The 144179-nt window shown below is 25.2% G+C and overlaps 2 protein-coding genes across 2 annotated transcripts; both read right to left on the bottom strand.

Moving 5' to 3' along the window:
* Positions 1-78703: 78703 nt before the first annotated feature.
* Positions 78704-104968, bottom strand: LOC145840155 (uncharacterized). The gene is made up of 6 exons (XM_082947308.1): positions 104939-104968; positions 80321-80548; positions 79697-79826; positions 79369-79468; positions 79096-79180; positions 78704-78841 (listed from the first exon to the last, which is right to left on the bottom strand). The coding sequence occupies exons 1-6, from the start codon at positions 104966-104968 to the stop codon at positions 78704-78706; spliced, it is 711 nt and encodes a 236-aa protein (XP_082803434.1).
* Positions 104969-106908: 1940 nt separating this feature from the next.
* Positions 106909-121793, bottom strand: LOC145844060 (chaperone protein DnaJ 1-like). Its single transcript, XM_082951401.1, has 9 exons — positions 121745-121793; positions 112123-112300; positions 111395-111584; positions 110832-110992; positions 109500-109728; positions 108721-108850; positions 108327-108495; positions 108124-108208; positions 106909-107941 (listed from the first exon to the last, which is right to left on the bottom strand). Exons 2-9 carry the CDS (start codon positions 112287-112289, stop codon positions 107819-107821), a joined length of 1254 nt encoding a protein of 417 aa, XP_082807527.1. The 5' UTR covers positions 112290-112300; positions 121745-121793; the 3' UTR covers positions 106909-107818.
* Between the last annotated feature and the right edge of the window lie 22386 nt (positions 121794-144179).

The raw sequence follows: 144179 nt of genomic DNA, 5'->3' as shown, positions 1-144179 counted from the left end.
TAATAACTTGCGTCAAAATCATTGAAAAATTATTTGTTGTATCTAGGATTACTTATACAAGCCAGAAGGTCAAAAGCTGTTAAAAAATGGTTTATAAAAGTATTTATTTATAAACTTTATTTTGATCTCCTACAATAAAACTTCTTAGATGTATATTTTTAACAAACTTAGTATAATGCTTTTGATTCTTAAAAGAAATGGCTACTGATCAAGTACTAAAAAAGTTACAAATAAAAAAGATTTTTGACTACTTTATTGTTTGAATTAAAATGTAGTTACTTGTAAATTTCGATTTGTATAGTTATATACTATGTTTAAATGCTTTATACTATTACTCGTCAAAAGTTAAGTTATAATTATTATAAAAAGTACAACCGTTGTAGAGTGTTTAGTTTGAAAACTAAATTGTTCTCCTATATTTAATAGTCGCCTATTATCTTAAAAAGCACAAAATTGTTAAAAACTATAAAACTTTATAAAATTTAAAAAATCTAAAGTATTAATTTAAATTGTTTATTGATCAGACTCCTTATCATTTTCAACCTCAAATTTCTCAAAATTTTCATCGGAGTCATTTTCAGTGTCCGAACCAGAGTTTTCCACATTTGATATTTCATCATTGAAGTCTTCCTGATCCTCACGACCCGACCCTTCACGCTTGAGCGCATCAAACTTCAGCTTGGCATCCCTCATTTCTTTCAAGTCTCGTTGCGTTGATGCGCGCGCCTCGTAATAAATACTTTCACCGTACACGACTGCGCAGTCACCCGTGACGTTGAAAACCACATTCTTGTTCTCTTCAGCACTCTCAAGAATGTCTTCGCACATCAACATGAAATCCGCCCACGTTACCCACATTTTTATTTTTAGAAATTTTAAACAACTGAAGTTTATTACTACTTAAAATTGTTAATTTTTATATTAGTTTCACGTAGTGCATGTAAATCTTAATAGTGAAAATAGTGAAAAATTGATTAGGAAAGATATTAGAATAATATTTTGAAATTCATGATATTAAAAGATATCATTTAGCACTATGGTATTTATATTTTTTGATTTTTGTTAATACTAGACAAATCATCTATAACCGTAGCAGACTCACATACATTAAAACTTAAAAAAACAAAATAATATTTCATTTAGCTTACTTAAAAGGGTTTTTATACAAAGTAGTTTGTTTAAAAATTTTTAATTTAAAAAATTTACTACGTTTTATGCAAAGAAAATTTCTGGCATTTTACAAAAAATCTGTATAATTTAAATAAGTCTACTTGATAAAAGTTAATACTAAAATCTAGATATAAAACCTTTCATAAACAAGTTTTTATTCAAAAAACAATAATTTAAATAGTATCCTAAATTTAATTAGTATTACAAAAAACTATTTAAGCTTTCATAAAAAATAAGTACAAACTATTTAAAAGATTTATAGCAGATTAACTTAAAACAAAAAATTTAATTTAAGAAGTTAAAAAAAGCAGTTAAGTATTGTTTTTTGCTGAAAGCTTTGTTCTTATCTCGACGACTGTTTGTTCAAAACTCAAACTACATTGACAACTTTAAATAATTTTTAATAAATAACAAAAAGGTTTGTGTTGTTTAAAAGTAAAAGCTATATATATTTTGATTTAAACTTTGAACTAAAGAGTTAAGCTTAATCAGTTTTAGTAAATTTTATATTGTGTACAATTTATGTATTTAAGTGCATTTGTAAACTATATGATTACAGTATTGAAAAAAAAAATTAAGAACTTCATAAAAATTATTTAAACAATTTATCGATTTACTTAAACAAAAGCTTTATACTAAAAATCTAAAAACAATTATATAAGTTTTACAAAGTTTTTGTTTAATAATAAAACACTTAATGAAGGTTTATATTAACAAATTAAAACTAAAACTTTTAGACAACAAAGCAAAATACTAAAGAACAATTTCTTAAGTCAATACTGTATTAAGGTTTATACAAACATAGTATACTGTAATACAAAATAAAAATGTCAAAACTTCTTTACTTGAACAATAAAACTGTTAGATAATTTGTTGTTTTATTGTACTAAACCTTTTTTTATAATTTTCTTTATTGTAATTTTTTTTTACTATTTTACTTAACTTTTCTAACATTAAATTATTCTGAAAATAAGTTTTGAAATACTTTTTTTTTTATACAGGGTTACCACTTAGTGATATAAAAAGTAAGCCTGAGTTATTAAGCTAGTCAGGTCAACCTGTACAAGAAAACATTAAACAGAAACTTAGTTTACTCCAAAAGCTGAACGAAACTAAATATATTCATGCTTGCGTACCTAAAATCACCAAAAAAAAGAAATAACAAAATTAACAAAAATGCATTCTTAGATAAAAAAAATCAAAAAAGACTAAAGTATAAAAAAACATTCAAACTGCCTGAGTTAAAAAAATTCATAAGCTTTTTGCAAGACTTTTTATAACTAACTTTTCAAATTTTCTATTTTTAAACGCTATTTATCTCTAAATGTAAGAAAATAAAAACAAATAATCTAACTAGTCTTCAAACAACAAATAACCATTTGATAAACAGTTGTACATGTTTTAATGCTAAACTAATTGTTATAAGTAGTAACAATATTGCATTAACTATTTTATGTATAATTAGAATGACTTAAAAGCTTTTTTATTGTTAGTTTTAGTTTAAAACTTAACAATAAAAACTCTAGTCTCTAACTATAGGTTTAAACTACTAAAACTGAAAAAAAAAAAATTTTTTAGTAAAAGGTTATTAATGCTGTAAGAAAATACCAAGAAAATTGTTCGATTAAGTTTAGAAATGTTTTAATTAAGTATAACTATTTGTGCACCTTTTAAATTTTTTTGTTTTTACAAAACTCCAGTATAAAATATGCACGTAAACAAAAAGATTTTGCAAAGAAGAAACCATACTAAAATCAAGCTAAACTGTACACTTTTGGTTTATTGTGTTAATTAATTGTTTTGAAACTGTAGTTTCTTGATTTATTACAATAACACTTTTTGTTTTTTAAATGAAATATGGAAAACAAATACTTGTGCCTAATTTTTAAAGTATTACTACCAGTATAAATAAGGCGGTTAAATAAAAACTGAAGAAGCAAACTAATTTTTTTTATAACAAATGCATTAAGTTAATCAAACTTGTTAACAGAAATACATTTTTTTGTTAGAAAATACATCATTGTACGATACTGCATTGTTAACTATTGAAAGCACAATTTAACTGTTTAAAACATTCCAACTAATAAACTAGCCCAAATTAAAGTTAAACCAGTTACACTTTTATAAATGTAACAAACTTAAACTTTAATTTGTCACGTTTAGCTCATTTATACTGTACTTATTTACACTTTCCAGAATTTTCTTAACAACTAACATAACTTGTATCACGTCTCATTTGATGATTTTTTGTTGCATTACCTGTGTAAAATTGTTAAAACTCTTGAAAGTTAACTTACTTTTTAACCCCTGATTCAAATTAAACGTTTTTATTACAAAACTCTTCGTAAAATTAAGTAGCACAGCAACTTCGGCTATAAAAGTTTTTTGTCAATTATGTTTAAAAAATTTCAATTATAGACTTTTGCAGTTCACTTTTACGACTTAAGGTAACATCAATAAACACTTTTGATAAATCATAACTAACCAAATCATTTTGTTTGTTTTTAAATGATAACTTTTCAAACATTATATGTTTGTTATTTTGGAAAATTTAGTAAAACTTTTTTAGTAACTGTAATAGGATGCTTTAAAAAAAATAATTTGTTCACCGACTATAAATGTAATATTCAGTAACATTTTTATTTTTGTTAAAATATTCTGTCAAAGCTTTAAATAAAATACATGTATTTACAACGTTAGTATTTAGACTTAAGAGTTTAAAAATATTTAATGGACAGTTGTAGAAATTTATTTTCAAGATGTGTAATTAGAAAATTTTATGTTTTTACCGTTTGAAAAAATATATATGTATTTGAAATCTGATTGTTATTTAAGTTATTTGTAATAAATAATAAATGATATTTTATTTCAAATTAATTTTTTACATTTTTATGCATTAGTGTTATAGTTTTATTTTATTTCTAATAGTCCGTAAAAGATTACTTTATATTTTTTTATATATAAGAAAATTTAAATAGATTTTATTTTTTAACGAACATTAAGGTTTTAAGGTTAGTTAACCGTAATATAATGTGTTATTTTTACCAAAACTTAAAAAAGAAAGCAAATAAACTGCATTATATAAATACAAAACAATTTATACTTCTAGAAGTGGATGGGTTTAGACCTTAGAACTTAAATATGTTTTACAACTAAGAAAATTAAATTTACTTAGACTAAACTACTACGAAAAAAAAATTCTAGCTTTATTTTGTTATAGAAGTTTAATAGAAATTATATTCTAATTTAATTTTTGTTATTTATTTTAAGGTTTTATTTTTGTTGTACTTTTACTACTATTAATTTACAATAATTTGGTGTTAAAGATATGTATTTTTGTTTTTTACTTCATAGGTCAAAAATGTTAAGGGACAAAAGTTATATGTAGCCTTATCACTTAAAGGTATTTTTTAGTGCTATGTCTTTTACATTATTGAACTTTGTTTTCTTTATCGTTAATGAACACACTAATACTAATAGGTTAAAACAGGGGTCGGCAAACTGCGGCCCGCGGGCCAAAAGCGGCCCGCGGGCCAAAAGCGGCCCGCGAAGGGTAAATCTGCGGCCCGCGAGCACGTTATTTTTTTGAATGGAATGCGGCCCGCGAAAGAATACTTTGCGGCCCGCGAGTATGTAAATGTGGCCCGCTGAGCAAAAATATCTTTCAAGTTAAATTTCTTTAATTAATTAAGTTTATAGTCATTGTATAACATTTTAAAAGAATTAAAAGACTTTACTGAACTAGCTTAAAGTTGTAAAAAAGACAGGACAGCATTCCACAAGGTTTCTTTCTTTATTTCATTATAAATTTTTTAATACAACAGCAAATTATTTTCTGATTAAACAGTGTAAAAAATGCTTCGAATTAGTAAAATAGTTATATTTTACCTATTTAGTAAATAAACTAAATGTTTTTTTTTTCATTTTGCACAAAAGTAATGCACAGTAATTTACTAAAATGTCATTTCTAAACAATTTAGTTTTTTACACCTTTTTTATAACTAAGCTTCTATTACAGATGTTTTATCACAAAATCTTATATTTTATTGTGCACAAAAACATTTAAAATAACATAATAAGAAGAAATAAGGTTAAGTTTTTTTTTTGATTTTGACACTTCTAATTTTTTTTAAGGTTTCTTTGCATTATTAACTAATTCCTCTGCACACCAATTAACAAAGATGCTCATATTTTAAATCATTTGTAATTTAGTACTTAACGAGATAAAATTTAATTATTGCAAAATTTTTTAACATTATTTTTTCTGCTTGTAATATCTAAATGTGCACAGACGAACCTAAAACAAAATATATGACATAAATTAAAAAAGTTTTTGTTAGGTATACTTTTTATTTTTCAAACAACTTTTTTTGGCAAAATAAGTTAATTTTATGCGTTGCATACTAATATAAACAGTTGCTGTTTTTTGGAATAGCCTATTTAATATAAACTAGATTGAGAAATAGTAATATATTAAGTTTGTACATTTTTAATCATAATAGTTCAAATTCGACCGAGAAAAATAAAAATTGCCACACACACAGACTATGGTTGTGTAAAGAATTTAAATCGCAGGCAAATTTAGTCATTTTTCAGTTTTTGGCTTGAATTGCATTTTGTATGCTAAAATATTAAACTAGTTTTGGTCACTTAGACTGACTTTTTTGCTTCAAAGAGAGGTAAATTAAATTTATGACGTAAGTTTTGTTCAATGCACAGTGTATGTTTGCATTAAAATATATTTTAAATTTTAAGTTTTGCAGCGGATTTAATTTTAATTGTTACTTAATAATTGTATACATATAAGTGTGAACAATTTGACTAGGTTAAAGATGTTTTAGAAATTTTTGTAAAACTCAGGTGTATCTGAAACTTCTTTTTTAAACACTTTCAATAAATCTTTGAATTCTCAGAATAGTTTTTATGACTGAAGTGTAGTTTATCAATTATAACTTTTTTTTGTCTATTTACATATTGTGTTTTTTTTTATCATAATGATATTTTAGTTATGTATTTAAGCTTGATTAATAGAAAGTTTTAAGATATTTTAAATTATAATAATCTTTAATATAATTCAGTAATTTTTGCTTTTAAATTGGCAACCGTGTAATAGACTAATTAATTACTAATAAGGTATTTTATTAAAGTATTCAAGCATTAATTATGTTAAAAAAATATATTTAGCTTTTCTTCAGTATAAATAGGTATTAAATTTATTTAATTAACTAATTACTGAACTTACAAAAGAGTGCAAACTATTTAAGACGCAAAAACTATTTTTAAAATCTAACATATTTTAAAATATGAAAAGGTTACTCATAATATAAAAAATGTATAAAAAAGACCCATAAATGTTTTTCAAGTTCGGTTTTTATAGAGAGTTAGTTAGCAAGTAAAATAGTAAAAATAACTTGTTAAGTTTAACTCATTAAATTTTTTAGAAAGTACATATTTTATTAAGTTTAAGACTTAAGTGTATTTAACAATAAATTCTATTCCAATAGATTTTTGTATATTAAATAGGCACTCAATGTGTAGCTAAAAGTCATTTAAAGCTTAAAAGTATATAAAAGTAAGATTATCTCTAGTGTGACCGAAACTAAAACCAAAAGATTATTCAAAGATCACTAAAACTAAAACTGTGGCCCGCGAAGATTTTGAAAACTTGCAATTTGGCCCGCGAGCACCAACTGCCTGCCGACCCCTGGGTTAAAATAAATGCAGCACTGTAAATGTCAAGGTATGCTCTTTTTAAAAACTGTTAAGAACAGTTGTGTTTAAGTTATATGAAATAATTTAAAAGTTACTTTAATTTTTTTTGCACATTTTTAGTTTAATTTGTTTAAGTTTTTTTCATTTCACTTTAAATGGTTAACATTTTAACTTTCCAATTAAATTATTTACACAAAAAAAGGATTACAAAGCTCCAATGTGAAAGCTAAAACCTATAACGGAGTTTAGCTTTCAGTTAAAGTTTTAGTTTTGTTCGTTTCGAAAAATAAAGTAATTAAGTAAATTATATATAACATTATTTCGATTTTTTTTTCATTTTTCAATTTATTAAAAAGTTTAAAAATATATCATGAAGTACGTATAATATTTTTGGTAAATTTCTTTTTATTAATATTAGCTTACTAAAAATAAAAATAATAGTTATAAAAATTAGTTTAAGAATAAAAAAACAATTATATACTATAGTTTAAACTATACATATAAAAGAGTTCACTTCTATTTGTTTTAGGTAATGAAAAACCTAACTAAAACCAAAAGTATGAATATTTCAGCTAGTAGATAAAATGTGAGTTAAAACTTAAAAATAGTTTAATCCTAACTTATATATCTTAAATATGATTAATCAAAATGCACATTTATTCTGTATATAGTTGATCTAAATAGTTTAAATTTTAGCAAATAACCGAGTAAATATTTCAATTTACTCAAAATAAGTCAGGCTAGTTTAAAAACTTAAAATCTTACGCAAAATCAGGCATTTTTCCAGTTTTTGACTTAAACTTGTTTTTTTTATTCTAAAAGTTAAGGTTGGTTACTAAGTTATCAGGCTTATTAGCTTTTAAATCTTGCAGCTGGTAATTTAATTTAATACTTTTATTAATTTTTACATACATATAAGTATGAACAATGTAGACTGGCCTTAAGGTAATTGCATTTAAGTTTGAAACTTTTTTAGATATTTTAATGTACTCACTTTGGCTGATAGCTGGCTTATGATTATTTTTACAAAAATAGGTGGTATGTAATAAATTATGTTACTAGAAAAAATTAGATCATATTATTGAGATTTTAGGACATAAGAATTTTAATCAACGTTAATTTTAGAATATAAAATTGAAGTACATTTAAAAAGGCCTTTGAAAAGTAGCTAAAAAGGAATAAAACTAAAGCCTAGTAAAAATTAAAACTTAACAAAACTAAAACTTTAGCCTGCAAAAACTTGTTTAACTTGAAAATTTGCCCGCGACGACCATTTGACTGCCCACCACTGAATTAATGTAACATTGTATTGGTTAAACTTATGTTTTGGACTTAACATGTTTTGAACATTGTTACTATAGAATTAACAAAAAATCTACTAATAATTAAAATATTAATTATTAAGAAATTGTGTTTTGATGGGAACTAATAAATTTTCTAAAATAACAACCTATTACATTGACGTTTTATTAAGATTTAAAAAAATAAGAGTAGAGGTTTAAAGTATAGTTTTGATTTAGTATTCATTTAAGTTAAGAAACATTTTATATTTTTAGTAACTTCTTAAACATTAAGACTAAATCTAAAAAAATAAGCTACTTTTATCAATACAGGTCGCTAAACATAGGCTTAAACTCCACCGCTTAGAAGAAAAACTTACCAAAATTTAAATCTCAATAATTTATAATCAGTATCCTAAAAACCTTAAAGAGTCTAAAATCAACAAATTTCCTAAAATTTATAAAACCGACAACTCAACTGACAAACTAAAAGATTAACACAAAAAATAAAAATAAACAAACGTTGAAAAATGAAATTTGTTTTTATTTCAGAAAAATTTTCGTTGGTAGTTGTTTATTACGATACCAAAAACGAAAAGCATCCATATTTTAAAAATACAATATTGTTGTAAAACCGGCCTATACCAGAAAAAACTTTTTTGCATACTGCAGCAACAAAAGTAAATGCTCGGAAGTATTTGACACAAATGTTGTTTAAAAATACAACTGCTCTGCATATAAAAGAAAGACATCACGACAAGTCTTCCGATGATTTACAGAAAATGATTCGACCATCTTTAAATTGTAAATGCTGTCAAAGCACTGGCATAGTTCAAAACTTTAAAGTTTTGAAACGATGTAATCAAAGCCAACTCTACAGCCTGGAATAAATGTTGACTGAGGAAGAACGGACTAAGTTAAATACTTAGATAGCACTAAATAAATAAGCAACACTATTAACAACTTAGTAATTAACATATATTTACTTAAGTTTTACTTGCTAGACTCTAAAATTTTTATTTATTCGAATTTATTCACACGTCATAACTTAAACTTATTTAACAAACTATTTAACTAACCAAAATTTCTTCAAATTATTTTAACATTTACCACTTGAGAATGCAACTTGTACAGTTTTGAGAACGTTTGTGAATTGAAATATAGAATATTGATTAATCTCTAAGCACTAAGTTGTAATAAGAGTTTTTTATATTTAGTATTTTTTGCTTTAATAGTTAGATTTATGTTCAGTGTGGGTAAATGTGTTTAAATATTTTAATAATTCATAATGATATTGTAATATCATTATAGGTTTGCTATTTAAACAAATTTTAATCTTGCGGAACGTTCTTTAAAAAAATGAATTTAAATAAAACATTGTATAGTTTTCTCAGGACACTTTATTTATAACATTAGAATACATAGTTTAATCAACAAGTTAAGAGAAAACAGTTTTTAAGATTTGATTAAAATGTTATTTCAGTGATCTCTCTCGTTTTGATAATACAGTAGACTATCGCTTAAGTACGCACTTTTTTTGGTACGCATCCCGCCTTAAGTACGCACTTATCCAGAAAGACAAAAAAAAATCATAAATTTACATATATTTTTTATTAATTTTTTTAATATATTTATACCAAATTTAAATAAACAAATAACCTGAATAATTGCTTTAACAGATTTTTTGCGATAATACATTCTCATTTCAGCATTTAAAATCCTAAGCAAATTTTAATAACTTTGTTAACGAAACTAGAAAAATAAAAGTTTTAAAAATACAATTCAATCTACATTTTTAACTGTGCTGTTATATGTACAATTTATTTATCAAAATAAAGGATGTTATATTAGAACTTCCAAGAAATTCCAATTTTATTGCCTAAATTTTCAATCATCAAGTTTTTCCAGATTATTTTATGTTTCCAGATAGAATGGCCAACCTGCTGAGTTAGCCTGAGACTTTCACAACTTTTAAACTAGGGTGAGTAATCCTGAGTAGTCTAAGTGGCCTGAGATTGTGACAGTCATGTTTTTAAATGTTAATAAACTAAATAATTATGTAGAGGTTGCAGAAAAGTGAAAATAATAATGATATTTGAGTTGTAATGCTATAAAATAAATAAATCTAGATGACAAAGTCAAAAAAAAACCTACAAATACAACATAGTTAAGTCATAATTTAATTTAAATGTACACACATTAATGTTTTGAAAATGTTTGGTAAAAACAATGTAGTTTGCTACTTTCCCTCTATCAAAACAAAATATGGAAATATGGCTTAATATTCTTTTTTATATCATTGACTGATATTGACCTTCTGTATTAAATGCATGTATTATGTAATTATGTAGAAACTTTTTATAGAAAAAATAAATCATTTTAAAATTTTGTAAAAAAATTTTGCAGATTAGAATTATGTATTAAATGTTATTTAAACTAAAAAGACTTGTTTATTATTTGTTTAGCTTAATTATTTGGTGGATAGTTGTAAGAAAGAAAACAAACAACTAAATTTCATATGTCGTCAAAAAGTACGCACTACCCGTGCTAAGTACGCACTTTTTGGTCGGGTTCAATTTGCGTATTTAAGCGGTAGTCTACTGTATTTTTTATATTCTGGTTTTTATGTAAGTTTCCACTCAATTTTTGTTGATAAAAACTAAACAATAAAGTTTTTTCTGATAATTCTTGTTTTAATTCAAAACTATTCCCTGATAAAAGTTATTTATTTTTATGTTACAGTTTTTTCCATTGTTACATAATATGATTCTTTTAGATTTGGTTCTAGATATTTTATTAAATTGTTTTGGTATTAAATAAATTAAAAAAAAGTTAGACTAATCACAACAGCTTAAAACAGAAATCTTTTAACTGCGGCCCTAAAAGCCAAAATATGCGGCCTGCGAGGTACTTTTCTGCTCAAAGTAGAATTTTTCAATAAATAACATAAGTTTTTGTAGTAAATTTTTAATTAGGCTTTTAATTTAATAATTATTCATTACTAGTTCCATAATACTGCCATACTTTGTCACATTTGTGGTTCAAAGTAGTATTTCCATATTGATTACTATATATATTTTGATATAACTACGGCTTGTGGAAGACTTTTTTTAACAGTGCGGCCTGCTAGTAAGTTTTCTAATAAAATTGGCCCGTGACTTATAAAAGGCTGCCGACCTCTGGCTTAAAACTTATTTTAATATTTCTTTTTGTTTTATTGCTTTAAAATTCATAGTTTTTTAATAGCTTACTTTTATATTAGCGTTTAAAAAAAGCAAAATTTATAAATTATTGATTATGACGTATTTAATTTTTTTAATTTCTTAAAATTTAAATAGTCTTAAATTTTGCATGCTGGACTTAAAAATCAGTTTTGTAACTTAAAATTAATTAGTTAAAATAAAGTTTTTCTTCTGATTATAACGATCTAATATTTAGAATTTTAATAGTAATGGACAAACAAAGCTCTGATGACTTTAAAACATTAGAACTTGTATGGAAAAAGCTAGGAAGAAGTTGTGAGACAAACAATCAAACAGATAATGAGGTTTTAATTGTAACATTTTTGGTGATAAATTTGTTCCTTACTAAAAGTTAAATTGAATAGTCTGTTTTGAATCTGTATTTTAGATAAATATACTTTGCTAAAGTAATGTTTTAGTGTCCAATTCAAAAATTAATTCCGCTTCGTTGCATAAAATTTTAACGAGTTTTAGCTAACGAATTTAAATAAGGAATAGTAAAAGTATTATTTACATTAAACCTTATAATTAGCTGGAGATACTACAAAGTAAAAGTATCAAAAAAAAAACTCATTACTTTAAAGAACGTATAATTTTATAAGTTATTCAAAGTAAAAAAAAAACTTATAAAAAACTAAGACACTTATGGAACATGTAAAATAAGCAATGTATCTATATTTATAGTATCTATTGCTTATTTTAAGTTATTAGAAAAGTTGTATCAATTTGCACTAAAACTACAGCATAACTGTGACAGACCAACAACTCCTGATAACAATCGAAAAGAACAGCTGAAAGAAATAATGAAGATGCAAAACAACATAAAATATAAGTGGAGTTTGGCGAAAGGTATTGAAAGAAAATATCTGTTCGGGCCAACTCATAGTATTCAGGATATTGAAAAATGTGAAAACTTTACTGAAGGAGAAAAAGATTTAAGTTCAAATCAAAGTTCATCTTCGAAAAAAAATTGTACCTAAATTGATCTGACTATTATTCTTTAATGAAATAAAGATAGCGATTGTTAAGTTTTGATATTAATTTTGAGATTTTTAATTTTACACAAATACTTTCAATTCATATACATTATAGAGTGTATTGTCAAGAAAGCTTTCAAGGTTTCTTGTCTGAGTTTTTAAGATTTATATTTAATCTCAAAAACTAATGTATTAGGGCATCAAATAACTTTATATATATAACAAGTAATTATAACATTAAATAAATTAGTTTATAAAAGTCTTGATTAGCAAGTGCTAGACAAAAAAGGTTCAAGAAGTGTGTTAAAGACATGATATAAAGTTATCAACCTGAAAAAGAAAGTTATAAAATTTTTTTTTGATTTTTAACTGACAATTTATAAAAACTGTTCATCTTATCTTCCACTACATATTAGTATTTATGGTTGTAAACTTTTAAATCGTACAGCAAACATAACTTGTAAAAATTTTTAAAGAATGATACAGGCTATGGGCGTCGCGTGGGAGCAGGACTTGGTAAAATACACTGATAAAAATCCCTTCTCAATAGGATATAATTTATCAGTATATTTATTTTTAATCCTACTGCAGTGAATATTTTTAAGTATTACATATATTTTATTGGTTAAATTTAGAAGAAATAATTGAAGATAAAGTAAAAAATCAATCAAAAACAAGCTTCAACACAATGATTTTATTTATTTTAAAGCTAAAAAACTAATGTACCACTTACATTATACTACAGAATTATGTTTATAACAATGATCTGATTAGAAATTTAACTTAAAAATAAAACAAAAAGATAAAAATTGATGTTTATGTCCTTAGAAATGCATAAAACAATAATATACTTATAAAATATGTTTTAAATGTATTTAAAAATTGAATAAACTTTGATAATCGAATTTCAAAATATATTTAGAGTGAAGTTTTAAGTAGTTGAACAAAATGACTTGTAAAGTATTTAAAAATTCCGATAAGGCAGAGAAGTCCAAGAGAGTACAACCAGATAACCAGGTTATTGAAAAGTAATACTATGATTTGTATGTTTTTAGCATTTTATTTTATACTAATGAAATAATATTGATAATAAATATTTTTAAGATTCCTTAAAAGTTAAAAGTATAAGTTTTTATGTTAATTGATTTTTATAAAACCTTTACGTAGTGTAAGACAGGAAATACTGTTATATGTTACATACTTTGCATTACATGAAGGATTAACTCTATTTTGTAGCAAAAGAAATCGATTTTTTCAGAAAAAACAATTAAGAAAGGCGAACGAGCACGATTTGCATTTAAAATAAAAATAATTTAATAAAAACTATCAACTAGATTACTATCTTTATAACTTCTTTATAGCTTAAACAAAATAGTGTTTTTTAGAACTTTTTTTGGCACAAGCAGTTTTCTTAAGATAGCCTTAATGCAAAAATATACAAACTTGTGTAATTAATGAATTGTCAATACTATACTTAAATAATTTTTTAAACATGTATTATTTGTTTTTATTTTATAATAGGTCTGTTAGGAATTTAAAATTATATTTGTAATGCTTTCATTCTACGTTATATAATAAATTGTTCGTTTAGATGTAAATTTTTTATTGTAGAACGAAAGTTCGTAGTAGTTTGTTTGTATTTTTATACAACTAAAAAAGTATTATAAAAGATTATCTTTGTAATGTATTCGGTAAACATATTATATTCTACTAGCACTAACTCAATTGGTCGTTAAACAAATTTTAACGTACAACAGTAAATTCATGTATCAAAGTTTAAGATTAATTAACCTATTTTTTGCAAAATTTAATGATTAATTGTATTTAATCAGTTAAATATTAGCTTCAACTAATCATACTTTTAATTATTGATATATAAAAAAATTAAAGACTATCCTTATCTAAATTTATTAAACTCATTTAAACTAATAAGGAAATTTTTTCCTAAAACTACAGTCTGAAATTAAAATGTTGGAAAACTTAAAATTCCTAAAAAAAATAGGATGATAACTTTTTAAACATGAATAAAACGAAACATTGGTGTCATTGATAAACAATACAAATGTTTGCAGAGAGTCAATGACGTCATAATTAAAAAGGGAAAAGATGGACTTGATGAGGGAATACAACATAAAGTACAGGTGGAAACTGGCAAAGGGAATAAAAGCTAAGTTCAGAAAAACCAAAAATATTGGGTCTGCGGAGGAGTACGAAAATATTTTCGGACCTCCACCTTCTAGTAGTAATATTATCAGGAGCCGGTCAATTGAAGGGAACTCCTACTCGAAAAGAAGAATTTTCAATTATGGTGAGTCCTCTTCAACCAAAGGCTCTACAAATTTAGCGAATGGAAGCTTTATAAAGCTTTATGCCAAACAAACGTTTTGTGAAAAAACTAAGGAGTCTTCTACCTTCAATGAGGCTGAAAAGAGAAAGAAATCTGTTGGAGATAATATGATTGTCGAACTTTCTAACGAAAGTCAACCTGAAAAGACGCAAGATATTCTGAGCGGTATGAATATTAGTAAAAACGGAAGACTGCCAAGTTTGACTGATAGTTCTAATGATAGTGATTACTAAACCTAATTAAAAAGCTAAATTTCCAGAGGCGTAATAAAACATGTTATGCTTTGATATTGTTTCTATTTTTTCAGTGTAAAAACTTTATATTTTTTAAACAGTTCGTTAAGTTTATAAGTCCTTTTTTGTTTTGTAAGTTTTTCTTATGTTTTCAATAGTTATTAAAAACCTTGTTTAGTTGGAATTAATTATAAATAATGTATAAAACCCTTTTATTTTTAACACAAAAATGCTTGAGGTAAAAAAGCATAAAACATGTTAAATTTTCCTAAATAACTTAACAATAGTTCATTAATTTCAAACTCGTATGCATCATAAATGCTATACATGCTATGTGTGTTTGTTCAATAATAGTTTGATATAAATTATTATCAACTAAGTCGTTTTCAAACGTTGTTATTAAAAACAACTATGTATTTCTGACAATAACTTCATATGGTGCTGCATCGTTCTGTAAATAAACTCAGAAAATTTTATTGTTTCATCATCTAAATACTCTTTTAGCTAGTTTAAATGAACGGTAATCTTAAAAACATTTTAATTGTTTTAAAGTTAAATACAGTATCTTCACATGCTGCTGTTAGAATCTAAAAACTAACTTTATATTTTATGGCGTTTGAGTCATGAACAAAATAGATTTATTTTTCAATTTATAAACATGTTTATCGCTTCTTTACTTCATATATAATTCCAAAACCCGTAATCACATAAGCAATTTGAAATATATGTTACTTTATCATAACCGTCTTAAACACGGGAGTTAAGTAGATAATAGTTGTTTACAATATATGAAGTTGTATCTAAATTGTAATAAAACTTAATCAAGCAGTATTACTTGCTGCATAATAATTCGGGCATATTAAAATGTTTTATATATAGTCAGTTTTAATCATAGAAAACCAACCCGTGCTGACTTATGGAGAAATTGTTAACAACAAAAACTATTATTTATTAAAACCTATTAATATATTAATAAGTTTATCTTATTAACATAAGATATTTAGTATATATTAGTATAGTTGAGTTTTTGTATATTTAAAAGTTTGTAGATTATAAGAATCATTAAAACTTAAAATGTAATGTGTAAAAAACCATAAACTTCTAAAAAAAGTAGTTTATATTAACAGGAATAAAAAAACTAAATATTAAATAGTTCTTTATTTCACAAAGAATCAAACGTTTCTAAACTAGTAACTTGTTTATAACATATTAAAATTTACTACAATCTTATCTTGAAGTTAAAAATATAATTTTTTTAAAACAGCAGTTTTTTGATTGGTCTCCTATTTCTTGTGCGATTACAAGAAAAAAAAAGTTATAGAGTTGGTTTTGCTTTTTCGCAAAATGTCAAATAATGTATATTGAATTTATTAGATAGAAATATTAGAATTACAATGTTTAACTTCTTGAAAAGGTTTATTTTCCCCTGTACAACAGAAAAAATAATAAACTAATTGTAGCTGCACAAATCTACGCTGTCAAACATTTTTCAGATTTTTTTTTTCAACGAAGTCTTGTTAATTATACCTACAGATAAACTTCTACTTTTAAAAAATTAAACAGTTATTTCAAATATTTCAAAGCGTTTTGCAAGTTTATAATATCATGAAATTTTAATTTTTGTTGTTATTCAATTGAATCATAAAGGAAGTTTATTATTTTAATACTTTTAAATTAACTTTTGGGTTATGTCTAGGTCCACTTACAGGTTGCTATAAGAACTTAAATTTAAATATAACCAAAACATTTGATAACTACAATACCAGAAAAAATGTTTTTGTGTATTCATATAACAAGTAAAACAATCTTGTATTAATAAGTTATATTTTATTTGATACTAAACGAAACTTTTATTTGCTTATATATAGAGGTTATTGAAAGCAAGTTTAGGTTAAAACGAGTTTTTAATTTAATAAACAATTCTTAATCTGAACAAAATTTCACTCATTGTATAAGTTGACAAGAACTTAAAAAATTCTATAAATATTTAAGTGCTTTTGTTTGAGTGCTGTTAGTAATATCTTTAGTTCTTAAATGTGTTTAACAGTTTTAGAATTATTTAATTTTACTTATTAAAATCATGTTTGAAACATACATATAGCTTGATCATTATTAATAAAACAGTATTACTTTGAGGCCATCATACAAATTAACCACTAAGGAAACTTAAAACATCCAAACTACTTTAGAAAATTACTAGAAACAACTGTTAATTATCTAGAATAAGTTTCAAAACCACCTTTTTTTATTTTTCTTCAACAGCTCCATATTATCTAGTGTAAGTTTCAAATCATGACCTCATGGCCTCCCCAGTGGCTTCTTTACTTGGTCATGTCCCTGTTTTAAACACTTTCAAATTTTGTAACACCATAGTTATTGATTAACTTAAGAAAAAAAATAAGAAGCAACTTTTTAAGGTTTATATCAATATTCTAATTACTAACAGAGTTTAGAATATATATTTTAATAAGAATAAGAAACCAAAGAATTAATACTTTTAGAATATTTACATGGTAGTTTGTTGATACATCTCACAAAACTGATTCAAAAAAATACAAATAAAATTTAAATAGTTTCAGTTTGAAATAGTTTAGTAATTAATGCTTAACTTATTTATTTACTATTCCTAATTTTCTTTCTATTATAGATTTATAAAAGCCTGTTATTACTAAAAACATTGTATACTTATGTTATTAAGTTTGGTTAACAAAAATGTTCTATACTACGCTTAACTATGTACTAAAACTTGTTCTTAATATTAATCTTTCCTCAGTTAAATGGTTAAACACTAATAATAAGGAAGCTTAAACTATTCACAAAACATATCTTTACTACTTACTCTAAATTCTTTAGAGAAATGTTTTTAAAAGTCAGTAAGTCCAGCCTTGGTATTAAAGTTTAACTTAAACTCATTTATTTTACTAAATTACATATAAAAATAGTTTTAGGTTAAATAGAAAAACATACTAAACAACGAATTCGATTATCTAGCTAAAAAAATTTGTCATAATAACAGGCTACTCAAAATTGAAAAGCCAAAAAATAATTTTTTGAAAGCACCATGCTTGCTTAGGCTAATTTAACAAAAAAAAAGAAAAGCTAACTGACTTAGTTTTTTTAATTTAGTTTTTTTTTAACTCAGCCAAGTTAGATATTTTCTCTTTGTTGCAGCCTTAAAATTTTAGCTTTAAATAATAAAACTTTTTTTTTAAATGTAATTTAATGACTTTATTTTAATTTTATAGATATTTAGACTTTACTGCTACTTTTTATAGTTTTTTGCTTTCGTTTAAATTAGATATTCAGGTTTTTGTTAAGCTAATGCTAACTCAAGCTAGCCTAATGTTAGCCATACTATTTTTTGGTTGCTAAGCCTGGCTTTTTTGCCTATAAAGGTGGCATCCCTGTAATTTTTGTTAATTGATTTCAATCTTGTTTATAATTTATTTAGTTATTTACATGCTTTATAACATTCATTTTGTAGACCAATACAGTATATTAAGGAATATGATTTTACTTTTTTCTTTAATCTTTATAGCTATTAATTATTTGTTTTCTTATTACTACCTTTAAGATCTGTACATTAAATTTCTTTGTCTTCTGATAACTTATATTGAATCTAAATGTAATTTAAAACTAATTTAATCTCTTGACATCATCCAAAATATATTGTAGCAGAATTTTATATCAGGTTTTAAAGAAGTAATTTTTTTTTCAATTGTTCGTTTATCCCCACTATTTTCAGTAGATTGTTCATAAGCGTCTCCAGTTTTTGCTAAATCTTTTACCTTTTTTCAATGTCATTTTACATCTTAAAAATCTCATGTGCCCAAAAATTTAACACTATACTTTATTGTTTCATTAACGAAATGTTTTCTTACTTATATGCAGGTTTGATTGTTTGTTTAATCTCGAGTTTTATTATTTCATTATGACTACTCACTGTTTTAAGCAAGTAATTGATAGTATAAATAAGAAGAAATTTTTGATAAATATTTTGAGAATGTTTATGTTCGGTTCTGCGTACCAAGAAATTTTGAAAATAATAGATTGCCGTTCTTTTGGTCAAAAAAACTCTTCTGAAAGAAAGCTGCTGTAATCCTGAGTTTTTATAAGTCCTTTTAAAAGTTTTCAATAAAATAACAAATGAATAAAGTGGATTTTTAAAAAATATTTGTTATGCAGTATTTGAATATTACAACTTAAAGAACTAGATCTCATTTGAAACTAAAATAATTATAATTATTAAATCTAACTTAAACTACCCAAATTAAAATAAAAAACACACTGGCCAGAGTCATAATATTATTTTTAAATTCTCAAATTTTGAATTATTCCGAGTGTGTTAAGTGACACAGGGTTGCCAAATACTTTTAAGGAATTATTTCTTGGCTTTCTCAATGTACGAGCTATTAAGTATATTTTTAGTTTAAATTCAAGTTTAAGGTAAAAACTATCCTATAACTATTTTAAATATAACAACACTTAAAAGCTTTTTAAAATATGTTTTTAATAAAAAAAGGTTTTTTGATATGTGATCAATACTCTTTTTGAAACTTTTTTAAGAAAATAGATTCAATGTGTCGATATATTTAAATTAAAGATGTCATTAGTAGAAAAGTGGTCGTTTTTAACAAAATGGTCTTAAAAAGAATATCAGGGCTATAATTAGCTTCAATGTTATACTTCATTGTTAAATTTAGTAAACTGAACACAATTTTAGAGCTTTTTTCAGCGCAACCTGAAAAAATCATGCACCCTAAAACTAATTTCTTGTACCCCAAAAATTTCGTAAAACAAAAAAAAAGTGTGGTGTACACTGGTGTCATTTTACAGTTTAATTACTTTGACGGCTACTGGTTTAAAGTAATTAAAAATTGTTAGTAGCGTCTTTTATCCTTTTATTTTGGCTCTGATAAAAAAGAATGCTGAAATTTTAAATGCATCTCAAACGTTCTGTAAATTTCTACAGCTATATGTAAATAAAAGTTCTAGAATATTTTATATAGAAATGAGATAATCAAGTATACATTTTGAATTTTTTATGAAAAAAATGCGAATAAAACAAATTCTTCTAAAAAAAATTTCTTATTTTTTTTACTTAAAAGTATTTCGTTTATTGAGTGATTTTTTTTTGAATATTTTTATATATAGTAGTTAGAATTCCATTAAAAATAACAATTATTCTTACATAAACTTTAGTTATAAAAATAAAAGTTATATGAAATCTTTTTTAAAGTGAATAAAGTTAAAAATGTCTTGAAATGTAACAACATTTATACCATGGTTAGTTTTAAGGGAGCTATAAGAACTTTAAAATGGGATTTAATTTTTATTACCATTTGATTTACAAAAATAAACTAACCCAAATTTTAGTTTTTTTACTTTTATTGACATAAAACTTAGCTTTTGATTTAAAGATTGATTTCCTGCAGTCTTTTTCGGGAGTCTTAAATTTAAAAAAAAAGCTGAAAATAGATTCACTAAATTAATTGTTTAATAAAAAAATTATACCTATGTTAAATTAAAAGCTTGTTGAATTTTAATGATTTTTTGAATAGTGAATAATGAAATAACAACAGGATATAAAAGTTTAATATCACTTCAATACAATCAGCTGTAGCGGGTAGAGAGTGAAGCAACAATGTTGAAATAGGGTTGATTAAAAGTTAGATACTCAGAATAATTTTTTTTTAATCTCAGGGTAACTGAGGCTAGTTTTTTCAATCATATTTAGGATGAATTAGGCTAGTATAGTTTTTTAAATAATAATTAAAAAAAAATTTTAAAGGTCCTTGTTCTTTTTTGTAATCTATGAATGAGATATTGTTGTTCCATATTCAATGATATGATTTTTTATAGCTAAATTTATGGTCAAATGTTTGTTTAAAAAATTAATTTTTACCGGCTCTGTACGTTTTTAAGACTATGTAAAGATATTTAAAATTAATTTTAAGAATTCAAAAAAATCAGGATGATCAGGACACTTTAAGATTAAATAAAAGAAAAAGAATAATTTAAAATAACAATTTCAATACTATGGTCATTATTCAGTGATCTATAGGAACTTTGAAGTCTGTTTTAATATAATCCATTTTTTCAAAAATGAATAAACACATTTTTTAGTGTTTTTTTATGTTTACTTAAAGTTTAGCTTTTTATTTTTAAGACTGAATCCTGTAGTCTTTCCTGGAGTCTTAAATTTAAAAAAATTTGAAAATAGATTCACTAAATAAATTAGTTGAGCAAAAACTACCCCTAAATTAAATTAAATGCTTTAATTTTAATGATAATGAAATAACAACAGGATATAAAAGTTTAATATCACTTTAATACAATTAACTGTAGCTGGTAGAGCTTAAGCAACAGCATTTAAATAAATTAATTAAAAGTTAGATACTCAAGATAAATTGAGTATTTTAAAATCTCAGGGCAATTCAGTCTAGTTTTTTTATTATTCTTAGCCAGTATAGTGTTATTTAAAGAAATCAGGGTAATTTTGAAAGTTTTTAAGCATCAAAATTAAAATAGGGTTGATAAAAAGTTAGATTACTCAGGATGAAATAATTTTATTAAATCTCAGGGTAACTCAGGATAGTTTATTTAGGATGTTTCAGGCTATTATAGTGTAATTAAATATAAAGTCCGGGTAATTTTAAGAACTATTAAAAACTCTTGTCCTTTTCTCTAGTTCTTCAATGAAATATTGTTGTTTCATATTTAATTATATTATTATATTATATAATATAATTAGATAATATATAATAAAATTACATATAATATAATTATATAATCATCATATTATATTATTTTTTATAACCAAATATGTTTAAAAACTTAACTTTTATTGATATTATTGTAGGTTTTTTAGATAAAAAGAAAATTAATAAAGATTTTTGTTAAAGATTTAAAAAAATTCAGGATGACAAAGGACACTTTAAGGTCACTCAGGACATATATAAGCAAAGTTAACACACACTTAAGATAACTCAGGATAAATTTGGTCATAAAAGGTAGTTTTTTGACTTAAAAATTGCAATTCTGTTATTTATAAAACTAATCAAGGATTAAAGACTCTGTTAAATAATTAAGTATAGTTTATATTAAAATAAAATTTGATACTAAGTTTTTTTTTTCAAACAAAGTGACAATGGTTTTAATTTATTTAAATGAAACAGAAAATATGACATATATCTTACTCTGTAAAATGTCAGCTAATTATCAAATAATTTACAGCTAAAACTTTAATAATTGTTTACATCTTAATTGTAAAATATTGAAAATTTAGATTTTATTATAGTACCCTTGAAAATATGTCTACCAAATGAAAATTATAATTATTTTTTTAATTTCGTTTTTTATTGAGTCAACTAATTCTAATTTTTAAAAGTAGAAAACTCATAAAATCTTTTTTAAAAGTAGTAATTCTGGACTGGAGTAACTTTATTATCTAAATGAATGTTAAATACACAGTTTTTTTCGTAAATTTAAGTATAAAATTAATTCTTGAAATATAACAATATTAATACCATGGTCAGTATTTAAACAGCTATAAACCTTCGGAATGTGATTTATTATAACTATATTGATTTTAAAAAACAAACAAACCCTAATAGATTTTTTATTTCAAGTTTACCATATCCTTAGCTTTTAATTTTTAATATAAATTTCATATAGGCTTTCCTGGAGATTAACATATCAAAGAATGAAAAATAAAAATCTCAAAGTAGATTCAAAATACAAAATTTTTAATTAAAAACTACACTTAGAATGTATCAAACGCATGTAGTATTTTCTTGAACAGGGAATATTGAAATAACAGCAGGATATAAAATTTCAATATCACTACTATACATTTAGTTGTACCTGTACTTGAAGCATCAATATTGAATTAGGGTTGATTAAAAGCTAGATGTTCAGGATAAATTGATTTTTTTTAATCTTATTGTATCTCAGGCCAGTTTTTTTAGTCATATTTAGGATGATTTAGGCCAGTATAGAGTTATTTAAATTATTATTTTGTTTAATAAAATTGATTTTCGTTAAAATTTAAAACTTTTTAGATTAAAAATAAATAAATTTAGATTTATGTGAAGAATTAAAAAAAATCATGATGACTAAGGACACTTTAAGGTCATTTAGGATAGACGTAAGCAAGGTTGTAACATACTTAAGATAACTCAGGATAATAAATTTGGTCTGTTAGGATAATTTTTTCGACTTAAGTTGACAATCCTGTTAGTAATTAAACTGATCAAGGGTTAAAGACTCTTTTAAATAACTTAGTATAGTTTAGTTTTCAAAAAAAGTTTGTTCAAAAATTTTTCCAGATGAAGATTTAAAATTACAACAGTTTTAATTTATTCAAATGACACAGAAAATGTGATAATTTACTCTATCGGTAAATTATTTGCTTTAAAGTATTAAAAAACATCAAAACATTATAAGACATTATAAGACATCAAAAATTTAGATACTATTGTACTGTCGTTAAAATTTTTCTATTTAATTAGAATTCTAGTACCATTTTGTTTAAATTTGTTTATGTTTTCGACTAAAATATTATAAAACATTTTATATTTGTATTTTAGTATGTTAGCTGTGTTCAGTAATTAGTATAGTAACGGCATTAGCAATTGAATATCAGTTTTTATAATCATCATACAAACAACGTTGAGCTATCAAAACTAACATCTTTTGGAGTTAAAATTTGAGCAAAAAAGTTTTACACATTAAGTTTATTTCCTCTCAACAATAAAGCATAAAATGTACTCTTACATATTTCATACAACAGGTAGGAGTATAATTTGCACGAATGGTCACTTATGTACGAAGGGACTTTTGCACGAGGACACTTTTGCACGGCGTAAATTTTTCCTTGTAGGGTTCTTTTGACATAAAGTAACTTTTGAATAAATGGTCATTTTTGTACGAAAACACTTTTGCACGTGTTAACATTCTTTTAATTTTTTTATTATGTTTTTTTGACTTTAATATTATTCTAACCCTTATCCTCAGTCGTAATTTCTTTCTTTTTTTTGTTTTATTGTTATTTCTTTTTTATTACTTTTTTATTACTTTTTTCATCTTCTCTTTTTTCTTTTGATTAATAACTTATACCAAGTTTTTTATCTTTATTTATTTTTCTTTCACTGTTACCTCTAAACCTCACCCTTGGTCGGTAAATGTTTTTTTTTGTTTTTATACTAGTTTATTAATTTTAATTTCTATCTAGTTTTTTTACATCTTCAAGCTAGTTTTCATCTATTTTTATAATTTCTACTATCACTGTTACCCCTAACCCGTACCCTCAGTTAGTCTAATTTACTTTAAATAATATTTTTTTGCTTAAAAAAAGTTTTTATTTTATTGCTCTCCTGCAAAAATGACTGTTCGTGCACAAGTGACGCTCCGTGCAAAAATTTATTTGCGCGAAATTAACCACCGTGCAAAATTGTCTCGTGCATATTCGACCCGTTGTTTTATACAACATTAACACGTATTTGATAATAAATAAATATCTTTCTTTGAGATAACAATAATTTAAAACAAAGTATAGAATTGTACAAAATGATTCAAATCTTATTATTTTCTATAAACTCTATTTATACACTTTTGTTCATTAATTTTTTTTTAATAGTTTTGAAAATAGACAATTTGAAGATTAACAAAATATTTTACTGGTAACAGAAGTAATTAATTTTTAGATTGTAATACTAATAAAGATGTGAAATATACTTGGAAAAACTGAAGTATATGATCAGGAAAAAGTAAGTAAACCTTTTTACAGTTTGTTTTTTTTATAATTGTTAAGTGTATTAATAACTGCTTAAACTTAAAATACTATATAATTTTTTTCAGAGTGGTTTTTTTTTTTGAGATAGTTCGATTTGAAACTAATATTTTTTACTTTAGAAGAGGTTTATTTTGTCACAGGGTCACTTTTGCATGATTAGTCATTTTTCACGCTAACTTTTGCACGACTTTAGGATATGAATAAGGTTAACGTTTTTACAAGGTTTGATTTAGGGTTAGAGTCAAATTGACTACTCGCGCAAACAATCACTAACCCCTTCAAACAAAGATTTTAAAAAAAGTAATATTTTTTATAATTTTCGGGTTATTTTGGTGAGTTATTAAAAGACTAGAAAGTTGGCAAAAAAGACTGAGTATATTAGGCAATTTACTTAAAACATGCTATACTACTAATTTCAGTTAAATTTCTTTTAGATATATAAGTAGTATGTATCAAAAAACAAACGCAAAATGTATGTAAAAAGTAGTAAACAATATCTTACATAAGATATAAGAGGTTTGTAAAGACAATTTGTTAAAATTCATACTAATAATTGACAGACAATTTGTAACTAAATTTTCTTACGTCATAAATAATCGGAAAGTGTTTTTTCAAGACTAGGGTATTTATAAAAACTAGTATGGAAATCCTGTTTAAGCCTATATTTTATTTATTTTTATTTGTTTAATGAAAACCACAAACTAAAGTTTTAAATCAACAACTTTGTTTACCTGCCATTTATATGTCTATAACATTTTTATTATTTGACTGAAAAAGTTGAACAAGACTACGTTGCAGTTAAAATGTCAAAATAAAGGTTATACCAACAAAACATATTACTTTATATAAACAACTTACTTATCTAAAAGTATAATTATTTGCCTGTACATCAAAATCTCAACAACAGGGTTTCCAAAACTAGGCCGACTCGCCTTCTAGGGCCATTACTGAAATTTAGGGGGCAGTAAAGGTTCTAAAGGCAATGTATGAGCAGTAAAGGGGCAACAAGTCCCTGAGGTCTTAGTTTTAAACTTACACAAGATGTTCTGGAGTTGATATTGAAAAGCAAAAAAAAAGTCTTTGGCGGATTTAATAGTAGATTTTTGATACATTTTATTCAAGGGACACAGCTATATAGTTTCTTTATAGGGGGCCTTTTAACAAAAGCTTGGAAAACCCTGCCCAAGAAAATAAAAACACAAAAATAATTGTTAGAAACAATAACAGCCTTCATTTTATATATGAATTTATAAATATACAGGTTTTTTTATCAATTAGTTTAGTTCATTTTTTTTAAATGTTAACAAGCTTTGAATTAAAATAATAAACTAACAGGAAGATCTTCCGGAACTTGACGGATACCATGAATCAGTCCACAATATAAAAACACTTATTAAACTTAATAAAAGAGACGTACAGAGCGAACAACAAATGCTATCAAGTTTCATTGTTCAAGTTTATGGGAGAGAAGATTTAACTGATGAATTTGCTCAAATGATTAAAATTAAAAGCGAACACAAAAATATGTATGTAAAGTACCTAAAACTTTCTGAAACTTATAAAAGTTTATATGAACAGTTAGTAGATTACAAATGTAAACAAATTACTAGTAAAGTATACAAGTCTTTTATCTATGATTTATTCTATGGTGACTACCAAGATGAACTATACAAAACCAGACAAGAACTAGAAAAGGTCAAAAATGAAATTATAGATATGCAAGGAACATTCGCGCAATTTAGAAGAGAGGTAAAATTAACTGTCGACGACATTATGATGTCTCTATCACAGCAACCAAGTAGTTTGAGCCCGGAGAGAGTTTCAAAGTTCAAACACTTGAAGGCCAGTGATTTTAGTACGCTATCCACGGACAAGTGTCCTGCATGTCTTGAAGAATTAAAAAATATTGATGGCGATTTAGTTATGCTCGACTGCACACATGTCATGTGTAAAACATGCACTATTGGATGGTCTAAATACCACAACAGCTGTCCAACTTGTAGACAGAAATTTAGTTAAGTTTGTGTTGCTTTTTATCGTGGCAATAAACGTAAGAATATTAAGTATATAATGTTGTTAAGAAAAGTTTTAATAGAGTTACTTTTAAATTGAAATCGTATAATTCTTATAAGAAATCATTCAGTTTTAGTTGTTAATATTTTTTTGTTAGTATAAAATAGTGAGAAATGATACGCATTTAAAGTAATTTGAAAATAATAACAACTGTACTTATTCGAAGATAGGCTAGTACAAATGTTGTATGTAGGTGTCAAGTCTTGAAAAGTTATAAAATCAACAAAAATTCCATAATATATTACGACAAATGAAAAAAAAAACAATAACTTAAGTAAAAACTGTCTGTAATTACTAGCAATGTAGAAACTTAAAATACTTTAAAGAGTGATTTTAGGTTATTTAAACTAAACAAAAAAGCTTAAACAGCTATCCATCTTATCCGGCCGCATCTTGATGTATTTTTTCGATATACAATGGGTTTTTTTAGTAGAAATTAAACAATTAGATTTAAAAACTAGTTAAACTGAAATGAATTAAAAAAAATCTTCTCTAAAACAACTGAAATAAACTTATATACAGTATTAAAAACTCGAGTGTGTTAGATTAGAAACTAAAAGGTAAATTTAATTATCAATATTTTTTTTTCAAATATTTTGGTGTATCTTTTCTTTAGTGGGGCAATTGAAAGCAAGTTAATCTAACAGCTGTAATTCAGTTATTTGTTATTGTGTTAAATCAATTTTTACTTTTGTGATTTATATCTCCGGAAAAGTTCTACTTGAAAATTTATTGCTAAATCGGCTATCTTTGTAATTTTGATATGTATCATATTATTTGTTTACGTAGCCTCTCTACTAAGTAACATTCTAACGTAACTAACTTTTCGAATTTCTACAACATGAAATATTGCGACCATTTTCTATTGTAAAATTATTCTGAAATAAGATTTTGTTTTGTCTCTAACCTTTTTTCGTTTATCAAATATTTCGAAAATAAATCTTAAACATAACAACACTAAATTAATTATGCTTTTAAAAATTTAGCCAGTTTTGTGAAGCAAGTTCTAAATAATTACTTAAGTATTTTTTTTTTACTGCAATGTATTTAGAAAGTATCATTAGAAATGCTCAAATTACACATTGATGTGCTACAAATTATTCACAAATGACGAAACAACTATTTATTGTTTTAGTAAGTATTTTTCTCAAATAATTTTGGCTAATATTTATTTCTTAAAATATATAATATGTCTTTTTTTTTAAGTTTAGTAATAGTATTCTCAAAACTTGATTATTATTTTTACATTATAAACTTATGTAAGTTACTTTTTTTGGATCCAATTAGTTTAGATTATAACTTTGAATAATTTTTATTATTATTATTATTATTTGTTTATTGTGCAATGTTGGACTCAGGCGTCAAAACCTGAGCCACTTAAACAGGACACACAAAAAGAGAAAAAGAAAATAAACTTATATTCAAAACTTTAAGATAAATTATACATATATATATATACAAACATAATTTAAATGGAAACACAAAGTTAAACACAATATGATAAACAAATGAACTAAATTGAAAATTCAGTTCAAAAAATTCAAATTTATATATTACTTAGTACACACAGTAAAGAAGTTTGTCTAAAATCATGGCTTATAAAACAATATTCATAACTACAAAATATATAAGTAAACTAATAGTTTGTAGGGGGGAGGTGTAGGGAAACGAATATTTTTCCTTTTGTTACAGTGGAAAATTAGTTAATTTTACTGGTATTTATCGTATTTAAGTCAAATCTTTTTAGCTTTAAACGAAATTGTTCTACCCTCTCACAAGATACTATATCCTGAGGTAGTCTGTTCCACATAGCTTTTGCTCTGTGAAAAAATGCGCCTTGCCACTGACTGTTTTGAAAATCATGTTTACATTTTATTTTCAAATTATTTCCTCTTAGTTGATATTTATTTTGGGAAAAATTAAAAAACTGGTTAAAAAAACTTTTATATTTGCCATTGATAATTTTGTAAAGAATTAATAAATCAAATTCCCATCTTCTATATTCCAGTGATTTCAATCCAAATTTAATCATTCTATCATTATATGACGTGTAAGATATGTTGCAACGATTACAAATATGACGGGTAAAACTCCTTTGCACAGATTCAATTTTGTTAATATCCTTTTTTAAATGGGGTGACCAAATTTGGGTACTAAACTCAAGTTTAGGGCGAGCGTATGTTTTAAATAGTTTTGTCAGAATTGAAGCAGAATTAGTTTTAAAACTTTTCAATATTTGATAACATGTAGTTTTTGCAATCTTATATAAATAGTTGATATGTTCATTCCATTTCAAATCTTTGGAAATATAAATTCCTAAATCTTTAAAAACTTTAATTTCTGGTAACTTGATGTTATTGATTAAGAGGTCAGTTGGAGAAGATTCTTTTTTGTTAATGGTTAGAATTTTACATTTGCTAGGATTTAAGTTTAGTTTTCTTGTTTTTAACCATATGTAAATATTATCTAAAGATAGTTGTAATGAAGTATTTGACTGACTAAAGATTTTGGCATCATCTGCAAATAAGCTTAACTCACTTTTAATATCAATGTTTGAACAAATATCATTAATATAAATTAAAAAGAGAAGGGGACCAATATTTTAATATAATATGTCTTTTTTTTTAAGTTTAGTAATAGTATTCTCAAAACTTGATTATTATTTTTACATTATAAACTTATGTAAGTTACTTTTTTTGGATCCAATTAGTTTAGATTATAACTTTGAATAATTTTTATATGAAACAATATATGAATAATTACAATTAAAAAAAGTTATTGCTAAAAAACTAGTTTTATTTGTTAAAAAGTTATTGCTAAAAGCTAAAAAATTAAAACCGTATATATTGTTTTTTATAAATACAAGTTTAAACTTAAATTCTTTTAATTAAAACTTTTTACTTTTACCGAATTAAACTTTGTACAAAGTTTAACATTTATTGAAATGGTGTTTCAACATTCATATAATTTTTATTAAACTTTTCATGCGTTTTTAAACGTTTTTTACGGAACAATAACGTACTGAAAGTGAAGTTTTCTGTTAATATAAATAAAGACTAACTAACCAAACTTGTTTTTAGATTTCACTTTTGTTAGATGGTTCAATATTATTATTTTATCAGGCGAAAGATGTGCTTACACAGTATTAGATTTTGAAAGGCGTGTTTGATCTAAGATAGATTGTGTAGTTGTTTTTGTCGAACATGAATGGTTTTATTGTTTTTTATATAAATATTCGTAATAATGGATCGGCTAAATGCAGCAAAGAAAACTAATTTATGCAGAACGCAATACTGTCTTTATCTTTACTTATTTTTGAAATGTTACAAAATATTTTGTTTTAAAAGATATATAAGTAGGATGTTTGTATATATTTACCAATGATATTTTGTTGTTTTTGTTTTAATATACTAGGTTTTAGAAATATTTTATATTGATTACTACAAATTTTTTTATTAACTACGGCCTCGCAAAAAAAATTCTTTAGAGTGCGATTAGCAATCAGTATTTTCAAAGATGATTGGCTGACAACTTATAAAAAGAACTCTAGAAAATTACAAATAAATAACTTTATATAAGAAATCTTTAATATTATATAAATAAAATTAATCACTTGTTTTAGCTGACAAAATATTTTTTTGTATATAAGTATTTAGATACTTACTCACCCCTCTGTATCTTGACTTTTTAGAATAAAGTTTCTTAAACCAATGAAAAAACATTTAATATTTTTTTTTAGTTTTTAACCAAATGCGTTACCAGAAAACAGCAAGTTTAAAGTATGTATAGTGCATCTGTTAAAAAAAAAACTTTTGCTGTGGACTTAATTTGCGTGGATTCGCAAAAAACTATTGTAATATGATAATAATGCGTCAAAATTATTAAAAATTATATGTTTTATCTAGGACTATTTAGACAAGCCAGAAGGTCAAAAGTGTTGAAATATGGTTTTTAAATGTATTTACTTAGAAACTTCATTTTGATATCCGGAAAAAAAAACTTCATCAATGTATATTTTTAACAAACTATAGTACAAGGTTTTAGATTCTCAAAAGAAACGGTAACTGTACGAGGAACTAAAAAATTTGTATTATAAAAAAAGAATTTTGACTACCTTTTCGTTTGTATTAAAATTTAATTACTTGTAAATTGGGATTTATATAGTTGTTTACTTGCTATTATAGAGTTTGAAAGCTTTACACTCGTCAAAAGTGTAGTTGGTATTGTTATAAAAAGTTCAACCGTTGTAGAAAGTTTAGTTAGAAAACTAAATTATTCTCATATATTTAGTAATTATATCTTAAAAAGCACAAAGTTGTTAAAAACTATAAAGCTTTATAAAAGTTTAAAATCTAAATTATTGAATTAAATTGTTTATTGATCAGGATCCTCATCATTTTCAACCTCAGAATCCTCAAAATCTTCATCGGAGTCATTTTCAGTGCCCGAACAAGAGTTTTCCACATTCGATATTTCATCATTGAAGTCTTCCTGATCCTCACGACCCGACCCTTCACGCTTGAGCGCATCAAACTTCAGCTTGGCATCCCTCATTTCTTTCAAGTCTCGTTGCGTTGATGCGCGCGCCTCGTAATAAATACTTTCACCGTACACGACTGCGCAGTCACCCGTGACGTTGAAAACCACATTCTTGTTCTCTTCAGCACTCTCAAGGATGTCTTCGCACATCAACATGAAATCCGCCCACGTTACCCACATTTTTATTTTTAGAAATTTTAAACAACTGATGTTTATTATTACTTAAAACTGTTAATTTTTATATTAGTTTCATGTAGTGCATGTAAATCTTAATAGTGAAAATAGTGAAAAATTGATTTGGAAAGATATAAGAATAGTACTTTGAAATTTATGATATTAAAAGATATCATTTAGCACTATCGTATTTAGATTTTTTGATTTTTGTAAACACTTGACAAATCATCTATAACCGTAGCAGACTCACATACATTAAAACTTAAAAAAACAAAATAATATTTCATTTAGCTTACTTAAAATGGTTTTTATACAAAGTAGTTTGTTTAAAAATTTGTAATTTAAAAAATTTACCACGTTTTATGTAAAGAAAATTTCTATCATTTCACAAAAAATCTGTATAATTTAAATAATAATACTTGATAAAAGTTAATACTGAAATTTAGATATAAAACCTTTCATAAACAAGTTTTTATTCAAAAAACAATAATTTAAATACTATCCTAAATTTAATTAGTATTACGAAAAACTATTTAAGCTTTCATAAAAAATAAGTACAAACTATTTAAAAAACTTATAGCAGATTAACTTAAAACAAAAAAAATTAATTTAAGAAGTTAAAAATAGCAGTTAAGTATTGTTTTTTGCTGAAAGCTTTGTTCTTATCTCGACGACTGTTTGTTCAAAACTCAAACTACATTGACAACTTTAAATAATTTTTAATAAATAACAAAAAGGTTTGTGTTGTTTAAAAGTAAAAGCTATATATATTTTGATTTAAACTTTGAACTAAAGAGTTAAGCTTAATCAGTTTTAGTAAGCTTTATATTGTGTACAATATATCTATTTAAGTGCATTTGTAAACTATAAGATTACAGTATTGAAAAAAAAAATAAGAATTTCAAAAAAAATATTTAAACAGTTTATCGATTTACTTAAACAAAAGCTTTATACTAAAAATCTAAAAACAATTATATAAGTTTTACAAAGTTTTTGTTTAATAATAAAACACTTAATGAAGGTTTATATTAACAAATTAAAACTAAAACTTTAGACAACAAAGCAAAATACTAAAGAACAATTTCTTAAGTCAATACTGTATTAAGGTTTATACAAACATAGTATACTGTAATAGCAAAATAAAAGTGTCATAACTTCTTTACTTGAACAATAAAAGTGTTAGATAATTTGTTGTTTTATTGTACTAAACCTTGTTTTATAACTTTCTTTATTGTAATTTTTTTTTACTATTTTACTTAACTTTTCTAACATTAAATTATTCTGAAAATAAGTTTTGAAATACTTTTTTTTTATACAGGGTTACCACTTGGAGATATAAAAAGTAAACCTGAGTTATTAAGCTAGCCAGGTCAACCTGAATGTACAAGAAAACATTAAACAGTAACTTAGTTTACTCCAAAAGCTGAACGAAACTAAATATAATCATGCTTGCGTACCTAAAATCACCAAAAATAAAATAAAAGAACAAAATTAACAAAAATGCATTCCTAGATAAAAAAAATCAAAAAAGACTTAAATATAAAAAAATATTCAAACTATTTTTAGTTAAAAAAATTCATAAGCTTGTTGCAAGACTTTTTATAACTTACTTTTCAAATTTTTGTTTTTCAAACGCTAGTTATCTTTAAATGATAGAAAATAAACAAATAATCTAACTAGCCTTAAAACAACACATAACCATCTAACAAACAGTAATAAATGTTTTACTGCTACTCTAATTGTTATAAGTAATAACAATATTGCATTAACTAAATTATGTATAATTAAAATGACTTAATAACTTTTGTATTGTTAGTTTTAGTTTAAAACTTAACAATAAAAACTCTAGTCTCTAGCTATTGGTTTAGAATATTAAAACTAGATCAAAAAACTTTTATTTCTATAGTAGAAAGTTATTAATGCTATAAGAAAATATCAAGAAAATTGCAGATTAAGTTCAGAAGTGTTTAATTGAGTAAAGATACAGGCTCACCTTTTATAAAATTTATTCATTTGCACATAACTCCAGTATAAATTAAGCACAAGAACATTTTTTGCTAAGAAGTAACCATACTAATATTAAGCTAAGCTACAAACTTTTGGTTTATTGTATAAATTAGTTATTTTAAAACTTAATTCCTTGAACTTTTGCAATAGCACTTTTTGTTTTTTAAATGAAATACTAGAATAAAAAACTTGTGCCTAGTTTTTAAAATATTTCTACCAGTATAAATAAAGAAGTTATAAAAAAAGTAAAAAGCAAATTAAAATTTATTTTTTTTACAACAAATGCATTATGTTAATCAAACTTGTTAACAGAAATATAACTTTTTTAGAATAAACATCATTATACGATACTGCATTGTTAACTATTGATAACACAATTTAACTGTTCAAAACATTCCAACTAACAAATTAGCCCAAAATAAAATTAAACCAGTTACGCTTTTGTAAAGTTATATAACTTGAACTTTAATTTGTCACATTTAGCTCATTTCTACTGTACTTTTTTTTACATTTTACACAATTTTCTTAACAACTAACAAAACTTGTATCGCGTCTCAGTTGATGATTTTTGATGCATTACCTGTGTAAAACTGTTAAAACTCTTGTCAGTTAACTTACTTTTTAACCCCTGATTCAAATTAAAATTTTTAATTATCAAAACTCTTCGTAAAATTGAATTGTACAGCAACTTAAACTATAAAAGTTTTTTGTCAATTGTGTTTAAAAAATTTCAAATAAACACTTGTGCAGTTCACTTTTACGACTTAAGGTAACGTCAATAAACACTTTTGATAAATCAAAACTATCCAACTTATTTTATTTGTTTTTAAAATGATAACTTTTTAAAGACTATATGTTTATTATTTTAGAAAATTTAGTAAATCTTTTTTTTTTAGTAATTGCAATATAAATGTTTAAAAAAATAAGTAATGTGTTCACACACTATAAATGTAATATTCAGTAACATTTTACTTTTGTTAAAATTTTCAGTGAAAGCTAAAAATATAATTCATGTAATTAAAACGCTAAAGTTTAGACTCTAGAGTTTAAAAATAATAAATTGAAGAAATTAACGGTTATAGAAATTTATTTTCAAGAAATGTAACCAGAAAGTTTTAAGTTTACACCTTAAAAAAAATATATGTTTTTAATTCTAATTATTATTTAAGTTTTATGTATTATTTCAAGTTAAGTTTTTACATATTAGTGTTTACATAAGTTTTTTAATGCATTAGTGTTTTAGTTTTATTTTATTTCTAATAATCCGTGAAGGAGTACTTATATTTTTTTAATTTTTAGAAAGTTTAAGTAGATTTTATTTCTCAATGAACATTAAGGTTTTAAAACAATAGATTTTTAAAGGTTAGTTCACCGTAATATAATATGTTATTTTTACCTAAATATATAAAACAAAAGCAAATAAACTGCATTGAATAAATACAAAACATTTTATATTTCTAGAAGTATGTATGTACATAGGTTTTGACTTTAGAAGTTTAAGATGTTTTACAACCTTAAGCAATTAATTAAACTTAAAGTAAACTACTACGCAAGAAAAAAATAGCTTTATTTTTTAATGAAAGTTCACTAAAAATTAAATGTCAATTTAATTTTCATTTTTAATTGAAGCGTTGCTTTATTTTTGTTGTACTTTTACTACTATAAATGTACAAATATTTGGTTTACAATATACTTTATTGTTTATAAATACATCTGCTCTGCAGATCAAAGAGAAACATCACGACAAGTCTTCCGATGAAATACAGACCACTGCAGAATAAAAAAAATTATTTGAACATCTTTAAGTTGTAAACGCTGTCAAAACTCTGGCATAGTTCAAAACTTTAAAGTTTTGAAAGGATGTATTCAAAGCCAACTCTACATCCTGAAATAAATGTTGATTGAGGAAGAATGGACTAAGTTAAATAATTAAATAACATTAAATAAAAAAGCAAAACTGTTATCAACTTAGTACTTAAAAAATCTTTACTAAAGTTTTACTTGCTAGACTCTAAAATTTGTATTTATTTGAACTTATTCATGTCCAAAATTTTTTCAAATTAATTTAACATTTACCACTTGAGAATGAAACTTGTGAAGTTTTGAGAACGTTTATGAATTCAAAGTATAATAACTAATCTATAAATACTTATTTAATAAAAAGTTTTTAATAACTAGTACTTTTTTTTGTATTGCAGTGTGTGTAAACTTATTTAAACATTTTAATAATTCAAAATGATGTTTCAATATCATTATAGATTTGCTAAAACTTAAATCTTGCGGAGTGTTCTTTATAAAAATAAAATCTATTTAACTTAAAAATTATATACTTTTCTCAGGACACTTTATTTATTTCATTATATTACATAGCTTAATCAAAAAGTTAAGAGAAAATAGTTTCTAATATTTCATTAAGATGTTGTTTCAGTGATCTCTCTCGTTTTGATCTTCTTTTTTTCTACTTTGGTTTTTATATAAGTTTCCACTCAAGTTTTGTTGCTAAAATCTAAGCAAATAAGTTTTTCTGATAATTCTTGTTTTAATTCAAAACTATTCCTGATAATAAGTTAATATATTTTATGTTACCTTTTTTTCCATTGTTACAAAATATGATTCTTTCGAATTAGTTTCTAAATATTTTATTAAATTCTTTTGGTATTTAATAAAATCAAAAAATGTTACATTAATCACAACTGCTTAAAATAGAGGTCTTTGAACTGCAGCACTTTAAGCCAAAATATGCGGCCCGCGAGGTACTTTTCTGCTCAAAATAGAGTTGTTTTATGAATAACTTTTGTAGGAAATTTTCAATTATGCAGTTATTTTAACAATTATTCATTACTAGTTCCATAATACTGCCATACTTTGTCATAGTTGTGGTTCATAGCATTATTTCCATGTTGATTAGTACTTATATTTTACAGGAACTACGGCTTGTGGAAGATTTTTTATAAACGGTGCGGCCCGCTAGAAAGCTTGCTAATAAAATTGGCCCGTGACTTATAAAAGGCTGCCGACCTCTGGCTTAAAACTTTTTTTCATATTATTTTGTTTTCATATTTTATTGCTTTAGAATTCATAAAGTTTAAAAGTTACATGTATCACAGCGTTTAAAAAAAAGCAAAAATTATAACAAACTTGATTATGACGTATTTAAATTTTTATTAAATTTCTTAAAATTTAAATAGTCTTAAATTTTGCATGCTGAACTGAAAATCGGTTTTGTAACTGAAAACTAAATAATTAAAATAATTTTTTTCTTCTGATTACAATAATCTAATCTTAAGAATTTTAATAGTAATGGACAAACAAAGCTCTGATGACTTTAAAAACTTGGAACTTGTATGGAAAAAGTTGGGAAGAAGTTGTGAGACAAACAATCAAACATATAATGAGGTTTTACTTGTAACATTTTTGGTTATATATTTGTTCCTTACTAAAAGTTGAATTGAATAGCCTGTTTTGAATTTGTATTTTAATTAAAATATATTTTGCTAAGAAAATGTTTTAGCTTCCAATTCAAAAATAATTCCGCTATGTTGCTTAAAAGTTTAACTAGTTTAAGCTAACGAACTTAAATAAGGAATAGTAAAAGTATTATTTACATAAAACCTTAAAATAAGCTATAGATATTACAAAGTAAATTTATCAAAATAAAAAAATTAAAAAAAAACTCATTACTTTAAATAACATAAAACTTTATAAATTATTCAAAGTACATTAAAAACTGATAAAATGCTAAGACACTTATCGAACGGGTAGGTGTCAGAAAAGCACAGCATCACTTTAGCACAGATTGACACTTTAGCACGGAGTGAGACTTTAGCACGGCGTCACTTTAGCACGGAGTGACATTTTTGCACGTTATTATTTTTAATCTTTCAGAATGTTCATCTAAATAATGTTTAACTATATAAGCTAATTAAATTAACAAACAAATAGTTATGAAAATTAGTTCTAACACTTTTTAAAATTTCGTCTGAAAAAAAAATACAATTGAAGCTTTTACTATAGGCTAAAAATGAAACATAGAAGTTTTTAACCTTTATATATCTCACTTTTTATTTAAAACTTACGCTTAAAGTTTAGTCTTATTATAATTAGTTAAAGCATTTAAAAAAGTTTTAATAATCCTAGAGCTTGTATTTATTGCTAGCTTTAATAAAATTGTTTTATGTCAAAACTTTAAAATCATAGTATCAAAATATTTTCATATAAGATTAGTTAGTAAAACAAGTTAATGAAGTTTTTTGTTTACTTTTGTTTTAATTTTAACTTGTAACTCATCTAAAGCTTGTTACGTTTTAGTTTACATGTTGTGTAGTTCATTTTTAGATATTTTAACAATACAGTACCTAATATGATTTTAGCAAAAAAAAAAGGAAAACAAATTTTATACTATAATGACACTCCGTGCTAAAATGTCACATCATGCTAAATTGTTACACCGTGCTAAAGTGACACTCTGTGCTAAAGTGTCACTCCATGCTAAAGTGTCACTCTGTGCTAAAGTGTCACTCGTGCTTTTCTGACCCGTTCCCTATCAAACATGTAAAATAAATCAGTTTATCTATATTTATTGCTTATTTTAAACTATTAAAAAAACTATATCAATTAGCATTAAATTGCAGCATAACTGTGACAGACCAATAACTCCTGATAACAATCGAAATGAACAGCTGAAAGAAATAATGAAAATGCAAAACAACATAAAATATAAGTGGAGTTTGGCAAAAGGTATTGAAAGAAAATATCCGTTCGGGCCAACTCATAATATACAGGATGTAGAAAAGTGTGAAAACTTTACTGAAGAAAAAAAAGATTCAAGTTTTAATGAAAGTTCATCTTCGAAAAAAGTTGTACCTGAATGAAACTGAGAATTTTTTTTAAGGAAATAAACATAGCGATTGCTAAAGTTTTGATATTCATTTTTGAGATTTTTCATTTTACACGAATATTTTTACCTCATATACACTATAGACTCTATAGTAAAAGTATTATCACAAAAGCTTTAAATTTTTCTTATCTGAGTCTTTAAGTTTTGAATTTGATCGTAACAACTAAAACATTAAGGCATCAAAAAACCTTATATATATATACAACAAGTCAATATAATATTAAATTAGTTTTTTCATAAAAGGCTTAATTAGCATATGCTGGGTAAAAAAAGGTCTAAGAAGTGTGTTAAAGATATGATATAAAGTTGTCTACATGAATAAGAAAGTTATAAACATTTTTTCTGATTTTTAATGAAGACTTTCTAAAAACTGTTCATCATATCTTCTACAACATAATAATATTTATGGTTGTAAACTTTTAAATCGTGCAGCAAGCATAACTTTTAAAAACCTTTAAAGAATGATTCAGGCCAAGGTAGTCGCGTGGAAGCAGAACTTGGTAAAATGAAGTGATAAAAATCCCTTCGCAATAGGATTTAATTTATTAATATATTTAATTTAAATCCTACTACTGTGAATATTTAAGTCATCTTATCTCAAAAACTAAATTACAGTTTGTAATTATAACTTAAGTTATTTTAAATTGTACATTAAGAAAACAATTTAAGTATTACATATATTTTATTGGTTAAATTTAGAAGAAATAATTGAAGATAAAGTAAAAAATCAATCAAATACAAGCTTCAACATAATGATTTTACTTATTTTTTTAATATCATCTTTGTGTACATAATTTATTTTCGTTGTTTATACTTTTAAAAAACTTATTTCGGTTTTTGCATAACACTTTTTTTTAGATTTTTTAAAAATTTTCCATTTGCATGGGCTAAATAATTTTATCTAATACTAGCAGATATCTAAAATCCCAAAAACGGGAATAGAACCCGGGCTTAGCAAGTAATAGCAACAAATCCTATCCACGTAACCACCTGGGAAGGTATTGAAATGCATTTATTAATGTTAACAAACCTATGCTGCAGAAAACAAAAGCGTGGGATATTAAGTAAGGAGTAAACTTTTAACATTCGTCGGTTGTAATGTGTTTTATAAATCTAGCAAAACTATACACATTACAATGAAATACTTTTTTTTTTTAAACTTCTTTTGATACAGTTTAAGTGTTTTACTTTTATTATTTTACCGTTCATATAACACCTCTTATTCAGATGCACTATGAAAAAAACAAACAAGTTTATGAATTTAAAAAACATTACATGACAAAGCTTTGAGGGTTACAATACTTTATCAGAACATAAATTATAAAGTTTTAATCTAGGCTGGGTTATAAAAACTTCATTTATTATACATTTATTTTCAAACCTTATCTTACATTTTAAACTTCTACAAGCCATCGGCTCAATTTTAAAATAGTTTAGACGTTAAAACAACATACATAAATCTTTTTTATCTTAATGAAACACCGCTTTTGCGAATATTTGAATTGTGCTTAAATTAGACATGACTATTGTTTTATTCTAAAGTGTAAACTTAATCACTGATTTAAACTGTAAACCGAGGGTTATCTTTTACATTAATTTAAAAAATGTTCTAAGATTCGACTTAAATAAAAATTTTCAGGTTCTTTTTTTACAAAATTCAACTGATAAGGTTTATCAAATTTGATTAATTTTTATATGTAATAAATTAGATTATTATAGCTAGTATACGTTTATATATCATAATAAAAAAATAATATTATTAATGTGTTTTTAAAGTAAAAACTGTGAAGGTCAAACTATTCTTATAGTATATGATTTCATAAAAGGTAAATAAGTTTTTATTTAATGTACTATAAGTATAAAATATGTTTTTAAGATTTTTTAAGTAGCCATCTAGTTTCTCTAATTTAAATTGAAATATATTAGTATTTCGTTAAATTTCTAAAGACTAATCTATAACTTACAATACAAGTATTAATTTTGACTAAAAAAAATTTTTTTCTTCTTCGAATTTATAGATTTTTCTCTAAACTACATCTAAAAGTATAAGTGTATTGTTTGTTTTAAAAATTTTATTGAGTAATTTTAATGTTTTGTAGAAGCTTAAGAATATAAATGTCAGTGTAAACCTGCTTTTAAACTAGATTTTGGGAAAGAATAATTTTAAATTAGTTTAAGAGTAATTCATTGATAAACTTCGCATGTTTTTAGCCTTTAAACTTTGATACTAAATTAATAGCCTAAGATTTTAAATTAAATCTAAAATTGCTATTAAACAATTCGGAGCAGTAAAAATCAGAAAATAATTATAAATTAAAACTGTTACTAACAGTAAATAATGATAACTTAATTAAGATAAGCGAAATACAGTTTAAAAACACTTAAGAATATCTATTAAATTTGTTGTCAAAGACAAAGTTGAAGTAAAGTATCTTAATTCTTAGAATTTAGTATTCCATCATAACTAAGTTTTTCATTTAGGTAGAATGATTGTTTATTTTTCTCTACGTAAGATTTTAGAATGACAGCAGTAAGTATTTGTTGCTAATGCTTTACCTAGTCACAACGAAACGTTATCTGATGATTTAAATTAAACTTTTAGCAATGTTTAAACTTAACTTTTTTACGAAATATAGCAACTTGTTACACAACTGCCAAAACACGGTTATAAATAGACCTATAGTAAACAAATAGTTCATCAACTTATGCAGTTACAATTAGCTAAGATTGCTCACAAGTAAAAAAGTAAGTTTAGAACTCAGAAAACAACTTATTATATTAAAAATCTTATTGCAAAGCGTATATTGAAAGTTAATTTACTTGCATAAGCTAAATTATATGAAGTTATCTATATAATAAGTTTAAGTACAAAAAATTAGGATAAGTATTTAGCCCAAATTCTTAAGCACCGTATTTATTTGTTATGCATTAAACTTAATTTAAGTTTCTGAAACTTAAATGTTACCTAACAAGATTGAATATTCTAAGCACAATTGAAATGTTCTTAAGAAAACTAAATATGTCTTATTAATAAATTGTTTAACTTTTTGGCACTATTTAGTAAGTATAGTGTTTCATGAATCATCTATACTAAAAAGTTTAAAATAAACTTTGTGAAGTTTTTCTCTTTAACATTAACTATCAATTAAACACTAACATATTTACAGTTTACAATAAAACTGATAATTGTGCAATTACAAATGGATAAGAATCCTTACCAAGCTGAAAATGTTCTGAAAACCAGAAGCAAAATGCAAAGCGTTATGAAGGAGAGAAAGTTTTCTTGTAAGGAAATACTGCACAACGCGTTTCTTGTGTTGATCCTGCTCTACTCTTGGTTGATGGCCCTCGTTGGCGCTTTGGTCTTCCACGCACTGACGAAACCTCAATTGCCGGAAGAATGGAATTTTTCCAATGGGTTTTCTCATTTCTTGAACATGTTCGCTTGCGCGCTGTTGTTTATGATGGCATCTTTAATGTACCAGTTAATGTTAGAAGCATTAAACAATTTCTTCAATTCAGATTTATTTTTGCCCTTCACTTTACTCACGGCTTTCATATTTTATCTGATTACAGTTAGTATGAGTGCATCAGTTATTGATTATTATGAATCGGCTGTTAATGATCCTTGCTTTAATTGTAAATGCTTGCTTGGAGTTTTTGTATACGTAACGACGGTCATACTAGTTTTTATCACATACGAACCTGAGAAAAAAGCAAAAAGTGATTTGAAATGTGGAAAAGCAAATTTAAGTGAAAATGAAACCGAAAAAAATCCGATAAGTATATATGAAGTTGTTTAGCGTACTGAAAGATTTCTGCTTACTTTTCGTATTAAACAAATTAAGTGATCTAAAGAGTAGGTAGTCGTTTTTACACATAAATCATCTATTGTACAACTTTATATTTTTAAAGTTTCATTTATAAATTGTAATGTAGTAGTTTTCTGTTTAAATGAATGTTTAAATAAGTTTGTAATTTCTTGTTCTTCTCAGATATTCATTAACTATAATGTATTTATTACTTATGTTTTAAAAAGAAATAATTAAGTACGATGAATTTTTTCACTAGTCCACTGTTTTTCTTAGTTCCATATACTGTGATTACTATGTTTATAGTTTCACTTTGCATACAATGAAAGGTTTTTGTTATGCTTAAAAAATAAATTTAAGCTTTTTAGAATTATTAAAATACCTTAAAATTTTTAAAAGATCAATAAAGAAGTTATAAACTTTTTAATAAATGTTAGCTCTAAAATATACAAAATTCAAGTGTAGATGCATAATACTCGTATTATTTAAAAGTTTTAAAACTATTAATATTCTAATCATTCGGATAGAATGTAAGTGGTTTTTCGGTAAACATGTAGTTTCAAAAGATTATTGTAAGTTATATACAACAGCTAAAAAAGCTAAAAGAAAACAGCTGAAAAAAATGTTGAACAACTGATCTTATATATAAAACTTTTTAGTACAACAAATTCTAGAATAGAGACATAAAACTTTATTATTACTGAAAGTTTATTTTCCATGTTGTGGACTTAGGCATCAAAATCTAAGCAATTTAAACCGAAAGACACGTAAGCAAATATATAAAAAAAAATAGAAATAACGCAAAAAAGTTCATTTTGTTAAAAACAAAGATAAAAGCATATTTTAATATTTATAATTTATACTTAATATTTATATATATATATAATGTATATACAAGCATCACAAGCAAAATTTTAAACCACAATCTTATACATATTTATTACTACTTATTAATGTAGATTGTAGAAAGATCAACATAAAATGTTTAAATACATTGACTAACAACAAAACAAATCCTCAAACCCCAAGCACAATAACAATAAATTGGCAAAATAAGTAATCATTAAACATATTCAAAAAGAACTCATCATTAGTAGAGGAAAGGCACTGCTTTAAAAATTGAACTATGGACTGAGCTAAATCTCAAAATTAAATCAACGGTTGATTATGTTACTTAATAGTTTTACAAACAAGATTTTATTTAAATCAAAATTTTTAACTTTAATCGAAATTCTTTAACTTTTTTGCAAGAGTTAATTAATTTGGAAGTTTTTTCCATTCTTGAACTGACCGATAAAAAATAATTAGTCTAAGCTGATCATTGAAATTATTTTTGCATGTAAATTTTTTGCTATTTCCTCTCAGTAGTAAGTAGTTAGTTCTATAAGATTAAAAACTAATTGTATATCAATTGTAGTTTTACCGTTAAATTGTTTAAAAGAGTAATGAGGTCAAATTCAAGTCTCCTGTATTTTAAAGATTTAATGTTAAGTTTTGTTAGTCTGTCAAGGTAAGACGTTTAAAAAATGATGCAGCGTTTGAAGATTAATCTTGTATATTTTCTTTGAACAAATTCTTTATAATTAATATCTTTTTTTAGTATGGATACCAGGTTGGTGTGTTTTAGTCCACCTTAGGACGAATTTATATGAGAAACAACTTTTTAAGGATATTCAAGTCCGTATACTGAAAGCTTTTTAAAACTTAAAAAAATGTAGTTGATGCAATTCGGTAAAGGTGACTAATATCGTGATTTTATTTTGAACTTTCAGTGACAAAAATTCCAAGATATATAAACACTTTAATTGAAGATAAGTTTGTATTGTCTGTTGTAAAGTCAAAAGTAGAGACAGTAGTGTTCTTTTAAATATTTAGAACTTGACATTTACTAAAATCTAAAGTTAATTTTCATTCTTTTAGCCAAATGTAAAATTTATCTAAGGAATTCTGTCAAGTTGTGTTCGATTGGCTAAATGTTTCGTATTATCTGCGAAAAGGTTAATGTTGCTGATTGCATCAACTTCTGAAGCTATTCTATTTGTTTAAACAGTAAATAGTAGTGGGCCAATAACCCCTCTTTGAGGAACTCCACTAAAAATAGGTAAATACTCTGAAAATGTGTTATTAATCACTAGTTTTTAAGTTCTATCGTTTAGAAACTCTTTGATCCAACTAATTAGACTGCTATGAATTTTGTAATGCGATAACGTTTTAGTTAATTTAATATAGGAGACAGAATAAAAAGTTTTTTCATAATCTTTGTAGATTACCTTAATAGACTTATTGCTTAAAATAGACACTAACCAATAAAGTAGGTAATCTTATAATTTAATACAGGATGTTCGGTTAGGAAGAAAGCTAAATTAATTAGGTGAAATAATGTTATTTAAAACAAGATGATCAAGTATTTTTCTAGGAATAATATATTTAAAGATTCTGCAAAAGCTAATTTTTAAAGAAATTAGTCTGTAATTTAAAAGGTCTTGTACGCTATTTTTTGTGTATTTGTGTTACATATGAACTTTTTATGGTTTTGGTACAGAAAATGTAACTAGAGAACAATTAACGATTAGTGATATTGGAAACACTGAACAATAAATAGTAATTTAAATAAAAAACGAAGTAATTTTATCTGATGTTCTGGTAATTTTCTCTTTTAAATCATTGATAGATTTATTATTTCATAATTACTTACAAAAAATGTTTGCGTTTTAAGACAGTCTTTATCAAAAAGTTCAAAATTTTTGTTTTCATTATCTTTAAAAATACTTTTTGAAAAGTCGTTTTAAAAAAAGAGTTTTATTCAAAATCAGATAATATTTAAAAGTTGTTTTCTCTACGCAAAACAGAAAAAACAGGTGCTATTTTAAGCTTAGAGTTTACGTAGCACTAAAAACTTTATAAGTATTTAATATTTAATTTATTCAAGTCCTTTTTTTTAATAGTTATTGTAATGTATATACTGATGCATAGTATTTTTGAAAAACAGTAAAATATTAAAAAAATTGCAGTATTTTTATAAGTTTATTTTATTATAAAATACTACTTTGACATCTCACATTAATGTTGACATTTACACCAGATGCAAATAATATTGGTAAAATTTAAAGTGTTTATTGAATATTTTCATAGTTTAGGCTCATGTCGTTATAAAATAGTTAATATACTACTCGTTATTTCAAAAAATAACATAAAATAAATCAGTTGTAGGTTATTCAAATATTAAAATGATTTGTTTTGCTGAAGATTGTTCATTGAAAAAAAGTAAAAAAAATATTTTTATTTATAATCTTTACCATCATTACTAGTCTATATTCAAAGATTAAAAAAATACTAAAACAATAGTCTGGTTAGTAAAAACTTTTTATCGTTTATAATCAAGGTTCTTAAGTTAGTAATAAAATCAGTGTAATTGATAAAACTCTGTGCTACTTAAGTCATTAATTTCTTCGAAGGCTTTAAAATATAATATTATGTTTTAAGGTTTTTTTTTTCTTAAAGTAGTTTAAGTAGTTATTTATAATTGATAAGTAAGATATATGTTTTAATCTTAAGTATTTTAGTTTTGTAATTGTCGTAAAGTAATTTTATACAAATCTCTAATATTAAGTAACATTAAGTACTAATTACAAAATGTCTTTACTAATTTATTTTTAAAACACCTTATTAACAATTATCTTCTTAGATTTAAAACTTACGGTTAAAGTTTTAAAGTTTCAAATCCTTGCAATGATTTGATAACTGGATTTCCATTCATTAAAATTAATAAAATCTTTAATTTTAATGAATGGAAAATAAAATTAAAGATTTTATGCGAACAATATCTACTAAACTCTGACAAAGAATTATATAACAATGTTCTCATTAATGACATTAAAGGGTAGCTGTCTAAATTTCACGAGCGTACAAAATTGCACGAGTGCACAAAAATACCCGAACATACTTTTGCACGAAGAAAATTTTGCAAGGGTTAAATTTTATTAATTAATTTAATTTATTTTTTTTTTCTATCGTTGTTACCCCTAATTCTTACCCTCGGTTGGTAATTTTTATTTATATTTATATTTTTTTAATAATTTTTATTTAATTTTCTGTTTTTATCACTGTTACCCCTAACGCTCGGTAGCTTTTATTTTAAATCTTTTTTTTTTTCTTTTTTTTCTTTTTTCGTTTATTCTTTATTTTAATTTTCTTTCTGTCATATTTTACTCTCGTGCAAAATTGACCATTGGTGCAAAAGCGTCTTCGTGCAATTTTGTTCTCTCGTGCAGTTTTGTGCCCTCGTGCAAATTTGACTTTGTGGAATTTTGTTCTCTCTTGCAATTTTGTTCTCGTGCAATTTAGTCCCCTCGTACAATTTAGTAACCTCGTGCTATTTTCTCTTCGTTCAATTTAGACCTGTTCTCGACATTAAAAGATACCCAAGTGAATCACAACTTGATAACCGAAAGGTTCCTTTGTACTTCCGATTCTGGGGCCAAATTAATCCTTCAATAAAAATTTATATAATTATTTATAGAAAGTAAAATAAAACTTTCATTATCACTTAAACTTTATAAAAAAAGTTCTCATATTTAGATTTAAAACTGACGGTTTTTGTCAAGCACAGTTTTTTTGTCAGTGTAAAATTACAAAAAAACCGTTTAGTTTGTTTAATTTTTATTTGTAAAAGTAAAGCTGATTCAAAAAATATTTTTAATGAATTTTCTTAGCAAAAGATAAACTTATTTTACAATTAAATCTATACCATCATCCATTAATTTATCAAAGTTCATTTATCACTTATTATACAAAAACTACATTACTATATATAGACAAAACAACAGTTTATACATAAAACTATAAGTATTTGTCTTAACTAAAAAGATTGCTCAATTTACTGGAATGTATAGAGCTCATTTAAATAGAAATGTGCAAATTAATATTTTTATTTAAAACTCGGTTTCAGTGACAAAAAAATGCGACCCCTTTAAGTAACATAAAATAGTAAATTGCTCATCTCTGGGCCGATATCTTTGATAGCTCCTTCCTAATTCGTACGTTGCAGTTGCAAGTATCGCCAGTAAACAATTTACTATTTTATGTTACTTGAAGAGGTCACAATTTTTCTGTCACCGGAACCGGATCGTAAATAGAATATTTAATTTGCACAACTCTATTTATATAAAACTACAAAAATATTAACTTATAAACTAAATGTTAGGTGCGTAATAAAGACTAAAATATATTTTATTAACTAGAAATGTTTAAAGCTCAAATGAAGTAGAATATACTACAATTAACAAGACAATTTCAAATGTGTTGCTTTCTTTTTTGTTAGTTTCTTCTTTGTTGATTCTAATTAAGTTTAGCTTTGTACATTTAAACACTACTTTTGCTTTCTTCTCTGGTTCAGATGTGATAAAGAAAAACATTTTTATAAAAGCTCTTAAGTAAATAAAAACTCGAAGCATAATTTTATAAATGAAATAAGGATCATTAAGAACAAAACCATACCAATTAATGATCGCTGGACTAACTCTTTCTGAAATTTTATAAAAACTGCTGAAAACTATCATAAAAGTGAAACAGCAGAATTCAGTTTCAAAATTACTTCTTCTCACGAAGAAAACTGAATAAACAAATAAAGAAACAAAGCTGCTACCATGAACAACGTCAGACATGTGATCTCATTGAAAATGTAAGTCAACGTGTCAAAAAACGTTTACTTTTCTTCTTGCGGTTCTAGTACCAGCTATTCACGAATTAGCAAGGAGCCAACAAAGATAATGGCCCAAGAGATGAGCAAAACACTTACGAACGCAAAATCGTGTAATTTTGCTTTGCAAGCGACTTTATACTTCTTAGTAACAATTTGTTTTGTATTTTCATTTTCAGCTTTTTGAACAATTTTTTTATCTATTTTATACCTCAAAAATACGTTTATAAACGTAGTAAATATTACATTTTTAAAAGTAGTATTTAATCTAAGAGATAAAAAACTCATATAATATATTTTTTGAATAAAGAAGACTATTAAAACGCGTTACTACTATACTTACTAAAAAGAAGGTTAAAAAATGTATTTTATATTAGTTTGTTAAACAAATTTTTATAGCTGTTCTTAAACTTTTATTTTCAAAACTAGTTAACAATTGAATTTATGAACTTCAATTTAATTTGAGTAAAACGAAAAAAACATTTGTGTGAACTACAAAATGTTTTATTAATAATATATGAAACTTTAGTTTGTTTAATTGAAATTTTTTTGTGTCATACCTTTAAAAAAGATTTTCTCATTTTTTTAACACTCTAATCTGTGTTCTGAATTTACTTTTACAAATCGGGTCGTAATCCTAGTTATTTGTTACTGCAGTAGTTTGTGTATTTTTTTTAAGGCTGTCTACTTATAACTTTATATTGTCAATTTAGTAGCATGATGCTAAATTTCGTAACATAGCAATGTTTAAAGCACGGTCTAAAGTTTGAGTAAGTTTAACATATTACATAGTTATTTACTGTGACCAGGATAAACTTGTAGCCACCAATATATATCGCTATCACTGTAGATTATAAATTACAGATAATATAAATCAAAAGTTTTTTATAAGACAAAACTTAGTTTTTCTAATTTTTTTTTTAGTTTTAAAGCTATACATTTTACTTTTAATTTTTTTTTAGCACAAAAGAAACTTTTTGAAATTATAAGTTTTTTAACTTTTTTTGATAAAGTTTTGATTATTTTAACATAATTATTATACATTCAGTTTCAATAAAGACTTTTATTTTGTATGCTCAGAATTTATTCTAATCTAAAAAATGATATCATTAATTTGTTTATGAAAACAGAGAAACGTAATTATATAAACTACAACAGATCATTTATTTAAATAAAGGCAAATAAACAAATTTTAAAATTATGTTCAACTTTTATCTTTGTCATCATTTTGCTAAAAATTACGTAGAACTGTTTTTAAACTAATTTGTTTATTCTGAATAAGAATATAAAAAAGTTTTTACATTTGGCTTGAAAACTATTTTAAGTAATATCAAAATGTTTCAGCTAATTTAAAGTGTTTAATTGATTAAGATTTTGTAAATTATAGTTTTAAATAGCATTCAGAGAAAAAAAAACTAAAATTTAATACAATAATTAAAACATCAACAAAATACAAAAAAATTTAAACCTTTTAGACATTATTAATTTTTTTCGTATTTAGTTAATAATTACTAAATATGTGCTCACCAATGTATTAAAAAATATATTTTTACTACCCAAGAAATGAGAGTTACTTTGAAACACCTAAAAACGTTTAATATACTTATAGTACATTAAAAAGAAATTATACTAAATTTTAAAAAAGTTATGTATTTCATAAAATTGTTTAAACCTTAAAACTGTAGAAAATGAATTTCTTTATCAAAATTTATAATATGTATGTTTAGGGTTAAAAAATGTATACAAACTATACTTGTTTAGTTGGTTACATAGAAATTATGTTTAAGTTGATAAGTACTGTTAATTAAAAAAATTAACACTTAAGTTTCAAGATTATAAACGTTTCTTAAAAACTTTATTCTATACGAGTTGAACAAAGATAAAACATTAAAATTAGTATTTTAAGTTAAAGCTTTTACTTAAATGGAAAGAATTTTAAGTAAACTATCGGCTGATTTATAGCAATCTTAAATTAACAACATAAAAGTTTATCTAGTTTTTATATTAACCTAAATACATCTTTTTATAATACTAGCTCGATATTTGTAAGAAATATTCAAAAACCTAAATATTTTTATATCTTGATAAATTTTTATTAATGTCATAATAAGAGCTAAAAATAAAACAGTTAACTTCAACCTTATAAATAACTTCTTTTAAAGTTTAACCTAATACTATAACTTCTAGCTTATGTAAGACACAAAAGTCATAATGTTACTTTTATAAGCTACTAAGTAACTCATAAAATTCAGTGTTCGTGTGCGCATGATTTTTTAAGTTTAACTAAGATAGTGAATTTTTCTTTAATCTTATAGGAAATTAGTATTTTAAAAAACTCTATAGTTAAGTACAGTTCAAATTAAAATTATAACTTACCGCTAAAACTAATTTTTGACAATTAGTAAAATGATATTAAAAAAAAATATCTTAACTTAATTTTGTCTATTAGCTGTATGTTGCCCAAATCTTTTTTTTTTTAACAAAAATTTAAACATTACTCGGGTTTTAGGATACAATTAAAACTTTATAATGACTACTCAAGGTTTAACAATTCCTTTTACTTTTTACTTTTCATTGTTTTCTAAACTCGTGACTGGAAAACAAATACTGTTATACAATCAAAAATGTTTAACTCTTTTAAATAAGAAAACCGAATCTTACAACAGCATTTATCTTCAAACTAATATTTTGATTTTTAAAACATAAAAGACTTAAAAGATTAATTCACGAGAGCAGGTAACCTTTTTAGCAATTAATAGTTATAGTTGTGAAGTGTATTAAACGAATTATTTAAGAAAAAATAAAAAAATTATCTAATTCTTATATCTTACTCCTGTTTATGGGTTACATGACAATGTAAAAATGTTGCACTTTAAAGTAATGTTAAAATGTTTAACTAAAACTTATAATAAATTAAATACAAAATTCTATTCGAAACTAGTAACTAATTTGTTTCAAAAAAAAGTAAAAAATTTTCAATCATATGTAAATGAATATCTAGTAAAACAAATTCAGTTAAAATGGTTTAGCTGAAAAAAAAAAACGTATTCCAAAATATTATCTACTTTTGAATCAAACTAGTAGAAATTGTTAGTAATTTTTCTTAAACTTGAACCAAAGTAAGGTTTAAAAGCACAATATGTTTAATTTTTTTTTGACTTTCGAAAATAACTTTGTTTTTACATGCATATTTTCTTTTTGTTTTTGTTCAAAAAAAACCTGAAGTGAAACGTAAACCTTTCAATATGTTATGCTTTTGCACCTTTTTTATAAAAAATCAGAATATTCACTAACCAAATAAATTTTTATAAAACTTGTTAGTTTTTAATTATTTTCATTAGAACGATAGTGCAAGTAACGAAATTTATTCACAAAAATAAAAATAATCTAAAAAATAGTCAACACTTTAAGCCATGCTTATATTTCATTTTAATTATGAAATATAGTATTTCACAACACATTTAATAAGTTATCAATTTATAAAGAAACTTAAAATAAATCTTTATATATGACTAAAGCCATGTTTAAAATTTACGAAATAAATTATCTTGTTACACAACTGCCAAGGATTCGGTTATAAATAGACTTGTCATAAATATCTAATAACAAATTTTTGTGCAGTTGTAAATGAATAAAACTGCTGGCATATTTCGAGATGTGTATATAGAAAAAAGTATAAAGTGTTATAAAACAGAAAAAATCTTTTTACAAAGTATATTACAAAACATAGCCTAATTGGACAATTACATTTAAAACAATTGTAAAAGTATATGTTTCTTCAATTAGCTTATACTTTTGAACTTCTCGTTTTTAAAATATCTTAAACTTAATTTTAGTATCCATAATCAATTGTTAACTAATTAATAAGTTATGTTTTACTTTTTCTTAAAACCTCTTATAAACTCAAAGTTTTCTATAATTAAAAAACTGTTGCTGTTTAGCTAGTTTTAAGTGAGTTTGGTAATACTCTTCAACAATTTACTATTTATAAAACTTTAATGTTTTTTTTTTAACTAATTTTTATTTAAAACAACAAGATTTTTACAGTTCACATAAATCACATAGTTAATCATTTAAAAATGGCTGAAAGAAATCTGAAAAAGCAAAACACAAAACAAAGTGTTGAGAAGAGGACAACAAAGGTATCTTGGAAAACAACATTGCACTTAGCGGCGATTGTGACGAGCATGCTACTGACCAGTGTTATGGCTTTTGCCGTTGGAATAATACTGTGTGTTGAGCGATTGCCAAATCAGTCAGAGGAGTGGACACTGTTTGATGCGCTCCACTATACTAATAGACAGTTTTTATCAATCCTGATGTTTGTTATAGCTGTTTCATTTTCGCAATTGTATGGTGTCGCGTTTATCAACTGGGTCATTGGTTTCTCTTCAAAAGAAAAAATAACGTTCAAGTTTGGATCATGGTTCTGCTTCATCAACGTTCTAATGGTTACTATATTTTATCTGACTTCTCATTATTTTAGTGTAGCGATTAATGTTTTTCTTGGTTTGGCTGTTTCAGACACTTGCTTCATTTATATGGCATCGCTTGGAATTATCTACGCCGGTACAATTATATTAGTTTTTATTACGTACGAACCCGTAATATATACAAAAAAAGTTGTTAAATGTAGAAAAACAAATTTAAACAAAGTTAGTGAAGAACGAAGAATAAAAAAAGAGAACAGAGTTTTAGAAACTGTTTAGTGAACAAAAATATGTTCTGTTTCATTTTAAACCAATAATGTCAATAAAACATCTTGATTTTATTACTCGTGTAACACTTGATTAACTTTTTATTTAATGTAGTTTAAAGATAAAATTAATATTTTAGGGAAAAAGTCGATAGGTTGATAAATTAATGGAACGATACATGGTTAAAATAAGTAAGAAAGTATTTTTTTTAAAGTACTCAGAATTAAACTATTTAAACTTAATGATTTTTATTTTTGAAAAATCATTCTTTATTTATTTGGAAAACAATAAAGTTTGACTGGTATTTAGTGTTTTTAATTCGTTATTTTAAGTCTACTTTAGAATTTTTTTTAATAAGCTTCAACTAAAGCTTGAATTTTCTTCTAAAAGGTAATATAATGTTTAGAAATTTTAGGATTGTAATTATGTGTTTTATATTTAAGTATTTGTTTTGTGAACAAGTAATTATAAACTATTAATATACTGTTTTTTGATAACTTATTAACTGAGTTGTAAAAGTTATAAAAAATAGTTAAAACACTTGAAAACATAAGCATAAAAAGATAAAACTTGTTACTAACTATTACATTTTAAACATGTTTAAATCTTTATAGAGATATAATACTACAAACTCTTTAATAGTTAGTTTGTTAACGTATACTAAAGGTAATCAGTAACAAACCATATTATCAAATGATTAATAAAAAAATACCGTGTAGATCATTGATTAAACAGTATTTTGAACTATAAAAAAAAACCTTAAAATATTTGGTCCTAGGACCCGATGCACGAAAAACCTTACGGTTATCAAGTCGCACACCACAGATACCTTCAATGTCTTGTCCAGGACATTAAAAGTAGTTTTAATATAACTAATGTAACTGCGAAGTTTCATTTTTTTATGTTAATCACGTTATAAAATAGCCTTTCTAATCAACTTATAAAGTTGGAAATTTTTTGCTAGTGTTTTTTGAGGACTTATATTCGGTTAAGTACACAACTTTTGGGCTCTGTTTTATATTGCGTATTTGAAATAATATATTATAAATGTTTTGTCAAACTCTGATTAACTAAATTGACCAGACTAATTAAAATGTTTTTGTATAAACAATAAAGATGAAAAAAACAAAAAGTTATATTTTATGAGCACTTAGTTTTTAGTTATTTAGTTGAATATTTTTTTATAATTCTTTTTAACCTAATACTTTGAAGTTAAGTCGAAGCTTATCGTTGTTTTCTTTAAACATAACAAAAATTAAAAATGATTCTCTTAAAGTTTTTATCGATAAAGAACGTTTTAGTTAATCTAAAACTAATTAATATACTACATCTACTTAACTTAACGTATAAGATAAAATATATTAGTTGATTATAACCAAATTACTAAACATCTTTTAAGCTTTACTTTCTACTTACAATAAGTAAATAATTATTAAATAACTTACTTAACTAGTGAATGAACGATAAAATCTGTAAAAGGTTTCATTTGCGGGCTTTGTTATTAGAAAACTCTGAATTGAGATTTTATATTTTTACTACATAATATTTATTTTTTTGTAAAAATTTTAATCTTAAACTACTTTCAAATAAAACTAAACAGTTAAGTAAATTTAACTTCGTAGTACAGAGTTTATTTTACAAACAACAAAGATTAATAAATACAACTTAAATTTAATCTAGTTTGGCTGGCTACTGGCCGCTTACCGAATATATTTTTCTGTTTTTAATTTGATAACAATTGTTAGTTAAAACTTATTTAAAAATTTAAAATCCCAGTTTTGTATCCAATACAAAAAAGGTTAAAATAAGTCATGAAAGCACCTAAAAAAGATTAAAGACGAATACTTTTGAATTCTTGATAGTTTATTGATATACTATTTTAAACTATCGTGGAAACACATAAAAATGTATCTGAGTTGTGTGAATTGGTAACCAAAAGAAATTTTCGTACACCAGTTTTTAGAACTAAAAGTCACCACTTAGCGCTTTTTTGTTTTTCAAAAGTCAATCTACTTTGTTGGTTACTCGATAAACGAAACTTTTACAATAAAATATCTTTGACCAACTTTTTAAGCAGTTACTTATTAATCAAGTGTGTAATCTTTTAATAAGTGTATACTTTAAAACAAGAGTAAGCAAATTTTTTAGTGGAGTGTTTGTAGCTTTTTAAGATAAATTAGCTGGAATTATAGCTTGACTTTAGCACACTACCGTATATTAATAAGTTCTATCTAAGGAATAGTTTTTGTTATTTGAAGACAAATTATAACAAAGTCTTTGCAAAACCTTCACAACGTCTTATTTAGTTTTCACAAGTTAGCATATTTTTTTATTCTATTTTTAAACTAAAAAAAATTATTAACATTTTTTTACTTGAATAAGCATGAAAAATTTTATAACAAACCACATGTTATCACCCTAAATCTAAGACAATAAATAAATTTATTTAAAACTTTTTCATGCACCTTGTTAAAAATTTAATACTTATTTTACTATATCTTGTTGTAAAAGTTATACTTTACTGCTATTGAAATGTCTTTTAGAGTATTTTTAGTACGTTATATTTATTTGTCAATTGACTTAATTTTATCCTTAAAATCTAAAAAATAAATTACGATCACTTTTTATTGTTTTTTTTTTATTTTTTACAACGAATAACTTAAAACTAATTCTAAAATTCAAATGATCCCCTTACACTCACATATCACACATTCTTTTCCAAATTTCATTTCATCTTTAATGCGTATAGACTCTAAATTGAACCTGTACAAATGTTATAAGTTAGGGAATTAAACGTTTAAGCTTTTAGCTACAACATATAAACAACAATTTTTTTATAATTCAATTTTTTGTGAAGGTTATATAGATAATAATGTTTTATTTTAGATCTAAAGGAAATTATCGCGAAAGCCTACATAGCGTAAGCCTGAAATTTCGTATGCCGTGAGACAAGCTTAAGCTAACAAACGATTAAGATCAGAATAATTTTATCATCAGTCCACAACCCTTCGGTAGACTGAAACTGGTTTTGTCCTTTTAAGGACTCATCAGTCCGCACAAACGGAAAAACTTGCAGTCATCAATTTAACGGGGTTCATCATTGGCAAAAGATAATGCTGCACTGATCAAGACAAGCAAATGGTTACTTATTGTTTTATCATGATAAGCAGTTCGTAAGTTAATGAATGTAAGTTTTCGGTTGTAACTAATTTATTGAGTACTAAAAAGACTAAACCAGTCTTAGTTTACTGAAGGCTAATTGGCTGATGATTGAATCGTTGTGATCAAACCTTATTTCATTTTTATAGTGTCAGTAAGTTTTGAAATATTTCACAATAAGATCTAAATCAAAACAAAGGTTAAAATTCTAGAATAACTAAATATGCAACTTATGTTGATCTAAATGATTTGGTCTATTTTTATCTTTGCAAAACACTAGCGTTAAAGCTGATTTTTTATTACAACAACTCAAATAAATTTCAATGAAATTCATAAAAGATTCATTTACACTGCTTTTGATTTTTCTATTTATTTTTAACTCAACACTTAGCTAAAGTTTGACTAAACCAGCTAATATTCACTTTTTGTTAACTTGAGATATCTGATATTAAAAATATTACATAAAAATTGTATGTGACTATTTGTACTTTTATGTAATTAAACTGAGTTTGACCTTTAGCGATTAATACTAGCTTAATTATTATATATATAAAAGTAAAACTACATTACAATCTTAAAAATATAAGTTATTTTGATACTGAAACAAACGTTGTATTAGTTTATCATGATGATATTAGTGTTGCGTCTACTGCTTTTTGCCTGTATACATGTTTGTAGTTTGCATTTTTTTTGCCAACGAGTGCTTGTACTTATGTTTGTTTTGTTTATTATCCATATCAATTGGTTCTATTCTTCTGGGTGGAGTTCTTGGTGGGCTATAACCAGTTCCGAGTGAGTTCTTACTCGGTGAGTCCTGAAAATGAGTCTAAACAAATCTACTGAAATGAGATATTTTTGAGTTAAGAACACGTAACCTCAAGCATAGCGAAAAAAAAATATAATTGAACTTGTTTTTAGGATCTTTAGCTGCCTATTTTTTTTGGTTACAATGTTGTTCTGGAAAACGTTTGATTGCCTATGATTAAATAGTTAAAACGAAGCAAAGTTTAAAGTATTGAAGCAATGCTTAGAAAACACTGCTTTAAACAGAATCTTAAAAAGTAGTTTAGTTTTAGTGAAAACCTGTTTCTTTATTAGCAACTTCTTTTCTGTACTAGACTGACTGCTTGTATTCACTAGAGATTCTCCAGCTTTACTTAAATCTTCTGTAAGATCTTTAAAACCACCAGATTCTTCTTTTTGGTCCAAATTATTTTTCTGGTTAGGGCTAGGCATTTTAAGATCTAATTAGTATCTGTGTGAGATTTTGTTGTATTAAATGACTGTTGTAGTTTAACACTAAAACAATTACTCATATGCTTTGCTCTCTGTTATATACTATGAAAACTATATAATAACTATATAATATTTTATTGTAAAACAGAAGTTTTTCAAAACATTATACATAATATTAATAGTTGTATTTAAAACGACTACCATACTGTGAGTTTAAATGATCTAAAAACATTTATTTAAAGTTTACTTAAGTGTCAAAAACATATAAGTACACGACACATGTTGAGCTTTTTTTGACTAAGTACGTTTATACGTGCTAAGCATTTTTAGCTAATCGACCATGATATGTATTACTATACTAAATATTTTAGTTGTAACATGAAACTTGTTAGATTTTAATGACTTATACACAGCTTTATACATTCATTGTTTCATAAAACAATGCTTTGTCAAGCATATATACCTAAAAGATTTCTTTTAAAAATTGTCTGTGTATACACATATGTTAACAACTAATTAGCAGAACTATTGGTTCTATTTTTGATATCAAAATAATCCCTAAATAAATAGAAGCTCAATATTTAATGTATATAATTCAGTAAGTACAAAAGTACAACATAACAAAAAAATTGTAAACAGATTCAATTAAAAAACTAGTGATCTACCGGAACCACTACTTAGGTTCCGGTCGGGTTCAGTTTCAAGTCTTTTATCGAATTTAAGATCCGGCTGGATCCGGATCCTAAATGTTTTAAGTTTCATGGAGGACAAACTTACAAATTAAACAATTATAATACCATTTTACATTTAAAAGGGATGAAGGTAGTCTGCCTCTTTTAGTTTTCAAGACCCGACATGATTGAATTTTAGAAAAAAAAATTCTATTTGAATAGGAATCGAAAATGTTTGTTTTTAAATAAACGAAAGATCTCTTAGAAATGTTTGCATAAGACTAAAACTGATTTTTTTGATGGTTGTAACCATGTTTTATTTATAAGTATAATACCATTATTTAGTATAACTTGTTTAATACAAATATTTTTTTTTAAATAACACAATGTTATTGTCTAAACGTTTTAACTGAACACTAGGAAAGATAACGTTGTAAAGTCTATCTATTAGAATTCTTACTTAAAATGTTAAACTCAAGCTAGTTATATGGCTAATTTTAATTTTGTACTTTGTATGACCTAAAAGAAAATTAAACTAAATATCAAAACACTTTATAACGATAATTATCTTTATTTTTATTTAGTCGTTGGTTTTGGATAAAACTTTTACTTACTAATTCGAACTATAAGATTAACATTAATTTTTTTAGCAAGTGTTAATATTTTCAAAAGCATTTAATTTAGTTAATAACATTGACGTAAATCCTTAAATGTATTACAATGTAAATAAAACATATTTTTACTCCAAATAATTCCAAATTTGCATCAAAAGTAAATTGAATAATGGTCGTAATTAACAAAAGTACTTAATAACTTTTTGGTAAACTTAAAGAATACTTTTCATAATAACATGGTTGTTCTTTTAATTTTATATAGTATAAAAAGTTAAAAAGAAATAATTTCCAATGTAATAAAAAAATTAATCAAAATCCCAGGTTTTTATAATTTTTTAGTATACTAGATACTTTTTCATTTGTTAATTCCACTCTTTTTCTGATTTAATTTCAGCATTATATTATTTTATTAACTTTATTAAATTGATCGACTATAAAACTATACATTAATTAGTAAGCTAAGATTTCCAACTATATTAATAAAAGAAGCAGGCCTAAGTAACATAGTTTTACCCTGATTTACATTAAGCTAGCCTGTGTTAATAAGCTATTTTATAAGTCTAATTCAGCGTTTACAAATCGCCCCCTAAGTTGGGGGGGGGCGAAAATTAGTAAAGGGGCGAAAGGGCGGTGGGCGATTTTAAAATTTTGAAATTTACACTAGAGGTATTTTTAAGTTGCAGATGAAGAGCAAAAAAAAAAGTCTTAGGTATTTTGAATGGTGATCTTGTTGAAGGGGCAATAGCCTTTTTTATTTCTTCAGAGGGGGCAATCTGAAAAAATTTTTGGAAACCCTGGTCTAATGAATAGAAATAAATTAAATAATAGTTATAGTTAATAAAGATTAAATACCTAAAAGTGGTAGTTTAATAGCTAAAAGACTTGATAACTAGATAAGAAAGATTAATCTACCTAATTCAATCAAAATTAAAAAAAATTATCTAACCTAAGGTATATTGTATATTTTTTAATGACATATACATAAGTATTAGAATTTTTTTTTTCTCAATGTGAAAAAAAAAACTGTCCTGAGTTAACTTATACTGTCTTAATTCATCCTGACTTTTTCTTATTTTTAATAAAAGTTAAATTCAAGTTTTAAATATTAACAAAAATCAAATTGTTTTACATGACTTGTTATGTTTGAAGTAAAAAAATTGAAACTAAAATAACTAAATCTCATTCTAAATCTAGTTAAAAATTTTCTAAGATTTTTTTAAAGAAATAAACTCTTTTAATCAGCCTGATTTTGAATAACAAATTAAAATGATCTGAGTGTCTCGAAAGTGTGGCAACCCTTAATGTGTACCAAATTTATACTCAAAAACCTCACAATATTCAAAACGATTACAAAACAAGTTTTCTTATAATAAAAATCAATAAAACTATTATAAATATATTTTTTGTGAACCATCATCGAAAAATACTAAAAATTTATGTTACCTATTTTTTAAACGATATTAAAGATACTACTAGAATATTTTTTGCATAAATGCATACTAAGTTTATATTATACAACCTTTTTGATTAGGAATAAATTTACAACATTAATTAACTTTTATTCAGTGAAAAATTATTATTATTATTATTTAATTTCACTGTAAACAAAAAATATTTTAAAATTCCTAAGTTTTTTTTAGCTCCTTAATTTTAGATTATTTTTATAAATGATTAAAACCTTTCTGAAAAATAGTCACACTGATATAAAAATTTTTTAAAACTTTAGGTCAGGGTTGCTAATTTTTTTTTAAGAAATTTTTCCAGGTTTTCTGAAATTCTTGACGATTTTTAAAAGTACATGTTTTTGGATCTATTTTTAGTTTAAAACTACGTTTAATATAATAATTAACACTGCGCTAAATAAAAATACATTATTTATAAGATAGTGTAAAGATACATTACAGTATACTACCGCTTAAGTACGCACTTTTTTTGGTACGCATCACGCCTTAAGTACGCACTTATCCAGAAAGACAAAGTAAAGGATGTTATACTAGAACTTCAAGAAATTCCAGTTTTTTTGCCTAAATTTTCAATCATCAAGTTTTTCCAGATTATTTTATGTTTCCAGGTAGAATGGCCAACCTGCTGAGTTAGCCTGATACTTTCACAACTTTTATACTAGGGTGAGTAATCCTGAGTAGGCCAAGTGGCCTGAGATTGTGACAGTTCTGTCATTAAATGTTAACAAACTAAATACTTATGTAGTGGTTGCAGAAAAGTAAAAAGAATAATGATATTTGAGCTGTAATGCTATTAAATAAATAAATCTAGATGACAAACTTAAAAAAAACCTACATATACAAAATAGTTAAGTCATAATTTAATTTAAATGTACATACATTGATGTTTTGAAAATGTTTGGTAAACACAAAGTAGTTTGGTACTTTGCCTCTAACAAAACAAAATGTAGCTTAATATTTTTTTTTAATCATTGACTGACATTGACTTTCTATATTCAATGTATGTATTAATTATGTAGAAGCTTTTTATAGAAAAAATAAATCATTTTAAAATCTATTAAAAAAATTTGCAAATTAGAATTATGTTTTAAATGTTATTTAAAATAAATGACTTGTTTATTTGGCTTAATTATTTGGTGGCTAGTTGTAAGAAAGAAAACAAACTACTAAATTTCATATTATACTATATCGTCAAAAAGTACGCACTACCCGTGCTAAGTACGCACTTTTTGGTCGGGTTCAATTTGCGTACTTAAGCGGTAGTGTACTGTAGTTGTGTTTTTTTAGTAAAAATTGTTTGTAATGATGACATTTTTTCTATATATATGGTAAACATTTCGTTTTAAATTTAAGTTTTACTAATTAACATATAACATTATTGAAAATTCCAGGATTTTTAATGATTTTTGTTCAAAATTACAGGCTTTTTCAAAGTACAATCTAAATCTTCTTAATAAATTCCAGGTTATGCCATTAGTGTTTTCTTATTTTTAGGCTTTTTTTTTATTAATATTTTCACTTGCATTTTTACTTAATTTTTTAAACTTCAGGTTATTTGCCCCCCCCCCCCCCTGTGGAATTAAAAATATGTTCAGCATAAATTTAAAAGATGGTTGCCTCTCTAAGTTTTAAAACTGTCCTAAAAGACTAAAAAACTATACTTTGTAAAACTAAAACTAGCCTGTCGTATCCTGATTTTTTAATGCCCTAAAAATATTTCTATTTTTACAAACTTATGCGAAAAACATAATATTTAAAAAATTTAAAAAACATGTAAAAGATGTTTATTAAACTTATGTTGTGATAATTTGTTACAGTAAAGATATAGCCATAGGGATAAAAGAAAATAGAATTACCTTTTGTTATCAAATCATTCAATATAGTTGGTTGTATAAAACAAAATAAGTGAAAACAAAGTAATGTTACTAGTTCAAAAATTCTTATTTAATATCTAAAAAACAGTTGTGAAACTTTAAAACATCTTAAAATTGCCCGGTTTTTTTTATAAAAATTGTAATTAGCCTTAATTTTAAAAATAATGCTAATTAGGCAATGGTGTCTTGAGTTACCTTAAATATTAAAAGAAAAAAAAACATCAAGAGTTATCCTGAGTTTATATTTGCAACAACTTTTTTAAAACTTATCTCTGACTCATTTAAGTAAGCAACAAACAAAATCTTTATATTATAAAACTTATCAACACGAAAAGATTTTAAAATGAAAGATATAAAGATAAAATTCTTGCAGAATAAGCTATACTTTAGAGTTGTAAAAAGTTCGATAATTAGGTTTAGGATAAATAACTATTCAAAAGAGTTATTCTTTCCATTAAAAACCCAGTTGAAGTGTATTAATTCGTTAACACACAGAAACATATGTTTGTACAATAAATGAAATTTACTGAATTATTTGTTTTATTTTATTTATGTTTAGAATAAATATAAACTTAATTAGTATATATTAAATAATTGATAATAAATAAATATTTTAGCTTATTTGATTTTTAAGAACGATACTAGTTTATTATTTATTATTAACAAAAAATATACTAAGTAATATTTTTTGTATAACTTTAAAACTAGTTTAATAAAAGTTATTAATTATGTCAATCAAAAAGTGGTAAACTAATATCATCAAGTCATTCAAGTCATTTATAAATTGTAACTCTTTAATAGCCCAACTAAATAAGATTTTGGTTTTCTATTAAAAAATAGTTTTAATACTGGTCTAACCTTTTAATATGCTAGTTTTAGTAAACGCTTGTTTTATTTCACTTTTTTTAGCCTGAAAAACATTATAATATCTAAAAACATTCGTATGGTTTCATTTAAAGATTATTTTTTTATTGTTTATACAGTTTTTAGGTCAAAATATATTTCTAGAACTTTCAAACTACTGTGACAACATCTAACAATATTTTAGACATCAGCTTATTGGACAACTGTCAAATATATTTTGTTAAATATGTTTTACTTGGAATTTACACTTTATTAAATATAACAAGTATATAAATAAACTAACTTACCTTTGAAAATTATATAAAGCTAATGGATCTAAAGTTGAACCTAAATTAGTAAAGTGTATATTACATAAAATATAAATAAGGCTTGGTCTCTGTGTAAAAATTTTTGCCCAACTTGGCATATTGAAATGGTTGTTGAACAAGTTTAGAATAACATGTAAAAATATTCGTTATTCATTTAAATGCTTTATTTTGCTGTTGTAAAGTTTAAACAATTAAGTAAAACATTTAATGTTGAAATCAATATTTAAAGTATAGCATTGGACATGTAATAGTAATTTTCTATGCTAAATATGCTTAAAACGCAAAAAAAAACTTCTTTTAAATATTTGGTACAAACTTTATGTTATTTTTACGTTAACAATGCTTAATTTTTCTACCTTTGTTTCTATGAAGAGATTTAAAACTGCACTAATGGAAACTGCATTCAACAACTAGCATTGTTAACAGGTTACTTTTGTACGGATTTAACTACTATGAATAGATTTATTATTTAACTAAAACACTAATGTAATTTAAAAAAAACCTTTATAAAAGGTTTTTAAATGATTACTAAAAATAAAAGATTTAAGACTTTGTTTTTGAAATAAAGATACAAAAAGTCGAAATAAAATTTATGCAAAAATGATGTCGTGAAGAATTGACTTCGTTCTAATTGCTAAATTTAAATTGTAGTTTCTGTATTTACAGTAGTTAGATCTGCGCATAAACAATAAAAGCCTACCCGTTGGCAAAATACAAACAATACATTAAATAACAGTTAAACTTTATTTTTAAGTTTAGTTCGCCACTTTAAAGTTGTTATGTTTAAAACTTGTACATTTAAAACAAGCACTAACAATAGTGTTAATTATTTCGGTTTGTTGCAAATATCTATTTAATTTTCGATAAGTTGAATATGATTATCACTTATAAACGTTTTAAATATTATATTTGTTTCTATAATTTCAACTGTTTCTCTTTTTTCTATCATTGTCGCCCCAAACCCTCATCCTCGGTCAGTAAAGGTTCATTTTGCCGGTGAGTGCAATTTACGATTGCAGCGGTGAATTAAAAAAGTCAGCTGTGCAAAAATAACTTTTCGTGCATCCATGCTATAATGTCTACTAGTGCAAAATTGACTAGATTGCAATACTGTCACTCGTGAAAGATTTATTCCGTGTAAAGTTCACCCTCCTTGCAAAACTGACGACTCGTGAAAAATATCTTCATGCTAAACTTACCCATCTCAAAATATTATAAAATGAACAAACTTGCCATAATATATTAATAATTAAAAGAAAACGATAACTTAAGTATAAACTGTTTTTGAATACTAACGATGTAAAAATTAAAAAATATGTAAAAAATAGTTTTGGATTTTTAAAACAAAAAATAAAGTTTAAACAGCGATTTATCTTATCCGGCCGAAACTTGATGTATTTTTGTAAAGAACAATTGTCAATTTGTTTTCTAAAAATACTATATGTAGATTTATAAACTATTCACAGTCAACAAAACTAAACAAAACCTTTAAGTATAAACAATCCAAATGTATGAAAAATTACACATTAAATTCTAATAACACTATAATTACACTTTAAAAAATTATATTCTTTAATTTTTGGATATAAGCACTAACCAAAGTTATTTAAGAAAGATACTTTCAAAAAAGAATTAATTTTTTCCTAATTTTTAAATAGTCTTTAGCACATTAGTGTCTTTATTAAGCATATTTAACCAATACCACTATAAATACATTACAGTAGAAAGTATTATGCTTCAATTATTAATGATTACTTACTTTACAAATCTGACAAAATACTTGTAAACTTATTGAAGTCAAAATTTGAAACACTAAATACTAAATATGAAAAGTGTATCCACTCGGACTAAACTAGATCAATTAAATTTTTGATTTAATTTTAAGTTAATTTAAAATTTTATCAAATTAAAAACCAGTTAATGCAAAAAACTTCTTATTTCAGAATAATTTTACAATAGAACATGGTCTTGATATTTTAGGTCGAACAATTTCGACACCTTAATTACAATCTATTTTATTTTTCAAACTAACTAGAGAAGCGGCCTATATATTAATACAAAATAGATCAATTTTAGAAAAGATAAATTGATTAAACAATAAAATTATTATTATAATCTAAAATACCGAAAATAAAAAACACAAAAATAAATATTTACGTATCACAAAAATAAGTAACTAAATAAAAACTTTTTAATTAACTTGCTTATGTTTGTCCCACTGGAGGAAATATAAACAAAATTATTTTCAAAAATAGTTGAAATTAAAAGTTACCTTTTAGTTTTCAATCTAACACACTTAAATTTTAATACAGTTAGATTGATTATACTTAAAGGTTTTGTTGAGTGTTGATAAATTATAAATTTAAATTTTGAAAAAATAACATTTTTAAGTGTTGTTTACAACTAGTTATCAGTTAAGTAGAACTTAAGAAAAAAATATTAAGTTTTTTTGGACAAGTTCAACAAAGTACGTTGTAAATAAAATGTAACCTCAGAACATATTTTAATTTAAAACGGACAACAAGCAGTCAAGTAAAAAGAAAAAGCTTTTTATACTATCTGACAAATAAAAATAATATTAATAAAACAATTTAAACTAATATATAAACGGTATTTTTTGTTGTTTGTACTTTATGTATTTTATCAATATTTCAACTTAATTATAACATCTCTTATAGATATTTTTATAAATGCTTTTTTATAAGTTATTTAAACGATGCTTAGTTTTTTTTATTATTGTTATATCAAACTATATATTTAAATGTCAACTTACTACAATAAAAATAAAACACTAAGTCAGTTGTTAATAAAAATACTTAACATTATATTCTATATCAAACCCGTTGCTGTTTTGAAAAGTGTTAGATATACATATAGTTATTTACATTGCTGGTATGTATCAGTTTGATTAATTTAGTAAGATTTTAAAATGAAAAACTTATCTACAATTAACTTAAATGTTGTTTATTGTTTTTTTACCACTATGCATGTTTTGTCTACCAACTATAACATTTTCTATATAAAACTATAAAAATCATGTTCATAAACATGTCTTAAAACCTTTATTATAATTTTTTTTCTGTATCTATGTTTTAGTTTTTTTTCGTTAATCACTTTTAAATATTATATTTATCTTTATAAATTTTTCAAAGGGTTCTTAAAGTTTAAGTTCTCAAACTGGTAACTGTAAAACTAATCAGCATTAAATGTAAACCATTAAGTTTGTGTCTACACTCGGTTATATGCTTTTAATAACATTTAAACACTTATGTGCTGTTGAATCAACTTGACTTTAATTACTTATATTGTTGTCTTTCAAAGAACAGCAATGAAAAAATTAATTTTAGTAGTTGTAAAAATTGTTTTCGCTTTTACTACAACTAAATTTAATGCTTATTTAACTTAAAACAAAATCATTCCAAAATGCATAAATAAAATAACAGTTAAAAAATGAAAAGAAAATGTTTAATATATGAAGCTATGTTTTAATAATTTTATTGTACAATAACAAGCTCTTATAAAACTTTTACACTTTAAAACAAATTATCAATTAAAGTTATTATAATTTACAGCTTTAAGTATAAAAAAAAGTCTTACGATTAAAAGCTTATACCATATGACTTAAAAATAAATCTAGCCGCCAATTAGCTTACATCTTAAAACAAGCTTGTTACGAAATATATAGTTGTTACACAACAAAAAGTTTATTATAAATCAACTGAATTGACATATCTAAATAAGAAAAAAAGTTTTTTTAAATTTTCAAATAGCTGTATAAGTTTAATAAAAAGACTCTTGTTTCTAGTTTAAGTTGACTAAAATAAAAACTCCTTTAAATTTTCAAGTTAATATTTACAATTAAGTTAATCATATACAAGAAGTGAAAATATTTGTCATAGAGAACATACATTTAACAAAACTCTATAAGTTAATTTTAGATTGTTTATTTCAATTTTTCAAAAAACTAAATTTTAGAAATTAAAGGCTCTAACAAACTAATAATACTTACAGTTGGCACATACTATTACAAATTCAAATGGATCATAAACCTCAGAAGATTTTGAACTTTCAGAAAAATCGGAACACAATTCATACTGTTCATTCAAAAATTTCAAAAAGATCAAAAAGTTTTGTAGTGAAGAACAAGACCGTCCGGAACAAACACATGCAACATACTTGGTTCAGGATTCCACTCATATCTATACTGCTGGTTGCGTTTACGATTTTATTTCAAGTAGGATTCAAGCTCGCTGCTATGGACGTGCGTCCAATGAAACCGAGACAAGAATGGACGTTCGACGAAATTTTGGGTTGCGTTCACAAAGAGCTTACTTGCATGGTGGCGTTCCAATTTTCGGCTGCTGTTTTGTGCTGGACAATGATGCATTGCTGCTGCAAAGCAGTGAAAACGTCAGAAAAGCTTTTCGGATCGGATTTTTGGTTCTTATCAATTTTGATGGGGTTTATCTTTGACTCTTGTGCAAGCTATACGGTCACAAAGCAACAAAAAACTGAAAATTATTATTCTGAAGCTGTCGGTTGGATTTCAAAAAGCGTTTTTGTCTTTTTAACTGCATATTTCTTTGTGTTCATCACACGAGATAAAAAGCAGGTTAGTGTTTCAAATTCAAAGCCGAAAAAATCTAATATGTTAAACAGAATAAAAAAGGAAACAAGTGTCAAATATGAAATCAGAATGCTGGAAACTGTGTAAATTTGTATTTTAATATCTTCTGTTTAAAGTTAAAATAATAAATTAAACAATCAAGAATGTTTCAAATGTTTTTTGTACTTTAGATATTGTATGTTTTAATTCTAAAATCAAAAATTAGAGAAGAACTTTAATAGCTAATGTTGTTAATCAATTTTATAATATAGTTTTAAAACAATCGAAAAAAAAAACTTAAGCTACTAATTCAAGTAATTACAACTTTTTGTTGTTGAAATTCTTTATTTACTAAAGCTTTGGTACTACAGAAAAATCAGTTTTTAGTCAGTGTAGTAGTTTGTTAGTCAGTTTTAGATCTTTTATAGTAAATGATTAAGAAAACTTCTAAATGTAAAACTAGAAGTGTTTTTCTTTTTTATGCTATAAAAGTTTTTGTTCCACAACCACATAACCATGATTATTAGATTCTGGAAAGTAAAAAACCTGCACCAAAATAAACTGCTATGTGTAAAATGATGAATAAATAGAATAAGTTTTTAAAAAATTAAAGTTATTTAAAATAAACCTTGCTAACAATAAAAAGCGTCACTTAAAAGATATTTTGATGTTACAGATAAGTTACATTAAGCATCTACATCTGAATAATTTTTACTACTTGCTACTTTTTTATAGAAAAGTTGTTTTAAATATTGCTTCTTGGACTTAGTTTGCATTTTTATTTCATCAAAAGGTAAATTATTTTTTTGCACTGTGTTTTACTTTTATTTAAACTTAAATAGAAATCCAAAAATTTTTCACTATTTATCGAAGCTTATATAAACAATACAAGTTGTCTAAAACATTAATGAACTTTTACAGCGAAATTTCGATTAAATTTTTTTAAAGTTTATTGATGACTTCAGATTTAATATAAGAGTTTCTTAGGTTTTATTTCTAAACTGTTTGTAAATACGAAATCTCAGTTTAAATGTTAAATTTCAAGCTACATAGACGACTATACTAGAATTTTGTACCTAGTACGAAGTAAATTAAAAACAAATTAAATGTTACAAATGCTTTAAAAAACCACGAACTTTAGTTTTTGTTATAACAAGCTTTACATTATGTTTTTTTTTAAATAGTTCGAACTATAAGATGCTCAAAAACTTCTTTTGCAACTGTATATATAAAAGTAAGTAATTTAGTAAATAAAATTTACTCACATAAACACTATCAAGTTGTTTAACTATGCATTAGTGTCTTGATCTTGAGTTATCCAAAATGTTTTACAAATTAAGAAAACATTAAGAGATATCCTGAGTGTACTTAATATACGGCGTTTGTAGCTGCCATTCTTGTTTAATGTAATGTTATCCTTGAGAAAAGACTTTATTTGTTTAAACAAAAATATAATAAACTTATTTCTTACCTATTTTAGTAAACAAACTTAAGAGCTGTTCTGTTTTAAAAGACAGTGAAACAACTTGTACTTGAACACGTAATAATATATATAATATATGAAAAAATTATTTAAAGTATAAGGTTAATTTAACTTTAAGAAACACAGTTGTTCAACAAAATTTTTAAATTTTCACAGAAACAGTTTATACTGTATACTACTTTTATCTAAACCAGGGCTAAAAACAAGTTTATTTTTTAATGACAGATTTAAAAATTAAAAAGTTTGTTAAATAATTGCTGACTTATAAAGTTATAATAACCAAACATTAATAGAAGTATATTTGTAGAGTGTTTACATAATTTATTAAATTTAAAATGTAGAATAAAATAATTAAAGTAAAATTGTAAAGATTTTTATCAAATTCAAACATGTTAAAATTTAAGTATAACAAACTTATATATTTAAAAATAACGCCATCTAGTCATTTCTAATAAATATTTTAATTAATTACTTAATAGTAAAACAAAATAGATAAACAAAGTTGTTTAACACTTTTTCTTATAATTAAAAGTTAAAATTTATAATATAACAACTTCTTAAATTCTTTTTTACTAATAAATTATATAACCGCATTGTCTTCTTATTTTCGCATACTTATTTAATGCAGATATTCAAACAAACTTAATATAGTTTTCTATCTTTATTTAAGAAAATAAAGCTCTATATAAAAACATGAAACTACAAAAAATAACAGATAGTTTACTATTCTTTAATTTTTTTTATAAATAGTTATTTTAAGCTTTTATGTATTTATGTACAAACTTTTAAAGATAATAAAAGTTTATAGCTAAAGCTTTTGTTTTTAAACTTTTATTTTATTATAATATGTTATTTTAGATATCTCACATTGATATTTAAATTATCATTATAAAGAGTAGTAAATTTTACTTGTTTATTATACTTTTAGTTTAATCTAACATTGTTATAACATTGGGTTTACCTTATATGTGACCTTCAGTAGACATTGAAACTGATACAATAATTAAGTTATAAATTAAGTCGGAAGTAAATTGATTTGTTTTGCTAAAAAAAAAGCTTTTGATAAAATTTGTTTTGCTTTTAAAATGAAAAAAAAATATATATGTAATCTTTTTTATTAACAATGTTTTCCTAAATTACTAGAGTCCTAATTAAAAAGTATTAAAAATATTTTTTAGTATAATCTTCTAAGTAGAAACTGCTTATCGTGTTTAAATAAAATTTGTAATTAACAAGCTAAATCAGTATAGTGTAAGTTTTGTGTTACTTAAATCACTAGTTTTTCAAAAATTCTTTAAATTTATTATTGTATTTAAAAGTTTTTATTATTAATCTCAATCTGATTTCAATAAACAATTATAGTTAAGAACTATTTTTCTATTTTAATATCACATGTTATTAGTCTTAATAACGTCGTCAAAATAATTTCAAAAATCCTTAGTTTTATTCCTTAGTACTTAAAAGGTACTTTCATCAACTAATATGGAAACACCTGTTTATTAACTAAGCTAAACTAATATTAATAAGTTTTTAAACGTATGGTTAAAGTTTATATTTTATCAAAATCTTTGTAATGGTTTGATCATTAGATTTATATTTGTTAAATTATGAATATTGAAAATAATAAAAATATATTAAGATATTATTCTTTATTAGTTTTTGACAAATATAATATATCTTTTGTAGAACTTTTTTTCTTTATTTTAAAAGCATCAAAAAAAGTTGTTCTAATGTTTAATTTCAGTCTAAAAACAAGTTTACCATTTTAAAAAATACAAAAATAAATTTTTAACTTGAATTTTTCTATTGTCAAAAGGTTAACTTTAGTAAGTTTTGAATATATTTTATAAGGAAAAAACTTACTTTTAATTAAAGCTCCACTCTGCTTCATTAATTTATCAACTCATTAACCATTCAAATACAAAAACTACAATGATAACAAAATTTTAAAAGATCTTTTATTGGTCATCAAAGCTTACACGTGTAATAAAGACTACATATTGGTTTATTTACTTTTTTGTTTAAAGCGAAAATAAAGCAGAATAAAATAAAATCTATTAAACAATCTCAAATATGTTGCTTTTTTTCCTGTTAGTTTCTCTTTTGTTAATTCTGCTTAAATTTATTTCTTTATGTTTCCATTCTATTTTTCCTTTCTTCTCTGGTTCAGATGTAATAAAGAAAAGAAACGTAATAAAAGCTGTTAGGTAAATAAAAACAGCGAGCAAAACTTTATAAATGAAACAAGGATCATTAGGAACCGAACTGTAAAACTCAATAATCGCTGTTCTTACTCTTTCCGAAATCTGATAAAAGATATAGACCATAACAAAAGTGAAGCAGAAGAACTCAGTTTCGAAGTAAAATATTGTTTTTTCTCCCAAAGAAAACCGCATAACCAAATAAAGAAACAAAGCTGCGATTGTGAACAACGTCAGACATGTAATTTCATTGAAAATGTAAGCCAACGTGTCAAATATGGTCTGATGTTCTTCTGGCAGTTCTGGCACCAGCAATTCACGAACCAGCAAGGCGCCAACAAAGATGATGGCCCAAGAGATGAGCAAAACACATACGACTGCATAATCGTGTAACCTTGCTTTGCAAACAGCTTTTTTCTTATTCGTAGCACTTTGTTTTGTGTCGTGATTTTCAGCTTTCTGGACAATTTTTTTATCCATTTTAAACTGCACAAATACGTATATAAACTTAAACTGTAAATATTTTATTTTTAAAAGTAGTAGTTGACGTAAGGTTAAATATTCAAATAATATGTAATTTTGCTCAAGAGAACTATTGAAGAACGTTTTATACTCACCTTCAAAGTACCTTAAAAAAGTATTTTTTACACTGAGTCTTATAAAGTAAACTGTTTTATAACTATTCTTAAACTTTTATTTTTATACCAATTAGCAACTGAAAATATAAACTTTAAATTGATTTGAGAAGATTTATAAAAACTGTCTTGTGTACTACATACAAACTGCTTTATTTATAACTTAATAAACTATAGGCTGTTTAATATTTTTTTTTAACAAAACACTTTTTTTTCTGAAATTCACTTGAGTACTTTGGAAATAAGTCTCGTCAAAAACTGTATCTTACTAAATTAAACTGAAATGAAGTTGAAAAAAAATGTTTGATGGTCGTTCGGAGAAATCGACAAAAAACACTTCTCGGTGATTAGGCAACATTTGTTGGATAATCATGAGTGTGCAAAAAACTGTAAAAAAATATTTTTTTAGTCCTAAAGAGAGCGGAGAACTCTTTTCACCTACATATTCTAGAAGCCTTATGCATTCAATTTTTAAGGCCAAGTTTTTGTAAGCAAAAAAAGTTCGTATACCAAACTAGAGTTTTTAAATCCTTATACTAAATAATTTCAAATTAATTAGTTTTACGTAATTTTTTTTTCAAGTTAGTTTTATTTAATTTATATCGCTGGTTTGTTTTATTTTGATTTAAATCTAACAAGTATTGTTAGTACAGCTATGTTCTTTAGTAAAAGCATTTAGTTAATTTTTACACTTGATTATTAGGTAATCTTATATTCTTAAACTTTAAACTACACTACAGTATACTTTTATTTCAACTTCAACTTTAATTCAGTTTGATTTCGTAAGGTAGAATTTTTGACAAGACTTACTTCAAAAGTACTCAAACAAATTTAAGAAAAAAAAAAAAAGTTTTCTTATTTTTTCAAATAAGTTATGCACCGGAAAAAAGTTGTAAAAATGCTTTGAATCAAGCCTTTTAAGAAGCTTTTATCTTTTTTTTTTTTAACACTCTATTCTGTGTTCTGAATTTACTAGGTTAGCAATCCTAGTTGTTTGTAACTGCGAAAGTTTATAATTTTTTTTATAAAAGTATATTTATAACTTAATATTGTCAATTTTATAACAAGATTCGATATTTCGTAATATAGCTAAGTTTTAAGCATAGTTTAAAGTTCTAGTTAGTTTTATCAGAAAAATTTTCAAGTAGTGTTCTTTGTGACCAGGAAATACTTGTAGCCATCAATGCTTACTATTACTGCTATAAGATTTAAAATACAGATGATATGAATCAAACATTTTTTAACTGAAAGAAAAAACCCAATTTTGATAGAGATTATAAATTTTAAAGATATAGGTCTTACTTTTAACTTATCTTTTTTATGACAACAACTATTATTTCAAATTTTAATTTTTAAAGCTTTTCATTTGATATAATTAATATACAGTCTCAATTAATACTCTGATTTTATATTCTCAGAAACTACTTTTCAGTAAAATGTATACATTAAACATTTTATGATACCGAGAATCTTAATTATGCAAATTACAACAGATTATAAATTTAGATAAACAGATTTAAAGACTAAATTAAAACGTTTTAAAATTAAATTAAATTTTTGTCATTGGTCATTTTTTTTTAATCCGTAGAACCGTGTTTAAACTAACTTCTTTATTCTAAATGAGTTTTTTTTAAGTTTTTACATAGAGCCCAAAACTTTTTGTTAGTATCTTAAATTGGTATAAGCTTATATAAAGTTTAAAAGTAATTAAAAATACAGTTAAAATCAATAATATGTCTATAGTTTTCAACAGTACTAAAAATAATTTATAGTTAAACGATGAAAAAAATATCAACAAAATGTAATAAAAATATTTAAGTTTTTATAAACACTATCTATACTTTTCGTTTGTAAGTAGATAATTAACAAAGATGTGTTTGACACTGTATTATAAAATAAACATTTTTTATTACTACAAAAAGTAGTGTAATACTTTACAAGACTTAAAAACGTTTATTAAACTTACATTACAATTAAGAATAATTAAGTTACTTTCGAAGAAATCTAATTATTTTATAAATTTAGTTTAAACTTATCTTTTATTTGTTATCTTTTATAAAAATGTGTAACATATATGATTAACGTATAAAAATTGTATACAAATTATACTTATCTAGATTATTGCTTAGAAATTCTTTACGAATCAATAAGTATTATTTAGTTCAAAAAAACATAAAAATTTGTTTTTAAGATTAATTTTTTTTTAGGACTTAATTATATATTAGCTTCATAAATATAACATATTGAAATTGATTTTGAAAGTAAAGATTTTTTTAAAGTGCAAAATGTATAATAAAACTACTGAGTGATTTAGAGCAATTTTAAGATTATAACATAATATTTTATTTAGTTATCACATCAGTCCAAGTACATCTTATAATAATATTAGCTCTATACTTGAAACAAAATGTTAAAAAAAAGAAAACTATTACACCTTGGTAACATTTTAATTAATGTTATACTAAACGCTAAATTAAAACAGTTAACTTCAATATCTTAATTTTTTATTCTACATATTTTAAATTTTTAATCAAGACCTTAACGTTTAGCTTGTGTAAGACACGATAGTCATAATTTTATCCTAACTAATCACATAAAATTCATCGTTTGAATAAACTTCTGGAGTTTATTTAAGAAATTTCAAAAAAAAAAATGCAAAATTAACTTATGGACATAAACATTTTAAAAAAATATTAGAGTTTACTATAAGTTCACTACAAACTCTACACTAGAGGCATGGTTCTATTTACTCAAGCGTAAAAATTTTAACATTAAACATACAAAAGTATCCTTCAGTGCTCAATTGGTTTGACTACTGTAAGCATTTTACCAGCTCTGCTCTAAACTGCTCAAAACAAGAATTTAAAAGCACGTTTTAAGTTTTGTAAAAAAAAAACATGCTAAAAATCAGCCAAAGACAACTAGTACACCAATTTTAAATGCCAATAACAGATCTTCAATATCAGAAAAATTAATTAAAAATCCAACATGCTAAAAAACTTTTAATAAACGAATATTTAGAAGTTGTAACAATTTTTTTGACTGAGTCAAACTGAAGCAATCCTCATTCATTTAAATAAACCATAGTTGTGTAAGCAGCATCTTATTCGTTATTTTTTTATTATTCATATTATTATTCATATTATTCATATTATATGTAAACAGAAATTGTTTTATTATTTATTGTCCTTTTTTAGTTAATAAGTACGATCTCATGTAGTGTTTAATTATATTGTTAAAAAGAAGTTGTGTTGCACAAAAGAAATTGTTAGTGTTTTATATATAGTTTATCTTTCACTGTTTAAAAGTACTCATTTTAGACATTTTTATCTAATGTAACAGTCCTTTTTAACTTTTCTGTTTAAAAAAATTTGTGTTCAACCTCATACTAAAAATTTATTATTTTTACTTTTATTGAATAATTCTTATAGTTTCAAATAAGTAAAACTTTATAAATACCTAATGTTATAACTAGTCAGATCGGATTTAACTTCAAAAATGTATATAAAATTATCACTAATACTAATATTTATTTAAAGTTAAATCATCAGGTTTTAAAGTGAAAACTATTTTGTATAAATTTAAACAATCAAATAACTAAAATCATTAATGTTTAAGTTTTACTGTAAGTATTCTCTTTATTTTTCATATTAAGAATATGTAAATATATCTGCCTAAGTATTTTTTTACTTTAGTTAACACTAATTGATTTATATAATAATTTTGTATTAAATTTATACATACTTCAACCAAATGTACCTACGATGTAACTTATTTGGTAAGGCTTGTTTTATTAAATCAAGTTGTATTTTATTTTAACTTTCTCTTATGTATTGCTAAATCATAAAACTGTAAAAACAGAAAAAAACATTTAGGTAACAATAAGTTAAATGAAAAGCCTAAACTATGAAAAAATAGTTTTAACACAGAACATCATTATTTAAATTCTACGCAATAACTTTTTTGTTTTTTAAAATAATCTCAGTTCTATCTTTTAATCTTATTTATTGAGTCTCTACTTGTCCTAACCCAACACAACATACTTAGCATTACCACTGTACTTTTAAATTTTTTTTTGAACTTTTTTCTTATAAGTACTAGTAAATAAAAAATTAATTTACTAATAAAAATTTTAATTGTTTTTTTTACATATGTTTGTTTAGTATTCATTAAGTACTTGCTTGACTAAACTTTTTAAAAGCAACTCTTTAAATAGTATATTATAATTTAAAAATAAAAACAAATTATACAGTAATCTTCCTTTATTCTACCAACATATGTTTCTGTGTGTCAACGAATCAACACACTTTAACTAGGTTCTGTAAAAAAATAATTACTGTAATGAGAGAATAGAAGAATAGAATTAAGTAGGTGTATATATGTTTTCATTAAAATAAGATATATTCTACAGATAATAGTTATTAATAGGTGAAATACTTAATATTAAATCCGACTGTTATAAAACTATATGATATTTGTAATTATTAAGTCTAAAATAAATAAGTAAGCTAAATTACACAACAAAACATATTATAAACAAATAACTTACGTTAATAGGAAAGATAACTAAATCAAAATTTACTGTTGTTAACTAACAAAAAATATACATTCGTTACAACTAATAATTACGTCACAATGTAAATGAGGTTATTTAAACTATTTTATTTGTACTGTAAGAACATTAATTTTGTTTTTATGTAATCTATTTTGAACAAAAATAAAACATTAATCATTAGTTAGTAAATCAATAAAATTTAAATTGTTCAAAATAGATTACATAAAAACAAAATTAATGTTCTTACAATAGAAATTAAATAATTTAAATAACCTCATTTACATTGTGACGTAATTATTAGTTGTAACGAATGTATTTTTTTCGTTAGTTAACAACAGTAAATTTTGATTTAGTTATCTTTCCTATTAACGTAAGTTGTTTGTTTATAATATGTTTTGTTGTGTAATTTAGCTTACTTATTTATTTTAGACTTAATAATTACAAATATCATATAGTTTTATAACAGCCGGATTTAATATTAAGTATTTCACCTATTAATAACTATTATCTGTAGAATATATCTTATTTTAATGAAAACATATATACACCTACTTTATTCTATGATTCTATTCTCACATTACAGTAATTATTTTTTTACAGAACCCAGTTGAAGTGTGTTGATTCGTTGACACACAGAAACATATGTTGGTAGAATAAAGGAAGATTACTGTATAATTTGTTTTTCTTATATTCCAGTGAAGTTACTTTACTAGGATCTTTTGTTAGAAAACAATTAAAACTATATTTTGAACAGTTATATTATAATTAGAAATTACTATGTGCAGTATTTTATTTAAAGAGTTTTTTTATATCTTCTTAACAATATCTAGTTGGTTGATTAATACTCAATACGGTATATTCATGTATAACCTTAGTATCAATCCCCTACTATTTTTACCCCTTTACTAAGACGTTCTGATTAGATCAGAAATTGATTTTACAGTGGAATACTTTACAGTTAAAATCTTAATTTATTTAGCCTAATTCTACTTGTTACTGATATTTTTTGCTGATTACATTAGCTAAAATTACCTCATTCAAATAGCTCCACTACCTACAATACCACCTAAACAAGAGTACTTTTAGAAAAGTGAAAGTGACTATTGAAAAAAAATTAACATCGTTTTTTTAAACTTTTGGACGAGACATTAATTTGTATCTGTGGTGGACTACTTGATTACCGAAACGTTTCTTTGTACACCGCGTCCTTGGAGAAAATTTTTGGTTGCTATTTTTGTTGTTCAAAACTTTAAAAACTGATACTACAAATAAGTCTAAAATTAATAGATGTTACAATTAGCTATTTTAAACTTTTATATTTATTAATTTTTTTTTACATTCTAGAAGCTCGATTCAACTTACTTTTTTCAGTTTTGACAATTTTTTTCAATTTATGTAATTTTACTGTAACTAGTTAGTTTATTGATTAACTAACCTGGAGATCACAATTAGTTTAGAACTAAATCTTTTAAAAAAATTACCTTATTAGTTTAACAACTTATTAGTTTAGGTTAATGGTTATAAATTTTCATATATTTCAAAAATATGTTTTTCATATTTTTCCATCTTACCATAAATTAATTATACCATTTTATTAATAATACTACATCTTACTTCTTTGTAAACTTAAATGTATATTTTAAATCATTTAGATACTTTTTTTTGCATGCGAAGATAAAACCACAATTACTTCTTTATAAAATAATTAATTGCGAGTAGTAGTTCAAACATTCAAAATAAAAAAAAACAATAAATTGATACGCATTAATGTAGTAAGCACTTTTAGCAGCTTAATATCTAGAGAAAAAATGTTAACATTTGTTTTATATATTGAGTAGTTTAAACTGTAAATTTAAGTAATAGACATTAAAAAGTTTTTGACATTAAATTTAAGTTATCAAAGCAACAATTTAAGCTTTCAAAAACAGCAGCGAAAACTATACACTTTTTCTGCTTCACTCTAAATTTGAAGAAAAACTTTTTTTTCTTCTAAAAATTGAACCATGTAAGTAAATCTGACTCAAACACTACAAATGACAGTAAAAGCTTTTACTTTTAAAGTTGTATAAAGAAATAACAAATAAAACCAAACATATCGCATTATTTACAGATTAGATTGATCAAAACTGGAAAGAATAACATAAGTTATAGTATTATGATGAAGACTTTACAATATCTTATGAAATTTTTAACTTATTTCTGTCATTAAATCTAAGCATCCTTTAAAAACTGAACACAATTAAATAGGTATTGAGGTCATTAAGATTTCAAAGTAAAATTCTACAAAGTCACTTTATGAAGACAAATGTAATATTTCAATTATTATGACCTTTTTCTAGTAAACCGCATAACATGGTAATTTTTAACCCCTTATTCTCGGTTATTGTCTGTCAGAATTTCCATTGCTCATATTGTTTTCCACCTGGTCATCTTTCACATCCTTATAGATGTTGAATATCTCGTGAGGAAGGACTCTAGGAAACATCCTCGGCTTGTTGGTCAACATCTCATCGAAGACCTGATATAGAGTTACTATTTTTTTATTGTTGACTTTACTTTGTATTTAAAGGATAACAATATTTTCAATGATGTTATAAGTAGCTCGTTTTTGTCAGGTTTAAATTAAAATCATTCTTTAAAACACTTTGAAATGATGTAAACAAACTTTATTCAATCCAGTATACAAAATTTTTATTTAATTTTTATTGTATCAAACATATTTCATAAGTATTAAATAAAATTTTAATATATGAAATCAATTAAAATAATTACCGGGTGAGGGAGCTTAGCAGACGATGAATGCTGAAGCTCTTGAAGTTTAGCCCTATCTCCGTCAAAACCTTCTGGTGCTGCTGTTCTGTAATGAGGAATATTTTGATTCTTGAGTAAATTAAAGTATGAACTATACAGCAAACGTTTGATATCATACAGTTAACACTAATAAATTTAAAACTACAAAGAACATAAGAAAACCAACGGGTAGTCTGGTTCAGGAAGCAGTGTTTTGAGCTTGTTTATTTCTCCTTTTTTAAATGGCGCATCGACTTGGGGAATTCTATACTGAAATGAATTATGATGTCACCGAATCTTTTCCTTGTTGTCGGGGTGACAGACATCCCTTTTCCTTTGATCACCATCGAGGACCCTGGAATAAAAAAATAAACTTTTAGAAAAAACTTCTAGAAACTCTTTTTACAATATTTTTTAACACTAGATTTTAAATTTTGCGTTAATTATTTTTTTTAAATAAATTTATATTTTAATTATATATTTTACATTCATTAATGTTACAACATCATGATTTATATATACATTACTTACATTTGTTTCTTGAAATTCAAGTGTTCACAATTAAATTTAAAATAATACTTACCTGGTTGAATGCTTTTTTCTTTCGTGTTAAGGACAATTTTCTTCCCTTCATCCAGAGTCGTGATGACAAATTTCTGACCTATGAGGAGTTCTGACACTGTAAGTGTCTTAGTGATGTGAATATCAAACCCCTGTTGTGATTATAAACATATCTAAATTTTAATTTTATTGGCAATTTGTTAAGCAAAGCATAGCTTATAAAGTTTTGTTTAGTCTGTTTTGCTAGTTTTCAAATTTAATTTCAATTAGTAGGTAATAAATATTAATTGTAATTAAAATAGAATTGAACTATTTAAAAACATTTCTTTTAAAAATATGTTTCAAACATAGCTTTAAACTGTTTTGATAAATTTAAACTAAATGAATTTACATAAATCTAATAGTCTATTATAGAAGTATCAACACTTTGACAATCAATTTGAAAATTTAAAAAATAAAAATAAAATACGAAGCTTTGATAAAAAACTATTAAACACAATTAATTAAGAACTGTAATTAATAAAAAAATTGTAACTTTTATCAATACTTCCATTTTAAATGACTCAAAACTTTGTATAATACATTATATTGATAGAAAAAATTTACTGAATTTTTTCAAGCAACAACTTTCAATTTTAATGCTAACCTTTCTCCTGAAAAGCTTGTGTTCGTTGGCCTCCAGCTTGATGAACAGGTCGTCAGCGGACTTTTTTTTGTCCAACTTGTTTCCTGCCTCGGGTAGCACTACAGTATTTCCGTCCTGCGCGCCTGCTGGTATCATCAGCGGTCTATAGACTTTCTCCTCGACGGTGCCTCTTCCCTCGCACATGTGGCAATCGACGGGTAGCCCCCCCTTGCCCTTGCACTGCTTGCACTACAAATTGATTAGCAATCCGCCTCTTGATAAATAGTAGAAAATAATATTTTTTTACGTTAAGTTTGTATACTAAGTTTGTAAACTTAAGTTTTGCGATTTACGTCAATATTGCTATTCGAAAATAGTTTAATTAAAAGTAAGGTTCAAAAAAGCAATACGATTTACTAACATTCATTAAAAAATTTTGATAAACTTTAAAACAAAAGCGGTGTTATTTACATCTCTTCATTAGTGAAAAAGTGCAAACAAGTATTTATTTTTATAATTTGTGTTGAATTAAGGTCATTTAAATGATGCATAGTAAAAACAATATAATTATACTGTCATGTTTATAAGTATATTAAATTATAAATATTAATTTTTAATCTTACTAAAGGAAGCATGTTCATGAGTAACTTTTTTTTATCTTAAACTATTAAAAAACAATAGTTGACCTTTATTTCAATGAAATTAATCATGGAAAAGTTAATAAAATAGAAGTAATATAAACTAATGACAAGTTTTATTAACTTTTATCAAAGTCTACTCTTTAAAAAATACTCTTCGTACCACCTCTAGTTGACAAATCACCATCATTGAAAATAGATAACAAACCTACATTGAAATTATAAACTTAGTAATCCCATGCTTCAAGTCTTGTAGTAGTGTTTTTTGTTACAAAAGTTAAAAAGCACAGCATTTTATAGCTTTCCGAGCTTTTAGAACTTTAGAAAAAGATTAATTAAAACACTTTTATTACAATTTTTTTTGTAAATGAAAATTATTATCTCGACATTCGAGTTTTAGTTGAATAGCTGCTTTTTTTTAAATTGATAAAAAGTAATGCACAAATTTTAATTACTTAAAATTTGGAAACTGATTTATATCTCATGTGTTCACCAATATAGTATTGTCTAGTAATATAAAATTTTAAACGCTACTAGTTTAAGTTATTTTAGATGCAATAAAAAGTTATATTTTCATCTTCGAATACAGTAGTTATTGTAAAGTTAAATACTTACAAAACTATATTATTTATCGCAATATAATCAATAATATGTTTAGAGATATCGTACTTTTCTGAACATTATAACTCAGCCAACTCAGGCTAGTTTGCTTTTTTTTTAAAGTTCTCAAGCTAGATGAATTATTTTCTTAAGTCTAAAAGTACTTTTTTAAATTACTTTATATTTCTAATATTTTTTTTAGTGCCTTTACTTGTTTTTTGTTGTTTTTTTTTAGGTTTAGTTAAAGATGAATAACAGTAACTTTGTTTATTTTTATTTTTTATTTTTTTCCTAAACTCAGGCTAATTCAGGATAGCTTTAAAAGCTTAGACTTAGATTAGTTTTTGATCAATGTTTTAAAACTTAGTGTTTTATGATTTCCAATGAAAAATATGTCTCTCTAATAAAAAAGAACACTTTTAAAACATCATATTTTTATATAACTATCTTCATGTTGTTTCATACTATCATGGTTATGAATATATTAAAATTAAATATTAATTTTTTAATTTTACTGAAATGTAGCGTCTTGATAAGTAAATTTTGTTATCTTAAACTAATAAAAAACAACAGTTTACTTTTAGTTCAATAAAATTAATCATAGTAAAATCAATACTTAATAAAAAATAAAACAAAACAAAAATAAAAAATAACTTAATAAAAAGTAAAGAAAAAAATTGCTCACCGAGTCTAATAGTTATGAGTAAAAGTGACAATAAAAATAAGAATGTAAAAATAACTGATAAAAATTATTATAATAAGATTAAAATAAAAAAATAATAATAATAAATATAGTAAATACCGACCGAGGGTATAAACTAAGGGTAACAGCCATAATAAACATAAATAAAACTAAAAATTGAGAAAAAAATAAATAAAAGATTTAAATTTTTTTAAAGTTATAACTTACTGACCGAGAGTAAGGGTTAGTGGTAACAGTGGTAGTAATAAAATAAATTAATAAAATTGAAATTAGTAAAATAACTAAAATATAAAAATAAAAAAAGTTTACACGCGAACAATTTCTCCGTGCAAAAGTGTTTTAATATAAAAAACCCTTCGTGCAAAAGTATAATTGTGCAATTTTATCTTCGTACAATTTTGTCCCGTCTTGCAAAAGTGTCTTCGTACAATTTTTTGTAAAAGTTCAATTTTGTCCTTTCGTGAAATACTATACGCTTGTGAAAATTTGACAGCTACCCAATAATTAGAGTAGTGTTAAAACATTTATAAATAATTATCATATATTACTGTGTTGTTCAAGGATTGACTAAATGTTTTTTTATAGATTTGAAACATACATGTTTAAAATATACATAGTTTTAAAATTTAGTTACAATTAAAGTAACCACCTACTAAAGTTACTAAGGACTACTCAGGCTGATTTGAAGGATTTTTACAAACGATGGCTGAACTAGGTTAACTCAGCCAACTCAGGCTAGCTGACTTTTTCGTCTAGAATTCTAAGGCTAGATGAATTATTTTCTCAAGTCTCAAAGTATTTTTTTAATTACTATATTTTTCTATTATTTTATTAGTGTCTTTAATTGTTTTTTGTAGTGTTTTTAGGTTTAGTTAATATTGAATTACAATAACTTTGTTTATTTTTATTTATTATATTTTTTTATAAACTCAGGCTAATTGTTAATAGCTTTAAAAATTCAGGCTTAGATTAGTTTTTTATCAATGATTTAAAACTTAGTGTTTTATAATTTCAAATGAAATATATTTCTGTTTTATAAAAAAAGCACATATTTTATAACATAATATATTTATATAATTATCTTCATGTTGTTTCCAGGGGCGTCGCGTGGGGTGTTGCACTGCCGCAACTGCACCACCTTAAAATTTTGTAAGAAAAAAAAAGTATCAATAACGTTTTCGTTATTTTTTAAACGAAATCTCTTTTAAAACTCTAATTCTGAAAACGACCATTTTGCCCACTTTACTGCCGCAAACACTTAGCTGACTGCCGCAAATGAACTCAAAAAAGCAAAACTTCTTCAAGAATTACCGCAAAATCAATATCTTGCGGTAAGTAAGTTAAGTTGAAAATTCCCTAAAACAGGACTTGCTTAATTATCATCTACAAGCTATTGTAAACATGAAGTAAAAACAAAGCTAAGCTACTGCAAAGTGCAAAGGATTAAACTTAAGTTTATTTACCCACCTGATTTTTAAATTTAAGAGATCACTTCTATTAAAAAGAAAGAATAAAAGAACAAAACTTGTCATAAAAAAATTACATACTTTGAAAAAATAGATAAAAAACCTTAATCACCAAAGTCTTAAAAATTAGATTTTTTATTTTAACCTGCATAAATAAACTTAACTATAACTGATTATTGTTACCATAAAGTTAATAAAATATTTAATTAAATTATAATTAAATGTAAAGTTTGAGTTCTGAAAATAAATGTTAAGAAGTTTATTATAAACTTCTAGTTTACTCTTACAGAAAAATAATTTAGATTTATATTAAATAAAAATTAGTATTATTGATACAGTCACATATTTAAATAAAGTAAATAGCCTTAACTTAGAAACTCTGATTACTTAGAGTAGTTTAACATTTTAGGAGAATTTAGTCTACTTTATATGACTTTTGGTTTAATTTTTTCATTAACAAAGAAAACATTTTAGATAAAATCGTTGAAACATGGTTGCCTTGCTACATAATCAGGATAACTTAGAAATAGAAAAAAAAACTAAAGATGACCCAAGATAAATTAAAACAGACCAAATTAGAAAAATATTCAGGCTGACTAAAGCAGTTTTAGTGTTTTACTCTAAAAATAACAAGCTTATTTAAAATTTAAAAATAAGTGTTTTACCCCTATGGCCACATGAAAACTAACTAACCAATTTTTTTACTGCTATAATGGTTACATATTTATAATTTATCTTTAAATTTATTGAAAAGTCAACAGCCTCACCAACTAAACTTAAAAAAGTTGAGCTCCTGAGAAAAATACTGTCATCAAAATGAAAAACAAATTAAATTTAAATAAAGAAAAGATACCCTTAAAGAACTATTGAGTTTTAAACCTCCAATAAAAAAACATTAAATTTAGAAAAAAAGTTAATAAAAATCTTAATGTTTATAAAATAAAAATTGTGCAAAATTTTGAGGGGTAAGGGGGGGAGGGGGTGTATAGGCTCTTTTTTCATGTTGTTCTTATTTTAATGTTTTCTGAAAGCTAATAGTTACTTTTAATAAACTTTAAATTTCCAATTAAACTTTTAGATACAACCGGTCAAAGCCAGAGAGTACAATGATTTATTATACAAGGAGCAAACCAAAACACCAAAAAAATACAATTTTACTGAGAACCTATATTCTCCATAACTTTTAAAGTAATTTTTATTAAACTTTTTCATCCTACTTTATAGAAAATTTTATACTTTTGTTGAAGAGAAGTTTTAAATTTTTAAGTATCAATATAATTTTTATATATACAAAAAAATAATTACTTTTCTTATAACTTTTTTTTTCTTACTGTTTTAAATATCTATTTTAGCAAATTATTTTGTTTTATAAGAGAAACATCTAAAGATTTTGAGGCCAACTTATAAAAAAAAGATAGTATTATAGTGATTTGATTTATTTGTTGTTTAAGTTTATATTATATTAATAAAGATTATTTTGTACCTCTGACTGTAAATTACCATATCTCAAAAAATAATATTAATTTTTTATATTGATAAAAGATGACTTGTAGTTAAATTAAAACTGTATAAAATTATTTTAGTAAAATAATTCTAAAGTAGATGTTAAGGGCTTAAAAAGGAGGATGGGTTAAAACACATTTTTTTAAATGCTGTTTTAGTTTGTGCCTCCCATAAGGAACCTTTTGTTGCCTTCAACTTTGACCGGCTATATCTAAAAAAATATTTTGAATTTTTAAAATCTTTAAAACGCATCTTGTAGCTTAGTAAAAGCTACATAAAATAAAATCAAGTTGTGAAGAAAGTGTTTCATCTCCTCTATGCCCTTAAAAGCAAAGCTTATCTTCAGGTGTAGCAAAAATTCAGTTGTTTTTAAATTTGATAGTAAAAATATATTTTCAATAAAAATATCTTAATGTCCTTGAAGTTATTGCTAGAATAAAATTCATTGTTTTTGAAATTATTTTAATCTTTTTTTTAGTTATATCCAGGATTGCCACAGACTCTGGTACTCAATGAAACTTAATGATTTTTTAAATTCTAAAAAATCTCAGGGAAACTCAGGGTATTTTGATTTTTTCTTAAAAACACAGGGTGACTCAGGACATTTTTTAACTCTAAGAGTGGCAACCTTGTTTTTAGAGTGGCAACCTTGCTTTTATTTATTTTAATATTGATATTGTTTATTAGTTTACTCTGTATAGTTAAAACAATTTTTTGTTGAACAAGGTAATTGCTATTTTTATAGATTTTATAACTAGGAAAATGCAAAAAAAAGCTAGTCAAGTAAATTGGACAGTTTCTAAGCTTAAATCATGCCAGTTATCAAAGTTAACAGCGGCTGAAAAGCTTATATTGAAACAGAGTAGACCAACCCCAGATCTTTCAATTGAGCAAGAGTTCATTTCAAAAGGTTTTTTTTTTTAATTCAAGATACTGGTTTAATATTTTAAACACTACACACTTTTAAAACTTATGAGATTTAGTTTAACTGTTTTAGCTTTGTTGATATGCAGTGCCAATACTTTTAAAGATTTAAAGTTATTAGAAATTGTTATTTTAAAAATTCTAATCCAAATTTATATTTTTATGCTGATAAAAAGTTAAGCCAGTAGAACAGTTAAAAATTTCAGTAATGGTTCAGTGAAAGGTCTTACAATAAATTAGACCAATTTTTTTCTTTTTTTTCAAAGTTGCCAGATAGAAAACGTGCTCTAGAAGTGAATATTCGGTCTGGAAATAAAACCAGGTGGAACTACAACTCCAAAACTGTTCTTAGAGTTTCTTTAAATAAACGGGAGTTACTTGCAGGATTTAATTTTATCGTAGATAACCCAGACCGTTTTGGTTTTTCCACGATAGCTGCAGCAGAAAACTGTTCTAGGGCTTTAAATGATGATAATTTTAATTTTTTGCTGAAATTGTTTCAGAAATTATGCCTGCAGTTGAAATTTTGTATAACATCATGCAATGCACATACTTAACTGTTCAAAAAGTTAAACAGCATTTGGAAACGTTTCAAGCTTCAGTCAACAGCATAAGAAATTCAAGTAGTACAAAGAATGTTAAAAAAAGCCTTTCTTCAGCAAAAGAAGTCTGTGATAGTGTCAGCTTCAACATCACTGAAAGGTTAAAGTTTTCAGGCCATTTAAGAATTTCGCAGTTATTTTTGGCAAAATATTTTACTGTTTATAAATCATGTTTTCCTTTAAAGCTTATAGAAACAGTGAAGAAGTGTTATTCTGTAACTGAATGTAAACATTTTATTCACGTAAAGAAATGCATCAGGATGGTTTAGTGAAAATACTGTTATATCTTGAAGAACATAACCTGACTAAAATATCTAAGGAAACTGCAAAGCTTCTTAGAATTATGATAACTATTCCCATGACTAGTGTAGAAGCTGAAAGAACATTTTCATCGTTGAAAAGGATCAAAAAATTTTTCAGAAACACCATGGGTCAGTCAAGGTTAAATTCTTTAAGTGTAATTTCGATTGGTAAGGACTTACTTAAAAACTGTACTAGTTTCAAGGAAGAGGTGTTGGAGAAATTTATCAACCAAAAAGAGAGAAGAATGAATTCTAGTTACAAAGATGAAAAGTAAGAGTTTAAGTATTTATGTTTGCAAAGTTAGAACTTTAGATTTATTTTTTTAGGTAGACATTCATTAGTAACCATTTTCTGTACTAAGCAAGTTTAGTTTTTCTTTAAAAAATTGTAATTTGTACATAAAATTTTCTTTGTTTGTAGACTTTTTTATTTACTTGCCAAGCTTCATTATGCATTCCTTTTTTGTTTAGTTAAAAATAAGTAAAAATATTATTTTTAGTTTGGTATTTGATCCAATACTTTTCAAGTAAAGTTAAAGCTAAAATGAAATATTATTATACTTGCTATGTTATCTTTTAAAATATAAGTTTGTTATATCTAAACTGTAAGCTACTTTAAGTTTTAACTTTAGAGCCTTTGTAAAACTTAATATTATTTAGTTTGCTTGTTTTACTTATGAGTTTTTTACTTAGTCAAACTTTTTTTTTTCTTAACTGTATTTTAAAATTCTTTAAAATTTCTTTACTGAGTAATGTAAGTTATTCTTTAAAAAAAATTTAATTTGTACACAACATTTTGTTTGTTTGTAAACTTTTTAATTTACTTGCCAAGTATAATTAGATTTTTTATTATAATAAGAATAGTTATAATTAGATGTTAGTAAAATAATTATAAATAGTTTGATGTTAAATTAAAGCAAAATTTTTTAACTAAAAGACTAAAAGAAATATTATTGCATTTGCTGTATTTTCTTATTATAATATTAGTCTGTTTAATCTAAATTCTAAGTTAGAGACTTCGTAAAATTTGATATTTATGATCTTGTATATTTTACTTTTGTGTTTTCAACTTAGTAGTCAAGCTGTTTTTTTTCAAACATCAAAAGTTTTAATTAGTTATAAGTTGATACTCGTTTATTTTTTTTTTTCAATATTTAGCAGTAAATAAGCAATTATTTTCTACTTAGTAAAATAAATTTTACTTGAAATAAACTTGCAGTTTGTACAAAACCTTTTTTTTGTAGACTTTTTAATTTTCTTGCCAAGTCTAATAAAGCATTTATTATTTTGTTAAGTTAGATATTAGTAAAATAACGATTCTTATTATGATGTTTAAGCAAATATTTTCTAATTATAGTTGAGGCAAAAAAAAGATCTAATAAAGTTGCTGTATTTTTCAATATAACAATATTTGTTTTGTCTAAATTTTTTCTACTGTTAGTTTAAACTTTAAAGCCTTCTTAAAAATTAATACTCATAAGTAAGCTAACATTTTTTGAGTCTTTTAAATAACTTAACTTTTTTTTTTTATTCCTATATTTACTTTAATTTTCAAAATATTTACCTTTTTTTTAAAGTTATTTTCTTAAATAATATTTTTTTGAAAAAATAAATGTTTTATTTTTTAACAAAATTTCCTAAGTTACATTAGCAATTTAATGTAATTGTTATAGAAAAAAGTCTTTATTTAAGATAAAAAGAGTTTTAAAGTAGGGGATTTTTTTAAAAATCTGCACCACCTAAAAAAAATACCACGCGACGCCACTGGTTGTTTCATACTATCATGATTATGAATATATCAAATTTAAATATTAGTTTTTTTAATTATACTGAAATTTAGCGTGTTGATGAGTAACTTTTGTTATGTTAAACTATTAATAAACAATAGTTGAATTTTACTTTAATAAAATTATTCATGGTTAAATCAATGATTAATAAAATGAAAGTAATATACATTAATGACAAGTTTTATTACCTTTTATTCAAGTCTATTCTCTAAGTAATAACCTTCGTATTCATCTCTAGTTGACATTTCACTATTATCGAAAATAGATAGCAAACCTACATTGCAATTCCAAACTTAGTAATCGCATGTTTTAAGTCTTCTAGTAATGTTTTTTGTTACTAAAGTTAAAAAGCATAACATTTTATAGCTTTCCAAGCATTTAGAACTTTAAAAAAAAGATTAATTAAAACAATTTGATACAATATTTTATGTAAATGAAAACTATTATCTCGACATTCGAGTTTTAGTTGAATAGCTAATTTTTTTGAAATTTACACAATTTAATAAGTAATACACAGATTTTAATTATTTAAAATTTGAAAACTAAGTTATAGCTCATGTGATCACCAGTTTAGTGTTGTATTGTAATATACAATTTTAAAAGCTACTAGTTTAAGTTATTCTAAATGCACTAAAAAGTTATATTTTCATCTTCGAATACAGTAGTTTTTGTAAAGTTAAATACTTACAAAACTTCATTTTTATCGTAATATTATCAATAATATGTTATGAGATATCGTACTTTTGGAACATTGTATTTAAGATTTACATTTCATTCAGTATTTTTTAATTACCTTAAAAATCTTAAAAACGACAAAGTAAAAATTTTAAATCATTTGAAAGTTAAACCGTATGATATATAGTATTAAGTATCATTGTAAAATTTATAAACTAATTATAAATAAAATAAAAGATTTTATTTAAAAAAATAAAATCATAACTTACCGACCGGGAATAAGGGCTAGTGGTAGCAGTGGTATAAACAAAAACAAATAATTAAAATTATAATTAGTAAAATAATATAAAAAATAATCTCAAAAAATTCACACGTGCAAAAATGTTTTTGTTCTAAAAAAACCCTTCGTGCAAAAGTATAATTGTGCAATTTTATTACGTTGTGCAAAAGTGTCTTCGTGAAATTTTGTCAAAAATGCAATTTTGTCCCTTCGTGTAATTTTGTACCCTCGAGCAAGTTTAACAGCTACCTAATAATTAGAGTATATTAAAACATTTATAAATAACTATCATATAATAATGTGTTATTCAAGGTTACACTAACTGTTTTTTTATAGACTCAAAATATGAATGTTTAAAAAAATAAAGTTTTAAAATTTAGTTTCATTTAAAATAACCACCTACTAAAGTTACTTAGGACGACTTAGGCTAATTTGAAGGATTCTTAAAATTACTGGCTGAACTAGGTTAACTCAGCTAACTCAGGCTCATTTGCTTTTTTGTCTAGAATTCTCAGGCTAGATGAATTATTTTCTCAAGTCTCAAAGTATTTTATTGAATTACTTTATTTTTCTAACATTTTATTAGTGTCTTTAATTGTTTTTTGTCGTGTTTTTAGGTTTAGTTAAAGATGAATAACGATAGCATTGTTTATTTTTATTTTATTTTTTATAAACTCAAGCTAATTCTTAATAACTCTTAAAACTCAGGCTTCGACTAGTTTTTGATCAATGTTTTAAAGCTTATTATCATATTATTTCCGATGAAATATATTTTTCTTTCATAAAAAAAGCACATTATTATAACATCATAGTTTTATTTAGTTATCTTTCTGTTGTTTCATACTATCATGGTTATGAATATATTAAATTTAAATACTAGTTTTTTTTTTATTTCACTGAAATGTAGCGTGTTAATGAGTAACTTTTGTTACCTTAAACTATTAAAAAACAATAGCTGACTTTTAATTTAATAAAATTAGTCATTGTAATTCAATCATTAATATAAAATAAAAAAATTACTTATTAAAAAGGAAGAAAAAAAATTACTTATCGTTTGTATTGGTTATGAGTAACAGTGATAATATGATAAGAATATAACTATAATAAATAAGAATAAATAACTAATAGATATTATTAAAATAAGATTGAAATTAAAAAAAAAATAATAATAATATGTAAATACCAACCGAGGGTAAAAACTGAGGGTAACAGCCATAAAAAGATAATAAAAACAAATGTTAAAAAAAAAAAATAAAACATTAAATTTCAAAAATATAAAACACAACTTACCGACCGATAGTAAGGGTTAGTGGTAACATTGGTAGTAAAAAAAGTAAATAATTAAAATTGAAATTAGTAAAACAATTTAAAAAAAAACTAAAAAAAATTATACGTGCAAAAATTTCTCTGTGCAAAAGTGTTTTTGTGCTAAAAAAACCCTTCGTGCAAAAGTATTATATGCGAAAATATAAATGTGCAATTTTATCCCGTCGTGCAAAAGTGTCTTCGTTTAATTTTGTCGAAAGTGCAATTTTTATCCTTTGTGTATTTTTGTACGCTCGTGCAAATTTGACAGCTACTCAATAATTAGAGAAGTATTAAAACATTTATAGATAATTATCACATAATGATGTGCTCTTTAAGGTTACACTAACTGTTTTTTTATAGATTTAAAACATACATGTTTAAAAAAGTGTAGTTTTAAAATTTAGTTACAATTGAAGTAAGCACTTGCTAAAGTTACTTAGGACAACTAAGGCTAATTTGAAAGATTTTTACAATTACTGGCTGAACTAGGTTAACTCAGCCAACTCAGGCTAGTTTGCTTTTTTGTCTATAATTCACAGGCTACATGAAGTAATTTCTTTAGTCTCAAAGTATTTTTATAAAGTACTTTAGATTTTTAATTTTTTATTAGTGCCTTTTATAGATTTTTGTTGTGTTTTAAGTTTACTTAAAGATGAATAGCAATAACTTTGTTTATTTTTATTTATAATATTTCTTTCATAAACTCAGGCTAATTGTTAATAGCTTTAAAAACTCAGGTTTCGACTAGTTTTTGATCAATGTTTTAAAGCTTAGTGTTTTCTGATTTCTGATGAAAAGCATGTCTTTCTCATAAAAAAAACGCAGATTTTAAATATCATATTTTTTTAAATAATCAATGTTGTTTCATACTATCATGATAATGAGTGTATCAAATTTAAATATTAGTTTTTTTAATTTTACTGAAATGTAGCGTGTTGATAAGAAACTTTTATTATCTTAAATTATTAAAAAACAATAGTTGAATTTTGCTATAATAAAAATAATCATGGTTAAATCAATGATTAATAAAATGAAAGTAATATAAATTAATGAAAAGTTTTATTACTTTTTATCAAAGTCTATTCTCTAAATAATAACCTTCGTATTCATCTCTAATTGACATTTCACTATTATCGAAAATAAATACCAAACCTACATTGCAATTATAAACTTAGTTATCGCATGTTTTAAGTCTTCTAGTAATGTTTTTTGTTATAAAAGTTAAAAAGCACAACATTTTCTAGCTTTCCAAGCTTTTAGAACTTTAGAAAAAGATTAATTAAAATACTTTGATCATAATTTTTTTTGTAAATTAAAACTATTATCACGTCATTCGAGTTTTAGTCGAATAGCTATTTTTTTTAAATTGATAAACAATTTAATAAGTAATGCACAAATTTTAATTATTTAAAATTTGTAAACTAAGTTATAGCTCATGTGTTAACCAATATAGTATTGTCGTGTAATATACAATTTTAAAAGCTACTAGTTTAAGTTATTCTAAATGCACTAAAAACTTATATTTTCATCTTCAAGTACAGTAGTTATTCTATAGTTAATACTTATAAAACTTCATTTTTATCTTTTGTAATATTATCAATAATATATTTAGAGATATCGTACTTTTCTGAACATTGTATTTAAAATTTGTATTTCATTCAGTATTTTTTAAATATAATTAAAAAAATTTGAAGGACTTAGTAAAAACTTTAAATCATTTAAAAGCTAGAACATCTGGTATATATCATTAAGTATTATTTTTTACTATATAATTTATATTAAAAAGAAAACATAAATTACCGACCGAGAGTAAGGGATAGTGTTAACAGTGGTATAAAAAAAATAATAAAATAAAGTTGAAATTAGTAAAACAATTCAAAATTAAAACTAAAAAATTAATCACACGGGCAAAATTTCTCCGTGCAAAAGTGTATATGTGTTAAAAAACCCTTCGTGCAAAAGTATAGTTGTGCAATTTTTTCTTTGTGCAATTTTATCCCGTCGTGCAAAGTGTCTTCGTACAATTTTGTCCAAAAGTACAATTTTTTCTCTTCGTGTAATATTGTACGCTCGTGCAAACTTGACAACTTCTTAATAACTAGAGTAGTATTAAAACATCTATAAATTATTATCACATAATGCTGTGTTATTAAAGATTAGACTAACTGTTTTTTTTTAGATTTTAAATGTACATGTTTGAAAAAATATAGTTTTATAATTTAATTTAGCTACATTAAAAGTAACCATACACTAGAGTTACTTAGAACAACTCAGGCTAATTCGAAAAATTTTTACATATACTGGCTGAACTAGGTTAATTCAGCCAACTCAGACTAGTAGTTTTATTTTCGGATAGATTTCTCAGGCTAGATGAATTATTTTTTTAAGTCTCGAAGTGTTCTTATGAACTACTTTATATTTCTAATAATTTTTTTAGTGCCTTTTATAGTTTTATGTTGTGTTTTAGGTTTTGTTAAAGATGAATAACAATAACTTTTTTTATTTTTATTTATTATATTTTTTTCATAAACTCAGGCTAATTGTTAATAGCTTTAGAAATTCAGGCTTGGATTAGTTTTTGATCAATGATTTAAAACTTAGTGTGTTATGATTTCTTATGTAATATATGTCTGTCTCATAAAAAAAGCACAGTTTTATAACATCATATTTTTATTAAATTATCTTCCTATTGTTTCATACTATCATGATTATGAATATATCAAATTTAAGTATTAGTTTTTTTAATTTCACTGAAATGTAGCGTGTTGATAAGTATCTTTTATTATCTTAAACTATTAAAAACAATAGTTATCTTGTACTTTAATAAAATTAGCTATGGTAAAATCAATGATTAATAAAATGAAAGTAATATAATTTAATGACAAGTTTTATTACCTTTTATCAAAATCTATTCTTTAAATCTGTGCTTCTGAAATGGGGTTCCGCGTAACCCTAGGGTTCCGCTACGCCTCTCAGGGGTTCCGCGAAACCTTTTGAAATATAAAATAAAATATTTATTAAGTTAAATGTTTTATGTATTATTAAAATTAGGGGTTCCGCGGAAAAGTTGAACTTTGGAAAAGGGTTCCGCCACTAAAAAAAGGTTGAGAAGCACTGCTCTAAATAATAACCTTCGTACTCATCTCAAATTGACATTTCACTATTATCAAAAATAGATAACAACTTCATTGAAATATTAACTAAGTAATCTCATGTTTCAAGTCTTCTAGTAAAGTTTATTGTCACTTAAGTTAAAAGGCAAAAAAATTTATAGCTTTCCAAGCATTTAGAACTTTAGAAAAAGGTTAATTAAAACACTTTTATTACAACTATTTTTGTAAATGAAAATTATTATCTCGACATCCGAGTTTTAGTTGAATAGCTGATTTTTTTTTTAATTTATAAACAATCTAAAAGTAATGCACAAATTTTAAATATTTAAAATTTGTAAACAAAGTTATAGTCCATGTTTTCACCAGTATAGTATTGTCTTTTAATATACAATTTTAATAGCTACTAGTTTAAGTTATTCTAAATGCATTAAAAAGTTATATTTTCATCTTCGAATACAGTAGTTATTGTAAAGTTAAATAATTACAAAACTAAATTTTTTTTCGTAATATAATTAATAATATGTTTAGAGATATCGTACTTTTCTGCACATTGTATTTAAAACTTATATTTTTGTCAGTATTTTTTAAATACAAAAAAAAAACATTAATCGACAAATTTATAATTCTTAATCATTTGAAAGTTGAACCATATGGTATATAACATTAAGTATCATTGTTAACTATGTAAAATAATTTTAACTAAAATAAAAGATTTAAATTAAAAAAAAACATAACTTACCGACCGAGAGTAAGGGCTAGTGGTAACAGTGGTTTAAAAGAAACAAACAAGTAAATTTGAAATTAGTAAAACAATTAAAAAATAAAACTAGAAAAAAAATCACCCGGTCAAAATTTCTCCGTGCAAAAGTGTTTTTGTGCTAAAAAAACCCTTCGTGCAAAAGTATAATCGTGCAATTTTATCTTCGTACAATTTTGTCCCGTCGAGCATAAGTGTCTTCGATATATTTTGGCAAAAGTGCAATTTTGTCGCTTCGTGTAATTTTGTACGCTCGTGCAAACTTGACAGCTACCCAATAATTAGAGTAGTATTAAAACATTTATAATAATTATCACATAATGATATGTTATTCAAGGTTACACTTACTGTTTTTTTAAAGGATTTTAAATGTACTTATTTAAAAAAATATAGTTTTAACAATTATTTACACTTGAAGAAAAGACACACTAAAGTTACTTAGGACAACTCAGGCTAATTTGAAGGATATTAAAAATACTGGCTGTCCTAGGTCAACTCAGCCAACTAAGGCTAGTTTGCTTTTCTGTTTAGAATTCTCAGGCTGGATGAATTATTTACTTAAGTCTCAAAGTATTTTTTGAAGTACTTTATTTTCCTATTATTTTATTATCGTCTTTAATTGTTTTTTGTTGTATTTTTAGGTTTAGTTAAAGATGATTAACTTTGTTTTTTTTTTTATTTTTTTGATTGTTTTTTTTTTATAAACTCAGGCTAATTCAGTATAGCTTTAAAAACTCAGGCTTGGATTAGTTTTTTATCAATGATTTAAAACTTAGTGTGTTATGATTTCTAATGAAATATGTGTGTTTTCCATAAAAAAAGCACAGTTTTATAACATCATATTTTTATTTAGTTATCTTCTTGTTGCTTCATACTATCATGGTTATGAATATATTAAAATTAAATATTAGTTTTTTTAATTATACTGAAATGTAGCGTCTTGATGAGTAAATTTTGTTATCTTAAACTATTAAAAAACAATAGTTTACTTTTAGTTCAATAAAATTAATCATAGTAAAATCAATAAGTAATAAAAAATAAAACAAAACAAAAATAAAAAAAAATTTAATAAAAAGTAAGGAAAAAAATTGCTCACCGAGTCTAATAGTTACGAGTAAAAGTGACAATAAAAATATGGATATAAAAATAACTAATAAATATTATTATAATAAGATTAAAATAAAGAAATAATAATAAAAAAACATTAAATACCTACCGAGGGTAAAAACTGAGAGTAACATCCATAAAAATTATAAATAAAACTAAAAATTGAAAAAAAATAAATAAAAGTTATATATTTTTTTAAATTATAACTTACTGACCGTGAGTAAGGGTTAGTGTTGACAGTGGTAGTAAAAAAATAAATGAATAAAATTGAAATTAGTAAAACAACTAAAATATAACATTAAAAAAAGTATACAAGTGCAAAAATCTCTCCGTGCATAAGTGTTTTTATGTTAAAAAACCCTTCGTGCAAAAGTATAATTGTGCAATTTTATCCCGTCGTGCAAAAGTGTCTTCGTACAATTTTGTGTAAAAGTTCAATTTTGTCCCTTCGTGTGATACTGAACGCTCGAGAAAATTTGACAGCTACCCAATAATTAGAGTAGTATTAAAACATTTATAAATAATTATCACATATTACTGTGTTATTCAAGTATTGACTAAATGTTTTTTTATAGATTTGAAACATACATGTTTAAAATATAAATAGTTTTAAAATTTAGTTACAATTAAGGTAAACAACTTCTAAAGTTACTTAGGACAAATCAGGCTAATTTGAAGGATTTTTACAAACACTTGCTGAACTAGGTTAACTCAGCCAACTCAGGCTAACTTACTTATTTGTCCAAATCTCTCAGGCTAGATGAATTATTTTCTCAAGTCTCAAAGTATTTTTTTAATTACTGTATTTTTCTATTATTTTATTAGAGTCTTTAATTGTTTTTTGTTGTGTTTTTAGGTTTAGTTAAAGATGAACAACATTAACTTTGTTTATTTTTATTTATTATATTTTTCTCATAAACTCAGGCTTATTGTTAATAGCTTTAAAAGTTCAGGCTTAAATTAGTTTTTTATCAATGCTTAAAAACTTAGTGGTTTATGATTTCAAATGAAATATATGTCTCTCTCATAAAAAAAGCACATTTTTATAACATAATATTTTTTATTAAATTATCTTCCTGTTGTTTCATACTATCATGATTATGAATATATCAAATTTAAGTATTAGTTTTTTTTATTTCATTGAAATGTAGCGTGTTGATGAGTATCTTTTTTTATGTTAAACTATTCAAAAACAATAGTTGATTTTTACTTTAATAAAATTAATCATGGTTAAATCAATGATTAATAAAATGAAAGTAATATAATTTAATGACAAGTTTTATTATCTTTTATCAAAGTCTATTCTCTAAATAATAACCTTCGTATTCATCTCTAATTTTTATTTCAATATTATAAAAAATAGATAACAAACTTACATTGCAATTACAAACTTAGTAATCGCATGTTTTAAGTCTTCTAGTAATGTTTTTTTTTGTTACAAAAATTAAAAAGCACAACATTTTATAACTTTTCAAGCATTTAGAACTTTAGAAAAAGATTAATTAAAACACTTTTATTACAATGTTTTTTGTAAATAAAAACTATTATCTCGACGTTCGAGTTTTAGTTAAATAGCTACTTTTTTTTGAAATTTATAAACAATTTAATAAGTAATGCGCAAATTTTAATTATTTAAAATTTGTAAACTAAGTTATAGCTCAAGTGTTAACCAGTATAGTATTGTCGTGTAATATACAATTTTAAAAACTACTAGTTTAAGTTATTCTAAATGCACTAAAAACTTATATTTTCATCTTCAAATACAGTAGTTATTGTAAAGTTAAATACTTACAAAAATTCATTTTTATCGTAATATCATCAATAATATATTTAGAGATATCGTACTTTTCTTAACTATGTATTTAAAATTTATATTTCATTCAGTATTTTTTAAATATAATTAAAAAAGTTTGAAGGACTAAGTGAAAACTTTAAATCATTTAAAAGTTAAACCATTTGGTATATATCATTAAGTATTATTTTTTACTATGTAAAATAATTATAAGTAATATAAAAGATTTAAATTAAAAAAAAAAACATAACTTACCGACCGAGAGTAAGGGATAATGTTAACAGTTATATAAAAAAAACAATAAAATAAAATTGAAATTAGTAAAACAATTAAAAAATAAAACTAAAAAATTAATCACACGGGCAAAATTTATCCGTGCAAAAGTTTTTTTGTGCTAAAAATACCTTCGTTCAAAAGTATAATCGTGCAATTTTATCTTCGTGCAATAGTTTCTTCGTGTAATTTTGAGCAAAAGTGCAATTTTGTGGTTTCGTGTAATTTTGTACGCTCGAGAAAATTTGACAACTACTTAATAATTAGAGTAGTATTAAAACATCTATAAATAATTATCACATAATACTGTGTTATTCAGGATTAGATTAACTGTTTTTTTATAGATTTAAAATGTACATGTTAAAAAAATATAGTTCTATTATTTAATTTAGTTACATTAAAAGTAAACATACACTAGAGTTACTTAGGGCAACTCAGGCTAATTCGAAAGATTTTTACAAATACTGGCTGAACTAGGTTAACTCAGCCAACTCAGGCTAGTAGTTTTATTTTTGGTCAGAATTCTCAGGCTAGATAAGTTATTTTCTTAAGTCTCAAAGTATTTTTATGAATTACTTTATATTTCTAATATTTTTATTAGTGCCTTTTATAGTTTTTTGTTGTGTTTTAGGTTTACTTAAAGATGAATAACAATAACTTTTTTTTTTTTTCTCATAAATTCAGGCTAATTTAGGATAGCTTTAAAAACTCAGTCTTCGACTAGTTTTTGATCAATGTTTTAAAGCTTAGTGTTTTATGATTTCAAATGAAATGTATGTCTCTCTCATAAAAATGTACAAATTTTTAACATAATATTTTATTTTAATTATCTTCATGTTGTTTCATATTATCATGATTATAAATATAACAAATATTAATAATATTTTTTTTTTACTGAAATATAGAGTGTTGAACAGAAACTTTTGTTATCTTAAACTTTTAAAAAACAATAGTTGACTTTTACATTAACAAAATTAATCATAGTAAAATCAATGATTAATAAAAAATAAAACAGAATGAAAATAGAAAATAAGTAAATAAAAAGTAAGAAAAAATATTACTTACCGAGTATAATGGTTATGAGTAACAGTGACAATAAAAATAAGAATAAAAAAAAAACTAATATATAATATTATAAAAAGATTAAAATAAAATGAAATACTAAAAAAATAAAATACCGAACGAGAGTAAGGGCTAAGGGTAACAGCCATAAAAAAATAAAAATAAAAATAAATAATTAAAAAATTAAATAAAAGATTTAATTTAAAAAAACATTACTTACCGACCAAGAGTAAGAATTAATGGTAACAGTGGTAGTAAAAAAAATAAATAAATAAAATTGAAATTAGTAATACAACTGAAACGTAAATTTAAAAAAATTCACACGTGCAAAAGTGTTTTTCGGTGCTAAAAAACCCTTCGTGCAAAAGTATAATTGTGTAATTTTATCTTCGGGCAAAAGTGCAATCATTTCCCTTCATGTAATTTTGTACGATCGTGAAAGTTTTACAACTACCCAATAATTGTGTAGTATTAAAACATTTATAAATAATTATCACATAATGCTGTGTTATTCAAGGTTAGACTAACTGTTTTTTTATAGATTTTAAACATACATGTTTAAAAAAATATAGTATTATAATTTAATTACAATTAAAGTAACCACACACTAAAGTTACTTAGCACAACTGAGGCTAATTTGAAAGATTTTTACAAATACTGGCTTAACTAGGTTAATTCAGCCAACTAAGGCTAGTTTGCTTTTTTTATCTAGAATTCTCAGGTTTTATGAATTATTTTCTTAAGTCTCAAATACTTTTTTGAATTACTTTATATTTCTAATTTTTTTTTAGTGCCTTTAACTGTATTTTTTTGTGTTTTAAGGTTTAGTTAAAGACAAATAACAATAACTTTGTTCATTTTTATTTGTTTTTTCATAAACTCAGGCTAATTCAGAATAGCTTAAAATATTAGGCTTCGACTAGTTTTTGATCAATGTTTTAAGGCTAAGTATTTTATGAATTACAGAGAAATATACATGTCTCTCATAAAAAAAACACATTTTAATAATATTATTTTTTTATTAAAGTATCTTCCTGTTGTTTTATACTATCGTGATTATGAATATATCAAATTTAAATATTAATTTTAATGAAATGTAGCGTGTTGATGAGTAATTTTTGTTATCTTCAACTATTAAAAAACAATAGTTGACTTTTACTGTAATAATATTAATCATAGCAAAATCAATAATTAATAAAATGAAAGTAATATATATTCATGACAAATTTTATTACCTTTTATCAAAGTCTTCTCTCTAAATAATAACCTTCATTTACATCTCTATTGACATTTCACTATTAATAAAAATATATAACAAATCTACATTGCAATTATATACTTAGTAATCGTATGTTTCAAGTCTTCTAGTAGTTTTTTTGTTACAAAAGTTAAAAAACACAACATTTTATAGCTTTCAAAGCTTTTAGAACTTTAGAAAAAGATTAATTAAAACACTTTGATCATAATTTTTTTTGTAAATTAAAATTATTATCTCGTCATTCGAGTTTTAGTCGAATAGCTACTTTTTTTTTAAATTTATAAACAATTTATTAAGTAAAGCAAAAATTTTAATTATTTAAAATTTTTAAACTAAGTTATAGCTCATGTGTTAACCAGTATAGTTTTGTCTTGTAATATACAATTTTAAAGGCTATTAGTTTAAGTTATTCTAAATGCACTATAAAAAGTTATATTTTCATCTTCGAATACAGTAGCTATTGTAAAGTTAAATACTTATAAAACTATATTTTTTATCGCAATATAATCAATAATATATTTTGAGATATCGTACTTTTGTAAACATTGTATTTAAAACTTATACTTCATTCAGTATTTTTCAATTACTTTAAAACAACTCTAAACGATAAAAGGAATACTTTGAATCAATTTAAAGTTAAACCATATGGTATATACCATTAAGTATTAATGTTAACTTTATAAAATAGTTATAAAAGAAACAAATATTTTTAAATTATAAAACAAACATAACTTACCGACCGAGAGTAAGAGTTAGTGGTAACAGTGGCAGTAAAGAATAATATAAAATAAAATATTAAATTAGTAATGCAGTTAATCAACAAAATTAAAAAAAAATCACACGTGCAAAAATTTCTCTGTGCAAAAGTGTTTTTGTGCTAAAAAAATCCTTCGTGCTAAACTATAACTGTGCAGTTTCGAGTTCTCAGGCTAGATGAATTATTTTCTTAAGTCTAAAAGTACTTTTTAAGTTACTTTATATTTCTAATTTTTTTTAGTGCCTTTAGTTGTTTTTTGTTGTTTTTTTAGGTTTAGTTAAAGATGAATAACAGTAACTTTGTTTATTTTTATTTTTTATTTTTTTCTTAAACTCAGGCTAATTCAGGATAGCTTTAAAATCTCAGGCTTGGATTAGTTTTTGATCAATGTTTTAAAACTTGTGTTTTATGATTTTTAATGAAATATATGTCTCTCTCATAAAAAAGCACACTTTTAAAACATCATATTTTTATATAATTATCTTCCTGTTGTTTAATACTATCATGTTTATGAGTATATTAAATTATAATTATTAATTTTTAATCTTACTGAAGGAAGCGTGTTGATGAGTAACTATTTTTATCTTAAACTATTAAAAAACAATAGTTGACCTTTATTTCAATAAAATTAATGATGGAAAGGTTAATAAAATAAAAGTAATATAAATTCATGACAAGTTTTATTAACTTTTATCAAAGTCTATTCTTTAAAAAATACTCTTCGTACCACCTCTAGTTGACATTTCACCATTATTGAAAATAGATAACAAACTTACATTGAAATTATAAACTTATTAATCCCATGTTTCAAGTCTTCTAGTAATGTTTTTTGTTATAAAAGTTTAAAAGCACGATATTTTATAGCTTAATAAGCTTTTAGAACTTTAGAAAAAGATTAATTAAACCACTTTGATTAAAATATTTTTGTTTTCGAAAATTGTATTCTCGACATCCGAGTTTTAGTGGAATAGCTACATTTTTTATAATTGATAAACAAGTTAATAAGTAAAGCACAAATTTTGATTATTTAGCTTATGTGTTCACCAGTATAGTATTGTCTTGATTAATACAATTTAAAAAAATACTTATTTAAGTTATTCTAAAAACACTAAAAAATTGTATTTTTATCTTAATATACAGTAGTTATTGAAAAGTTTAATACTTCTAAAACTTTATTTTTTAGCGCAATACAATCAATAACATGTTTTGAGATATAATAAAGTAATTAGCGCAATAAATAATCAGTGTAAAATAATCAACTAGCTTGTGCAAGTAGCTTTAATTATTTTAAAAACGAAGTTATTGATTAGTAACAACCATATAAGTTAACATAACCTAAAACAAAGGTCGTCAAGCTATTGAAAATGTGTGCATATTAAACTAAAAAAAGAATTTTTGTGCACCCTAAGTGGTAAAATACTGTGCCTCACAGCTAACTCCTAGTTTTCTCCTAATAATAGTCCAAGTATCCAGCCTAGTAAATGGCCTATCATTTTGAGTACTACTAGGCTCATAAGATTTAGCTTAAAAATAATGTCACTAATACAAATTACGCAACTGTCCAAACAAATAAATATTTATACAGAGATTAGTTAGCTGAGTAAAAATTTTTATTGAAGATTAAAGTTAATCAAAATAACAACCAAACAATTTTTTCATTGCTGTTTTGTCACTAGTCACCAGTGATGCCCATAAATTTAAATGTTAAGATCAATTTTTGATTATAAGTTTCAGCAACAATACAACTGTCACATCACAGTAAATTTCAACGATACAACTATCACATCACAGTATATTGCAATGTTACAACTATCACATCACAGTAGATTGCAACAATACAACTATCACATCACAGTCGATTGCAACAATACAACTATTACATAACAGTAGATTGCAAAATACTTAGTCATTTATAGAATTGCTTAGTTTTTTAAAGATTTGAATCAAAGTTTAATCTTATATCTTAAAAGTAACCAAATTAGAACGTATACTTTTATTGTTTCGTTAAAAGTTTTACTTTATTACAAATAAGTAGCGTTAATGTCCTTTGATTGGTGAATGAGCCAGGATTTGACCTATTTTTCGCAAAACTTTTTGCGTTACAATTGGTCACCAGGCATTTAAGAAAAAAAATTGTGTAAACTTATAACAAATCTAAAAACTACTGAGTTTTTCAAATAGATGCGACGAAGGCTCATTTCTTAAATAATTAACAAACAGAAGTGTGATAATTCTAACACCATAGTGTTATGAACATTGTTTTAGACTCTATAGTCTACAGTTATAGTGTTGAGGGCAATAGTTATAAAAATTTGTACACTAATATATGGTCTATGCGTAATTTTAATAATTTTTAAAACTTTAGGTTTTAATTATACCAATTTTTTTATCTTAAATACTAAACAAATGAAATGTGTTTATTTTGATTATTTTAAAAAACTCAAATTCATCAATATTAACTAAAAATTAAGTTTTTATATTATATTAAGAACAATTATTTCTAAACTACTAAAATAATTGTTATATTTCTGTTTGTGCACTAATATCAACTTACTTCAAATATCTTTTTATAAAAAGTTAGAACATTTGTTGATTTTCAAATCAAATTATTAAAAGAAAAGGTTCGACATAACATAACTTTGTAATTAGTTGTCGTATTAATATTAAATCGCTAAAATGTTTGATTAAGAATTTTGGCTTTCGATCCTGCCTTCTAAATAACCTAGGCCGACTGCATTTAACAGATACATATGTAAACGTGAAACAGATCAGGAAAGTGCTGCGACTTTTCTAGTATGATGAGATAGTTGTGTTTTTTCAATCTACTGTATGGTGAATGTCATGTTTTTGCAATCTACTTTGATGTAATAGTTGTATCGTGCGACTCACTGTGAAGTGATAATTGTATCGTTGCAATCTACTTTGATGTAATAGTTGTATCGTTGCATTCTACTGTGATGTGGTAGTTGTATCGTTGCATTCTACTGTGATGTGATAGTTGTATCGTTGCATTCTACTGTGATGTGGTAGTTGTATCGTTGCAATCTACTGTGATGTTATAGTCGTAACAAAATACGTCATTGACTTTAATTTTACAAGGAGACTGCAGCAATTTCTGCACTTTGTTTGTTGAACCCTGCTTATTTTAGATTCAAAACTCACACAAACTAAAGCTACATTGATTGCTTTTTTTTATATTTCCATTTGTTTTTTTATTGCAGTGACCTTATTTTCTCAATAACGTTTTATTTCTATGCTCGCTGTAGGTCGGCGGAGAGAGGGACCGCAAATTTTTAAAAGAACTATCTGGAAACCAGTAAGTGAGCGTGTGAACCTGGCCTGCTAGACAAAGTTTTGATACATACGCCAATTATTCCTAAATTGCAAAAAAAGGTCTTAGGATTAATTTATGGGAGATATAAAACTTTCATAGTGTTAAAAAGTCAAAAGAATAGCATTTTGTAGAATGAAATTATTAATTGAGTAAATATTTTGCATTAATATTGAAATGCTACAGCCCACCTATTGATAATTTTTTTCACATCTGGCTAGCCGACTAAAAACGTTGCCTACCCCTATCTTAAAAATTAATTTAACAAACTATACGCAAATATTTTTGCTGAATACTACTTAATTATTTCAGAAAAGCGAAAAAAAACACAGTATTAGCAGCTAAATAAAATTGAATCAGTCAAAGCTTGATTTCCTGGTCAGCTGCACATAACTGTTTACTTGTTGCTGCGCTGATATGTTGCTTCTCATTTCGTATCCTAAATCAATTATTGCATTAAAAAAAATAAATTTAAATAATTTTATGTTTTTCAGGAAATTTAAAAATAAAGTTGACTAATAAGATTTTCTTTTTTTTTAATTTTAAGAAACCTGTAAAACATTTAACATTGTTTTACAGGTTTATTAGTAAGCAACTAATTTTTAGTGCTCTGATTTTTAAAACAATATTAAAAGAACTTGATACAAATAAAGTTAAAATTAGTAAAAAAAATACATTAATATTTTTGAAAACAATTAAATCTAACCACTGTTTTACATAAAAAATCAAACAAGCCTATGTCAGCCTTAAATTTTCAATTATATTTTAAATAGCCTTATTATCCAAAATGTGTGACACTCAATGCGTTTCATAAATAAAATATATGGCTTTACCAAATACCAAGTTAAATATCAATTTAACTAACACATAAAATTCTGAGGTTTATACCTAGCAGTAGAAAAGTTGTGCTTGAATTAAGTTAAAACTATCTTTATAGTTTTCCCTTTAATTTTCTAAGCACACTTAAGACAAAACAGTAGTAGCTTTTTTTTCGTATTCAACAGTCATATTAAATATCTTACTTAAACTATGGCAAAGTTCTTAACTTTTTTTAATATTATTCTATAATCAATTATTCAAAAAATAATTTGGTGATTTACAGGATATTTAGGTTTTGTTTTTTTATTTTAGCTTGATTTGGCTAGAAGCAAAAAATGCTTGTGTGGCAACCCTGACGATCCTATAAATTATATATTTCTAACATTATAAACTTTTAACTTATTGCATTCAAATTAGTTTGAATATTTCACAAACAAATAATTTAAAACCTTTATCAAGCTGTTAACAAAAGCAATAATGAAGAGTATTAACTAACTTGTAGATATCCCTTAGGTTTTTTGGTTCCACTTCATGTTTGTTGCTAAAATCACATAGAGATCATTCTTAGTATCAGTCCATTGACCATAATATGAGCTTTCAAAACTTTTCAGCTAACGTTAAAGTTGCTTACTTTAGAAGAATGTTTGTAATAAAGCTTTGATGTTTTGAGAAGAATACTGAGATTGTCAAAAGAGTAGATTGGTTATTAAATAAAAAGCAAAACAAATAAAGGGCTGAACTAAACTTTCATTTTGAATTAAATCCTATGAATTAAACAAATTAAATAAACTTAAACTCTTTTAAACACCCTAAAACTTCTTGCACCTTAAAATAAATTTTATATACCCTAGTGTGCACCAGTGTACACTTTGACGACCACTGACCTAAAAAATTAAGTGCAATTATTCTAATAGAGTATTTTTTCTCGCTACCAAAAATAATTTAGTTGAGTGTAAGTATTTAGAACATATGTTACATGTTTGGTATTAATATTAGAGCTATCAAGTAAAAAGCCATCATCTTTTATAAAAACTGGTTCAAAAAAATTTGGCTTATTTATCATTGAAGGTAAAATTTTAAAACTTTTCAATTCCTTTAAATTGATCTCATATACACTCTGACATTATTTTTCTGACAACCACCACATATTAGAAAATTACACTTATTTACACATCAATACCTATTTGCATAACTAACTGATTTACATTAGATTTTTTATATGTATTTTTAATCACTTCCTCCAAAACCTTCAAATAATCATTATCATTATATATAAATTTAAGTATATATTTTTGAATCATCTAGATATTTTTTTAGTATTTATTTTGCATGCGAAGATACAACCACAATTACTTCGTTCATCAAAAATTTAATTTCGAAGAATATTTCCATAAATTCAAAATAAACGAAGCAACACGCATTAATGTAATAACAGTTATAACTCACTGAGCAGTTTTAGCAGCTTAAAACTTCAACAAAATAACTTAAACTACTCATAATTCTATATCTAACTAGTAGCAAAATTATTGACATTAATTTTAAGTGATCAAAGAAACAATTTAAACTTTCAAAAGCAGCAGTGAATAATATAATTTTCAAAAAAACAAAAGTCAAGGTAAATTCTAAAATAAAATTTGTCATTAAATTTAAATAGCGCACAATTTTTTTTGTTTTATATATCTGTCAAGTAGAATTAAATATCAGAAAGCAGAAAATGTTATTCACTAATATATATAAGCTTTAAAAAATTTATCACAAAGAAAAAAAAAACTTATGGTTTGCATATTTAGAAATTTCAAACATATATGTTAAAACTACTGACACTTATTTGTTTAATACTTCGAAAAAAATTTAAAGCAATTAATTAACAATTAAGATATTTTTAAGGCAGAAAAAAAGCTAAAATACAATTAAGACAATTTTGTATACTACCTAGAACAAATTTAGACATTCTATTTAATTTACCTTAACAAAATTTTTCATGCAAAATTATTTCTTCTCAGCTATGTACTTGAAGATAAAAGCACATTTTTCTACTTTACTTAAAATTTAAGAAAACTTTTCATTCTATTAACAATACGAACCATGTAAATAAATGTGACTCAAACATTGCTAATGACAGTATAAACGTTATCTTATAAAAGTAAAACGAAAATTTAAAGTATGAAGCCAAAATTATCACTTTTATTTCGAGAGTTTTGAAAAATTTTTAAAACTGGTGCGAATAAAATAACCGACAGTATTTAGTTTAAATTTTCAACCTTTTATAGAAAACCCAGCTTATATTTTTCTTCAAATTTAAACATCTTATAAAGGCTGAGAGTATAGAAAATTTCCTAATCTTAACTGTTGCCGAAGACATAAAAAAGTCTCAAAGACAAAGTTCAACAAAGTCACTTTAAAGATAAAAATGAATTGTTCTAACTGCTTCCACAGTAAAAGCCAATTTATTACTTTCTCACTTAGTGCCCATTTAATCCATTGGTCATCACTTTCTTCTTGTCATCTTTGTACAAATTGAAAACTTCTTGGGGAAGCACTTTGGGCATGAGCCTCTGCTTGCTGATGGACTTTTCGTCAAACACCTGAATATACGTTTCTATAAATACTTGGCTTTCACAAAACTAATTGTAAATATACAAGTTATTAACCTTCAAAACATGACATAAACTAGTAGTTTAGAACTTTCAACATCACAGTAAGAATATGTTTAAAAGAACCGAACAATAATCGTTTTAATATTTGTTATATAAGTATTAATAAATACCGGATGCGGGAGCTTAGCAGACGATGAATGCTGAAGCTCTTGAAGTTTAGCGCGATCTCCGTCAAAACCTTCTGGTGCTGCTGTTCTGTAATGAGGAATATTTTGATTCTTGTGTAAATTAAAGTATGAACTCTACAGCAAACGTTTGGTATCATACAATTTAATTATGAATTTAAAACTACAAAGAACATAAGAAAACCAACGGGTAATCTGGCTCAGGCAGCAGTGTTTTTAATTCATCTACTTCTCCTTTCTCTAAATGGCTCATCGACTTGGGGAACTCTATCCTGAAATGAATTATGATGTCACCGAATCTTTTCCTTGTTGTTGGGGTGACAGGCATCCCTTTTCCTTTGATCACCATCGTGGACCCTGGAATAAACAATTTTTGAATTATTGATTAGGTAATAATAATTTTGTGTTAAAAATTTACACAATGTCTTTTCATTGACTAGAAACAAGAACTGTTGTTAATGGTGGTTGAAACACATTTATTTTAACTTCCTTTGATTCTGCTTATACCCATTAAACAAATAACAACGATTTCTAAAATATAACAGTTTTCAAACCAGAACTTCTAATCAACACAACACTTACCTGGTTGAATGCATTTCCCTTTCGTATTGACGACAATTTTCTTCTCTTCATCCAGAGTCGTGATGACAAATTTATGACCTAGTAGGAGTTCTGACACAGTGAGTGTCTTAGTCATGTGCAAGTCGAATCCCTGTTGAAAGTATAAATATTTTATGTTTTAGTATTTTTGGTAAGTTGTAAAGGAATGTGCTTTTTATAAAGTTTTGTTCAGTTTGTTTCAATAGTTTTTAAGAATCATTTGGTTTTTAAGTTAACTTTTATTTATTAAAGTAACTAGCTTAGTAAATGTGATATGAAATTGAACAACAAATAAAAAACGTTCTAACTAATTGGTCCTAGGACCTAGTGAATGAAGAACCTTTCGGTTATTGAGTCGCACACAACGGATACCTTTTACGTCTTATCCAGGACACTTACGATAAACTAATCCACTTAAAAGTAATAGTTCCAAATATTTGTGTCAAACATAGCTTTAAAAACTTTACCATACTCCAAGGTTAAATGTTCAAGTAATGTATGTTTAAGAATTTTTAACAATATATGTGAACATTACTATTTATCATACATGTACCAACGGTTTTACTATAAATCTATAAACAAAAAAACTAAAAACTGAAACTAAAGTTCTAAATTCTAGATAACCAATAATTAAATTAAAGTTAAATTTAATAGTGCTTTCATTTACTATTATTTATTTAGTTTACATTTATTATTAAACGACTTCAAACTCCACATGGAAATATTTTCAACCAAATAACAAATCAAAAGTTCATTCCCACCTGTCTCCTGAAAACCTTGTGCTCGTTGGCCTCCAGCTTGATGAACAGGTCGTCGGCGTCCCTGTACCTCTGCAGCTTGTTCCCCGCCCTCGGCAGCACCACAGTGTGGCCCTCCTGCGCCCCCGCCGGCATCTTCAGCGGCACCTGGATCCTCTCCTCCACGTTGCCTCGTCCCTCGCACCGGGGGCACGCCACCGAGTGCTTCCCCTTGCCCTTGCACCGCTGGCACCTGCAACGAATTCCGCGTCTTGATAAAGAGTTTTGTTCACGTTTAGCTTGTTTTGTGTTACGGGTTCATAAACACCAAAGGGGGGTGTGTTAGTCGGGTTTCGAAGTGTGGTTAACTAATGTTCAGTTGAAACATATAAGACTTTAAAACAGGAACGTTTGATATTTTTGAGTTGAAAGCATTTGCAACACTAACAGGTTATAAGAACACAAATGTTATCTAATAAGATTAAGCTTATTAAGATCTAATGCGCGAGCGTACAAAATTGCGCGAGGGGACAAAATTGCACGAGTTTACAAAATTGCTCGAAGATACTTTTGCACGAAGACACTTTTGCACGAGAGGATAAAATTGCACAAAGATAAAATTGCACGAAGTTACTCTTGCACGAAGGGTCACTTTTGCACGAAGACAATTTCGCACGGGTTATTTTCTTTTATCTTTTTATAATTTTTTTTTAAATTTAGTTTATTTATTTTTTTACTATCACTGTTACCTCTAACCCTTACCCTCAGTAGTTTTTTTTTTCTTATTTTTTTTTTTGTTTATTTAATTTTTTACTACAATTTTATTTAGCTCAATTTTTATTTTTACTATCACTATTACCCCTAACCCTTACCCTCGGTCGGTAGCTTTTTTTTAATTATTTTTTTTTTTAAATTATAATTTTATAGTTTTTATTAGCTATTTATCTATTTTTATTTTTACTGTCACTATTACCCTAACCCTCGGTAAGTAACTTTTTATTTTATTAAATTATTTTTTATATTTAGTTTTTTTTTTATTAAATTTATATTTTACCTCACGTGCAAAAATGTAAGTCGTGCAAAATTGACCCTTCGTGCAAAATCGTCTTAGTGCAATTTTGTTCCCTCGTGCAATTTTGTTCTCGTGCAATTTAGTTCCCTCGCGCAATTTAGTAACCTCGTGCATTTTAGTCTTCGTGCAATTTAGACCCGTTCCCAAAATTATACCAATTATATTGTAAGCTGTTACTAAACTAATACAATCGGAGTTAGTACATTCAGCCTCACACTTAGCATCAAGTCTCAGACAGGGTATTAAACACTGAAAAAACAAGTTCAAAATAAAACTAATCTAACCTTCCCTTCACGATGCAGTCGCACCTTCTGTCCACGAATCCGTTGTTGCAAGAGCACGCGACGTACCTCTTTATCGACATGTTTATCTGCGATCCCAAGTACAGGTCTTCCAACGCGCAGCCCAGTCTGGTGGCGTCCTTTCTCACTAGTCGGCCGCACATCTGGAAGGTGGGAATTTTTTAATGAAAAAAGAAATCATAACGCGTTATTAGATCACTCATTGCGATACCAAACGCAACGTAAAAGTCTACAGATAAATAATACGTTCTAAGGTAATTTAAACACCAAGAATGAATTTATAATCAGTAACACTTGTTGCATTGATTATCAAGCTGATTTTACACCTAAACTACACAGAAATGTTAGTCACGTAATTCAATTTTCACTCAACTTTGACCTTTAAAAAAGAATATTATAATTTTTCAACTGAGCTCAATAAATTCTACCAAGTTAAAAGAACATCTTTGTTAATTAACTTCAAACTAGAATTAAACAATTCAAAAACTTTAAATTATTCAAGATCTTAGCCTTCACACATGAGACCAATACATTTTCCAACAAACCTCTCCAGCCTTATCCTTGAATTCCTGCAATGCGATCTGCAAGTGCCTCTGTTTCGGTTGAGTGATCGTGCCCATCGAAGTGGAAAGGTGCCTGTAAATCTCCAACTCGTCGAAATCGGTCAGCACTCCGTACCACTCCCGGATGTAGGGGTCGGTGAACATCTTGCCCATCTGCTGAATCTCCTTCGTCCTGCCAAGTTGAAAGTTGTGACTTCAAGTTTAAGAAATTAACATTTAACTATTATTAACAAACTTGAATTAAGAGTGAACTATTTAAAATTTAGCATTGCCATTTCATTGATGCAGATTTTGCCTGAATAGTCAATAAGACCATTTAACAATATGGTCTTGATTTTTAAACTAACACTAAAAATTTTAAAATGTTAAAACTGATATAATTGTGAGTGAAAGTTTTTTTTTAAACTTGTATGCATTGTCTACCTGTTTGAACTAATTAGGTCTCGCTAAATAGGTATTGTGTTTTCATTTAATCATTTGAAAACTTTTCAGGCTTATTACAAACTCCTAAAAGCTTGAAATAAGAAATATTAAGAAAAATTACAAAATACATTTAGGAAATCAGACCTGAAATTATTTTCAAAAAAACTTAAAATCTCGAATTTCTGACAGCAGTTCTTTTCAACTTTTTTTCTTCGGTAATTCGTTTTACATCATATTAATCAAACAAATTGCTAACAAACATCAAAACAAAAATTTTTTAATCTTACCACTTTGCGTGCGTTCTTAGCTTCTCGTTCAACACTCTCTCAATTTCCTTGGTAGTTGCAAATATGCTTAAATTTAACAGCTCAAATATAGTTGGTTTGTCTTTCTTCTCCGAAATGGGGCAGTTTGGAGCACCTGGCCGCTTCATCCCAGCTGTAAAGTGCGTCATTTCCCACGTATCTGCAGAAGTAAGAATTTATGGCTTAAATTTATCAGTTGATCAATGCTTAACAAATATATTTTGAGTTCCTCTTAAACTAATGTTGTGATAAGGAAATTTTTAAGAACATTAAAACATTTTCTATTGCAGATTAATTAAATTGTGCAACCACATTGAACATCAAGTTTTGTTTGCTTTTTAAATGGTATATTTTTTTCTATAAATAACAGATAACAGACAAGTAGTATCAATCAATAAGCATATCATAACCTACACTTATAAAGTTTTTAGTAAAAAATCAGTCATTTTTCATGTAAACTTTTTGTCAAACGTAAATTAGAAGCAAAGGCGTTTGTTTAGAAGCATATAAATACTTTACAAATATATAAACTACATAGGATAAGTCACTTTGTCAATTTTTTATTTAACTCTTTTTCTCATTACATGAAACTGCTATTTAGTTTTTGTTAAGTATACATTTTAAACCAAAAAAAAACTAGTTAAATTATGGAACTCAAAAGAGTCAGCTGTCATTCTCCTTCTGTTTAGTTATTAAGGAGTTCTTGTTTTGCATATTTTTAGTCATACTGTAAAAATGGCATCAGTTCAAAACAGATTTTTTACATTAATTCTCATGAGAAGGTTCATGTAAAATTTGTGAATTGGAAAGTCTGCTATTTAATCAAATTATTTTTGTTGGTAGATAAGACAAAATTCATTACATTAAATGTTCTTCTCAAAACATAAAAGTACTGAATAGTCAAGTACGCTTATCACAAATTACTTAAAAACATTTTGTACAAACTATGTCTTGTTTAAGGCACTTAGACAAAATAGCTCACATAGCAAATAGTTGTTGAAAGGTGGTAAATTAACTATAAGGTCTAGCTTTTAATTAATTAGCACCACTTAAAAAAACAATTCTAAAGTTAATCAGTTTTTATTTTAAAAGTTCTGTTGAGTTGGTAGGAAGTTGATAAATTAGTTTCAATTTATAATAACATAACAATAGAACTACATTAAAACTTTTCATTTCACTGAATTGGCTTCTCAAAACGGCTAAGCTTTGATTAGAGAGAACATGCATCATAAATAATATTTGAAACATTTCAAAATTAATACAAAATGTTTAGTTCTCTCAAAGGCGCATTCAAGTGAGTTACTTCTAAAATTACTTATGTAGCAAAGTTATAGCTTGAAATTTGTTTTATTCTTATTTAAATATACAATGTTTCATTACATTATAATAAATATACAGTCATCATTTAAAGTTATATTTTTGTACAATTTGTATTTTAATCAAAATATTTTACTAGTGTTTAAGTTTTAATCAAACATTAAGTGTTTGTAGTGTTCTTTAAATTAAAAAGAAAACTGGCAGATTAAGTATATTGATTAAAATTACTATAATAATCAGTGTATATAGAAAGCTATTTAATATAAATAAAAATGTGCTGCAATATTTTTAGTTTAGCAGAATATTGCTAATTAATCTCATTCAAAATCTATAAAAAATTATCCTGGGATTTAAAAAAAATCTTAAAACTCTATTTAGTTCTAAAAAATACAAAAAAAAAGTGAATCAGCCAGATTTTTTAAAAAACTAAACATCCTGAATTATCTTGAGCTTTTCTGATTCATCCTGATATTTTCAAAAACTAAAAAACCTGAGTTATCCTGAATAAGTTGCAACTCTGTTTTTGACTACAAATCATGCTTTTCCACTTAATATAACAAAAGTACATAAATTCTCCTAGTGTATGTTTGAATTCCATTATCTTAATAGGCAAGTTGTATAACAGTTTGTAAAAGTTATTAAAATGAAGCTTAAAACTAACCTACTATAAAACGTAAATACATTAGTCAGCAATAATACAACATTTACAACAGACTTAAATGTAGTTTTTAGACTGTAATATAGAGATTTTGTACCTAAATATTACAATGGTAAAGGTTTACTTTTTAAAATTTACTTTTGTAAAAGTTATTATAGTCACATGAATTAGTATAAGATCAAACTTAAATATAGTTATAACTGCTTACTTTAAATTCCTACAAAGAGTAGTTTAAAACATTGTAAAGTAAACTATTTACTTAATTGTATATGATTAACGAAAAACGTCTGTTAAAGTAGATTGAAGGAAAAAAAATTAAATAATGAAAAAAAAATTGAAACTATGTGTATGATTAAATATCAAAAAATGAGGAAAAAATAATAATTAAACTTATGTTAAGTTCATACTAAAATTAAAATTTATACTAACAATGTTTTTTACGCAACACATGATAATCATAATGTTATACAGAAACTATAAATATAAATAAGAAATATTTCATTCACTTTATTAAGACTAGTTTGTTTTTGCGTGAAATCCAGATTAAAAATAAAAATAAACAAGTAGAATGGGTTCGAAATGATCAGGTTAGAAATGATCGGGTTATAAATGATCGGTTTAAAAGTGATCGGTTTAAAAGTGAACGGTTTAAAAGTGATCGGTTTAAAAGTGATCGATTTAAAAGTGATCGGTTTAAAAGTGATCGGTTTAAAAGTGATCGGGTCAAAAGTGATCGGTTTAAAAGTGATCGCTTTAAAAGTGATCGGTTTAAAAGTGATCGGTTTGAAAGTGATCGGTTTAAAAGTGATCGCTTTAAAACAGATTGGGTTAAAAGTGATTGAGTTAAAAGTGATTGGGTTAAAAGTGACTGAGTTAAAAGTGATTTGGTTAAAAATGATTGGGTTAAAAGTGATTGGGTTAAAAGTGATCGGGTTAAAAGTGATCGGGTTAAAAGTGATCGGGTTAAAAGTGATCGGGTTAAAAGTGATCGGGTTAAAAGTGATCAGGTTAAAAGTGATCGAGTTAAAAGTGATCGGGTTAAAAGTGATCGAGTTAAAAGTGATCGAGTTAAAAGTGATCGGGTTAAAAGTGATCGAGTTAAAAAAGATCGGGTTAAAAAAGATCGGGTTAAAAGTGATCGGGTTAAAAGTGATCGGTTTAAAAGTGATCGGGTTAAAAATAGTGATGTACCGAAATTACTATCCGGGTCCGGCCGGATATTGCCATTTTTGTCTGATATCCGGATCCGGCCGGAATCTAATTTGACAAAAAAGTCCGGATCCGGTTCCGGCCGGATTATAGTTTGAAAAAAAAGTCCGGGTCCGGCCGGATTCTAATTTGAAAAAAAAGTCCGGATCTAGTTAGTGAAAAAGAGCATACTGAAAAGTATTTTTTCAAAAACAAACCCTGAGTAAATTAATAAGAGTCATTTTCGTTAGTTAAAATAAAACACCTACCCTGATTGACTCATTTTGAACATGTGACTAATTTACATTTTTTTACATTTAAACTATGAAATAAACATTTTATGAAATGCAACTCTTTACATATGTTGTAAAATTGAAAACTTTGGAATGAATACTTGCATTATTTATTGTTTAAAGTTGAGCTCAAAGAATATTTAGAGTTAAAACGGTTGAATGTACGAGCCAATGAGAATCATATGACGAAATGTTTCAAACTAAATACTGATGCAACAAAACATCAGAACATGACAGGCAGTTTATATGTAAGCAGTTAGTTAGTTTGGTGTGTAGCTTGAAACAACAAAATATCTTGAACGTTTTTGTGAATTCTTATTGTAAGTAGTGTTTTGTTTTAAAAGTGAATATTTCAACAGGTGTTTAATTGTTTAAATATTTAATCCAGGTTCATAGTTTAATAGTTTATTAAAAAATTTTACAGCTTCTTGTTTACTAAAAGTTTTATTTAATTTTTAATTTTTTGTTTTAAGTCTTTTGATATAGATTTAAATAGCTTCCAGTTTTTAAAGTGTTACCAAAGTAATTAATAATTTTTTATATGCTAGTATTTCTTGTTGTGTTTTATATAAAAGATTCATCACTCAAAACTGTCGTGTCTGATTATAGAAAGTAGTCTCAGTTAGAATTTAGTATTTGTTAGATATTAATTAAATAAGGTAGGATTTAATTATGATGGGTAGTACTGATAAGTTAAGTGCACCACAATCAGTCCACAACTTTACTACCAAATTGTCAACCTTTGCTAGCTGTTCTACTGATTATTATATTAAAGTAATTTTTTCAGTTTTTAAAAACTTATTCTGACTCAGGCTTGTTTATACTCACTCTAGCTAGTTTTATTGACTTAAAAAGTGGCAACCCTGCTAGTTTGAAAATTTTTGGCAATTTTAGAAAATCTTGAACTGCCTCAGGCTAGTTTAGTTTTATATAAAAACTCAGGCCAGTTTTCTTTTAGATTTTGAATGAGTTTGAGCTGATCCAGTTTTAAATATTTTGTAATTTTCTAGTGTATTTTGTTCAAGAACTTGATTTCAGACTTTTAATTGTAAATAACACCTAAATTTGTAAACCTTGTGGCTAGCTGTTCTACTTATTATTAGATTAAATTTCTTTTTTTTTCATTTTTTAAAAACCTCATTCTGACTCAGGCTAGTTTATTCTAGTGATGTACCGCACTCACTATCCAAGTCCGGCCGGATATTGCCATTTTTGTCTGATATCCGGATCTGGCCGGATTCTAATTTGAAAAAAAAGTCCGGATCCGGTTCCGGCCGGACTCTAATTTGAAAAAAAAGTCCGGATCCGGTTGCGGTCGGATTCTAATTTGAAAAAAAGTCCGGAACCGGTTCCGGCCGGATTCTAATTTAAAAAAAAAGTCCGGAACCGGGTCCGGCCGGACCCAAAATTGTGGGTCCGGTACATCACTAGTTAAAAGTGATCTGGTTAAAGTGATCTGGTTAAAAGTGATTGGGTTAAAAGTGATTGGGTTAAAAGTGATTGGGTTAAAAGTGATTGGGTTAAAAGTGATTGGGTTAAAAGTGATAGCGGGTTAAAAGTGATAGCGGGTTAAAAGTGATAGCGGGTTAAAAGTGATAGCGGGTTAAAAGTGATAGCGGGTTAAAAGTGATAGCGGGTTAGTAATGATACTGGGTTAGAAATGATAGTGCGTTGAAATTATAGCGGGTTAGAAATGATAGCAGGTTAGAAATGATAGCGGGTTAGAAATGATAGCGGGTTAGAAATGATAGCGGGTTAGAAATGATAGCGGGTTAGAAATGATAGCGGGTTAGAAATGATAGCGGGTTAGAAATGATAGCGGGTTAGAAATGATAGCGGGTTAGAAATGATAGCGGGTTAGAAATGATAGCGGGTTAGAAATATATAAGGGAAATATATATAACAAATATAAGGGAAAAAAAAAGTTGTAAAGTATTGCAACAGGTTTTGAAAAAAAAATTAAGTTATGTAGTACAATTTAAAAATTAAAAGCATGTATAAGTGTAGTTAGGCTAAAATAAAATTTTTAGACATTAACTTGAAAATTTAATATAAAATTTATCAAAACATTTCATGACTAAAAACTTGAGGATGAATCAAGTATCTGCCTTTTGTACTAATGTTGAAGCAGTTTATCTAGATAAATAATCTACTAACTCTTTATCAGTTTATAGGACCATAAAATATTGGGTTTTAATTTTAATACATTTAACTTTATAAACTTATAATTTGAAATATAAAATTAGAATATGATTTATTTAATATTTAATTATTTTCATAATTTTATTATATTTCTAATTAATAAACTTACTATTAATATTTTTTCATAGTTGTCTTAGATACCACCAGTTACAATTCTATTAAAATAACTGTTACATGGAATTTTTTATTATCAATCAATTTAAAAACAGCAAAACTACCAGGTATGTATTTTTGTGTACTTATTTAAAATATAAAACTAAAAATATATAGGAGTTTAAACATATTTACTTCTTTTAGTTTGTAAATGTATTATAATTAATATTACAAACAATACACTACTCAAGAAAACCAAAACATTTTATTTTTATTAGTAACAGATTGCCTTTCCATGAGTTTAAAAAACTGTTCTGAGTGGCTTTTAACAGTCCTTAGTCACCCTGAGATCTTAAAGTCCTTAAAAAAATACTTTCAATTTTTCAACAAACTTAGTTACAAAAAAAAAACAAAATATTGATAATAAATCTACTAAGTCTCATTGAAAATCTACAAAAAACCTACTTGGGATACTTAAATCTAAAAACTATCTTGAGATATTTTTATATTAAATTTAACTAGCCTGAGTCATCTTTAATTAAAAAAATCAAACTAGCTTGAATCATCCTGAGTTAAAAAAATCAAACTATCCTGAGTTATCTTAAGAATTTTTTTTTTCAGTATTTTGTGTTATCCTTGAGTATCCTGAATGTGTGGCAACCCTGAGTAATTATTATTAACTTTTAGACTAAATCCCAACTAAGTCTAAAGATAAGAAATGGTATACTCAAAAACATTACAATGAACAAAAATTTTGAAAGATGTTTTTTTTTTTAAATGCAAACATTATGTAACAAAAAAAATTGTATTGCTTGACTTTTTGTATTTACTTAATATTATTTTATTGACTGTAGTTTATTTCTTATATACATTTCTAGTAAACAGCATAAATTAAAAATTTAAATTTAATTTCTGTTTTAAAAAAATTTTTGTTATCTCAGTTTTGGACAACTTAAAAAAAAAAATAATTGATTGATTTAATTTTAATATCTTAAAACTAGTCCTGAAAGTTTCTGTATAAATGTTTTATTTTAAATAATTAACAATACAAACTCTACTTAAATTTAAGCTACAATTAAAACAGGGTTGCCACTCTTTGAGTCAAAAAACCATTTTAAGTTACTAAAAACTGTCTTTAGTGACTTTAGATTGTCCTGAATCATTCTAGGACTTTTTAAGTTCATAAAAACAAAAACAATTGTTTTTATTTATACAGTATTTTTAAAATTACTAAAAAAATTGGTGATAAAATATAAAATATCAAACTGGAACAACTAAATCTCATTTAAGTTCTAGAAAAAAACTAGCCTGAGTTTTTTTAATCAAGCTAGCCTGACTCAAGCTGAGTCATAATGATATTTTTAAACTGTCTTGAGTTATGAGTACACTTAGTATGTATCTGGCAACCTTGTTTAAAGTTGATACTGATAAAGTTGATTTTTTAATTTTTTCAACCTATCATACCAATTTAACCAACAAAAATTAAAATAAATTATAAGACATCAAACATTTAAGTTTCTAATTACTACTTTTTGATAGCTAAAAGCACAAAACTAAAAACAAAAAGACCTTAACAATAGAAGTTTATCTTTTATGTTCAAATAAAACCAGTATTCTTTATGATTTTACAGTTTGTAAATAAATAATAAACTTATAAACAGGGTTGAAAAAGGTTTAATGTAAGTTTCTTCCAAGATTTTAAAAAATAAGTTTGTTTTATCCATTTTTAGATCAAATTTAAAATTAAAGTAAAATAACTGTCTTAAATAGTATAAAATCATTGTTAAGATACTGTAAAGCTAGTTTAAATGTGTGTTTTTTTTAAATAGTTTTAATCAAAAAAAAGTTTAACTTGTTGACAGATGTTTGTATTGAATTAAAAGTTTGTTACTTTACATATAAAAACAGTTGAAAATTCAAGGTCTATAGATTTTGTTCAAAGTTCTAGTTTTTTTTTTATATCGCTAACTCCAGGTTTTTTTTGTCTAAATTTTCAGATTTAAGGTTATTTTGAAACCCAATATACATGTTTGAATAAAAATTTTAGTTTTAAATAAAGTATTACTTCAAAGATAATATTTTCACTTTTTATTTTTTGCTTTATATTTTTGAAGAGGTTACATATTGTATACTATTTTATGAATATATCTTCATTTAACTTAAGGTTAGTTTTAACTTTTTTATGTATTTTTTTATTAAACTTAGTACAAATTAATTAATAATTTAAATTTAATCAACTTTTAAAGCTACATTTTATATATAATATTCTAATTAGGCATTGTAAACCACATTTAGGCAATTTAACCATTGATGCAGAACTAAGTTCTCACACAAAACAAATGTTTTTCCAATAAGGTAATACTAACTCCCCATGGCCCCCTTAGTTTTGAAACAAAACTTGTTTTAAAAATTTAAAGACCCCTACTTTATCTATTTTATACAAAAAGAAAATTAACACTATGCATTTAAAAACTTTTTTATAATATTATAATTAGTTTTTAAAAGAACTAGAAAAAAAGTTAATGATGCTATTATCAGGGTTGCCACTTGTTTTTTCAAATATTTTCCAGGTTTTCAAAATTTCTTCCAGGTTTTTAAAAGTACACATTTTTGGGTCTATATTTAGTTTAAAGTTATGTCTAAGGTAAGAAACTGTGATAAATAGTATAAAAAAATTAAAAAGATAATGTTAAGCTACTTTAAATATGTTTTTTAACAAAAAAAGTGTTAATGATGACAAATTTTTTTTATTTATGTGATAGATTTTTTGAGTCAAATCAAAATTTTACTACTGAACATGTGAAAATTGTTAAAACTCTAGGTTTTATCAAAATTCTCAAATTCCAGGTTTTCCAGGTTATTTTTGCCTAAATTAATGAATTTCAAGTTTTTCAAGGTTTTTCCATTGTTCCAGGTAAAGTGGCAACTCTGTATTACGTAGAAAATATACCTAGGAACAAGAAAATTAATTTTGATTGAAAAAAATCTTAATACTCAGGTTATTGCTTTTAATTGCATAGTGATGATCTATAATTTTTGTATTAAGTAGAACAAGGATGTGTCAAAATAGTTTTTTTACAATTAAGTTTAAATTAACATTTTTTTATGAATTCAAATTAAAAATTATGTATATATGTTACTCAACACTGTACTACAGACCAATGGTCTTTTTTCTTTCATTAAATTATTCTAGTTAAGGTTTAGAGCAGGGGTAGGCAAACTGCGGCCCGGGGGCCACATTAAAATTTTTATTCAACTAGTTTAATATACTAATATTTTCGAAAACAAAAAATAAAATTTTAGTGTTATATTTAAAGGATATTCTATCGCCTAGATTTTTTTGTTCAAAAAAATTGTCTTTAAATATGTTTTTTAAAGCACAAAAAAACGTTCCTTTTTGACCTGCCAACCCCTGGTTTAGAGCTTTTCAACTCTATACTTGTCTTATCTTGTGTAATACTTTTACTTTGATATTGGTGCGACATCATACTAGGAAATTACCTTATTCTACTGTGCTCAGAATATGTTCTAGAGTTAAAAATACTATTAAAATAATATTTCCAAAGTTTTTTTTTTCTACAAAAAGCTGGACAAAACATAAATTGATAGATTTCAGTATCTTGCTTACATTTTAAGATTTTTATCAAAAAAAGAGTATTTTATAAAAGTTATTTGTTGTTAATAATTTAAGGTGCGCATAAATTATTGATTAGTAATTTTGTGTAAACCACTATTGGAAAGTTTGAAGACTACTACTACAAACTATGTAATTTAATGTTAGACAAATAATAAGATAATAAATAAATTCATGATAAATAAAATTTAAAATGTTACAATGTGTATAAAAACTAACCTTGTCTGGGTCCAGAAGTTACCTTCAACTGTAATCTGACTTCAGATTGTTTCAGTTGCCTAAAAAGTCATTTTAAGTTTACAAGATGAATTGTGTTGTCAAGCACCTCCGGTTGAATATGGCGCCACCATTCTAGAAAATCTGGCTCCGGTGTTTTTGGAGCTGGAGCTAAATGAAACAACTTAAAAGCTGGTAGAGCAAATTTTGTAAAAGTGTAATTTTCTTAAGTGATTGACTAAATTGATCCACACAAGAAGTTGAATTAAAATCGTAACAGCACAAAAGCAATGGGACTTAAAATTCATACGAGAAACAGAAACAAAGTAGTTTTCAAATTATATGTTGGTCAAAATTTTATGAACTTTTTCCTGTTTTGTAAACTACCTTTTTTTAAAAGTTACGCACAACCAGCACTAACTAGGTTTTGATTGGACTAGCTTTTTAACTTGGAAAGCTGAATTAAAATTGTGATGTAATTATGTGACCTTTATTAATACTTTATTAAAAATACAAATTACAATAAATGTATGACCAAATAACAAAATGTAAAACATTTTTTTTGATTTTTTATAAAAAATGCTTTTTTTTTCAAATATCAAACAAAAAAATATTTTCAAAACATTAAAAAGTTGTTTATTATGTAGAAAACTAATGTAGAAAATTAAAGCTATTATTATTATGAAAAAATGATTGATATAAAAAAATTAATAAAAAACGAAAATATAGTAATATAAATTTTTAATACATAGTCTGCTCTGCTGGATATACAGTTATACCCCAAATTTTTCCCTAAAATTGTATTTAGTAAAAAGAAGGTTCTATTGAATTAACTTAAAAAAATTATAAGTATTATGAAACTAAGTTTGCTGGACACACATTTTTACCCTGAATTTGTCCCTAAAAGTGTATTTAGTAAAAAGAAAGTTTTATTAAATTGTATTAGAAAAATATAAGTATATTGAAACTTAGTTTCTTTTTTAAAAACTGTAGTTCTCAATAGCAATTTTTAATTTATTTTTTTTTATTTTAGTTTAAAATGTGTTTTATTTTGTAATTTTCATAAAGTTAGTTATTTAAAGTTTGACTGCTTTTTAGGATAGGATCTAGTTTGTTTTGAAATGTCAAATATGAACAAATTTTTTCTGAAGGTTTAAAGATTATTTCATTAATGAACATCTTGATTTTCTCAAAAAAGCTAAAAATAATAAAAAAATAAAAAAAGTACAAAAGCTTTTAATTGCATCCACAAAACTTTCTTCAAGTACTCTGAAAAAGCGTAAAATTAGTTTCTGTGATGATTGCTACATGTCAAAAAATATTCAGCGAAAAACTAGATGCTAAATTTCAAAGTTCCATATATTTTACGAAGGGGTTGTATTCGGAAAAGATAAAACAGCACGACAGTAGTTAAAACTAGAAAGCTTTTTTTTGTGCTGTCTTTTTATGTGATTTTCCACGCACAAAAAATCAAGCTAAGCTTAACTCTAAGGTCGGGGCATCAGATGCATCCTAGTTAGCATTAATGTGCCCTAATTTACTGTAACGTGATCTAAGATGAACAGCAAAAAAGTCTTATGTAGTTTTTACGTATTTATTATCTTACATAAATATTCCGAAAAAGCGTAAAAACTAAAACTTAAGTCTGCGTGTTTTTACTTACTTTTAGTTCAATGCCTGAACTGCGACCTCTTAATGTCTGCAAACCCTTGATTGATGTGGAGAAATATCTCAAATTACGTTGAGATTTAGTTAAGTAAATTGTTTTGTAGTGCTTGAATAGACAATACGTATATAACTAAAAAATAACATGCGACAAAATATTCTTCTTTTTTAATTCAAAATTTGAGTATAACACAAGCTAATAAGTAGCTTAGTAACACTACATAATTTATTCAATTTATCAATCAAAAAATATATTAACTTAAAACTAATATTTCAGATTTCGCAACAAGTTTCTGTATCATAATTGAAAAAAAAATTACATAGAAAGCTTTTATTAGAAAGATGTACTTATTTTAAAATAGTTTAAGCTTTTCATAAAAAGCTTTGTAGTTTGAGTTTCAAGCTTAATTATTTTCTTTTCACTTTTATGATCTTAAAAAGTAAATTAATAGGTAATTTAGCAGAACGTGTAAAAAAACAAAAGTAACAGCTGAATTTTAAACTTTTTCAACCCTAGTTACGTAAAAGATCATTTTGTTTCAGAACTTTTTAATTAAAAATTTTTACAAAACTAAATTTACAGTGAGAATATTAGACTTTAAAGTCATTTTTGTCAGGGATAAAGCTCGAAAATAATTTAAATTAAAAAATAAAAATAAAAAGTTTTTCAATGACATTTAGTTACACCAAAGATTTTGATTATAATTATCATTATTTTAATATATTCTACCCAAATACGACAAATCTATTAAAAAATGAGTTCAACTTTTACCTAAAAAAGATTGTATTATTGATAAATATTAGCAAATATTAGCTACCAGTCGGTGAGGAATAGTTAAAAGTTGTCTCAAAAGTTTAAGGTACTCAAATGGGCTTGGTTTCAAAATGCATACTTTGGTGCAAACCTTATAAGATGCATATCCCTACTGTAGTATTTCACAATGTACCTTTTGTTATTCTGAATCGAATATAAAACGAAATATAAATACACTTTAGTCAGGTAAAAGTACTTGAAAAGCATTAAGAAAAAAATTATTTAACTTAAAAAACAATCATTTAAGCAAGCTTTCCGTAAAACGAAAGTTTAAAAAGATCACATTTTGTAATTTTATCTTGCTACTGTTTTGATAGTTATTTTAATAGTTAATAATATTTGTATTTAAATTCACTCATATAAATATAAATAAAGTGTATATAAGTATATCATAAAATTACTAGGTAAATTTTATTTTCAAGCACAATTGACTAAAACATAAAAGCAAAATTAGTACAACTTATAAACTACTAACAAAAATTAATATAGAATTTTAATAATGAATGGGGTTCAAAAACGCAAAGGTTAAGTAAATGTTTTACATAAGCTGTAAAACAAACACTATTGCTGCTCATTTAAATGAATGCGTGAAGCGTTGCGCAAAATAAGGAGTAATCTTTTAGCTCCGGTAAAAATGAACGTTAATGTGAGCTCCGTTGAAATGAACATCATTTTGAGCTCCGGTTTGTTTTGCGTGCGTTAAGAGCTGCATTTAAATTTAAAACTTAACTATAACTAAAACCTCAGTCACTACAATAGATAATAATCGCGTAAGTTTATTACAATTCAATTTATTTTTTTTTTTAATCAAAAAGTTTTAAATTGATTTAGATGTACAAAAAATAAGGCGTTTTTAAGCTAAAACTTGTTTTAGTACCATTGTTTAAAATTTCTTGCTTAATACTTAAACAATATAAATCATAAATTGCTTTTTTACGTTATATATTTGTGTGTATAGTTTCAGATTAATAAACCGGCATGTATTGAATGTGTATTGGTTTAAAAGTGGTGTTAAAACAAAAAAAAACTCGAAACGAAAACTTTTATTTATGAAAATTAATAACAGTTTTGTAAATTAACTTTAGAAGCAGTTGAAATGCAACTTACAAACTGAGTTGTGTAAATTTTAAAGTCAAACACTTTTGTAGCATCTATAAAGGTTTATCCGAGGTGCTTTTGTTGCTAGTTGATAACTACCACTAATACCAGGGGCGTCGCGTGGGGTGGAACGCTGGAGCTGTAGCTCAACTAAAAAAAATAAAGAAATATGCTAAATTAGTTTGTTATTTTTAGAGTTTATTACTTTAAACACGCTGCTTTGAATGTGCCCCTGCTTCAGCTGTACAACCCAAAACTACGTCAAAGTAACTTTATTTAAAGTTGAGAAAATGAGCTTTAAAATGATATAATGTTTTTTTTTACAATACTTTAAAAATAGGAAAGTTATGTTATTATAGAGTTGTACGAAACATACAGCCAAATGTGTACATGAACGTCGTTAATTTCCATGCTAAATTAGTCTTTTTCAAATGTATATTTGAAGTTGAAAATGTTCTTAAAATTTTCTGCAAGCTCAATCTGTGTCAGCTGCATCTTAAATGTTTACAAGTTTTCGATAAAAAACTTTTGAAAAATTGAAGTTTGGAGCTGCATGAGCTTTCAGCACCATGTGAATTAAATCATGATCGTTGTTTAAAATTTACTTCTACGTGAGAACAATAAAACAAGTTAAACTCGAGCATAAGAATATCGACGAGAGAATACTCAAGCAGAGGTAACTCGAGTAGGGAAAACTCGAGCAGGAGCAATTCAAGAAAAAAACTCGAGCAGGAGCAACTCAGTTGTACTATCATATATGACAATTGTTTTACATGTGTGTTCTATTAGCTTTATGTTTTCGTTTTTTACTTCTGTGAAGTTTTTTGCGAGTTTTATGGCTTCAGATAAATGTTCATGACTGATGCTAGGATAAAAAATTTAATGTCGAAGTTAACAAAGTACTTATTTTTTATATTGTCAATATTATTAAACCATTCTAACACTTCATATGAGTTCTTCCATTGGGTTAGTTCCGACTTCCATCTTTTGTCATTAATAACTCTTTCTAGTATTACTTTGCTTAGCAGTCCAAGTTGGTTTTTTCGAAGGTTAAATGTTCTGCATTCTGTTTCAAACGGAAATTTGGGTCTGTGGTCTTTTATAGTGACAAACGCATCGGAATTTGTGTATTTCGGTATTTTGTTGTTTTTTTTTTCAAATATGATCCTTTTTGAATCAGAGTTTATAATGTCAATTAAATTATCATTTTTGACCTTATTGTTTTTGGTGAGGTTGTCAATAACAAGTTTTTGTAGAATTTCGGGTCTGTTTGGTAGAGGTTTCTAGTCTTGGCCGCAAATAGTATCATTTTGTTTTTTGATAGAATATTTTTTAGGTCGTTTTTTAGGGTTTTTTGAATCTGGATATATAGTTTGTAATTTTAATGTTTGCCAATAGTTTGAATAAGTCGATTTCAAAATGTTTTAATTTTTCGCATGCCGGGCCGAACTAGTGCTTTTCAAATTATTTTTAAAAACTACCAAAACAGACTGAACAAAACTCTAAAAAGTATAATTAGTAACCATTATTTTATTAACGAGTTTTAATTTTTTCTAAACTCTCGAAATAAAAGTGATAATTTTGGCTTATATGTTAGGTATTTTTATTTTACTTATATAAGACAAAGTTTATACTGTCATTAAGAATGTTTGAGTCATATTTATTTACATGGTTCGTATTTTTAATAGAATGAAAATTTTTCTTAAATCTTAAGTAAAGTAGAATGTTGAATGTTCTTAAAAATTTCCTTATCACAACATTAGTTAAAGAGAAACTCAAAGTATATTTGTTAAGCATTGATCAACTAATAAACTTAAGCCATAAATTCTTACTTCTGCAGATAAGTAGTAATGAACTTTATCTTATCTACCAACAAAAATAATTTGATTAAATAGCAGTCTTTCCAATTAACACATTTTACATGAACCTTCTCATGAGAATTAATGTAAAAAATCTGTTTTAAACTGATGCTAATGTAATGAATACTTGCATTATACATTATTTAAAGTTGAGCTCAGAGAATATTTTGAGCTTGATACGCTTCATTGCACTAGCTAATGAGAATCATCTGACGTGTTACAAACTAATTCTGATGCAACTAAACATCAGAAAATGAAAGTCAGTTTATTTGTAAGCAGTTGGTTAGTTTGGTGTGCAGCTGGAAGCAACAACATTTTGAACTTGTTTTCTGAATGCTTATTGTAAGCATTGTTTTGTTTTATAAGTGAATATTTCAACTGGTATTTAATTGTTTAAATATTTAAGCCAGGATTATAGTTTGTTAGTTTTTTAAATCTTTTAAAGTTTCTTCTTTACAAATATTTTATTTGATTTTTAGTTTATTTTTTAAAGTCTTTTAAATAGTATAAATAGCTTGTAGTTTCTAAAAATTTTGTCATAGTAATTTATAGTTTTGTATATGCTAGTGTTTCTTGTTGTGTTTTAAATAAAAGATTCATCACTTAAAACTGTCTGTCTGATTTATATAAAGTAGCCTAGAGTAGCTTTAAGTGTTTTATATATATTGTCCACTGATAATTACAAATTAGCACTTATAAATTAGTTATAGTACTATGTCCAACTTAGAGAATATTAATGATAAGTTGCCTGCAGCGGGTCCTGAAAATAAGCCTGTTAAAAGGTCACCCCGCTTGCAGGAAAAGTATGAACAAAAAGGTCAGGTTGACTATCTGCCCACAGTAAGTCACCCTGACCCAACTGAGGCTTTAGATGTTGCGTCACCAACATCGGTAGCCCACAATGGCGTCCTCGGGTGGGTAATAATCTTGTTCAAAATCCTCTTCAAAAAAATGATAATCCTCTTCAAAAAAGGACTACACTAATTTAAAAGTATGACTAAGAATATGTAAAATAAGAGCTCTTTAATAACTAAAGAAAAGGAGAATGGCAGCTGACTTTTTGAGTTCCATAACTGAACTAGTATTTTTTTTTGTCTACTTTGATATTTATATACTTTACAACAACTAGAAAGTAGTTTCATGTAAAGAGAAAAAAGTTTAGTAAAAAATTGACAAAGTGACCTATCCTATGTAGTTTATATACTGGAAAAGTATTGATATACTTACAAACAAACGCATTTAAGCCCAAAAGTGCGTACTTAAGCAGCAAACAACTACTTATAAACTATTTACATAAAATTTTATTAAAAATTCACATTATTTTAAAAAAGACAGAAGTATAACTCTATTACTAAGATTTTCGATTGAAAAACTATTATTTTATTATCTATATTATAAAAAAGCAAAAATAAAAAAATTTTACTTTTTTTTATATTGCAGAACTTCTATTTAATTTTTTTTGCAATTTAAGTATTGCACTTTATTAAACAGACCATGACATCTACTTTAAAATTAAATAAATTTTCTGATCTAATTATATTAGAGAATAAACAGTTTATGCACCAAAATGTAAAACAAAGGTTGTGGGGCTTATGATAAAACAAGAAGCTCGTTTAAACAAACGCGTTTAGCAGAATCGCGCAAATTAAATATAGCTCCAAATGCGTGCAAAATGCAACACCGTAAAGTTTGCGTGAAAGCAAGCTTAGGTTTATGCTGTTGAAGTTAATTGTATTAAAACTCAAATATTACACCTAAAAAAAACCTTCGTTAAGGTAACTATTAAAACAATATAGAGTTTAAAACAAATAGATAAGGCACAATCCAAATCCACAAAGGCTATTGATAATAAAAAATTCATTATTTTTGAGAAAAAACAAGTTTCACCGCAGAGTGGATTTTCGAATTTTAAATGTGTATTAAAATAATATTGGTTAAAATGTAAAATAATTTAAAATAAATTGAGTTAAGTTTGTTTACAAAAAATAAAAAATAAATATAAATCCCTAAATTAAGAATTATATTGATGCTAAACAATATTTAATTTAAAAACTATTTTCAAAACCAGTTGCAATACTTTACAATTTTTTTCCCTTACGTTTGTTTTGTTTTTATGTTTAGGTCATTTTGCCTTTTAAGCTTTTTTGGTAAAAATGCCTCTCTAAAGTATATTATTGAAAAATTAAAATTTCATCATTATGACTTTAATTATAAACACAGTTGAATAACAAGAATATGTTTTTTTTTCTTTATACACACTCTATGATGCTTGTTTTAATTACTTTAACACTTAATACTTTAAAACATAAAGTAACCAGTAAAAATAATTAAATTAGAAAGTCATCGTTTTTGAAGGTGTACTTATAAATAAATATGGATAAGTAGATTTTTAATTATAAATTTTAACCAAATATTCTCTTAACAACTTTAATTTTATTTATTAAGAAGAGTACACTTCGTTTTTACAAATATATGTCAATATTCAAATAATTATATTCAACAGCATTTCAAATATTGATTATTGTAGTTAAAAACAGAGTTGAAACTTATTCAGGATAACTCAGATTTTTTCAATTTTTGAAAATATCAGGATGAATCAGGTAAGCTCAAAATAATTTAGATTGTCTTATGAAACGCTGGCTGATTCACTTTATTTTGTATTGTTTAGAACCAAAAATCGTTTTAATATTTTGTAAATCTAAGGACAACTTTTAATAGATATTTAATGAGGTTAAATAGAAATTTTATGCTAAACTAAAAATATTACAGCAAAGTTTTTCATTTATATTATGTACCTTCCAACAATAACTTTCTTTATACACCAGTCATTACATAATTTTAATTAAAAGTCAATCTACTAATTTCCTTTTTAATTTAAAGCACACTACAAACACTTTATGTTTAATAAAAAAATTAAACGCTAGTAAAAAATATTTTGACTAAAATACAAATTGTCCAACATATAACTAAAAATGATGACTGAAACATTGTATATTTAAATAAGAATATAACAAGTTTCAAGCTACAACTCTGTTACATAAGTAATTTTAGAAGTAACTCTTTTTGACTGCGCCTTTGAGAGAACTAAACATTTTGTATTATTTTTGAAATGTTTCAAATATAGTTTATGATACATGTACTCTCTAATCAAAGCTTAGCCGTTTTGAGAAGCCAATTCAGTGAAATGAAAAGTTTTGATGTAGTTCTATTGTTATGTTATTATGAACTCAATTTATCAACTTCCTACAAGTTCAACAGAACTTTTAAAATAAGAACTGACCAACTTTAAAATTGTTTTTTTTTAAGTGGTGCTAATTAATTAATTAAAAGCTAGACCTCATAGTTAATTTATTACCTTTCAACAACTATTTGTTATGTAAGCTATTTTGTCTAAGTGCTTTTAACAAGACATAGTTTGTACAAAATGTTTTAAAGCAATTTGTGATAAGCGTACTTGACTAATCAGTACTTTTATGTTTTAAGAAGAACATTTAATATAATGAATTTTATCTAAATTGCCAATGAAAATAATTTGAATAAATATCAAAATTTTCAATTAAGAAATTCAACATGAACCTTCTCATGAGAATTAATGAAGAAACCTTTTTTTGTGCTGCCTTTTTATGTGATTTTCCACGCACAAAAAACCAAGCTAAGCTTAACTCACCCTAGATTCACCCTAGTTGGCATTAACGTACCTTAATTTACTTGTAATGTGATCTAAGATGAACGGCAAAAAATTCTTATGCAATTTTAACGGAATTTATTATCTTACATAAATATTCCGAAAAAGCGTAAAAACTAAAACTTCAGTCTGCGGGTACTTTTAATTTAATGACTGGTCCGCGACCTCTTTATGTCTGCAAACCCTTGATTGATGTGGAGAAATATCTCACTTTACGTTGACTTTTAGTTGAGTAAATTATTTTGTAGTGCTTGAATAGACAATACGTTTATAACTATAAAACAACGTGCGGCAAAATATTCTTCTTTTTTAATAAAAAAAAATATTATAACACAAGCTATTAAGAAGCTTAGTTACACTGTAAGATTAATTCAATTAATTAATTATAAATAAATTCTACTTACACTGATATTTCACATTTCGCAAAAAGTTGCTGTGTCATAATTGAAAAAAATACATGGAAAGATATTTTTGTATGATGTTTTTTTTTTCAAATAGTTTGAGTTTTAAATTTGAAAAACTACAACAAAGCTTTGTAATTTGAGTTCCAAGCAATTTTTTTTTCGTAACTTTTATGATCTTGAAAAGTAAATTAAAAAGTAAATATGCGAAAAATTTAAAAGAACAAAAGTAACAGCTGAACTTTAGACTTTTGCAACCCTAATTACGTAAAAAACGTTTTTGTCTAATAACACTTTGTTTTAACGTTTTTACAAAATATTATTTATAGTAAGAACATCAGACTTTAAATTCACTTTTGTAAAGGATAAATCTTGAAATTAATTAAAATAAAAAAATAAAAATAAAAAGTTTTTTCATGTCATTTAATTACACCAAAAATTTTAATAAATATTGTTATTATTTTGATATACGACAAATCTATAAAAGAATAAGTTTAACTTTAACCTAAAAAAGATTTTATCATTAATAAATATTAGCAGAAACTAGCTACCACCTGGTGAGGAAAAGGTAAAAATAGTCTTAATAGGGTTCCGCTTGATTTCAAGATGCGTACCTTGATGCTTATCCCTGCAGCAGTGTTTCACAATGTAATTTTTGTTATCTTAATAAAGTATGAATTTATATACTTTAAACAGGTAAATAAACTTGAAAAGCATTAAGAAAACAGTTATTCAACTTAAATTACAATTATTTAAGCAAATTTTCCGTAAAAGGCTAGCTTTTAGATCAAATTTTTTGATTTCATTTTGATAAAGATTTTGTTATTATTCTAATGGAAACATTTTGTATTTGAAACCACTCTTTTAAGGAAAATAAAATGTACGTAAGTGTATCATAAATTTTCAAGTTAGATTTATAATCAAGCATAACTAGTTTAAATTCAAAAAAAAAAAAACAAAAGAATATAACTTATTAGATCCTAATCAAATTTAATATATACTTTAAGCAATAAATGCAATTCAAAAACACATGATAAAGTTAAGTTGTGCATAAGTTATTAGTACGAGATGCTCATTAGTACAAACGCGTGGAGAATTGCGCAAACTAAGCATTACTATTTTAGCTCCGTTGAAAATGTACATTAACGCGAGCTCCGGTGAAAATGAACTTAAATGCTAGCTCCGGTTTATGTTGTGTGCGTTAAGAGTTGCGTTTAAACTTTAAAACATAATTATAACTTAAACCTCAATACTACAGTAGATAATAATCACATAAGTTTTTTGAATTTTTATTTTTAAAAGTTTTATATCAAAATAAAATCTATGAAAAAGTGCGTTTTAAAGCTAAAATTTGTTTTCGTACAACTGTTTAAATTTCTTAATACTAAAATAGTATAAATCACAAATAGTTTTTTTTTCCTTAAAAAACCGGTTTGTATTGGATGTAAATTAGTTTGAAAGTGATGAGAAAAAAAAAACTGGAAACAAACACTTTTATTTACGTCGATTAGTAACAGTTAAGAAATGTTACTTTAGAAGCAGTTAAAAGCAATCGAAATGAAACTGACAAACTCAGTTGTGTAAGTTTTTAAGTCGGAAATTTGCGCAGCAGCTAAAAAGGTTTACCCGAGGTGCGTTTATTGCTAGTTGAAAACTATACCCAATACCCTGCGTCCCCGCCCATTGTCGGTTAAAGACCTGAATCTGAGGCAATTTCCAGAAGATGGTTACCAGACATCTTAACAATATTTTGAAAATGTTCAACCTCAAAATGTCGTAATTCAAATTGTATGAGCTTGTGTTGTCGGATTAAAACTTTTGCAACTTTACTTGTTCGAATTTAAAAGTTGCATTTGAATTGTATAAATTTTAGTAGTCGGAATTTGAGTTTTTTCTAAATTAAATATCGGATTTTAATTGTCTGAGATGGAACTTAAAAAGATTGACGTGTCGAGTTTTAATTGTCGCACATAGATTACGAAATTTAAAAATTAAAATTTTAGTTGTCGTTCATAACTGTCAGAATTTCAATCAACAAAATTGAATTGTTGCATTTAGAATATTGGAACTTTAATTGACAGAATTTGAGCTGTCGTAATTTTAATTTTCATTAATTGAACTTTTAAAAGTTAAGCTATTGGAATTTTAAATTTTTGAACTTGTAATGGGAGAACTTGAATTGTTAGAATTTAAGTGGTCGAAGTTTGAATTGTCGAGTTTAGATTGTCAATATTACAATTTTTGAGTTTAAGTTGTCGGAATTTGAAACATCAGTATTTTAGTTGAAATATGTTTGATTTTTAAAAAAATTTTAGTCATGTAAGCAGTAAGTAAGAACTCAGACTTAAATAAATCAAACTTAGTATAAAACTAATTTATTTGTATTTTTTAAAGTGTTTAATAGGTACTAAGTTTCATTATTAAAATGCAATTTACAAAAGTAATACATTAGTTTTCTGTTGGTAAATTGGTTTAAATAACAAAAAATAATATTTTATGACACTTGATTAGTGTTTTTACTTAGTTTTAGATCACTGTATTTGCATATTTAGTCACTGTGTGGACTTAAAGCAAATTTAACTGATAAAATTTTCCAATAAACTTTCTATTACGACTTTTAATTTTCTGGGTTATAAAAAAAAAATCGTGCTTTATTGTGCTAAATCTGTTAAAAATTGCATCAATTCTTTGTCGGCTGAACAAAACAGAATTATACTTAAGAAAAGGTTTACAGAAAACAAATAAAGACTCTTTTTGTCCGTTGCAATGTTTGTTTTTGATGTTCTTGCATCGTATTTCTTATTCTACGAAAATAAACCACTAACAGTTTGTGCTATGATAGAAAAATATTTAGTTTTGTTAAAGTTTATTGACGAGATGTATCATTATAATATAGCGTAAATTTAACCTTTTAAATTATATAACAACTACTTGATCACGCTATTTTTAGAAAAGGTCGTCTGCTGCAAGTAAAAAAAAAACTATTATTGCACCAAAAATTTATATTTTTTAGTACTAATATCATAACTATTATAACTAACCTTGCCATTACCATTAGGACCAGAAAGCTGATTGTAAAAATGTAGGTAGATTTATAAAAAGTGTGTTATAAAGTGTTACTTAACGGTTGAGCTTTTAGGTTTATGTAAAAACAAACAATTTTTAACAAAATTTATTTAAGCCCAAAAGTGCGTACTCAAGCAGCAAACAACTGTATATAAATTAGTTAGATAAAATTATATAAAAAATTCATATTCAATATTAAAAGTCCAATTTTTTTTTAGTAAAATCAGCCTGTTTTTAATAACTAGCGACAAACATTTCGTATAGCTACTAAACAAATCAACTAGTATTAAAAGATGTATTGGTTAATATACTATTAGTAAACTTACACAACGATTACAATTTTTAATAAAAAGTTCAAAATACACGTCCTAGAATAAAAATAATCTGTTACAATGTCTGTATTTAGCAACTGTTATAGTTTGAGGACAGAAGTATAATTCTATTATTAAGATTTTCGATTAAAAAACTATTATTCAATTATCTTTAATTTTCTATTTAATAGAATCAATTATCTTCAATATAAATAAAACAAAAAAAAGACTTTTACTTTTTTTTTATATTGCAAACTTTTATATATAATTATTTTGCAATTTAAGTATAATAACTTATCAAAAACAGACCACGTACATCTACTTTAGAACTAAACAATTTTTCTAATCTAATTATATTAGTGAATAAACAGTTTATGCGCAAAAAGGTAAAACAAAGGTTGTGGGGCTTATGATAAAACAAGAAGCTCGTTTAAACAAACGCAGAATCGCGCAAATTAAAAATAGCTCCAAATGCGTGCAAAATGCAACATGGTAAAGTTTGCTTGAAAGCAAGCTCAAGTTTATGCTGTTGAAGTTAAGTGTGTTAAAACTAGTGATGTACCGGACTCACTATCCGGGTCCGGGTCCGGCCGGATATTGCCATTTTTGTCTGATATCCGGATCCGGCCGGATTCTAATTTGAAAAATGAGTCCGGATCCGGTTCCGGCCGGATTCTAGTTTGAAAAAAAAGTCCGGATCCGGTTCCGGCCGGACTCTAATTTGAAAAAATAGTCCGGATCCGGTTCCGGCCGGATCCTAACAGAGATCCGGCCGGACCTGGACCTAGTTAGTAAAAAGAGCATACTGAAAGTATTTTTTCAAAAACAAACCCTGTGTAAATTAATAAGAGTCATTTTCGTCAATTAAAATTAAACACCGACCGTGATTGGCTCATTTTGTACACGTGACTAATTTACATTTGTTTATATTTAAAGTATGAAATAAACCTTTCAGAAATGCAACTCTTTACATATGTTGTAAAATTGATACTTTGGAATGAATACTTGCATTATTTACTGTTTAAAGTTGAGTTCAGAGAATATTTAGAGCTAATACAGTTGAATGTACGAGCCAATGTTATATGTCATACATTATATGTCATATGACGAAATGTTTCAAACTAAATACTGATGCAACAAAACATCAGAACATGTCAGGCAGTTTATATGTAAGCAGTTAGTTAGTTTGGTGTGCAGCTTGAAGCAACAAAATATCTTGAACTTTTTTGTGAATGCTTATTGTAAGTAGTATTTTGTTTTAAAAGTGGATAATTCAACTGGTGTTTAATTGTTTAAATATTTAAACCAGGTTTATAGTTTAATAGTTTATTAAAATTTTTACAGTTTCTTGTTTACTAAAAGTTTTATTTAATTTTTAGTTTATTGTTTCAAGTCTTTTGATATAGATTTAAAAAGCTTCCAGTTTTTAAAGTGTTACCAAAGTAATTAATAATTTTGTATATGCTAGTATTTCTTGTTGTGTTTTATATAAAAGATTCATCACTCAAAACTGTCGTGTCTGATTATAGAAAGTAGTCTCAGTTAGAATTTAGTATTTGTTAGATATTAATTAAATAAGGTAGGATTTTATTCTGATGGGTAGTACTAATAAGTTATGTGTACCACAATCAGTCCACAACTTTACTACCAAATTGTCAATCTTTGCTAGCTGTTCTACTGATTATTAGATTAAAGTAATTTTTTTAGTTTTTAAAAACCTCATTCTGACTCAGGCTTGTTTATACTCACTCTAGCTAGTTTTATTGACTTAAACAGTGGCAACCCTGCTAGTTTGAAAATTTTTGGGAATTTTAGAAAATCTTTGACTGCCTCAGGCTAGTTTAGTTTTTTATAAAAACTCAGGCTAGTTTTCTTTTACATTTTGAATGAGTTTGAGCTGATCCAGTTTTCAATATTTTGTAGTTTTCTAGTATATTTTCTTCAAGAACTTGATTACAGATTTTAAATTGTAAATAACACCTAAATTTTTAAACCTTGTGGCTAGCTGTTCTACTTATTATTAGATTAAACTTCTTTTTTTTTTCAGTTTTTAAAAACCTCATTGTGACTCAGGCTAGTTTATACTAGTGATGTACCGGACTCACTATCCGGGTCCGGCCGGATATTGCCATTTTTGTCTGATATCCGGATCCGGCCGGATTCTAATTTGAAAAAAAAGTCCGGATCCGGTTCCGGCCGGATTCTAATTTGAAAAAAAAGTCCGGATCCGGTTCCGGCCGGACTCTAATTTGAAAAAATAGTCCGGATCCGGTTCCGGCCGGATTCTAATTTTAAAAAAAAGTCCGGATCCGGGTCCGGCCGGACCCAAAATTGTGGGTCCGGTACATCACTAGTTAAAACTCAAATATTACACCTAAAAAACCTTCGTTAAGGTAATTATTAAAAAAATTTAGAGTTTATAACAAATAATTAAGGCACAATCCAAATCCACAAAGGTTATTGATAATAAAAAATTCATTATTCTTGAGAAAAAACAATAACTCAGTTTAACCGCAGAGTGGATTTTCGAATTTTAAATCTGTATTAAAATAATATTGGTTAAAATGTAAAACAATTTAAAATCAACTGAGTTAAGTTTGTTTACAAAAAATATAAAAATAAAAAATATATAAATCCCTAAATTAAGAATTATATTGATGCTAAACAGTATTTAACTTAAAAACTATTTTCAAAACCAGTTGCAATACTTTACAACTTTTTTTCCCTTACGTTTGTTTTGTTGTTATGTTTAGGTCATTTTGCCTTTTAAGCTTTTTGGGCAAAAATGACTCTCTAAAGTATAATATTTGAAAAGTTAAAACTTTATGGCTTTAATTATAAACACTGTTTAATAACAAGAATGTTTTTTTAAACACTCTATTTTACTTGTTTTAATTACTTTAACACTTAATGCTTTAAAACATAAAGTAACCAGTAAAAACAATTAAATTAGGAAGCAATCAACTATGAAGGTGTACTTATAAATAATTATTGATAAATATATTTTTGGTTATAAGTTTTAACAAAATATTCTGTTAATAATTTTAACTTTAATTAATAATAGGAGTACACTTATTTTTTTACCAATATATGTCAATATTCTAATAATTATATTGAACAGCATTTCAAATATTGATTATTGTAGTCAAAAACAGAGTTGAAACTTTACAGGATAACTCAGGTTTTTCAATTTTTGAAAATATCAGGATGAATCAGGAAAGCTCAAGATAATTCAGGATGTTTTGATTTTTATGATATTCTGGCTGATTCTCATTTCATTTTAGAACTAAATATAGTTTTAATATTATTTTCAAATATAAAATATTTTTTATAGATTTTGAATGAGATTAAAAACCATTATTCTGCTATTTTAAAAATATTGTAGCACAGTTTTTCAATTCTATTATGTAATTTTCAACAATAGTTTTCTAAATACACCGGTTATTACAGTAATTTTGATCAATATACTCAGTCTGCAAATTTCCTTTATAATTTAAAGCACACTACAAACACTATATGTTAAAAATGAAAACTTAAAGCTAGTAAATAAAATATTTTGACTAAAATACAAATTGTACAAAATTATAACTTTAAATGATGACTGAAACATTATATATTTAATTAAGAATAAAACAAATTTCAAGCTACAATTTTGCTACATAAGTAATTTTAGAAGTAACTCTTTTGAATGCGCCTTTGAGAGAACTAAACATTTTGAAATATTTTTGAAATGTTTCAAATATAATTTATGATGCATGTACTCTCTAATCAAAGCTTAGCCGTTTTGAGAAGCCAATTCAGTGAAATGAAAAGTTTTAATGTAGTTCTATTGTTATGTTATTATAAATTAAAACTAATTTATCAACTTCCTACCAACTCAACAGAACTTTCAAAATAAAAAACTGAACAACTTTATTTTTTTTTTTCAGTGATGCTGATTAATTAATCAATAACTAGACCTTATAGTTAACTTATTACCTATCAACAACTATTTGTTATGTGAGCTATGTTGTCTAAGTGCCTTAAACAAGACATAGTTTGTACAAAATGATTTTAAGTAATTTGTGATAAGCGTACTTGACTATTCAGTATTTTTCTGTTTAGAGAAAAACATTTAATTTAATAAATTTTATCTAAACTGCCAATGAAAATAATTTGATGAAGTATCAGAATTTCAAATTAACAAACTCAACATGAACCTTATCATGAGAATTAATGCAGAAAACCTGTTTTGAACTGATGCTAATTTAAAAGTATGACTAAGAATATGTATAATAAGAGTTCTTTAATAACTAAAGAGAAGGAGAATGGCAGCTGACTCTTTTGAATTTCACAATTGAACTAGTATTTTTTTGGTCTACTTTGATATATTTATACTTTACAACAACTAGGTAGTAGTTTCATGTAAAGAGAAAAACGTTTAGTAAAAAATTGACAAAGTGACTTATCCTATGTAGTTTATATACTGGTAAAGTATTGATATACTTATAAACCAATTTTATTACTTCTAATTTACGTTTAACAAAAAGTTAACATGAAAAATGACTATTTTTTTACAAAAAACTTTATAAGTGTAGTTTATGATATGCTTATTGATTGATACTACTTGTCTAATAGAGAAAAACATGTACCATTTAAAAATGCCAACAACACTTAAAGTTCAATGTGGTTGCACAATTTAATTAATCTGCAATAGAAAAAGTTGGAATGTTCTTAAAAATTTCCTTATCACAACATTAGTTAAAGAGAAACTCAAAATATATTTGTTAAGCATTGATCAACTAATAAACTTAAGCCATAAATTCTTACTTCTGCAGATAAGTAGTAATGAATTTTATCTTATCTACCAACAAAAATAATTTGATTAAATAGCAGTCTTTCCAATTAACACATTTTACATGAACCCTCTCATGAGAATTAATGTAAAAAATCTGTTTTAAACTGATGCTAATGTAATGAGTACGTGCATTATTCATTATTCAAAGTTGAGCTCAGAGAATATTTTGAGTTTGATACGCTTCATTGCACTAGCCAATGAGAATCATCTGATGTGTTGCAAACTAATTCTGATGCAACTAAACATCAGAAAATGAAAGTCAGTTTATTTGTAAACAGTTGGTTTGTTTGGTGTGCAGCTGGAAGCAACAACATTTTGAACTTGTTTTCTGAATGCTTATTGTAAGCATTGTTTTGTTTTATAAGTGAATATTTCAACTGGTATTTAATTATTTAAATATTTAAGCCAGGTTTATAGTTTGTTAGTTTTTTAAATCTTTTAAAGTTTCTTCTTTACAAATATTTTATTTGATTTTTAGTTTATTGTTTAAAGTCTTTTAAATAGTATAAATAGCTTGTAGTTTCTAAAAATTTTGTCATAGTAATTTTTAGTTTTGTATATGCTAGTATTTCTTGTTGTGTTTTATATAAAAGATTCATCACTTAAAACTGTCTGTCTGATTTATATAAAGTAGCCTAGAGTAGCTTTAAGTGTTTTATATATATTGCCCACTGATAATTACAAATTAGCACTTATAAATTAGTTATAGTACTATGTCCAACTTAGAGAATATTAATGATAAGTTGCCTGCAGCGGGTTCTGAAAATAAGCCTGTTAGAAGGTCACCCCGCTTGCAGGAAAAGTATGAACAAAATGGTCAGGTTGACTATCTGCCCACAGTAAGTCACCCTGACCCAACTGAGGCTTTAGATGTTGGGTCACCAACACCAGTAGCCCACAATGGCGTCCTCGGGTGGGTAATAATCTTGTTCAAAATCCTCTTCAAAAAAGTGATAATCCTCTTCAAAAAAGGACTACACTAATTTAAAAGTACGACTAAGAATATGTAAAATAAGAGCTCTTTAATAACTGAAGATAATGAGAAGTTGCAGCTGACTCTTTTGAGTTCCATAATTGAACTTGTATTTTTTTGTCGACTTTGATATATATATATACTTTACAACAACTAGGTAGTAGTTTCATGTAAAGAGAAAAAAGTTTAGTAAAAAATTGACAAAGTGACCTATCCTATGTAGTTTATATACTGGAAAAGTATTGGTATACTTATAAACAAACCGCATTTAAGCCCAAAAGTGCGTACTTAAGCAGCAAACAACTACTTATAAATTATTTATATAAAACTTTATTAAAAATTCACATTATTTTAAAAAAGACAGAAGTATAACTCTATTACTAAGATTTTCGATTGAAAAACTATTATTTTATTATCTTTAATATCAAAAAAGCAAAAATAAAAAAAATTACTTTTTTTTATATTGCAGAACTTATTTTTAATTTTTTTTGCAGTTTAAGTATTACACCTTATTAAACAGACCACGTACATCTACTTTAAAATTAAAAAAAAAAATTATAAGCTAATTATATTAGAGAATAAACAGTTTATGCACCAAAAGGTAAAACAAAGGTTGTGGGGCTTATGATAAAACAAGAAGCTCGTTTAAACAAACGCGTTTAGCAAAACCGCGCAAATTAAATATAGCTCCAAATGCGTGCAAAATGCAACACATTAAAGTTTGCGTGAAAGCAAGCTTAAGTTTATGCTGTTGAAATTAAGTGTGTTAAAACTCAAATATTACACCTAAAAAACCTTCGTTAAGGTAACTATTAAAAAAATATATAGTTTAAAACAAATAATTAAGGCACAATCCAAATCCACAAAGGTTATTGATAATAAAAAATTCATTATTCTTGAGAAAAAACAATAACTCAGTTTAACCGCAGAGTGGATTTTCGAATTTTAAATCTGTATTAAAATAATAATGGTTAAAATGATAAATAATTTAAAATCAATTGAGTTAAGTTTGTTTACAAAAAATAAAAAAATAAAAAATAAATAAAAATCCCTAAATTAAGAACTATATTGATGCTAAACAAGATTTAATTTAAAAACTATTTTCAGAACCAGTTGCAATACTTTACAACTTTTTTTTCCCTTACGTTTGTTTTGTTGTTATGTTTAGGTCATTTTGCCTTTTAAGCTTTTTGGACAAAAATGACTCTCTAAAGTATAATATTTGAAAAGTGAAAACTTTATCATTATGGCTTTAATTATAAACACAGTTGAATAACAAAAATGTGTTTTTTTTTCTTTTTACACACTCTATGATACTTGTTTTAATTACTTTAACACTTAATACTTTAAAACATAAAGTAACCAGTAAAAACAATTAAATTAGGAAGCCATCATTTATGAAGGTGTAATCAGTGGCGTCGCGTGGTATTTTTCTTAGGTGGTGCAGAAAAAAATATCCAAATTACCGGTGATCGATTTGTCCCTTTTCTAGTTGTCCCTGCTCGAGTTGCCGGTGATCGATTTGTCTCTACTCGAATTGTCCCTATTCTAGTTGTCCCTGCTCGAATCACCTGTGCTCGAGTCGCCCCTACTCTGCTTAGCTTTGTTTTCATTTTTTGTTTACAATATCTTGTGGAATGATACTTAAGCCTGTACTGTTTTAGGTAATTTTCAACTTAGCTTAGTTACCGCAATATATTGATTTTGCGGTAATTCTTTAATAAATTTTGCTTTTTTTAGTTCATTTGCGGCAGTGTAGTGCGCAAAGCGGTTGTTGTCTAAATTGGAGTTTTATAAGAGATTTTCTTCTAAAAAATAAGGAAAACCTTATATATACTTAATTTTTTCTTACTAAAATAAAAGGTGGTGCAATTGCGGCAGTGCAACACCCCACGCGACGCTCCTGGGTGTACTTATAAATAAATATGAATAAGTAAATTTTTAATTATAAATTTTAACAAAATATTCTGTTAACAATTTTAATTTTGTTTATTAAGAAGAGTACACTACGTTTTTACAAATATATGTCAATATTCAAATAATTATACTCAACAGCATTTCAAATATTGATTATTGTAGTCAAAAACAGAGTTGAAACTTTACAGGATAACTCAGGTTTTTTAAATTTTTGAAAATATCAGGATGAATCAGAAAAGCTCAAGATAATTCAGGATGTTTTGATTTTTATTATATTCTGGCAGATTCACTTACTTTTGTATTGTTTACAACCAAATAGTGTTTTGAAATTTTTTAAATCTCAGGATAAATTTTAATATATTTTTAATGAGGTTAAATAGAAATTATATGCTAAATTAAAAGTATTACAGCAAAGTTTTTCTTTTATATTATGTACTTTACTACAATAACTTTCTTTAAACACCTGTTATTATCGTAGTTTTAATCAATAAATCAACTTGCTTATTTCCTTTTTAATTTAAAGCACACTACAAACACTAAATGTAAAAAATGAAAACTTAAACGCTAGTAAAAAAATATTTTGACTAAAATAGAAATTGTTCAAAATAATAACTAAAAATGGTGACTGAAATATTGTATATTTGAATAAGAATATAACAAATTTCAAGCTATAACTTTGCTACATAAGTAATTTTAGAAGTAACTTACTTGAATGCGCCTTTGAGAGAAGTAAACATTTTATATTATTTATGAAATATTTTAAATGTAATTTATGATGCATGTACTCTCTAATGCAGGGTTTCCTAAACTCATTTTCTAAATCGCCCCCTTTCCAGAAATTCGGAAAATAATCGCCCCCCACGATTTTACAAAGTAGTTTTTCTTTTGAGTGGAAACTTTTGAGCCGAAAAAGTTGTGTTCGAAATGTAATTTAGTCTGGTAATTCTTATGCACGCACTTTTGAGCTGTGTTCAAAGTAGTTTACAGGGCTTGAGAAAATAAGTTACATTTGTTTTCTTATAAGCCCAGTTAAGTGTATTAAAATATTTAATTATTAAAAAGTCTTGTGTAACCTGTAATTAATCCTGTTTAGATATGAACTGTTTTGAAACTAATGAAAATTTTAGGGTAGTGGTGGACAACTTTTGTAGTCAGCAATTCATATTTACTAAAAAATCTTTTCTAGTTTCAACTCGTTTAAAAAATGTAATTGCGGGCTGCATAACTTAAAAAAATAACATATAAGAAAATTGAAAAAACTCGAGCGAAATTGTAATAAAATGATTTAGTATTATTGTGATCTAGGAAATACTATTGTGAACTAAAAACCAAATTGAAAGTGTATTTCAAAATATTTAGTATCAAAAAAATAAATTTTGTTTCTTTTGCACAAGTAGCTTCCAAGTTACTTAGCATGTCGATATTTGACTGGATCTTAACCGTACGTTAACCATCTGAAATCTTAATTTAAACCTGACATTATAATAATCTCTCAAATAACGAATTTCGGACATTTAGAAGTTAATACTAAGTAACTTGTTTAAACCGCACAAAGTACTAAAATTATTTTATAAATAGGCATATTCTAAAATTACTATACCAGAGATTAAGAAACTATAAAAAAATGAACAGTTAATTTTACACATAATAAAATAAATAATAAAACATAATTTCTGATCTAGTTTAAGGAAGTTTGACCGACTGGTTGATTATCTCACATGAAAAGTGGTTTCATCAACAGCTTCAGATAATGTAGTAAAGTTATTAATTTCTATGCTAAGATATATTATAAGTAAGTTAAAAAGTAAGTTT

This window comes from Thalia democratica, chromosome 1 (genome assembly GCF_965202585.1).
Source record: "Thalia democratica chromosome 1, ktThaDemo2.hap1.1, whole genome shotgun sequence".
In the NCBI taxonomy this organism is placed as follows: domain Eukaryota; kingdom Metazoa; phylum Chordata; class Thaliacea; order Salpida; family Salpidae; genus Thalia; species Thalia democratica.
The sequence above is the reverse complement of the archived record's forward strand: the minus strand, read 5'-3'. Positions and strand labels throughout refer to the sequence as shown.

Bases quoted from the DNA above. Each gene is read 5' to 3' on its own strand.
- LOC145840155 (XM_082947308.1), bottom strand. From the start codon at position 104,968: ATGAGAAGCAACATATCAGCGCAGCAACAA. The intron at 79,181-79,368 runs GTCGATGCGCCA...TCCTCATTACAG, and splicing joins TTCAGTATAGAATTCCCCAA to AACAGCAGCACCAGAAGGTT. The intron at 78,842-79,095 runs GTAATTATTTTA...ACTCTATATCAG, and splicing joins CTGCTAAGCTCCCTCACCCG to GTCTTCGATGAGATGTTGAC.
- LOC145844060 (XM_082951401.1), bottom strand. From the start codon at position 112,289: ATGACGCACTTTACAGCTGGGATGAAGCGGCCAGGTGCTCCAAACTGC. The intron at 111,585-112,122 runs GTAAGATTAAAA...TCAACTTGGCAG, and splicing joins CTAAGAACGCACGCAAAGTG to GACGAAGGAGATTCAGCAGA. The intron at 108,496-108,720 runs GTAAGTGTTGTG...TGTTTATTCCAG, and splicing joins AGGGAAATGCATTCAACCAG to GGTCCACGATGGTGATCAAA.